Consider the following 143,717-nt stretch of genomic DNA (forward strand, 5'->3'; position numbering starts at 1 on the left):
ACCTCAGCCCCTGCCCCTGAGAGATCTTGGTGGGGTTTCCTGAACCTCGGTGTCTCCTCTGCGGAATGGAGACAGTAGTACATACCTATAGGATTGTGGGTAGGATGGAATACGTACAGTAAGCCCACAGTACAATGTCTAGCACATATGAAATGCACTGCAAACAGGAGCTGCTATCATTAGAGGTGAATGCAAAGCACTATGGGAACACAAAGACAAGAGCAACTAGGTGTGACCCGAGAAGAACAGGGCTGGTGAGACTGAGAGGCGGCATCCACAGAAGAGCCTCAAAAGAAGGAGTTCAACTAGCAGAGGAAGGGAAGAATATTCCAGCCCTTAGACTTAAAAATTCACAATGTATCTGAGGAAATAAAAGTCTAACACTTTTCCTCATAAGCAGGAGGGACCCACATGTTTGAAGCAAGGTATCAACAAGACCAAATCCAAGTTTTAGAAAAATGACTCCGGGGTCACCATGGACAATAGAGTTGTTGGTTTTTAAATTTTTTTTAGGTGAGGAAAGACGAGAAGAGACTTGAAGTACAAACCAAATAGATGGCTAAAGGCAAGGGATTGTGAGGGCCTTACTGAGGCAACAGAGAATTAATTCAGGAAATGATTCAGAGGTGGCATCAGCAGGACTTGGTCACTTACTGAATTTGAAGAAGAAAAGAGGGAAAGTCAAAGACGACCAAGTTCTATCCTGAAGCCTAGGCAGGGGGTGGTGCTGAGATACAGTACACAGAAAGAATGGGTAATAAGGCATGAAAATACCCCGGCTACATACCCAACCTGATAGATTTAAGGCAGGATAACAAAATCCGCCAGGAAGAACTCAGGATACATAATCAAAAGTAATCTGCACATTCGACAACTTTTTACTGTTTCTAAGAACGTTATTCTTCTTTGTCATTAAGCTAGATGTTAATGCTGCCAGGCAAAATTCTAGACCAGTCTGGGAGAAGGTGAGGGGTTCTACTCATTCACCACTGAGGGCGCAGTGGTGAACTAAACAAAGTCCCTGTCCTTATGATGCTGATATTCCGGGGTGGAAAAAACACAATTGTGAATTTCAGATAGTGATTAAGTATATGAAGGAAATAAAACAAGGCAAAGAGATCAGCTCTCTTTGTAGATCACAGAAAGCTTCTTCAAGGAGGTAATATTTGAGATGAGACCTAAATTATGAGGAGAGAACCACACAGACCTGGACACAGAGTTCCATACAGAGATGACACCAAGTCAAGGGGGTGGGAAAGGCAGAAAGGAAGGCCTTTGGGGCCATGACGTGGTAGACCATGGGGAGAGGGTAGGCGATGAGGTTGGAGAGGCAGACAGGCCTTGTAGTCATCACTTGCCATACCTCTTCTCAAGGGCAGATCACAAGATAAACCCAAGAGAGCACACAGGGCCCAGAGAGGATAATGAAACCAAACCCAGCCTGTAGATAAAAGCAGCTCTAAGCCTCCCTTCAAGGACACACCCAGATACAGCTCATCGATCAAATGTTCAAGAGACACTTTGTGCCTGAGTCACGCCCAATGAACGAGCCCGCTTTTAAACGGTCCCTATATCTTGGGCTGGCTTTCAGTTTCCATTTTCCATTTATGGGCCTTTTTCTAGTTCAGCCTTCTAGATGCTCCACCTTTCCTGTTATGTAGAAAGTCCCTTCTCTTGGGCACCCAGCCACCTGCCCTTCTCTAGCTGTAGTCCACTAGATTGGAGAGGGATGTGTCATTCAGGGCTTGAAATAAATTTTATAAAAACCCAATGCCCCAGCCACAGCTGCAGTGATGTTCAAGTTTCCAAGCACAAAAGTTAGCAAAAATCACCTAGGCAGAGCAAAAAGCACCTGGCTGGAGCTAACGGAGACTCATGCTACCCTCACAGAAGTGCAGCCATGTGTCTTCAATCAACAGTGAACTAATGAACACACGCAACTAGTATGGTGAGTCTAGAAAAGAGCCAAGGTGAATCCCAGTACTGCCCCTTGACCTTTGACCTAGGAAAAGTTCATCTGGCACAAGGAAACCTCAAATTTTTTGCTTTTCAGTTGGTAAATTGTGCTAGGTCAAGTCTCTTTATAAATGTTAACTGTAAAGGAAACCCATTGAGTTAACTCAAAATTAGGTAAAGGTAATAAGGAGGGCTGATCCAAGGCAAAGAGGACTCAATGAGAAAGCTACCTAGACTCCACTTGCACTCTCCCGAAGTCTGCTTCCTCCACTAATTTCTTAGTTCATTCATCCATTACCTGATCACTCTTGCACCCACACACACAGGTCTGACCCTTATAATACCCTCCCACTGCACAAGGAATTTTCACAATAGCTTGAACATCTGTTAGTACTCACTTATCAATCCACCGGCTTGTGGACTCTGAGGGCAGAACCACCTTGTTTCCTACTGTGTGCCAAGAATCTGGCACATAGTGGGCATACAAAGATTTTAGTGGGCTGAATATAAGAGCGGAAGACGGATGCTCAGACACTGTGCTGGGCCCTGCGATACAAAGAGGGGCAAAACGGATATGGTCACCACCCTCGTGATCCCTAAGTTTTGCTCTGTGCAAGGAAGAAGGAAGCCCAGGAGAGAAGGAGAGAGATAATTTAAATGGGGATGGTGATAGGGAAGTAACTTAAACCGGGACTTGAAGTCAGAAAAGGATGTGGGGTAGTGGCGGGGGAGGTGCAAACCGGGCGGGACGAGTTCCAGGCTAACTGAACAGCAAGCAGGAACAGCCTGAGGCTAGAAACAGCTTCGCGTACTTGAAGAAGCAAGAAAGCAGCGAGTGCGGCTGAAGAGCCCTTGCCAGATGCCAACTGTTCTCTGGGCTGGCACACGGACGCCTACAGTCCATCCTGGGACTGCTGTAGAAATAACAAGGCCCGTGAGGGCCCAACAGGTGCCTAGTGTGCCTGCCGCCCAGTAAAGGGGTCCTAAGACCAACGCCAAGGAGATGCCCACGACAGCACTGAGGGAGGCCACAGAAGAAATGCCAACTGCAAGCGGCAAGAAGCAGGTGACTACATTTTCTGTAATTCTTCCCACTTGGGTGTGTCTGTGTGTCTGATGGAGCAAGGATTCGATTCAAATCCGGCCAACTTCTAAGCACCTACGCCAGCCCAGGGCCTGTCCTGACATTTGCGCACACATCTTTAGTCATCACAACCAGCCTATCAGCAATACGCAGGCCACGAAGGCTTAATTTCAAAAAGAAAGAAACAAACCTCGTACACAAGCGAGTAGGAGTGCTAACAATCCCCATCTGCCAACTCCCACCCCTTTCAGTTCAGGACGGACTGGTCAGCTCTCTACCGAGACTTCCCTTTTGTCCTTTCCACCTAGTTCAGCGTTTCTCCAACTTGAGTGCCCATTAGAATTACCTGGCAGAGCTGGATACGTGACGCCACACGTACTCTACGTCAGGGACGATGGACAGACTCTCAGGGGAGACTGTGGCTCTCCAAGGGCAGACTTGAGACCCTGCCTAGACCCCAGCAGGGTGCGCCTCCACCGTCACCGGCGAGAAGGGCAGACAGGCCGCCGGGAACACGGCAGGCGCTCAACGGAAGGGCGGGGGGCCAACTTCCACGGGCCTTCGGGGGCCCCGCTAGGCCGGTCCTGTCGCTCCCGCCCCCAGACCCTCCCTGCCGGGGCCTCGCTCTTGCGCTCCATTCCCTCCCGGTGTGGCGCCCCCCGACCAGGCCCCGACTCGCCGCTTACACGTGTCCGCAGGGCACCTGCACCGGCTTCTCGTACACCTCCAAGCACACGGGACACGTGAAGCGGCCCAGCGGGTCGGCCTCCGCCGCGGGTCCCGCCAGCTGCGCACCACCCTCACACTCCTCCAGCCGCGCCGCCATCTTGCTGTCGCGGAGCTCGGCGCAACGGCGGCCGACAAGGAGGAGCCCGAGGGGGCGGGGCCGAGCGCGCGAGGGGCGGGGCCCGCGGCCACAGGGGCGGTGAGGCGCGCTGGGGGCGTGGCTTATGGAGCGTGCGCCCGGCTGGGGGCGGGGCTACTGGAAATGCCGAAGGAAATCCGGAAAATGTGGAAGCTAGATCCAGAGACTGGCAGAATTGGAATGGGCTTTGTGCTTCAGCCAGTTTGCAAAATTTAAACTGTTATGCTGTTACTTAATATTTACTTATGCACTATTACTTAATATTTCTCTTCAAATAGAGTTGCTCTTTCTTTAAACTTAAGCAAACAAATTTTAAAGGGAGATCTGATATCACTCCTGAGATACAAATAGAAAATCAGTATCACATTTCTATAAGGGCAGTGTAAAAATACAATGGAAACAAAACAATGTTATTAATTCTTGCTGGGTACTATTGACGCTGGAAAGGGAGATTAGCCATTATTGGAGAAGTGTTGCAGACAGGCTGTCACCACACTGAGACTTCCTAGTGAAAGCAGAAGGAATGGGAAACACATCTCCCGCAGTGAGTCAACGTTATTTAACATTGTGTTCACATGTCTCCTGGCAATGGGGTCCAGCTCCTGTTCTGTGCAGATGGGAAGGTGAGGCTTGAAGAGACAGAATAAACCTCAACCTCACAAGAAAGGAGTGAACCTAGAACCCAGATGTTTTGAATCCCAACTTTCTCCACGTTCTACTGCACAAGATGCATCTTTTTAAACGGAAGGCTCTGCTAACAATGCTACATGGTTTTCTCAACCAGAAATGATCAATTAAACTTCCATCCTGAAAGGCCACAAAGGCCTCACAGTAACGAGTTTACACAGGACAAATAAATGGTGTTTGTTAAGCCAGGTTAATTGAATGGAAACTTGCGCCTCCCTTGTCCCATTCCCAGTTCTCTGGATTGATTTTGCTGGACCTGGCGGCAGCAGGAGGATTATTTTTAGCTGTCCACGTGGGCATCTTTTCACCGAGGAATGACTTGGCATGTAGGCAACAGCCCCAGAGGGCCAATGCTTACACTTCACCGTTTCTTTTTCCTGTTTCTAGCCAGGCACCTGTGCATCTGAGCTCTTCCCAGCCAGAGGTGCGCTGTCTCCCCTCCGCGGATGGGGGTGCCATGGCAGGGGCAGAGGTGTGCTGTGGGTATTTACAAGCCTTTACATTGGCCTTGTCGCTGCTGCCCGAGGCTGTGAGTGTGGGCGGGGGCAGGGGAGCCCCAGACCTGGGCTTCAAATCCACTGTGCCTCCAGTTTGGGCTCTTGAAATGAACTTTCCATGAGCTTATACACTTAGTCACAGAGACAAGAGGACAGGGTTGAAATAATATTAATAGTGAACTCTTTTTCTGCTTATTATTCTAAGCACTACACGTGAATAAATCCTCACAGCAACCTATGACTTAGGTTCTTTTATTATCCCCATTTTATAGCTATGCACATTGAAGCACAGAGAGACTAAATTATCTTTTTTTAAAAAAATTATTTTATTGAAGTCATATTGGCTTATAACATTGTGTAAATTTCAGGTGTACATTATTATATATCAGTTTCTATACAGACTGCATCGTGCTCACCACCAATAGTGTAGTTTTTATGTGTCACCATATATATGTACCACTAATCTGTTCTTATCCATGTATTTATCTTCCACTTATGAGTGAAATCATAACAGTGTTTGTCTTTCTCTATCTGGCTTATTTCACTTAGCGTAACACCCTCAAGGTCCATCTATGTTGTCACAAATGGCACGATTTTCTTTTTTTATGGCTGAGTAGCATTCCATTGTATATATATACCACATCTTCTTTATCCACTCACTCATTGATGGGACACTTGGGTTGCTTCCAGTCTCGGCTATTGTGAATAATGCTGCAATGAACATAGGAGTTCATAAGTCTCTTTGAATTGCTGATTTAAATTACCTTTTAACACAGATGGGAAATGAGAGTCAGGATTTGAACCCACGCAGTCCGGCTTTGGGACCTGTGCACTTGATGGCCTGTGCAACACAGTCTCCTGGAAGGCTTCTCAGAACACCAATTGCCACAGCCGACCCCAGAGTTTCTGATTCAGCAGGTGGTGGGGCTGAGGTGTGGCTGAGGACTTGCATTTCTTTTTTTTTTTTTATTGAGGTTTTTTTTTTTTGAGGTAACACTGGTTTATAACATTATATAAATTTCAGGTGTACATCATTATATTTCGATTTCTGTGTAGATTACATCATGTTCACCACCCAAAGACTAACTACCATCCATCACCATGCACATGTGGGAATCACCCCTTTTGCCCTCCTCCCTCCCCCCTTCCGCTCTGGTAACCACCAATCCAGTCTCTGTCTCTATGCGTTTGTTTGTTGTTGTTTTTATCTTCTATTTATGAGTGAGATCATTCGGTGTTTGACTTTCTCCCTCTGACTTATTTCGCTTAGCATAATACCCTCAAGGTCCATCCATGTTGTTGCGAGTGGCAAGACTCCATCTTTTTTATAGCTGAGTAGTATTCCATTGTGTATATATACCACATCTTCTTTATCCATTTGTCCCTTGATGGGCACTTAGGTTTCTTCCAAGTCTTGGCTATTGTGAATAACGCTGCAATGAACACAGGGGTGCATGTATCTTTACACATTCATGTTTTCATATTTTTTGGATAAATACCAAGCAGTGGAATAGCTAGATCGTATGTTCTATTCTTAATTTTTTGAGGAATCTCCATACTGTTTTCCATAGCGGCTACACCAGTTTGTGCTCCCACCAGCAGTGTATGCGAGTTCCCTTCTCTCCACAGAGGATTTGCATTTCTTTTTTTTTTTTTTTTAAAGATTTTATTTATTTATTTTTTCCCCAAAGCCCCAGTAGATAGTTGTCTGTCATAGCTGCACATCCTTCTAGTTGCCGTATGTGGGACGCGGCCTCAGCATGGCTGGAGGAGCGGTGCGTCGGTGCGCACCCGGGATCCGAACCCCGGGCCGCCGGCAGCAGAGCGCGCGCACTTAACCACTAAGCCACGGGGCCGGCCCAGGATTTGCATTTCTAACAGTTTTCCAGGTGAGGCTGATGCTGCTGGACCAGGGGCCGTACTTTGAGAACCAGTAGCCTGTACCATCCTCCCTAGCCCCATCAAGTCTGAGGCTAGACTGAATGTGCTCCATCCCTTCCTGTTTTTCCTAGGCATTCCCAGTGAAAATGTCCCCGCTGTCCCTTCCCTAGCTTGCAAATATATTGCCAGCCCTTCCTCCTCCCCACACTCATACTTGCTGTTTTTCAACAATCAACCTAATAATGTGTGTCAAATGAATGAACCTTTCTCTTCTCATTTCCCCTTAATGTTCTTGAGGAAAATATTTCCCAAATAGTCTCTTCCTCTCCTTTAGTTGTTGGCAGCCTCTCTCAGGTTGCCCACATCACCTAAGATCCTCTTGGGGTTCTGATGTGAGCCTGGAGTGGGGAATAGGTCCTGCTCAGAGGCTTCACAAACTTGATTTTTACTGCCAAGGGACTTGTTCATTCAGGCAACAGAGTCTCTATGGGCCTACTGTGTGCCAGGCACTCTGCAGGGTGCCAGGATACAACATGAGGAAGAAAGACATGGTCTCTAGTAGGCAGTGATGTAGGTGGGTGGGGACAGATGATTTAAAAAGTTATTCAACTAAATAATGATCCTAAGGAAAACTGCAGGGAGATCTGCTCTAGTGTGAGGTGATCTGGTCATGCCATGCCCACATGCCTCATCCACAGAAACTGTGCGATAATCTATGTGTGTTGTTTAAGCTGCAAGTTTGTGGTCATTTGTTACGCACTAACAGATAACCAATACAATTTCCTTAGTGGACAATTTGCCTACAATTATCAGTTACGGGAGCACATACCCTTTGATTTACCTTTTCTATTTTTAGGACTTTATCCCATAGACCTGTACCATCTAATACTGTGGCTATTTAAACTTAAATGAATTAAAAAACAAAACTAAAAATTCAATTCCTCAGTTTCGCTGGACATATTTCTAGTGCTCAAGAGCCAAGTGTAGCTAATGGCTACGTATTGGACACAGCAGATAGAGAACATTTCCGTCATCGAAGAAAGTTCTGTGGACAGTGCTGCTATGGACCTACTCGTGTAGCGGGAAAAACCCGGGACCCTGTCACCGTAGCCGAATCAATGAACACAGTGACCAGGGATGGAGGAAAAGAAAAATGGTTTAATTTTGCCAGCAAAAGGAGGCTGCAGTGGGCTCATGCCCCAAAATCCGCAGTCCTCCTGAGGCATTAGGAGTTGGGGTTTTTAAAGGAAAGTCTGTGGGAAAGAATGTATCCTTGGTGACTGTGATTATTCGTTGGAGGAGGGATCCCAGCCCCCTGGCGCCAAGCCGGCTCTTGTCTCTATCTACAGCAGGAGGTCTAGGGCTCCATCAACCAATCTTCTCGCATCACCCAAAATTTGGCCTTGGGGAGTGGACGGCTTTGCAGTTCGGCGTCCTCCCATCAGCCTGCGTTTAGCGGAGTTAGGGGAGCTGCAGGTGTCCTCTGTCTGTCCCTGTGATGATGGTGGATTCGGCTCCAGGAACCAGGAGTTGGGACGCTTCAGCTTCTTGATAATTTCGAGATCTCAGTCTCCCTGGAACAAACCTCAAGAACTGGTCATTAGCCAGAGTTTCAGTTTGTAGCCACCTGGGCTTTTAATAATTTATTACCTCCACTTGCCTTGTGGAATTTAGGGACGCCAAGGGTAAATATCGACGTGTGAATGTAACGTAGAGAAGCAGGGAAGGGGGAGTGAGTGCTTTTTTGTTTTAACCCCATCTATGCTGGGTTCAAAGCAGGGGAACAGATGTCAGGGCCGGCATCACTCACACCTGTGGGAAAGATATGTACACACAGATGTCCAGGACAGCGCTGGTCACAGTGGCAACGTGGTTAAATAAATACAATAGATATAATTACTGGTATATCAACTCCATGAGGACAGGCATTCATCCGTTTTGTTTACTACTGTATCTTCAGCTTCTACAACAGTGTGTATTGCACGGTAGGTAACTCCACAAATATTTGTTAAATGAATATACAGCTGATATATTTTTGAAGTATACGTTTAATTAAAATAACACCAAATGCTGAGTAATGCAGCTAGTATATGTGTATGTTTGTGTGTGATGAATAGATGTCTCTGGAAGGTAGGGGGACCAACTGTCCCATTCGCCTGGGGCCCAGGGGTTTCCCAGGATGCGAGGCTTTCCGTGCTCAAGCTGGGAAAGTCCCCGGCACAGCACGATTGGAAGGATTCCCTAGAATCCGGTACCAGTGTCTATTATCAGAAAGGGGAACTGGGGACCCAGGGCCTGTGGGTTGTGGGCCCGGAAGAAGACTAACTTGTCATTCTCTTCCCTCTTGTATTGTCTAAACTTTTCTACCAAGTTCCTGCATCACTTTTTAAGTAAAATTAAACAGTGGTGCCTTAGGCCCTGTGGGAGAATAGTTGAGATGAATTAGATATGACCTCAGACCTCAAATCATGTAACCCTCAGAGCCCTATTGCTTAGCCTCGGGTCATATGTAAAATTTATTACTATACTTATCTAACGTAGGAGGAATTCACACCATTATGTGTTACTACACTTATTAATCTATGGTTACTGCATTTATTAATCCATGGGCAGATAATTTCATCTTGGCTTCAGCCAGTTCGCCAAGATTGCCAAATTGGTAAGAGACAGGAGGAATTCCCACCTACACCACTGGGGGGCATACGAGTATCTTATAGACTCACCCTGCCCAGCAAGGTCAACACTGCCTCTCTTATTCTTTCCTGTTCCTTAAGTGCCTACTGCCCTTGCTCATTGTGGCTTACTGTACTTAGCCTGGAAGTAAAAATCAAAAAGGACATAGTCTCGGGTTGCAAGGAGGTGACACTGGCATGTAAATATCCATTCAACCAATAACTTTTGTGTGCCAGGCCTCCTAATAGGTGTTAGGGATATGGCAGTGAATGATTTGGATATAAACAGGAAAGACACAGAGGGGTGACCACATAAAAATGCTGCTTCCAGGAAATTGCAGTTTATCAGTTGTTCCACCAGCTCACTGTTTTCACACAGCATTTTACAGTTTATGTTATATCAAGGATCAGCAACATGAGGTAAGCACAATGATCTAGTAAGATCTGACAAGAACTAGAACCAAACAATGGATATTATCAAGAAGACTGAAATAGGGACTTAAATCCACCATCATCAGCACTAAGCTGCACTCCATGTACATATTGCGACTTGAGACATTGGCTAATGAGAGAATGAATTCACAGTTAGCAAGACGCTGAAAAACTAAGCATCCATGTGGAAGCTGGAATTGCTGGGTCATTTGGCAAGTGTATATTTAAACTTATTAGAAACTGCCAAACCAAACCATTTCCCAAATATATCCCACTGCCGCTGACGATGTGTGAGCTGCTCCGTATCCTCACCAGCGTGTGGTTGTCTGCCATTTTGATTTTAGCCGTTCTAGTGGGTGCCTAGTGATATCCTGTGGTTTTCATTTTCATGGTGATGAATGATGTTGAGCACTTTTGCATTTGCTTATTGGCCATTTGTATGCTTTCCTTTGGATAGCATTTGTTCAAGTCTTTTGTTAATTTTTTATTGTCTTTTTTGTTCTTCGTTGTAGGAGTTCTTCTTTATAAGGGTATCCCAAAGGTCTTAGTGCAATTTTGAGCTTTAAATACTTCAAAGCTATTTAAAGTTTAACACTTAAAACTGCACCAAATTTTTGGAGGCTTTGTAAATTCTGGATACAAATCCTTTATCAGACATATGTCCTACAAATATTTTTTTGCAGTCTGTGGCTTGCCTATGCATTTTCTTAGTTGTGTCTTTTTTTTTTAATATGCCACTTTGTAAAACTTTTTTTTTTTTTTTTTTTTTTTTGGTGAGGAAGATCAGCCCTGAGCTAACATCCATGCTAATCCTCCTCTTTTTGCTGAGGAAGACCGGCTCTGAGCTAACATCTATTGCCAATCCTCCTCCTTTTTTTTCCCCCCAAAGCCCCAGTAGATAGTTGTATGTCATAGTTGCACATCCTTCTAGTTGTTGTACGTGGGACGTCGCCTCAGCATGGCCGGAGAAGCGGTGCGTAGGTGCGCGCCCGGGATCCGAACCCACGGGCCACCAGTAGCGGAGCGTGCACACTTAACCGCTAAGCCACCGGGCCGGCCCTGTAAAACTTTTTATTGTGGAAAATTTTAAACATATTTAAAAGTAAAGTGAGTAGAATGATGAATTTACATGTACCTTTCACCCAGCTTTCATAGTTACCAGTTCATGACTAGTCTTATTTGTTCTATGCCCTCATCAATTCTTCCCTTCACCCACCAGTGGCATTATTTTGAAGCAAATTTAATCATGTCTTTTGATGAGCAGAAATTTTTAATTTTGATAAGGTCTAATCTATCTTTTTTTTTTTCCTTTTATTATTCGGGGTTTGTGTTCTAAAACACCTTTGTCTACCCACGGTTGCAAAGATGTTCTCCAACATGTTCATTTAGAAGTTTTATAGTTTTAGCTTTTATGTTTAGAACTATGATCCATCTTGAATTAATTTGTGTGTATGGTGTGAGGTGTGGATCCAATGTTAGCTTTTCCCAATGGCTATCCAGTTGTTCCAACACCATTTATTAAAAAGCCCACTCTGTGACCCAAATTTCACTCAAGAAAAAATTTAGGTAAAATTCTCAAATTTTACCCAAGAGATATGTAAACACATGTTCATAAAAAGATTTGTGCAAGAGTGTTGTAGCTCATACAAGAATGTTTGAATCGTTCTAAACTGGAAATATGCCAAAAATATATCAACATGTGAATGAATAAACAAGTTGCAGTGTCTTCATACAATGGAATACTTACTCAGCAATACAAAGGAACAAACTATCGATACATTATACTTATAATGTGGATGAATCCCAAAAACATTATGCTGAGTGAAAGTAGCCAGACCCCAAAATTTACATAATGTAGGATTGTATTTATATGAAATTCCAAACAAAACTAATCATGGTGAAAGAAATAAGAACAGTGATCGCCTCTGGGCGTAGACTTGACTGAAAAGGACATGAAGGAACTTTCTGGGGTTTTGGAAATATTCTATATTTTAATAGGGATTCTATACTTTCTATTAGGGATTCTGTATGTTCTATATTTTAATAGGGTGTATGCATTTGTTGAAACTTATTGAATTGTAACTCATAAGATCTGTGCATTTCACTGTATGCAAATTATAACTCAAAATAAAAATTAAAAGACAAAAAAATGCATGTAAAGAACTTACTGCAAAGGCTAGCAAATATTAAGCACTTAATACAAGTTATCTACTATTATTAAAATTTTTTAATTATATACTTTAAGAAAAAAAATACATCTTTTCAGATGATATTCCTAATTGCCTATTTGCCTCTGCAGCATGATTACATTAAAAATAACAGCAAAACATCAAACAATAACAACAAAACCCCCAAACATCCAGAACAAGAAGACGACCTCTCCAGCTGGTGCATGGGATTTAAAAGAAAAGAAAAAGTACATCCTGATTTGGTAAGCAGAGGCAGACGTTCCAGCTTCCATCTGGATCTGTGCATATTTTTAAGGAAACTTTCCTAGCTATAAGCACCATTAAAAAGCAAGTATCAAAATAATATTATTGGGACAATTGGCAAATTTGAATATGGGCTGTATATTAGAAAATAGTATTGTTTCAATGTTAAATTTCCTATTTTAATAATTGTGTGGTGGTTATTTAAGAAAATATATTTGTTTTTGTGCAATACATGCTGAAGTATTAAGGGTAACCTACCTTCCCTGACTGCAACTTATTCTCATCTAGTTCAACAACAAGAAGCATATAAAGAGAGACTGATAAAGCAAATAAAGCAAAATATTAACATCCAGAATCTGGGGGAAGAATGTACCAAAGTTCATTGTATTATTTTTGCACCTTTTCTCTAAGTTAAAATTGAAAAAAACAAAAAAGGCCAAAAGGTTAAAATAGCAAGTATCAGAATAAACTGAAGAACATGTTCTCAACTGGCCATATCACAAACTGTGAACAAAGACTTAAAAAACAATTATGGGGGCCGGCCTGGTGGCGCAGCGGTTAAGTGCGCGCGGTCTGCTGCTGGCAGCCCGGGGTTTGGATCCCGGGCGCGCACCGACGCACTGCTTGGCAAGCCACGTTGTGACGGCATCCCATATAAAGTAGAGGAAGATGGGCGGGGATGTTAGCCCAGGGCCAGTCTTCCTCAGCAAAAAGAGGAGGGTTGGCGGATGTTAGCTCAGGGCCTATCTTCCTCACAAAAAAACAAAAAAAACAATTATGAAATATTTTCAATCACGTTCCTCTCACAAAAATATTTCACTAATAATATTTTTGTTGTAGCACAATAAAGTTTTTGCATCATTAAGAAATCAGATAAAATATTAGTTTCTATTTAGGCTATTCTTTTTGTAAGTTTTTATTTTGAAATAATTTTAGACTTACAGAAAAGTTGCAAAAATAGTTTAAAGAACTCCCGGAGACCCCTTCAGCCAGATTCCCCAATTTTATCACATTTACTGCATTGTTCCATCTCTCTCTCTATACATATATCTATACAGATACACTCATACACACATATGGCTGGCTTTTATATATATACACATACATATGTATCTATGTGTATATATGCTCTTTTTCCTGAAACATTTGAGAGTAAATTGTAGACATGATGCTTCTTTAATTCTCAATATTTCAGTGTGTATTTCCTAAGAATAAAGACATTCTCTTATAAAACCATAGTACAATTATCAAAAAGAAGTTAATATTGATACAACAGTATTATCTAATCTAAAGACCTTATTCATATTTTACCAATTGTCTCAATAATCTTTATTTAAATAAAAATAAATATCTTTTTTTTTAAGTTTTTTTTTTCCCCAGTTCAAGGGCCCATCCAGGATAGCATTTTGCATTTGGTTGTCAAGTCTCTTTAAGCTCTGTTAATCTGGAACCGTTCATCAATCTCCTTTTATTTTTCAATACCGTAATATCTTTGTTTTTTTTTTTTTTTTTTTAAAGATTTTATTTATTTTATTTTTTCCCCCCAAAGCCCCAGTGGATAGTTGTATGTCGTAGCTGCACATCCTTCTAGTTGCTGTATGTGGGACTCGGCCTCAGGATGAATGGAGAAGTGGTGCCTCGATGCGCACCCGGGATCCGAACCCGGGCCACCAGCATCGCAGCGCGCGCACTTAACCACCAAGCCACAGGGCCGGCCCCGTAATATCTTTGAATGGCACAGTAGACCATATTTTTTAATTTTGTGTGTGTGTATGTTTCTTAAGGTCCATAAAAAATGAGCATTGTGATTATTTATTACGTATGTTGTGGGTGCATACTCAAATTTTGTACTGATGGGCTATATGAGTGAAAAAGTTTGGAGTCCACTGTTTTATAATATGCTTGCATGTACATTTTCCTATTTGGAAAACTATAAGTTAATTGATGTGTAACGTTGAGAAAACGTGGAGTTGCACTAATTGCCTGTAGCACTTGGTTTCAGTAGCAATTTTTGTTTCCAGCAACATACTTTGGTTGTAGGCAAGAGAAACTGACCCCAGGGAACTTTATTATAGGCATTTCATACACATGGAATTATACAATATTTGCCCTTTTGTGTCTAGCTTCTTTCACTTAGCATGTTTTCAAGGTCCATCCATGTGGAGCCATGTATCAGAACTCCATTCCTTTTTTATGGATGAATAATATTCCATTGCATGGATATACCACACTTTGTATATCCATTCATCTGTTGATGGACTCTTGGGTCGTTCCCATCTTTCAGCTATTGTGAATAACGCTGCTGTGAACACTGGTGTGTAGCATTCTGTTCAAGTCTCTGTTTTCAACCCTTTTGGGTATACACCTAAGACTAGAATTGCTAGGTCATGTGGTAATTATATGTTTAACTTTTCAAGGTGTCACCCAACTGTTCTTCACAGCAGCTGCACCATTTTACATTCCAATCAGCAAGGTACAGGTTTCCAATTTCTCCAGATCCTTGTCAACACTTGTTATTTTCCTTTTTTAAAAAAAAAATTATAGCTCACCTAGTGGGTGTGAAGCTGTATCTCATTGTGGTTTGATTTGCATTTACCTAATGGCTAATGATGTCGAGTATTTCTCATGTGCTTATTGCCACTTGTATATCTTCTTTGGAGAAATATCTATTCAAGTCCTTTGCCCATTTCTAAATTGGCTTGTCTTTTCGTTGTTGAGTTGTAGGAGTTCTTTACATATGCTAGATATTACAAAATTCTACTCTTTTGAGCAGCATAAATGCAAGGTGCCCAGGACTACCAGAATGGCATCAAGCCCAGTCATGTTCCCCATCATCTGCGGCCGACTGTATGCCCCAGCCCGGCAGGCTCCTGACTCTGAGTTAAGAATATTCAAAGCCGGCTTGTGTCGAAAGCTCACTGTGCACTGGCTAATTATTAGATTAGCTCATCTAATCTCTCAACATCTTTGGGGGTAGTTACTCCTATTAATCTCATCTTACCGATAAAGAAACTGAGGCCTGGAGAGGTTGGATAGCTTGCCCGAAGTCACACAGCCGGAAAGCGACAGAGCTGGGATCTGAACGCAGGCCTTTTGGCTTCAGAGTTTCCTTCGCCCTCCTTCCTTGGGGTGACGTTGCTATGTAACAAAAGACGACCTGTTTGTGGCTTTCCCTGCCTGCTTCAAGGGAAGGACAAGACAGTTGGTTTCACTGAACAGTGCTTTGAAACCCAATACTTTAAGAGACCAGTGCAGTACCCATCAGGAGCTCCTAACCTCCGAGTTACTGTTTTCAGGAGCAATAGAGAATCATCCAGCCCAGGTGCTGAGTCGCCCACATTCAATCCCATGAGCTGTGTCTCCGTGGTGCTGGGCTGGCCTGGGTGGATCCTGCTAACAAACAGCCCTCAGCCAGCTTGGTTACCTTTGGACTGTGGGTGGCTCCTGCTGCAGACATGAAGACTCTGAAGCAATTGACAGTTGGGTTTATATTTAGAGAAAAAAGAGGAAGAAAGCCTTTCTTACTGATTGTGAAGAAGCCTGATTGTGCCAGCTTTCATTTGAAGGCATGCCTTCTTTGAGGTTATGAACGTCCCCCAGCCCTGCCTCCACGTGTGGGAGGGCAGAAGGAATTCTGAGCTTTGAGAACCAGACAGAATTCCTAGCTCCCAGTAAATTCATGTTGCACAGCAATGATCCTAGTCATGGATAACATCACCTGCAGGCTTACTCTCTTCTGGGCTTTGGGTCAACTTCTTTCCATGCATTATCCCATGCAATAGAAAAGCATCGATACAATTCACTAATGCTTAATGAGTACTTACTACGCCAAGTCCTCACATGGACTATCTCATAACCCGTATGGAAGCAGGTTATCTCTCTCATCTCACAGATGGAGAAACTGAGGCACAGAGAGGGAAGGTCATTTTGCCCAAGGTCATACACAGTAAGGAGCACAGCTGAAACCAGGCATTCAGGTTCCAGAGTCCAGCCTCTTGGAGGGGCTAAGAGAGATTGAGTGGCAGCCATAACAAAAGACAAAATCGTCCCATTTGCAACGACATGGATGGAACTTGAGGGTATTATGTTAATCGAGATAAGCCAGACAGAGAAAGACAAACACTGCATGATTTCACTCACACGTGGAAGATAAACAAACCCATGGACAAAGAGAACAGATTAGTGGTTACCAGAGGGGCAGGGGGTTGGGGGTGGGCATAAGGGGTGAAGGGGCACATATGTATGGTGACTGACACATAATAATGTACAACTGAAATTTCACAATGTTATAGACTATTATGACGTCAATAAAATACAAAAATTAAAAAAAAACAGAGAGCTTGAGTGGCTTGTCCAACTTGCAAAGCTACTAAATGCTGTACCAGGGACCCGAACCCGGGTCTACTAACTGCAGGGTCATTTCTGTTCCACTGTGCCATGTTTCTAAGGACCTTAAATCCTGATTTCTGATTCACCACACCCTGTTGCATCCAAGCCCCAGACACCTGGTCTGGAGAGCAAGGGCTGTGATCACCATCTCTCCTGCTCACAGACCTTCAGTGGCTCCCAGGTGCCCACAGGGTCAAATCCAGACTCTTGGTGTGACATCTGAGTTCCTCAAAGACTGGGCTGATCTCCCATCACCCCAATTTCCTTGCTTGCCTTGTGCACTCATATCTCTAACCATATGAACTACTTGTTGTTCCTCGTTCCTCCTTAGTGTGGGAGTCAGACCTGGCACTCAGGCCACATATAGCCCTCGAACACGTTCCTCTGGCAAACACCGTATTTTATGTTTAATATCAGCATGGGATCATGGTTTATTTTTTTTCCCACTAAGAAATTATAATTTGTTACTATAATTTATTTATTATTTATTTATTACTATACCATTATTTATTTTATGTTCAAATTGCCCCAGATTTGGCTAGTAAGGACCCCTCCAACCTGGTTTTAACAAGTCCCATCACTCTTTCAACATTTCCTTACTTTCTGGCTCAATAAGATGTTCCAGGCTCATGTTGTAATCTCCCTGCCCCAGCCCTGAGACTCCGTCATTTCTCCAAGAAGGCTTGGCTCCTTTTAGTGGAGAATGGTAGTTAGGAAGTAAGATCTGGGTGATGGGTGCTTGTTGCTACAGTGGGGTCATTGCTTGTAGGCTCTCTTGGCAGAAGGAACTAGAAAGTATATTCACCCATAGTGTTTATAACCGAGAAATTTCACTTAAAAATCTGGACTTCTCGCTCCTCTTTGGAAACCTGGATATCTGATCACAATCAGCCAGGAAATTGGCAACAATCAGCATGCTAGGGGTTCAACACTTGTTTTCTCGCTAAAGTACTTATTGAATGCCTACTGTGAGCCAGCTACAGTGATGCACCGCATAACGATGGGGACACGTTCTGAGAAATGCATTGTTAGGCAGTTTCGTTGTTGTGCAAACACCATAGAGTGTACTCACACAAACCTAGATGGTGTAGCCTACTACACACCTAGGCTACATGGTACTCATCTTATGGGACCACCATCGTCTATGCAGTCCATCGTTGACAGAATCATCGTTACATGGTGCATGACTGTACTATGTTAGACTACATTACTACTCATTTCCAGTACTATCTAGTACGAGACCACAGTACTCGAGTACCTAGTCACACCCACCTTATATGCTTGTAGGCAGCCGCGCTTCACTTTCCACTCCCTGCTTTTGATCGTTTTCTTCCCTCCAGCTGGAAGGAAAGCTGACATCCTCACACATCCAACTCACTCAGAGCCCAGCTCAGATGCCACCTCCTCTGTGAGGCTGTCCCCAACTTGCCGTCAGAGGTCATTTCTCCATTCTTTAAGCTCTATGCCCCTCTCATTTACCACCTTCTATCCTCAATTATAGGTTTTCAGTTCATCCTACTCCTGTTTTATTCCCTTTCTGATAAGGAGACTGTACGCTCCTTGAGGGCAGGGGCGGTGTCTGTCTTGCTCACAGCTATGCCCCTTAAATGTAACATGAATCCTGGCATTCAATGAAAATTTTGGTCAGAAACAAACACTGTTGAACCCCCTATTGCATGTGGGGTAGTGTATATATGGCAGACAGTAGTGATATAATTGTGAGCAAAACAGATATAGTTATGTCCTCACAGAGCTTACTGACTTCTAGGGGAGAGCGATATTAATAAAAATCACATAAGTATTCATGGCAAGATTTAAAAAACAAATGCTCTATATTTGCATTATTGTCCCCAGCTGACTTTATACATATGCACGCACCCTTAGACAATACATAGTATTGGCTGATGTTTTGTTTTCCATTTCAGGGTATGTCTTGCAGAGTTACATAGGTTTACATCATCCTTTTTAAGTGATACATACTAGTCATTAGTATGGATACTCCATTCCCCTACTGATGGGCATTTAGAGTGATGCTGGTTTTTGTTTCTGCATTACAAACAATGATGCAACAGGTCTCTTTGTGCACGTACGCTTGTTTCTCTGGTAGATGCCAAGAAATCAAATTGCTGGGTCACAGGGTTGCTTTTCTTTTTCATTTTTTGTTCTATACACGTCTGCATCGTTGGAATTCATGTGCTACTTTTGTGATTTAAAAAAAAAAAAACCTAAAAAATAGAAAGAAGTAGGTAGAGTGTTCGTGTTGTTGGCTCTTAGGAAGAAGAGGTGCCTAATCATTGTCATGACTGTTATATAATCTGCTAATCATTATGTAATAAAATCTGAAAAAGATGCTTCCGTGGTTCCATGTTATCAAACAGAGAAACCTCAGGCCTTAAACCCTGTCTAAAAGATGAGAAACACGGCTCTCTTTGGAGACTTTGGGTCTTTTCTGATACGAAATGTCACCGAGTCTCAAGGACCAGGGTTTCCTACTGGTAAAGCCTTCTTAAAAATCTATTTCCTTTCTGGGTGTCACAGAACTACTGAGCTGGAAGGAACCTATTAGCAGTCTCATGCAGTCTTGCAACAGTTTCCAAAGAACAGTTTTAAGTTGTTGCAAAGGCAGAGAATTAGGCAGGACAGTTTTTCTCAGCCGCAATTCCTATAAACACCATTACCTTGCAGGTGATTAAGAGAGGAGCTTAAACATGAGCTGATAAAGGCTGAAGTGCACAAAGACCTTGAGTGGTGCTGGGACAGCAGCAGATAAATATAGTAATTGCTGCTGTATGAATAGCACGTTGCTGGTTCTCTGAATGCTTCCCCAATGTTCTATGTCATTGACTCCTGAGACAAGACCCACCAGCTTTAGCTGGGGCCCCCAAGGCTGAGACAAAGAATCCTGCAACCAAGGAACATCTGTTGGGCACCTCCTGATCAGACATGTGCAGAGCTCAGGGGAAAACAGATGAACAAGGAGCTCCAGGTCTTGTGGGGGTGTCAGGTTTAAAAATATATATAATCCACTGCAGTAAGAGCTGAGATAAAATTATGAAAGACTGTGTTGTGGGGAACCAGAGGGAGTCAGGTCTTTGCCTGGAGAAATCAGAGAAAGCCTCAGAAAGGATGTGAGGATTGAGCCGGCGCTGGAAGTCAAGAAAGCAAGGAAAGAAAGAGGTGAGGGGAAGAACCTTCACGCTGAGAGAAGAGACGCACAGAGACCAGAAGGGTGGAAGGGCATGGTAAGTGCAGGGAGCCAAGGGCATGTTGGAGGAAGAGAACTTGGCATGGAGTGGGCTCTGAGTCTTCAATAAATATCTGGGGTAAGTCAGAGAGAGAGACGAATGGTTCAATCGCAAATGTGTTCAACAAAGTCTTGAGGGTGTGCTAGGCACTTTGCAAGCACTAGGGATTCAGTGAGTAGGGAACCACAAATGCTCAGTTCTCGGGGATCTCAGGGTCAACGTGGTGGATGGGAGTACAGACAAATCCATGAAATGAAATGACGAGCCACCAGGATTGATGCCAGCGTAGACCGTGCAGGTACTGTAAGCGCCTGGTGAAAAGTCGCAAGGGAAGGAGGCAATATTTTGGCTTGGTCTTCCCCAAGGGAAGTTGAGGTCAGAGAGAGGTCATTTTCTTAGACTTAACTAGATTTAAAAGACAAAATGTATTTAGATCTTTACTATATGCCAACTACTGTAATAACTGGTTTCTATATATTAACTAAATTCTCACATGAATCTCAGGACCTGGTACTATTATTATCCCATTTTACAGGTGAAAAAGCTGAGGCTCAGAGAGGTTAAGTAACTTGCCCAACGGCACGCAGCTAGTTAGTGACAAAGGTAAAGCTGCGGCCCTTGCTCGTAACGACAGCCTGTGACAGCAACAGTGCTCTGAGTCTCGCGTGATCCTGCGCATCTCACTGGCTCTCGGTATTTCCGTCCGTAAAATGGGGCCGAGGGATCCAGCCACCGGCTCAGGCGCGGTCGGGAGCGCAGTAGCGGGTCATCTGGGCCGGGGCACGTCCGGAAGGCGCAGGCCGGGGTCGCAGGGTCTGCGCTCGCAGCTCCGAGCCTCCACCGCCCGGCTCCAGGCGGGTTCCCATGACAACCCGGCTAGCCGCCATCCCGGGGCGACGGCGTGCGTCACTTCCGGCCCGTTTGTTTCCGGGTCGGAGCCCCGGCTGCGGCCCCGGGGCCCAGAGCGGGATCCCGCGGCGCCTCAGCTGCTCGTCCGCCCCCGCCGCCTCCTCCGCCGCCCGCGGGCCCCGGCCTCGCCCGGCCCGGCGCGCAGCCGCGGCCCGGCCTCCTTGGACCCGCCTCCTTGGGACGTCACGTCTTGGCCGAGTGTTTCCGGGTCGCGGCTGGCCCGGGTCCTGGTCTCGGTCCGCTGCGGGCGGCCGGAGCGGCGAGAGCCCAGGCGGGCCCGGCTCCGGCGGCGCGGCTCCTCGTTGCTTCGCTCGGCCGGGCGTCCTGGCGGCGGTGCCGGGTGAGTGCGGGGCGGCCGCGGGCGGAAACGGCCTGCGGGGCTCCCCGGGCGGAGGGGGCGCCCGACGCGGCGGGGCCCGGCCAGCCCGGGAGCGGGGTCCTCTCGCGGCGGCGGGGGCGACGGGCGGGGCCGCCCTTAGGGCGCCCGGGGTTCCCGCGTGGCTTCAGGGCCCGCACTCCCGGGGGCTGCCTCGCAGACTCCCGGGAGCGGCCATGGGGGGCCCCGGGCGGCTCGGGAGGAGGACCCCCTCTTCGGCGACGAGCCCAGCGGGACGCCCCGCGTCCACCGTGAGGCGGTTACCACGCAGTGGCCCCGGTCTCTGGCAGCAGGCCTGGGTTTGTACTCGCGGTGTGACCTTGGACGAGTCACTTCATCTGCGGAGCCTCAGTTGCCTGATTAGTTCCATGGGAGTGAACCTGCCTGCGAGGACCTCAGTGGGGATGGAAGGAGCATGCATGCGCAGCTCGGTGTCGGGCGTACAGCAGGCGTCTAACAAATGATAGCTGCTCTTAGTTCGTTCACAGACCCGTGCGGAGGGCCCGAGTTTGGGACTAGGCTGTTTTTCGCCACTGCTGTGGCCCTCCGAGGCTGGAGGAATGACCAGGCGGGGAAGAGCTGCCGCCGGCTTCTGTCCCCTGCGGGGCGGGGAAGCTGCTTCCTTCAGAGCTCCTCAGAGAGAGGCAGCTGCCGCTGGGGAAGCCTGCTTTCAGCACGCTGAGGTTATTTTCAGGGATTTGGAAGGCCTCTCTCTGAATTTCTCTGGAATCTGGCTGGGGTGTGGGGACACTGGTGTTTCACAGCCAGTGGAAGCTCCCTTGGATGTGTCCCGGGGGCCTCGGGCTCGAAATGAGAGCACGAGTAGGGTGCGGAGGTGGAGGGGGTTGAACTACTCTCCCCTCGCTGCTCTTTGGGGGCCGAGGGAACTCCGAGCTGGGGGAGCTGAACCAGGGATCTTGAAACCTGTGGACTGGGGCAATGCCCGGACCAAAATAGCTTCTGCCTGTGCAGGGAGGGGGGGCCTTCCAGTGCTGCCGGGGGAACATTTCTGCTTGAATGGGCCAGCTGAGATAAAGCCAGGCTAATGCTTTGCTACCCAGAGTCATTTCAGTGGGGTTTTAAACAGATACAGCTGTCTTTTGAGATGTTTAAAAAATAATAATTAAAAAGCCATCTCCTCCCTGACTGCAGTATCTCTCTCTTCATTGATTTGCTTTTCAGAGGGGGCCCAGATGGAGGGTGCAGGAAGTGCTGACCAGGCCTGTTGGCTCTGGGCACCCGCCTGACTCTGTTAGAGATGTCACAGTGCCATTTTTTTTTTTCTGCCAGACTGGCACGTCTTGGCGTTCCAATCCTTGGGTTGCTTGGAGAAATTAACGGCTTCTGTCACTGCGCTGTCTTGGTCTCCTGTAACCATGCTGTTTTTGCAGAGAGCGTGTTTTTTGTTGTTCTTGCAGAGTTCTGGGAATAAATTGCCGGCTCTATGCTCAGAAAAGACACTGGCTATGACCGGCCACAGTGCAGCCTGTATTCTCAGAAAATGTATTCAGGAGGGATGATGTCAGCTGCCTCATCACTGGCCGGTCTCTGGCCAGCCTATTCCCTTGGCCTTTGAGCTTACATCATAAGAAATTTGTGGTTCTTCCAGCCCCATTCTGTGTGGGAAGATGTGACTTTTGCTACTATCGGAATTTTTGGAACTCAACTCTGCTCGCCCTGTCCTAGGGCCCTTTCAAGTAGAGCTGTCCAGCAGACGCAACAGGACAGCTTTGCTTACAAGTGGCGCAGCTCAGAGCTCGAATCGGGGTGTTGGCATCAGGCTTAGGCTCAGATCTCAGATCCACTTCTTCCTAGCTTAGTGACTTAGGACAAGGGAGGTGGCCTCTCTGAGCCTCAGTCTCCTCTCCTTTAACCTTCGGGCTGTCATGTGGATTTCATTGATTTTCATCAAGCACTTGGCGGAGGGCCCTCACGTTCTAATCCCTGGGTAGATAGGACTAATTGTAACAATAAGTGAGTGAGATAAATGGCAAAAAGCACAGGGCTCAGGGCCTGCCAACCTGAGTTCAAATTCCAGGTCGGACCCTTTGAAGCTCTGTTGGGCAGGTTGTTTAACGGCTGAGCCTTGGTTTCCTCATTGTGGGGATTACACAGGATGATGGCAGTTAAACCAGAAAGCCCAATGCTTAGCACACAGTAGGACTTCAATAATTGTTAGTTTCCTTCTCTCTTTCCTTTCCTTAATTATCTTTTAGCATTCATTTTCTTTCACCTTCTTCCTCACCTACCTAGGTTGGTTCAAGATCTTCTTGGATGGGTTTTCCATCCTTAGCTTTAGGATTTTGAACACCACCTGGGCTATTTGGATCCCTTTTTCTTGTTTATTGTTTGCCAGCAATAAACAAGGGTGTGGACTGTGGTGTGATTACAGAGCAGCAGACGCAGAGCTTGAGGGTGGCTGACTTTGAAAAAAAAAAAAAATCAACCTCTATGGGCTCAAGCCTGACTTCCTTGGAGAAAAATCACAGCAGTGTTTAGGAGGCTTGAGGTCCCTCTGTTTAAATTGTTCTGAGATGTACCAAAAAACAGTGCCTGGGGCCAGAGGCAGGATGCAAGCTTCTCTTAGATAAATAAAAAATGGTAAATGCATATGGGTTTTTATTAGCAAGGACGGTGATGTCTTCTTTCAGGTTGCAATACAATTTTATTTTTTAAGAGAACATACATACTCGGATACTAGACAAAAAGCTCTTTCAACTAGAATTGAGGGCAAGGCTGTGTCTTCTCAACTGCTGTCGGCTACTGCCCCCTCCCCACCCCATATCCTCCCCCTGCAACCTAGCCCAGGGCCTGGAGCGAGGTAGGTGCTGCATGAAGGCTTGTTGAACTCAAGAATCATGGGGTGGTGGGAGGAACACAGGTACCAAGGCAGAAGGCTGAGCTCAGAATCTTGGATCCACCTTTTCCTAACCCCAAGCTACTTAAGGCATGTCATGTCGTGGAGCCCCTGTTCCTTCTCCCTCCAGCTGATCTCCCAGGATCCTTGGGAGAACTAAATGAGAAAGAAGTGGCGTCATGAGTGCCTACATCCTTTGCCTCATTCATTTCACCTGTTTTATCCAATGCCCGCTGTGTGCCAGGCTCTCTGTTAGGCATCACGGTGAACAAAACAGATGTGGCCCTTGCCTGTGTGGAGCTTTGTGGATAATGGGGGCATGCAAAGAGAGGAAGCTAGTAAATGAGTAAGTAAAGTTGATAATTTCCGATGGCGATTATCCCAGGCTAATGGGATAACGAGGGACTGGGAAGGTGGCAGGGCCTCTGAGGGATGACATTTGAGCTTGAGACCTGAGTGACGAGACTGAGCCAGATGTGGGAAGAACCAGAGGAAGAACGTGCAAAAGGAACCACATGGGGAAAGGTCCTGAGACAGAAATGAGCTCGACGTGTTTGAGGAACAGACAGAAAGGTCCGCGTCGGGGGAAGGGAAGGGAAAGACTGCTGTGAGGGGTGAGTGGGGCTCTGACCACGTAGAGCCTTTGACCTTGGTCAGGAGGTAGACTTGTATCCTACGTGGGCCTCTGTTTACCTCTTGTGCTCCCCAGATGTGTTTGTTCTGTTTGTTCTGAAGCATTGGGCTCCCTCAGCAGGGCAGTGGGGAGGAGAAGGTGGCCCCTCTGTGTCCCTAGTTCTCCTGCCCGTCTCACCCCTCACCTCCAGTTGAGACTCCTGGGAGTCTCCGAAAATCTGTGGAGGAGCCAGACGAGTGGCCCATGGAGACGGGGATGATTTTATTGACCTTATGATGATCGCCAGGCTTGTTGGCCTTTAGGGCTTCCTGAGCTGAACTCAGATCTGCTAAAGGACTCCACGTGCCCATCCCGTCCCACGGCAGCTTCCTTCTGGGTCCCTCGCCGTCTCCCACAGCCAGCAGGAGCCTCCTTCACTTGGACAGCAGATGTTTATGAAGCTCTGTGCTTAGGTTACCTCACTGAGTAATTCGGTCACGATTCTGGCACCCATGGAGCTTGTGGTCGGGAAAGGCAGGACAGGCGAGTGTGAACATGCACATCCCACCCACTTGGAGATAGTTGCCCCCCTCGGATCTGACTGTCTTGAGGATGCTTGGCATCTTGGAGGGCAGAGCACCTGCAGGCTCCAGGAATGGCTGCTTGTGTGTATCAAGGGCTTGCTTCGAGCCGGCACTCTGCGAAGAGCTTTATGTACTGATTGCATATAATCCTTCCACCAACTCTGGACTGTAGGTACCATTATTAACCTCCTTTTTCAGGTGAGAAAACTGAGGCCCAGAGAGGTTGAGGAATTTGCCCAAGTAACCTAGAGCAGTAGACCCAGGATTCACACCAGGCGGTCTGGCTCGGAGTCTCTGTAACCCGTGTGCTGTGTTGCCTGCCCTGGCCCTGGCAGTATGCCTCGATGAATCTACACGTGCTCCCAGCATTGTGGGCACCAAGAATATTGCTGGATCGGTACATGTTCTGTAACAAGTGGCCAAGCAGGCAGCAAGAGTGTATAAATGCTGTGTCCCAGCTCAGAACGTCCTGTTCTCCCAGCGAGACCGTGAGTCAAGGGGAATGCAGCTCTCAGAGGTGGATAAGAGCCCTCCCTGGGGGTCAGCAGCCAGCGGGGTCTCTCTCTCTTTTTTTGTGTGTGAGGAAGATCAGCCCTGAGCTAACATCCATGCTAATCCTCCTCTTTTTGCTGAGGAAGACCCCCCCCCCCCGCCCCGAGCTAACATCTATTGCCAATCCTCCTCCTTGTTTTTCCCCCCAAAGCCCCAGTAGGTAGTTGTATGTCATAGCTGCACATTCTTCTAGTTGCTCTGTGTGGGATGCGGCCTCAGCATGGCCGGAGAAGCCGTGTGTTGTTGCGCGCCCGGGATCCGAACCGGGGCCGCCAGCAGCGGAGGGCTCGCACTTAACCGCTAAGCCACGGGGCTGGCCCAGGGGGTCTCTTTTTAAAAGTGTAAATGTGATGTGTCCCTCTCTCCCTTGCTTTCAAGTCTTCAGGCGCTTCCCATGGCTCTCTGAATAAAATGTAAAATTCTTAATGTGCTCTCGGAGGCCTTGGGGAAGAGGATCCTGCTTATGCCTGCAGCTTCATGCCTTGTGGCCGCCCTCCTCCCGCTGCTTCAGCCACACTGGCTTTCTTTCTGTTCACATCCCAGGCTCCTTCCTCCTCAGGAAAGCAGGGCGTGGTGGTGAAGGGCATGGACTTTGGAGCCCAACTGCCACAGCTCTGATCTCAGCCTGCCTCTTAATACTTCTATAATGTTGGGCAAGTTTCTTACCGTCTCTGTCTCAGTTTTTATGTCTGTAAAATGGAGATAACAGTAGTACCTATCTCCCAGAGTTGTGTAGGAAGACGGGCCGCGTGAGCACATGTGAATACCTGGCACATAGTAGGCGCTGGTAGTGTTAGCTCAGGGCCTCTCTCCCTGCCGACGCCTCTGCTGGTACACCCTTCACCCACCTCTTTGCCTGGCGAACTCCTCATCCTTCAGGGCTAACCGTCACTGCCTTGGGGGCTTTTTAAAACTCCTTCTCACCACAAGACCAGGGTTGGTGCCCCTAATCATAGTTGTCATTTGTGAGTTCAGCAAAGTCAAGGGCCTTATCTGTCTTGTTTCCAGTACAGCCTCGCACACAGTACACGTTCAGTAAATGTGTTGAATGATTGAGCAGAAAGGGGCCCTGGGCTGGTGGTGCCAGTGTAGCTCAGGCCAGTTCTGCTGTTTGTTTGGTCTCAGCAGCCACGAGCTGGTTTGTGGACCATTTCCAGGATGACATGCTTCTTGTTCTTCTCTTCCAGAGCAGTCCGCTGGTCCAGGCGAGCAACATGTCAGTGCTTTTAGTCATGTCCCTGACTCCAGCCCAGATGCCATGGAGGAGATAAGGTAGCCTCCCGTCCCTGGATCCGATGGAGAAGCCCAGTTCAATGGATACAAAATACAAGGATGACTTATTTCGGAAGTACGTGCAGTTCCATGAGGGCAAAGTGGACGCCACCCCCAGCAAGCAGCGGCCTAGCGATGATGAGTACCTGCGGGTGGCGGCCTCGACCCTGCTCAGCTCACACAAGGTGGATCCCTTTTATCGATTCCGGCTGATCCAGTTCTATGAGGTGGTGGAGAGCTCCCTGCGCTCGCTGAGCTCCTCCAGCCTGCGGGCTTTGCACTGCGCCTTCAGTGTGCTCGAAACGATGGGCGTCAACCTCTTCCTCTACCCGTGGAAGAAGGAATTCAGAAGCATCAAGGTAAGGTCTAGGGAAGGGCCCTCTGCACTGGTCTCCCTTCTCGCCCCTTCCAGTCCATCTTGAGAGGGCTTGTGCCCACCTGCTCACATCCCTCCTCTGCCCCCAGACCCTCTTGCACACCCCACTGCCTTTGAGATACCAGAATTACCCCCCTGGCTCCCCACCTTGCCTGTCTGTCCAGTGTCATCTCTTAGCTGGGCCCCGCCCCGGCAGCTCACATCTGAAGCTGTGAGGTTGGAAAGGTAGGCAGCACCCCAGGTATGCAGGGCCTTGAAGCCAGGGCAGAGGGCTTGGGTTTATTCTAAGTGGGCTGGGAAGCAGGGCAGTGCTGAGATCTGGTGTACGTTTGAAAAGAATCCTTCTGGCTGTTGTATGGGAACTAGACTGCAGAGGGGCAAGAGTGGGGCAGGGAGACCCGTTAGGAGGCTGCACAGATGTGCGGGTCCCCAGAGAGATGGTTTAGACGAAGTGGTAACAGCCAGAAGGAGGGAGGAGGATGAATTTGAGAGACAGAGAATCCTGAATCGTTCCAAAGGCAGCTCAGGCTCTTCAGTCTGACGTACTGGAACCTACGTAGAAATGCCGGAAAGGAATATTCTCGTTGCTCATTGGACATTCTGTCTCTAATCCGATCCCCTTTCTTCCCGTGTTTGCCCTGTGTCCTCCTTGTAAGGCGCAGAGCCGCTGTGCCCATGTAGACAGTGGCTTTGTTCCTGCGCTTCAGAAGGCAGTCATGTGTAGCCTCCCTCGAGACAGCGTGCGGAGCTGTTGGTGAGCATTGGCCTCTGCCCGCTGTCGTGAGGCGCTGAGGCGCTCCTTCCCTTGCCCCTCCTCTCCCTGCACGCTCCCCTTCAGACTTGGATGTCCTGGGCTATGACGCAGTCTCCGTCGTGTGTCTCAGAGAGAAAATGCTGCCTCTCTTTTTTTGCCCTCTTCCTTCTCCTAGACCTACACGGGCCCCTTCGTTTATTATGTCAAGTCAGCATTACTGGAAGAGGACGTCCAAACTATCCTGAATTACATGGGCTACGTGCCCGAGCTGGGGACTGCGTACAAGCTCAGAGAGCTCGTGGAGACCCTCCAGGTGAAGATGGTCTCCTTTGAACTCTTTCTGGCCAAGGTGGAGTGTGAGCAGATGCTGGAAATCCACTCACACGTCAAGGACAAGGGCTACTCTGAGCTGGACGTGGTGAGCGAGCGCAAGAGCAGCGCAGAGGATGTGCGCAGCTGCTCGGATGCCCTGCGGCGGCGGGCCGACGGCCGGGAGCACCTCACAGCCTCCATGGCCCGTGTGGCACTCCAAAAGTCGGCCAGCGAGCGGGCGGCCAAGGACTACCACAAGCCCCGCGTGACCAAGCCCTCGAGGTCGGTGGACGCCTACGACAGCTACTGGGAGAGCCGGAAGCCGCCCCTGAAGGCCTCGTTGAGCCTGCGGAAGGAGCCGGTGGCAGCAGACTTGGGGGACGACCTCAAGGACGAGATCATCCGCCCGTCCCCCTCGCTCCTGGCCATGTCCAGTTCCCCGCATGGCAACCTGGATGACCTTCCATCCCCCTCCTCCAGCAATGGCCTTGGCCTGCTGCGTGGCACGTACTTCTCCCCTCAGGATGACGTGGATCTGTACACAGACTCGGAACCTAGGACCACGTACCGGAGGCAGGATGCCCTGCGGCCGGACGTGTGGCTGGTCAGAAATGATGCCCACCCCCTGTATCACAAGCGCTCGCCCCCTGCCAAAGAGTCTGCCCTATCCAAGTGCCAAAACTGTGGTCTGTCCTGCAGCTCCTCCCTCTGCCAGCGCTGTGACAGCCTGCTCGCCTGTCCCTCGGCCTCCAAGCCCAGCGCTTTCCCCAGCAAGGCGTCCGCCCATGACAGCCTGGCCCACGGGTCTGCTCTGCGGGAGCGGTATGCAGGCCAGACTCAGGGCCTCGACCGGCTGCCGCACCTCCACGCAAAATCCAAGCCCTCCCCCACAGCCACCTCCCGCTGTGGCTTCTGTAACCGCCCAGGCGCCACCAACACTTGCACCCAGTGTTCAAAAGTCTCCTGCGACACCTGCCTCAGCGCCTACCATTATGATCCCTGCTGCAAAAAGGGTGAGCTGCACAAGTTCCTGCCCAACAACCAGCTGAACTTCAAGTCCACCCAGCTCTCCCATCTCGTGTACAGGTAGACTCGAGCGCGCGCCTCCCGCTACAAGGGCTACACCCCTGACCTGTGTGGTGTCATGGGGAAGGCGTGTTCAGGCGGTGATCTCAGAGGCAGAGGCCCGCACTCGGCCGTGGAGCTGCCAGGGCTCGTGGGGCCGGCTGCACCGTGTGGGAGTTCACTTAGCGACTCATCTTTCAACCGATGGCTGCTTTGTCGCCTGACAAGGGAGAGGTGGCACTATCCGTTCAGATTAATTTTTGCTAATCTCTCCACTCCCTCATCTGTTGTTTTGTTTTTTTTTTAAGAGAATGTCTGTCTCTGGGACTCTTGCCATGCTCACCACTCCCGCTGCAAAGCCAACTTGGACGAGGAAGGGCCCTCCAGGTCACCTCCACACGTGCACCTGGAGCGGCGAGCTAGAGGCCTGTTGGCTTGTGAAATGAGCCCTCCTGCCACACTGGGCCTCTTCCAGCGGCTCATCCTTTCGCCGCCCCTCCCCAGATACAAGGATCCCCAGCTCACTCCCCGCCACGTCACTCCCTTCGGTTCAGAGGTGAACCGAGTCCAGTATTAGCTGAATGTCATCCTGATGCCACCACAGCTCCGTTCAGCCCGTGGTGTCTGTGCACTTTGCTCCAGCGCCTTGCAGTGTGGACCTTCCGCAGCGGGACTGACTGGTTGCCCCTTTCTGTTGTTTGCACATGCCCCTCTTACTGTACTGTAAATAGATATTTTTGAGATTTATTTTTAAATAAATATTCAACTTGCTGTGTGTTTCAAAGTGGTTAAAACATTAACTATGTAGCTGTTTATAAAAACGCCCGGGTTCTTTAGTCTTCCAAGGGAGGGCCTCAGGCCCTTCCATGTGTATCCTCCACTCACCACAGCCCGAGGGTAGAGCGGAGAGTGTGGGGGCAGAGGAGGAGCAGAGACGATGCCCTGAGTTGGTGGAGAGCCACTGTCTTCCCTACAATAAATTTCTACACCTACCTCCAGTGTGCACCTAGGGGGTTAGTGCGGGCCGTGAGGCCTGTGCGCCTGCAGACTGATAACCTAGTGACGATTCAGGAACCTCACCGTGCGGATCCACAGCCTGGTCTTTGCTACTTGCTGAGTGTGAACCTTGCGCTCCAAACTTCTTCTTGAGTCTCATTTCAGAAGGAAAGGCATTTGGGATTCCCACCACCCCTCCACCTCGGTCCTCTTCTCTTCACCTGTTTCCAGGACTCTGCAGCATTTGCGATCCTTTTGCACTAAGAGTGGGCAGGAGTCAGCGTGTGCCCATCAGACGTGTCTCCTGAGATCAGCTGAGCCTAAGCTTCCAGACCTGAAGGCCTCTTCAACTCCTCATGTGAATTACTGACCCCTGGATTTTCCTTTTGGGGTGCAGAGCAGGAGTGGGGCAAGAGTTTGAAAATAAAACCACTTCCTTGTGAACTAATATATTTTAGCCATAAGTGTTTGTGATGTATAGAATGTCATAGGAATTTACATGCAATGGGTTTTCCCTGGTAGAAGGAGGTATTCAGCTCTTGAGCAAATTTAAATCTGGCTGAGTCCTGAGGCTACTGAATTTGCTGATGTCCTTCCAACTCAGTTGAGTGATTTTAAGGTTTTCAAAATCTGTGGCTCTTTTTTTATATATCTAGATCACATGTAGATATTCAATGTGTATATACAGCTGAATTTCAACCAACTTTATTACTAAGAGCAGCCCATTCTGGGGCATTCATCTTTGATGTTCTTCCTTTTCACATGTCAGAAGTGTCGATGGCTGTCCCACTCCCGAGAGCTCTAGTTTTTCTAGTTTTCCATTTCCAGATCGTTCCAGCACTACAGTAACTCTTAACCACCTGTGATGCCACGTGACTTACACAGCCGAGAAAAGCAGGAACCACTCACTTGTGCTGGGAGAGAAAGTCCAGTGTACGTTTCCTCACGGAAGAACTGTGTCCGTGCACTGGAATGGGAAATGCTATGACCGTGCTTCTTGGTGTGTATCTTACCGTATGAGGTTGCTGTGATTGAGATAAATATATGCTAATTTAAAAATGCAGATGTTTTGCATTTGATTTCTACCAAGAGTTGAAATGTTGAGAGATGATTTAAAAGAAAATAAAGTGTCTTCCATTGTTAAATGAAGTGTTTAGGGTTTTATGTCCGCCCTCCTCGCTGCTTTGAAGTTTGGGTTGCTCAGGTTTTGGTGTTTTTGTTGCTCAAGCCATATTTAGTTCTTTAGTGATGGGGCTCACATTTTCTCCTCCATGAAACTGATAAATAATAATAGCCAGTGTTTGAGTGCTTATACTGTGAACCAGGCACTTCGTATGCTGAGACTTCACGTGCGTGGTCTCATGATAATCTCAGTCCTCCTGTGGGATAGGTCCTGTTCTGATCCCCGTCTTACAGATGGGGAAACAGGTGTAGAGTTCAGCCCTGTTTCCCAGGAGTTTCCCATAGAAATGATTGTTGGTGGTGACTGACAGGCATTAAATAACATTGAAGGACATTATGAAAAAAAATCCAGTCTTAATTCTTTTGATCCACTTAAATGCCTCAAGGAAGAAATCAGTTTAACGCTAGCTTGTCTTTAACAATGAGAAAGAAGACATCAGGCTCAGAGCCTTGGGCAGAATCTTAGGTTTTCAGTTACTTTCTATTTGGGGCAGCCATACTGCTTTTCCATCTACAGCAATGGTAGTAGATTGCTTTAAAAGCCAATTTAAGGTGTTTTAGAAATGAGAGTTGGCTTAAAGCAAAAGAGACGGCAAAATCGTGGTGCTGTAAGAGCAGCTGTGGTCTGGGGCCGCCTGGCTTTGGGCACGATGCTGACCGCCTGGCTTTGGGCACGATGCTGACCGCCTGGCTTTGGGCACGATGCTGACCGCCTGGCTTTGGGCACGATGCTGACCGCCTGGCTTTGGGCACGATGCTGACCGCCTGGCTTTGGGCACGATGCTGACCGCCTGGCTTTGGACACGATGCTGACCGCCTGGCTTTGGACACGATGCTGACCGCCTGGCTTTGGACACGATGCTGACCGCCTGGCTTTGGGCACGATGCTGACCGCCTGGCTTTGGGCACGATGCTGACCGCCTGGCTTTGGGCACGATGCTGACCGCCTGGCTTTGGGCACGATGCTGACCGCCTGGCTTTGGGCACGATGCTGACCGCCTGGCTTTGGGCACGATGCTGACCGCCTGGCTTTGGGCCGCGATGCTGACCGCCTGGCTTTGGACACGATGCTGACCGCCTGGCTTTGGACACGATGCTGACCGCCTGGCTTTGGGCACGATGCTGACCGCCTGGCTTTGGGCACGATGCTGACCGCCTGGCTTTGGGCACGATGCTGACCGCCTGGCTTTGGGCACGCGATGCTGACCGCCTGGCTTTGGGCACGATGCTGACCGCCTGGCTTTGGGCACGATGCTGACCGCCTGGCTTTGGGCACGATGCTGACCGCCTGGCTTTGGGCACGATGCTGACCGCCTGGCTTTGGGCACGATGCTGACCGCCTGGCTTTGGGCACGATGCTGACCGCCTGGCTTTGGGCACGATGCTGACCGCCTGGCTTTGGGCTGCGTGCTGACCGCCTGGCTTTGGGCCCGATGCTGCCCGCCTGGCTTTGGGCACGATGCTGACCGCCTGGCTTTGGGCACGATGCTGACCGCCTGGCTTTGGGCACGATGCTGACCGCCTGGCTTTGGGCACGATGCTGACCGCCTGGCTTTGGGCACGATGCTGACCGCCTGGCTTTGGGCACGATGCTGACCGCCTGGCTTTGGGCCGCGATGCTGACCGCCTGGCTTCGGGCGCGATGCTGCACGCCTGGCTTCGGGCCGGATGCTGCCCGCCTGGCTTTGGGCACGATGCTGACCGCCTGGCTTTGGGCACGATGCTGACCGCCTGGCTTTGGGCACGATGCTGACCGCCTGGCTTTGGGCACGATGCTGACCGCCTGGCTTTGGGCACGATGCTGACCGCCTGGCTTTGGGCACGATGCTGACCGCCTGGCTTTGGGCCGATGCTGACCGCCTGGCTTTGGGCACGATGCTGACCGCCTGGCTTTGGGCACGATGCTGACCGCCTGGCTTTGGGCCGCGATGCTGACCGCCTGGCTTTGGGCACGATGCTGACCGCCTGGCTTTGGGCACGATGCTGACCGCCTGGCTTTGGGCCGCGATGCTGACCGCCTGGCTTTGGGCACGATGCTGACCGCCTGGCTTTGGGCACGATGCTGACCGCCTGGCTTTGGGCACGATGCTGACCGCCTGGCTTTGGGCACGATGCTGACCGCCTGGCTTTGGGCACGATGCTGACCGCCTGGCTTTGGGCACGATGCTGACCGCCTGGCTTTGGGCACGATGCTGACCGCCTGGCTTTGGGCACGATGCTGACCGCCTGGCTTTGGGCACGATGCTGACCGCCTGGCTTTGGGCACGATGCTGACCGCCTGGCTTTGGGCACGATGCTGACCGCCTGGCTTTGGGCACGATGCTGACCGCCTGGCTTTGGGCACGATGCTGACCGCCTGGCTTTGGGCACGATGCTGACCGCCTGGCTTTGGGCCCGATGCTGCCCGCCTGGCTTTGGGCACGATGCTGACCGCCTGGCTTTGGGCACGATGCTGCCCGCCTGGCTTTGGGCACGATGCTGACCGCCTGGCTTTGGGCACGATGCTGACCGCCTGGCTTTGGGCACGATGCTGACCGCCTGGCTTTGGGCACGATGCTGACCGCCTGGCTTTGGGCACGATGCTGACCGCCTGGCTTTGGGCACGATGCTGACCGCCTGGCTTTGGGCACGATGCTGACCGCCTGGCTTTGGGCCGCGATGCTGACCGCCTGGCTTTGGGCACGATGCTGACCGCCTGGCTTTGGGCACGATGCTGACCGCCTGGCTTGGGGCACGATGCTGACCGGCTGGCTTTGGGCACGATGCTGACCGCCTGGCTTTGGGCACGATGCTGACCGCCTGGCTTTGGGCACGATGCTGACCGCCTGGCTTTGGGCACGATGCTGACCGCCTGGCTTTGGGCACGATGCTGACCGCCTGGCTTTGGGCACGATGCTGACCGCCTGGCTGCATTGGCCTCGGCTGTTGGGGAAGAGACTGAACAGCTTTCTCCATTTCATGCCCTGGCTGAACGAATATCCAGGCCTCCGGCCAGACCAAGGCCCAGGTGCTGGGTTTGGTTTTAGCTACAGCATAGGAAATAGCACCGCCATCCTGGCTGCCAGGAACAGCAGCTTCCTAGAGATGAACACCCAGCCTGGGAGAGCAAAGGAAGCCAGACACTCGCTCCCACGTCCGAAGCGGAGCAGAGACTTGGAGCAGATTGCTTAATCTGTGTACGTAAATGACAAGCATGTTTAAACAACATCAGGCCCACCAGCTGTACAGTGTTAGCTCTGCTGCCAGCTCCGAGCACCGATCTGTGGTACCCCACACGCCTGATTACCAATGTCAGAGGGATGAGAGTGTGGCAGACACTGCGAATGGAACCCCCATCTCCGCTCACCCCTTCTCCCTTGGTAATGGAAGCCCTGATTTGTAGACATATGGCCACCCAGACTAAAGACTGCCTTTCCCTGCCTCTTCTGCGGCCAGGCATGGTCATGTGACTGTGTTGGGTCCCTGGGATGGAGAAGTGCTTTGTGTGGCTTCTAACACATGTTCTTCAAAGAAGGGAGCTTGTCCCTCTTCCCACCCTGATCCTCCTTCCTGGCTAGAACAGCTGTGCTGGCTGGAAGGGAGCAGCCGTGTGAGACCCTGAGGTGGAAGCCAAGTGAAGAAGAGGCTGGGGCGGCAGCTGGAAGGGGCTTGGTCCCTGATGCTTGGGAAGCCACCATCATACCTGGCCTGTCTCGCCTACCTCCAGAGTGTTCATATAAGAAAAGCTATTATCTTGCTTAAATCACAGTTTTTCCATTTGCTCATTTAAAACTTTTTATTTACAGAAGGAGCGAGAGACTAATATAACGAACCCTCATGTATATTGGACCCAGCTTCCACGGTTCAACAGTTAGCAGCTTGTGGCCACCTGGTTTCCTCTACCTGGCCATCCTCCCTGACTCCTAAATTCCTTTGAAGCCAGTTGCAGATATCGATTTCATTTGTGAATACTTCAGTGTGTGTATCTAAAAGACACGGACTTTTAAAACACAATACCATTATCACATCTAAATTTTTATAACAATTCTTTAATAGTGACAAATATCCAGTCAATGTCCCCAGGTCCAGTCGTCATCAACCCATGGTTTTGGAACAGTTTGTTTGTATCAGGGCCCAAATAAGGTCTCTGTGTTGCCGATGGTGGATAGATCTTTAAATCCTCTTTATAGACCATCCCGGTAGAGTATAGGGGCCCCATCTTTCTGTTTTTCTTTCCTGGAAATGTATTTGCTGAAGAAACGGGATTATTCGTCCTTCGGCATTTGCCTGAGTCTCGATTCTGCTGATTGCAGTCCTTGCTGTTGTTTAACAGGTTCTTCCGTTCTCCCCATCTCCTGAAAATTGGTAGTTGGCTCTTCCTTTTTTTCCAGTTCCTACTGTTTATTTGCACCGATTATACAAAAGTAGAAAAATAAACATTTCTTGTGGGTCTGAGTCAGAGCGGCAGCTCCATAAATAAGGGTGAGAGGAAATAACTTAAGGCAGGGATGGGGCTTAGTTCATAAATAAGGTCTGTGTTCCAGACGGGCAGGGGTGGGTCCGGCTTCTCAGACGCACAGGTCTCCGCTGGCAACACATTTCAGGTCCCGAGTGAGGAGGCGGAAGAGGTTGAACGTGATGGAGGCCTCGAGGCAGCCTTGGGACTCCTTCTTCTCGGCCTCCTGGAGCCTGTGCAGCCAGTGGTGGAGGCGGCCCCGGGGCCTGGGGCCTGCTGTGGGCTGAGCCAGGACACAAGCCTGGAGCTTGGAGTGGATGTGGCGCAGCGTGTGAAGGGGCTGGTCCAGGACGGCCCCCAAGGCCGAGTCAGCCGCAGTCCTCAGGACCTTCAGCGTCAGGTGTAGCTCAGCCTCCAGGGCCACAGGGCGCTCCCACACCTGCAGCGGCCTCAGGTCCCTGGTCCTGGGGAAGAGGCGAGCGCTGCAGCTCCAGCTCTTCAGCAGGAGCGACTCTTCCAAGGCATCCTTGGCCTTCTTGAAGGCTTCCAGCTCCCGCGGCGACAGAGACTGGAACCTGCCCATGTGGCAGCCCCTCCAGGTTGTGGTGGGCTTGGAAGTGGGGACAGGGCCTGCTGTGGCCAGGCCCAGCAGCACAGTCACCAGCACTGGGACCCAAGCTGTAGCCATGGCCAAATCTCAACTGCTCCTCCGGCTGCATGGCTCTGCTTTTAGCCAGGCTCCCTGGGCAGTCCCAGGTGATGTGTGTAAAGCGAAAAGGCAAATGCAAGTTGGAATCTCCACTTTGACTGAAAAGGCATGAGGGGGTGGGGCCAGCCGCTGAACTAGGTGAGTCCAGACCTGTGCAGAGAAGGAAAGAGAAACTGAAATTCCATCTCGGGGAGAGCCTTGTTTCTGAGAAGTCCCTGTGTCTGGAGAATCTCCAGTTGAGGACTCCTGGGGCAGCCTCCAGGTAGCTGGCTTTGGGGAGCCCCGGGGTGAGGCGGAGGCAGGTGGAGGGATGGGAAACTGGCTCACAGAGGGGCGGGGCCTGGGGGGGGTGGGTGAGGCTGCCAGAGTGGCAGAGAGGGGGCATACCTTTGATGCGCAGAAGTTTCAAGTTTGCTGTGTGGTCCCATTTGTCTACTTTTGCTTTTGGTGTCATAGCCAAGAAATTATTGCCAAATCCAATGTCATGAAACTTTTCCCCATGTTTTCTTCTAGGACTTGCATAGTTTTAGGTCTTATTTAGACCTTTAATCCATTTTGAGTTAAGTTTTGTGTATGGTGTAAGGTAAAGGTCTAACTTCATTCTCTTGCATGTGGATATCCAGTTCTCCTAAAACCATTTGTTGAGACGGTCTTTTCTCCATTGGGTGGTCCTGGCTCCCTTGTTGAAGATCATTTGACCGCATATGTGAGGGTTTATTTCTGAGCTCTCTATTCTGTTCCGTTGGTCTATATGTCTATCCTTATGCCAGTACCACACTATTTTGATTGCTGTGGTTTTGTATATAGTATGTTGTCAAATCAGGAAGTGCAAGGCCTCTAACATTGTTCTTCTTTTTCAAGATTGTTTTGGCTATTCAGGGTCACTTGAGAACTCATATAAATTTTAGGATTTTTCTTTTCTATTTCTGCAAAAAATGCCATTGGGATTTTGATAGGGATTGCACTGAATCAGTAGATTGCTTTGGGTAGTATGGACATTTTAACAATATTAAGTCCTTCAACCCATGAACAGGGGATGTCTTTCCATTTATTTATGTCTTCTTTAATTTCTTTCAGCAATGTTTTGTAGTTTGTAGTGTACAAATCTTTTGCCTCCTTAATTAAGTTTATTCTTAAATATTTTATTATTTTTGATGCTATTTTAAATGGAATTGCTTTTGTAATTTCCTTTTCAGATTATTCACTGTTCATGTATAGAAAGCAACTGATTTTTTTGTGTTGATTTTGTATCCTGCAGCTTGGCTGAATTCATTTATTAGTTCTAACAGGTTTTTTTGTGGAATGTTTAGGGTTTTCTACATATAAGATTATGTCATTTGAGAACAGATATAATTTTACTTCTTTCTTTCCAATTTGGACGCCTTTTATTTCTTTTTCTTGCCTAATTGCTCTGGCTAGGACTTCCAGTGCTGTGTTGAATGGAAGTGGCGAGAGTGGGCATCCTTCTCTTGTTCCTGATCTTAGAGGAAACGCTGTCAGCCTTTCACCATTGATTGTGATGTCAGCTGTGGCACACAGGTTTTCATATGTGGCCTTTCTTTTGTCAAGGTAGTTTCCTTCTATTCCTAGTTTGTTGAGTGTTTTTATCATGAAAGTGTGTTGGGTTTTGTCAAATGCTTTTTCTGCATTGAGATGATCATGTGGTTTTTGTCCTTCATTCCGTTTACGTGGTATTTTTCACACGGTGGTTGACTTTCGAGGTCTGCTCAACTTTGGCTTTGATCTTTTGGTTAAGGATGCTTCACAGACGTTGTATTCTTTCAGCAGGAGGCACACGATATGGAGTTCGCTCTGTTAGGGATATTAACAGCCGTTAAGGCTGTTACTTAGTACTTAGATCCATTATTTCATTAGAGCTTGCAAAAGGGAGATATTCCAATTCTAGTACAGTCGGCCCTCCATATCTGAGGGTTCCACATCCTTGGATTCAGCTAACTCTGGACTGAAAAGCCTGCAGTGGTTTCGTCTGTGCTGAACATGTACAGACTTTTTTTTCTTGTCATTATTCTCTAAACAGTACAGTATAACAACTATTTACATAAGCATTTACATTGCATTAAATATTATAAGTGAACTAGAGATGATTTAAAGTGTATGGGAAGATGGTGTAGTATATGCAAATACTGCGCCATTTTATATGAGGGACTTGAGCATCCGTGGGTTTTGGTATCTACTGGGTGTCCTGGAACCCGTCCCCTGAGGACACCCAGGGACAACTGTATTCCTTCTTTGTTTGGCAACTGGAATACTTCTATAACAAGAAACCCCCCTGTGGTGGTGTGAATCTATACCAGTGATAAAACTGCACAGAACTACACACACGCACGCACGCACGCACGCGCGCACACACACACACACAGCAGTGCATGTAAAACTGGAGTAATCTGAACAAGGTCCATGGATTGTGCCCAAGTCAGTTTCCTGGTTGTAATAGTGTTCTGTAGTTATCCAGGATGTTACCACTGGGGGGAACTGGGTGCAGGGTACCTGGGACCTTTCTGTATTATTTTTTGGCAACTTACTGTAAATCTATGATTATTTTTTTAAAAAGTTAAAAAGAAACTTCCCTCATCTACTGTTTGACTACCAGTGGTACTGTTTGAAAAAGGTAGGATAAATGCTTAATTCTTTCCCTTTATTTTTACTTAGAACAATGAGTTGATGCCTTCTAATCCCCCAACAGTGACTGATTTTTAAAAAGTATCATTATGAACTCATTGATTTCGGTAAATTTTAAATATTAAATCCATTGCATTATTGTTATTGATGCTCAAATTCCTGTCTTTGGCCAGTAGGAACCTCCTCGAGCTGGCTCCTGAGTCCTTCTAACATGACCCTGAAACCTTTGCTTCCTCACTATCTGGTGTGACAAGGTGCTCCAGGTTCATCTTGGACATTTCCTGCCCAAGTCCTGGAATCAGATGCTTCTCCAAAGAGCCCTGGGTCCTTTTCCTGTGAAATGGAGACAACAGTCTGAGAGCTAAGGGTCTTCCTGCCACTGGGTTGGTCATTGTTTCTAGGGCTTTTCAATGCGCAGAGCTAGGAACAGGTTTGTGTTTTTTTAAAGACAAAATACATCATAAGTTCATACTTATACTTTAAAAATTCAGGACCGACAGCGTTTTTACTTAACTTCGTTTATCTTTCTTTTCCCACGCTGGGAATCCTGGTTCTCAAGGACTCCAGGGAAGCCAGTACTAATTTTGATTTTGTCACCCATGACTACACCTAATCCTGACTGGTAGAAAGGAGTCCTGGCCTGGGCCGGCCCTGGAGAGCGTCTCAGTGCCTCCCCACAGAGCGGGGGCCGGAGAGTGAGGAGCATCTGCAAGGTCACACGACATGAACTGCTGGTCGGCCGCTGCTCCGTTAGGAAGGGAACCGTCAGGGATGCAGGTGGGGCAGGGGGTGTAATGCGGTCCAGGCAGTTCCTAACCATCCCTCCCCCACCCCACAGGAGCCCTGACCCTGCGTTGACCTCTCCTCACACTCTCACTGCGCTGGGCCGCGTCCCTAAGCACCATCATCTCACAACATTGTTTTGCCTGGTTGTCGATGCACTTCTTATCCTGTATTCCTCCGCAGCCTGCTTCCCCCTCCTCACAACATTTTGAGATTTGTCCACGTTGATATATTCATTCTAGCTTCATCCATCCATCCACCCGTCCTCACTGCTTCCAATTCATGTTCCTTACGTTACTGTGCCACAGCTTATCCGTTCTCCTAGTGAGAAATATTTAGCATGTTTCCAATAATTTGCTATTACAAATATTCTTGTGGGTGTCTCCTGGTGCATGAGTGTGTAAGAATTTCTGTGGGCAGGGGTGGGCAGGCTTTTTCTGTAAATGGCCAGATAGTGAATATTGTAGGCTTTGGGAGCCAAGAGGCCAAAAAAAAAAAAAAAAAAAGTTTGTACTTATATAACAAAAGAGCAAACAAATTTCCATAAATTTATTAAAAAATTTAAAACTGTATGGACACTGACATTTGAATTTTATATAATTGTCACGTCATGAAATCTTCTTCTTCTGAATTCTTTTTCCACCATTGAAAATGTTAAGAACCAGCCTTGGCTCTCTGGTGGCACAGCCACAGGAGCAGGCTGGGTTTGCCCTCAGGCCGTCGTGTGCGCATCCTTGCTCTCCAGGGCATAACCTGAGGAGAGGAATTGCTGGGTTGAGGGGTCACAGGCGTCTCTCAGGCGTCTCTCACTTGCCTAGGCGTGGCCGGCTTGGTCTCCAAGGTGACTCCATCCATTTGGACTCCAGTGGAGGATGGACGATGACACTTGTGCTTCCCCAGTGCTCTCACGGCGTCACGTCTCCGTCTAACACACTGCTCCTTGCATTCTGGTTCCATTTGTAATCACATTGTGAAAAGTGAAGATAATACGTTGTGTGTTCCTTATTGTTGAATAAATGTTCTTTATGAAAGAAATAGAAAATATATACAAACGATAAGATTTTTTAAGTTACCCATAATCTTTCCACTCAGAACCAAAGTCACAACTTGCCACCTGTCATTCCAGATTTTTTCCAATATATATGCATAATTAATTTAATTTTTAGAGGCTAATACTATATACATTGTTTTGGAATCTGCTTGTCTCACTTCATGAAGCTGTAGCAGTTAGGATTATTTTTGTTGTTAGTAACTTATTGGGGGTTGTGGGGCCCTCAACTTTGTGTGTGGTCCTTCCCCACAGCCTTCTTGGCCTCCAAGACAAATACTTCCTCCCTGGCTTGTTCCCCTCCACCTGAGCACTTTTTCTAGTTGAGAAAAGGGTTGAAGTGTGAGTGAAAAGTACCCAGGTCCTTCAGTGGCGGGTGCCACTCGGGATCCATTCTCCCTGTCCTACCAGGACTCCATTTTGTCCAGGCTGACGCTCTGCTCAGCAAAACTCCGTTTCCCAGCCTCCTTTGCAGCCAGCAGCGGCCTGAGAAGATTCTGCTGTATATTTGCCAGCGTCCCTGTCGCTCCAGTGCCACCTGTCATCACGCGTGCAGAGTTTTATTCTGGTAGAGAAATCTCTCTCTGAACCCGGGTCTATCTAAGGTGGGAAAGGGGCTGACGCGCCCCAGCTGCACCGGCTCCTGCCCGATGCCGGCCAGCCCTGGGGCGTGTGGTGGGGCTGCCCAGGTATGGGTGGGTCCTGGTGTGACTGACCCTCCCCCCTTCCTTCTTGGGCTGGGGGCGGGATGGGGTAAACTGCAGGGCTGGAAGGAACTAAGTCTTGCCTCCCCGCCAGAAGGCCCGGGCCTGGGGTCAGGACAGGCTCCTCTGCCTGGTTTCGATTTCTATTACGTGCGTGTGTTTTTTGTTTGCCCTGTTGGACAAGCAGCTTTGGATGCCTTCTGGAAGTATGAGGGTATCACTACACTGATGCTCAAGACTTCCCACAGACGCCGCCACCTCCTCCCCTCAGAGGCTCCTGCCGCTGTGCGGATTCAGAGCCTGGGGGACAGACCGGTGTGTCCCTGGGTTCACAGTCAGGCAAAGGCCCACCAGGGGCTGGTCTGCAGTCCCGGCGGCAGGAGACCAGCCGGCCCAGCGAGCCCCGGGAAGATGGGTCCTTAGCACCCGTGAGGAAAAGCAGCCGTGGCCGGCTGGAGGCTGGGCCCATCCGCTCAGCCTCACCAAGGGCAGGCAGGAATGAGGCCCAGGCCTCCTGCTCCAGAGCCCACACTCCCCCCACTGACCACTGCGCTCTGCGGCAACGTCTGCTGCTCGTCCGGAGTGGGGTAGGTAATGACACGGAGCCGAGTCCAGGAGTGTGTGCCCCATGCGTTTGCAAAGCCACCTGAACGAAAACACACCGACTGCCTCTGATTCAGCAGCATTCGTTTTTATTTCTAAATAAGTACCCAGTGACTAAATTCCTGTTTTCATCCATTTGTGAAATCTTTAAAGAGCCCAGTGAGATGGAGCAGGGGCTCCAGCATAGCAGCCACAGGTCCCCCATCGCTGACCCACCTTCCCCCCCAGTCAGAAGCCCCACCAAGAAGAGCAGCACACCGTTTCTCGGGACCAGGACCTAACAAATGCCTCTCACAGCTTACTTGGGGGAGGACAAAAGAATAAGCCCGACCTTCCCAATGGTCCTTAAATCAAAAAGCAGTACTTAAAAAAATCCTTCATTTTTACAAAGAAAATTACTCAAAAAAATACAAGATTCTGATTAAGCTTGAGAACAAATCAAGCTTTGCAGGAGCTGCACTGGAGAAAATGTCACAGCCTTTGGTAAGCCCCGAAGGAACCGAAGAACCGCGGCTGTGCGGCGAGAAGGCGCCTTCCCGACCTGGCCCGTGCGCCGCCCGCGGTTCCTTGGAGCGGGGCTGCAGCTGCGAGAGGAGGGAGCGCCGGGAACTCGAGGGTGGGCTCCCGGGAGCGCAGGCCCACAGGGCTGACAGGTGGCCCTTCTCTGTTGACCACCCATCGGCACATTCCCCGTCCAAGCACACGGCCACAGGGTCCCGCAGCTGCGCTCACACGCGCTCAGCTCTGCGCCTGCACCCAGGCGAGCTCAGGCAGAGCCTGGGAGAAGACCAGCTCCCTGGGAAGAAAGGCCAAGTCTTTTTTTTCCCTCTGGGAAAAAATGGGGCCAGCCAGGGGACATTAGAAAGTCTTTCTCCTTTTGTAACTTGGCCAATGACAACGGAAGTCCCTGAATACGTAACCCATTTGTGTGGGAAATGGCAGGAGCTTACACGGACGGGAGTGTGGCTGCTGCTTCCCTCGAAGCCTTCACTCTGATTGTGGTGTTTTCATCTACAGCATATTGCCTGGGGCTTTGGAGACCGGGTTCCTGGTAGAACAACTTTTAATGTTCTAGCTGCTGTATCAGGAACATTTCAGATTTGGTTTCCCCACCTACCAGCCAACAGGAGAAACACATACCTGCATTCTGGAGGGAATGGGGAAGGATCCGGGGACCCTCTCTCTGTTTCACATTTCAAGTCCTAATCAATGGCAGCTCACTGCTGCTGAGAGGCCTCCTCACACCTGACTCAGGGACCAGTTCTAAGAGCAGATCCACCCCAGGCCATGCCTGCACCTTTGACGGCTGTGACTTGGCTGAGGAGAAGCCAGCCACCACCCTGCCCCACCCTCCCTCTCCACACCAAAGCAGAAGTGGGATCCTGGCTGTGGCCACCCCGCTGAGGACCTCGCCAAATGTGCGGGCCCCTGTGAGAATGTGGACCTGGGACCTCGTGAGCCCAAGTCTTGCGGATGGCAACGTGAACGTGGGTTTTGGAGAGACAGATACACACTCACCAATCTTTCCGCATTTCATTGCACACAAAGGAATCTGCAGGCATACTGGGGCCTCCCTGGGCTGACATGGGGTACTCAGGAGCTGCCAGCATTCTGGGCCAGGCCCTGCCACTTGGCCTCACATCAGCTGTGACCGGGCCGGCATTCCCACTGTGAAAGAGGTGGCTGGTCTGGGGGTGGGAGGGTTTCAGTTCTGCCCCTGAGTGTCTGAGCACCAGACGCAACTGAGCCCCCTTCCACCTGGCCTTGGCCCAGCCCAGCCCAAACTTAATCTCTGGGGACCTAGGAAAAGCCAGCTTCTTTCCTGGTAAGGCCTCACACTCCAAGCCCCAGGGTATGGTTGTTCCCAGGGGTCCTACAACGACAGGGCTGCAGGGGAAGCCTTGAGGTGTGGGGCTGGCTGCCGCACGGCCCCCCCGCTGCCCAAGACAGGCATGTCTTCTGAGTTCACCGGCTAACCAGCCAGCTTCCCCAAGGCACTCGCTGACCTCACAGCCTTCACCTCACTCTGAAGTATCCCCTTCTCTACGTGCTGTTGCTCTCCTGTCCCATGGCCTAGACCTAAAAGAAAGTAAATATGCGGGAAGTGACAGTTACGCTGGATATCTTTTTATCTTCTAGGCATTTATTACCCAAGCTAGAATTATTAGGTATGCTAAAGGTAGACAGCAGCAATTTTTGATTCTCAGGCAAAGACATTTAAAAAAATCCGCCAGAAAAATATATCTCTATGGGCTTTTGCCTATTCCAAAGGTGAACAGCAGAGACTGCTGGAGAACAGATACCCTCTCCCCAGGGGAATGCTCTCCCAGGCTGCTAACCCCTCACTCAGCCAGCAGGGGGCAGAAGAGGCTCACAGGAGATCCAGGCTGGTGCTGGTTCCAGCCAGGAAAGGTGCCCACCGCCCCCAGGCCAAGTCTTGGGGACCTTCCACCAAGCCCCCAGGTGCTTCTCTACGACAGTGTTGATTTCAGGTCTCAGGTAACAGTGGGAGGCCAGGTGGGACCTGGTGACAAGGGGCAGTGTGAATTGAGAAGATCCTGTTTTCATTGCTTATCTATGAACTCAGCCAAAAAAATTTTTTTCTGGCAAGCTATTGAGTTTGCAATGCAACTTACACCTCTGAGATCAGACCCTGAATCTCAGAGGAGAAAGTAAATTATGTAGACAAAGGCCCCTCCCTCTTTGACCTCTTCTCTTACTTTTCCACTAAAAGGAAATAGGAAATGGCGGAGACCAGGATTATGCATGGCATTATTCCTCCAGTGGGGATGTCAGGTACAGTAAAATAATCCTGTTTGGCTCAAATTATGGGGTTAAGGTAAGAGATTACAGAAAAAAAAATGATCATATTTTAGCTCTACTAAGTACAAATTTACTTTTCATGCGTAAAAAGGAAACTGCATGCTTCCTGCCTGACTGGCCTCACACTAACACTTCTGGGCAAAGGGAAGGCGTGTGGGCAGGGGCCTGGCCTCGTGGGCTGGGCACACACATCCTGGAGCGTCCTGAGTCAGTGCTTCCCGACACCCAGAGCCACGCTCCCTGAGGCAGAAGAGATAGAAACGTACTTGCTGCCAGCCCAGGGACCACCACAGAGAACCAAGGACATGCCCATGATGAATTAAACCAGCCCAGAGGGTGCCAAGTCCCAAGGCTCCAGCCGGGACCCTGAGCCACACAAGGGAACAGCCGTAGCCCACAGCTGGGCAAAGGCAAGCAGGTACGAGGCTTGTCCAAGGGCCAGTGAGGAGTGGATGCGCAAGTCAGCAACTCCATTTCACCTGGACATGATGGGCAGCTGCTCACCCCGAGATGGCCCAGGGGCCAGGACCATGGGGATGGCCCGGTGTGTGAGTGTCAGAGAAAAAGCGTGTGCACACACTCTGGGAACGAACGAGTCCTGGGGTGGCAGTGGCTGCTCGGGGATTGCAGGCAATGTTCCGGAGGCCACTGGCGTCCTGGGTGGGGGAGGGTAGCAGGGGAGGGGCGTGGGGCACAGCTGCTCTGGTGAGCTGGGACCCTGGCCTGGGGGACAAATGGGACCCAAGACAGTAGAGACTGGGGAGAGGGAGAGAGGAAATGCTCATCAGCGGTGAAGGCGGCAGCAGGCACACGGCGGGCAGACCCCGTGGAGCCCAGGAAAAGGGGCCTCTGGACAAACGAGGACCGCCGACTAGGGAACTGAGGTGAGGGAGGCGCCTGCCAGGCTCTTACAACGTTGTAAAAGTGCATGAATTTAAACTGAATTCAGACAGCGGCTGCAGGCCCGCATAAAACTTGTACCTCTAGCTTCCCCCTCTAGAGGGCGCTCTGACCCCACAGAACAGGCTCCTTCATCCCCAAACCCCAGGGACGCAGCTTCCAATGGGTCTGTGCCCTCGTGCTCAGTACCAGTGGAAACACTCACAGTGTTCCCAGAGAAGGGCAGGAGCTGCCTGCCACCCAGGGAGACAGCCTGCCAGATGCCCGTCAGAAGTCACGAAGAGAAAGGTCACTCAGTTTTTCTTCCTCGGAGTGCAGGCAACATCATAAAGGGGAGTGTGCGCTTTTCACGATTTCTGAGCCTGCCACTTCAGAACTGCTGCTGCTGAGGCCGGAGGCACCTTGATGACGCAAAGGAACACGGCAGTCAGACACCCAGGCCAGCAGGGACAGCCCGGCCTCAGCAGGTGGCTCGTGGGGTCGCAAATGGCAGAAACTTCGAAACAATGCTCCCTGAGCACACCCGGTCACGGCAGGCTCCACAGCAGCACTTCTCCTCTCAGGAGAGGAATGTCTTGACAGGTGACTGCTGGCCTCAGCTGCAGAGGCAGAAGGAAACATTTACCTGACAGGTGGTCCCTCCAATCTCGGGCTGAGGAGCAACTGCGAGCAGAGGGCCGGCTCAGCGAGGAACGTGGAGATGACGCGTTTCAGAAGCAGCCGCTGGCTCCAAAGGCCTAGGAAGTTCGAGTTACAAAGCCTCACCTTGCCTTCATCTGCCCTGGAGGCCAAACGCATGCGCCTCTGGGGGCCTTTGCTGGGGGTCTGTCCTGGGAGCCTTGGCGAGGCCGGGTGGCAGCGTGGCGGCCCTGCCTGCCCAGAGGCCACAGCACCTGCTCAGTCACAGTAGCTCCTGCTCGTCGTCCTCGGAGCCAGAGGGGCCCTGGCGCACCTCCTCGTACCACTTGTTGGTGAGGGTTTTCATCTGGATGCGCCCGTGGTGGAGGTCCTGGGGCAGGAGACACAAGCAAGCTCTCGTCAGTGGGTGGGGGTGGGTCAGGGTCAGGGCCGAGGAAGGGACAGGGAGCGGCTTTGTTAACTTGTGGGGGAGATGGGAGGCAGGGTGCGTGACCACCGGCGATTTCACAGTGTAAACCGACTAACTCCAGCTGGGATTGTTCTTTGTGGGGGCGGGGGTGGCACTCAGAAACAGAGAGGAGGCAGGACGGTGTGATGTAAGGAACGGCCTCTGGAATCAGACACACTCGGGCTCTGCTCCTAGCTTTGCCATGTATTGGCTGTGTGACCTTGGGGGTTACTTCACCTCTCTGGGCCCCAGTCTCCCTAGCCATCAAGTGAGATAAGAGCTGCATCTACTGCATGGGTTGTTGGGAGAATGAAACAAAGCAATCGTGAAAAATGTTTGGCGCGACACCTGGCTTATAGTAAGAGCTCACGGGCTGAGAGCGACCCCTGAAGGAGGGAAAACGGGGCTCAGAAACAAGGGGGGGCAGCAGCCGGAAGAACCCCGCCCGCCCCCCCAAAGCCTGCATGAAGCAGGATGAGTTTTAGCAAAGCAGGTCCAAGGTGGTCCCTGTGAGACTGTCACCCAGAGGCCAGGAGGGTTGGAATGAGAGCCCTGAGGCTTGGACCACTGCCTGAGGCCCTGGCACATCTGAAATTCCTCAGCTCAGATTCCGTAGCTGATCAGTGTCCCGAGTCTATCATCCAGGAAAACCAAACTGTGTTAACAAGTTTATTATAAAACTCGCACTAAAGATGGCAGCAAAGGGAAGACAGCAGATGCCCAGGGCCACAGCATATCCAGCCCGCGAGCCGGGGAGGGAGGGAAAGCTGAGCGGGAGGCAGTGGCCTGGCTGCCCTCCCCCACCCCCCAACCATAGCAGGTGGGCCTTCCCTGCCCACTGCAGGTCCTGAGGGAGGAAGGCGAGGGACCCCTGGCCGTGTGGCGCCCGCTGGCCCATGCCCCACCTCCTGGGTCAGCCGCCGTGTGAAGAAGGGGTTCAGGTACTTGGCGTCTAGCCACAGGAAGCCTTTGAGGTCCTGCCGCCGGATGTAGTGGGCTTCATACTCCTCCTCGGTGAGCTCCGACAAGTGTTCCGACTCCACGGTGTTGCCCTGCGGGGGAAGGCAGGCAGCCGTGGGGTGGGCAGCTGGCACCTCCCTGGAAGCCCCACACCACGCAGCCTACCTAGCCGCCCTCTGCCCTGGCCACCCGAGTCCCCAACCCTAACTGCGCTTTCAGATCAGTGCAGGGCGTCTGTGGGCAGCAAAGGGCCTCCTGGGAGCCGCAGGGAGGCGGGAAGGTCTGTAAAAACATGACGGACACCCAGCAATAAATGCGAGTTGTGAATAAATGAGAAGTTCGGGGCTGGAGCTGGAGCTTGGTTTTTAGAGCCTTCAGGTGATGCTAAGGTGCAGCCAGGCCTGGGACCTGCCGCTCTGGCTGTCTCATCACCAGCAACTGAACAAGGGAGGCTCCTTCCGCCATCTGTGCCTGCGGCCGCACTGGCCATGGTTCGGCTCTGGGCAGGCGCCCGCCAGTCACATCAGTGCAGCAGGGGAGGGGACAATCCCAGCGGGAACTGGAGAGGGATGAAGAGAACGACCAGCCAGGGCAGGTCAGGAGGGGACGTAGGTCCCAGGTTCACCGGATCTGTCAGCCCCGCTCCAGGCCCCAGGCCCAGAACAGCCCTCCCCTCTGCAGGGACGACCTGCAGGAATTGAATGCAGCCGTTGCTGCGCTGCCAGAGGAGCTGCTCCGAAGTCCGAGTCAGCTGGGCTTCCGCCCGGAGCCCCTGCAGGAGGTGCAGGGGTAGAAGGTGGTAGAGAGTGCGGGGGGAGGGCATTTTGATGCTGTGTGAAGCAGTGGTTCTCAAACTCTGGCCTGCATTAGAATCGCCTTGAGGGCTTGTGATCCACAAACTACTGGGCCCACGAGGCCCACTCAGAGTTCCTGATTCAGCAGGTCTGGGACAGGGCGCCAAAATCTGCATTTCTAACAAGTTTCCAGTGATGCTGCTGGTCCAGGGACCTCACCTTGAGGAGCGCTGATGGAGAGTGTGGGGTGAAGAGCGCAGGCTCTGGGGTCTGTGTGACCTCAGCTGTGTGATTTGGCCTCTCCGTGCCTCAGTGCTCTCATCTGCAGAATGGGGAGGACGAGAGCATCTGCTTCCTGCAGGTTATCAGGGCGACCTGAGAGTCAAGGAGAGCTCTGGCACAGTGCCTACGCCACGGAAAACATTCCCTAAAGAGCAGCTATTCTTCCTCTGAGCAAACATCCTGGCTCCCCCTGAGCCAACTGTGGCTGCAGGACCAGCAGCCGCAGCAGCACCTGGCAACTTGTAAGCAATGCAAATTCCTTCCGGCCCCACCCAGACCTGTAAGCCCCTGGAGCCCTCCACTGATTCTGACACCCACTAAAAGGTTTGAGAACCTATGCTAGAGCTTTCGTTAAAAACAGACAAGGAAGTTGGCGGATGGGTCTGGGGACAAGGGCCGCTGGGAGTGAGAGAAGTTCTGCTGAGCCAGCCCAGCCAAGGTCCTCTGAAGGTTTCCTCCCCGCAGCGCAGCCCTGGCTGAGAGGCCCGGCGCAGGGACTGGAGGCCAAGCTCCACCCGACCTGGACTCTCAGTGTGAGAAGCGGGCCGTCCCCTGTCCCTGTCTCCTGGTGATACCGGCTCAAGACAAAGTTGACATAAGGGAAGCCATATTGTAAAAAAGAAACCCTACTGGGCAGAAGACCCCCTCCCTAGGGCGGTAACACTGGTTGAGAATTTCTGTGCCTTCCATGACTGATGAAAGTTACTGGTGGCCTCCAATAAGGGAACTAGAAAAAGATGCATTTCCAGAAATGGGGGTAGGGGTGCAGGAAGGTGGGACGAGAGGCCAGGGCGGCCTCTGCAACTGTGAGAGAGCCTAGCTCAGCACAGGGTCCTGAGGTGAACAGAGGGCGAGGCAGGCACCACCACAGCTGACTCAGATGGGGCAGGTGCCGGGGCAGGAGGGGGGCCTGGAGAAGGCAGAGGTGGGCAGCGTTTGGGGGCCTCAGGCTCACTACAGCTGGGCCCTGGGCACCTCCAGCCCCCAAATCATGCCCTGCTCTGTCCTCGGTGGAGGGCCCCTCTCTCATGGCCCTCAAAGCCACTGTAAGCACCTTCCTCCCCTCAAGCCCCAACAGAAGGCTTCTGGTAAATACTGGGGAATGATGTGACTTTGAAACCTCCCAGTCCCACGCCCCAATGGGAGGTGCAGCTGCTAGCAGCAGAGGAGTGCTGCTGGGCGAGTCCGACACGGGTGCACACTCCCAGTCCATGGCTTCTGCGGCTTCACCAGGTCAGAGGCTGGCAGCCAGCCCACCCCAAAGAGCCGTGCTTCAGAACTCGAGTTCAACTTCCTTCTCAGGTCGTGCCACTGGCACCTGTGTGCGTGCGTGCATATGTGTGTGTGTGTGTGCGCGTGCATGTGTGCACAGGTCCTGAGTATCCTCAAATCCAGTCTCATTTCCCCAATCTCCCAGCAGTGGGTGGGGACCAACCCTCTGCTCCCAGCCCAGGCCCACGCAGCACGCACCATCTTCTCCGTCTTGCTGAGGTTGACGTCCTTTTTGTTCCTGCGGCGCGCCTTGGCGTCCTCGATGTCCATGAGGCGGATGAGGGGCATGGTGCTGCCGCCCAGCAGCAGGATGGTGAAGAGCACGATGATGATTGTGGTGGTGCCGATGAGCTGCCGCTTCTCCATGGGCTCCAGGTCCAGGTGCAGGCTCAGGGCGTAGGGGATGGCCCCCCGCAGGCCTGAGGGGACAGTGAAGGAAGTAAGAGGAGAGACAGGGAAGAGGCAGCACTGACCCAGTTCTCTGGGGATCTGGGCAAGGCCCAGCATCGTGGCCAGTCGAACATTCTAACAGACCCACAGGAGAATGCAAACACATCCTATGAGCCTCTGGGGTGTGAGAGAAGCAGGCTGCAGAGAAGCTGGGCCCAGGGGGAAGCTCACCTCCATTCCCACTTCACAGTGTGGTTGAGTAGATCAGATGAGGTGACCTGTCCAGGTTATGAAGCACCGAGTGTGTGTGTGTAAGGACTTATCAAGCCCAATGCTCACCTTTTAGAAATATGACAGCTAGTGTTGACCAAGCCCTCCCCGTGTGTGCGCCAGGCCCTGTGCTAAGTGCTCTGCATGCACAAGCTCATTTGATCTTCACAGGAAACCCTGTAGAGCAGGTCCTATTATTCTCCACAATATAGAGAGGAGGAACCGAGACTGACAGAATGAAGCGGCGTCCCAGGGCCACACAGCTTTACAGGCAACAGCACAGAATGCAAGTTGTCCAACGCCCCATGGATCTGAAGGTGCGGCCCCTGTGTAGCTCCTGGCAGCACCGACAGGCTCGGGGCTGCTCCGGTGGTGGCCAGAGGCTGTTGGGAACTGCATCATGGCCTCTTCCTTACTTCCTATTTTGGTCCCCTACGAGGCTGCTGGCTGGACTGAGGCACATGCACTGAGCTGGGAAAAAACATTTTCTAAGAAATGTCCTGGCTTGCCTAGAGCCATATAGAGGGGACCAGGCGGTCCTACCCTGCCCTTGGGGAGTTCTCAGAGCATAGGGAGGAGAGACACTAAAAGAGGACTTGTGAGAGGGGGAGTGCCAGAAGGAGAAGGGAGGGCGAGGCAGAGCACACAGCGACAGGATCTGACCCAGACATGGAGGCCGAAGCATCACAGCAGGATGGAGGTCTGATCGCTGCAGCAGTCCAGAGCCCGGAGGGGGCCGGGGGAGGAGAGATGGGAATGGAACTGAGACACAAGGTTTGGAAGCAACAGGTCACAGGGGTGAGCAGGAGGCAGGGTGATCAGGGAAGGAAAGCACACAGAGGATGCCCAGGTCTTTGGTGGGTGGGCTGTCCTAGGAGGCTGTGCTGTGCAATGGTCTGGGACCGGGGTCTGGAGTCGACCTGGGTTCACCCCCTGGCCCCCTTTCCCCTGGGCCTCCCATGCTGGGGTGTGTGACTCAACTCAACCTCTCAACCTCAACATGAGGGACTAGAAACAGGGCCTGCCACGTCAGTGACCCGAGGATGAAACGCCTGGGCAAAGAACAGTGTGGGCACACAGCAAACACTAAGTTAGCCACACCTCTGTCATAATACACATTCTTGTCTTCTGTGGAAGGGGGTGCTGGCAAAAAAGCAAGTTGGGCAGGAAGGTGAGTTCAGTCCTAGACAACGAGATCGCAATGTCTCCACGACATCCAAAGAGGGTTGAGACACAGGAGTCTGGATCTCAGAGGAAAGGTCTGGGCCACAGGAAACAGCTTTGGGAATGTGGGAACTAGGTGGAAGTCGAGGCCACAGGACAGCTGAGCTTGTGAGAACACAAGGGCAGGAGCAGGTCTGGGGCCGAGTCTGAGCAAGCCAATACTTGAAGGGTCAGTAAAGGAGGAGGGGGAGCCAGACGGAAGCCTGAGGAGACCCCAAAGGGAAAGGAGGGAAACCATGAACACGGCCCAGAGGCCACGGGAAGAGAGGGAGGGGGTTTCCAGTCAGAAGGCAGGTCAGTGGGAGGAAGGAGCCCAAAGCTGAGGAGGTGGGTGGACCGAGGGCTAACCAGTGTCACCAGGTCTGGCTGCAGGAGGTGGCTGGTGACCCTGGCAAGGCCAAGTCCAGCCTGTGGACAGGAGGTGAGGAAGTAGAGAAAATGGGCAAGGACAGCCCACTCAAAGAGGTCTGGCCGTGATGAGAGGAGACACGGAAGCAGCTGGAGGGGATGTGGGGTAGGGATTTTGGTTGAAGTTGTTGGATTTTGCTGGGAAAGACGAGAATCTTCGACTGTTCCTAAATGATGATGGGAGAAACCAGTAGAGACAGAGGTTGATGGTCCAGGAAAGAGAGGGTGGAAATCAATGGAGGGAGGACTTGGGATGGCCTGGGAGAGAACACCCAGGACCAACAGCCCTCACTGTCGAAAATATCCCCCACCCTGCTTCCCCATAGAGATCTCATCACGCCCTTCTCTCCCGAATAGCTCACATAACTTTATAAAATATCTGATACATTTCTTTTTCTTTTTCTTTTTTTTGGTGAGGAAAATTGGCCCTGAGCTAAAATCTGTGCCCATCTTCCTCTATTTTTTTTTTTTTTTGTAGGTGGGATGCGACCACAGCATGGCTTGCATGAGCAGTGCGTAGGTCTGCACCCGGGATCTGAACCTGCAAACCCTGGGCCGCTGAAGTGAAACACATGAACTTAACCACTATGCCACCAGGCAGGCCCCTCTGATACATTTCTTAGATTTTCAAGACTATGGGTCAACTACTTTACAAAAACATTTTTCTTCATTCACAAAAAAGACTGAGAAAAAAAGTTTCTCTCACTATACATACATACATACATACATACATATAGCTCTCACACACATATGTATATATTTTAAAGGAGGCCTTTTGAAAGAGAAATCTGTGAGAAATTTACAGTATGCTACTGGATAGAAAACAGCTTATAAAGCATATTATTCTACCCTGACCCACACCAAAATATTTTAATTATAATATTTAAATAAGAAAGCACAAAGAACCAGCTGTATCACTCCAAAATAAATTCAAAGATGCCTAAGGAGGGGCCGGCTCCGTGGCGTAGCAGTTAGGTGCACGCGCTCCGCTGCTGGCGGCCTGGGCGCGCACCGATGCACCACTTGTCAGGCCATCTGTGGTGGCGTCCCACATAAAGTGGACAAAGATGGGCACGGATGTTAGCTCAGGGCCAGTCTTCCTCAGCAAAAAGAGGAGGATTGGCACGGATGTTAGCTCACGGCTGATCTTCCTCACAAAAAAAAAAAAAAAAAGATGCCTAAGGATCCAGTTCTTTAGGAGCCAAAGATTTATGAAATCACTTTCATCCTTTAAAAAGTAGAGGAATATGACTGAACAGCAACTGAAATGTTCAAATAAACTATCAGAACTTAGTGACTGAATGAGAAAAATATTCAAATCTAGCTTGTAGTACAAAAAAGTTTAACCTTTAACCTTTTTTATTTTCAGCCCCTTATTACATCAGCCTAGTACGCACTCAGGTGAGAGCTGCCCCACGCACACCTTGGCCTGGGCTGCCCTGTCTGTTCAGGAAAGAAAGTGGACGGAGGGAGGGCCGATGCTGGCTCTGCCTCTTGCGGTCCTAGCAAGTCCTCTGGTCCTGAGCCTGAGCTTCCTCCTCTACAGAGCAGTCATGTAGCACCCGTTTCACAGGCTGCGGCGAGGGCCTCGCTCAGGGCCTGGATTACCGTAGGCGCCTGTTAAACGGGAGCTTGTATGATTTCTGGCTTAGGAGGCACACTTGTTTTCAAAGGGCTCTAGCAGATAGCCATGTGTTCTCTGCCCGGTGTGTGCTTTTATAAGAGGTATTTTCCCTCCACTGTCCGTTCAAGATTGGACTTACCACTAAACCACATGATGAACATCATCTTCGGTGTGATTTTATGATCACGGAAGAAATTCAGGAGGTAGGAAAGAGGGAAAATGTTCAGCGCTCTGCCAAACAGTACAAGCACCTGTTAACAGTAACAAACTAAGTTTTAGACGGAAACCTCTGGTTCTTCAAGTTGAAGCTTGTCGAAGCTACCCAGACCTTGAGACACACCCTCTGTAAGTGCAGCATTCCCTCGGTCACAAAAGACGTGACTAACACAATGCTAGTCAGAGGCCCAGCAGGCATGTTGCCGTAGATGCCAGTTTCTACGTGTCTGGGAAAGGACAAAGCTTTGTACATCACGTTTCTGTAGTCAGAAAGAGAGGACTAATTAGGTGTCAATGACGGCTTTAGCAATGACAGGAGAACAAAACTGAATGCCAGGAAGCCGTGCAGAAATATCCAGAGATTAATTTAAGGGCAACCTAACTCCTCCAAAGGTGCTCCACCATGGGAGGGGCCTGCGCTAATCCTTCTCACTGGGCCAGCTCTGGAGGGACAGACAAGGTGTTCCTGCCTCTCCCCTGGGGGCCCCACTCCTCAGGGAAAAGAGGGAAGACTGAGAAGGGCCTACCACGCATGTAAATACTGCTCTCTGAGCAAAAGGAATACATAGGTAGGCTCTAAAAGGAGGTCACACACACCCTGCCTAGCTCGTTGCTTCTATGGCTTTTGGTTCTTAACCATCTTAACCATCTCCAAAGGCATGTCGATCTTAACAAAATACAGCTTTATGTAAAGTTTAAATCTCATCTAAGTGGATACTCAGAACTACTTATTAATTCACTTCCATTTTTTTCATCTTGGTTCTCAGCATCACCAACTAGAAAAGAGTAATATACGCATGTACATTCTGTAGGCTCTAAGTTTACTCTTGTAACAAGCATGGATTGAACGTGCTTTGGACTGTGTGCCTTGGATGGTCAAGTTAACAATAATGGCTCCCAATCATCCAATGTTTATATGCCGGACAATGTGCTAAGCATTTTATATGCATTATCTTGTTAAATTTAGATCCCTGCCATGGTCTTATGAAGTAGTTATTACTGTCTCCATTTTAGAGACAAGGGAATGGAGACATAGGGAAGTTAAGTAACTGGTCCAAGTTGACCCAGGCAGGAAGTGGTGGGGCTAAGTCTCAAAACTGGTTCAGTCCCCAAAGCCCATGCCCTTGACCACTGAGTGAGTCTAAGGTCACCCATCTGAATGTAGAACAGGCCGCCTCCCGGAGTGGCAGGGCGAGCCTGACTAGACACTCAGGGGAAACTCAGTTACCATCCCAGGGCATCCTCTCACTTTCCTCTTCCTCCCAACCCACAGCTGAGATGGTCACCTCCCTTTTTGACCCAGCAAAATCCAATCTTCGATTCCCACGCTTGCGTTTCAGGTTTGACCAAATGTGGCCCCCTTTACCCAGTGACCACACTAAAGACTATCATACTTTCTGAAAAGACTCGCTGCTGTTCTCTTGTCCTAAAACCTGACTTTGGAGGACAGATAACAGTGACAAAAGCAACATGCTCTTGCCGACTGAGAGGTGGAAGCACCCAGACTGGAGGGAGAAACATCTTTTCCCTCAGGGTTCCTTATCTTCTCTGTGTCTCAGTTTCCCCACATGCCAAACAAGTAGGCCTCACTGGTTTGCACATGGTGGGTGACTGTGCTAAAAAAAAAAAAAGTCTGCCTCTCAACAGCTGTGTTTTGTTAAGCGAAGTAGGTAATAAAAGTTAACTGAAGATGAATTATCATAATTCAACAACAATAAGGTGTGCTTAAGTGCCTTAAATTAACAGAGGATCTAAAAAGACAACAGAGAGATCAAGTTAGGGCTCAGAGCCTGAGTCAGCAGGAGGGCCTCCGGGAGAGCAGCTCACACTGAGGGAACAGAGACACACAGAGGAACCCAGACAAGGGACCTGGGAACACCAGGCTAAAGGCCCAAACATCAGAAGCCATTCATGTCGCTTGGATCAGATGCCTGAGGCAGACGAACCTTTCTTCTAAATGATAAACATTTATTCTCCCCCTACTCCATTCCCCAAAACGATCTGATTCTACAGCAAATGATTAAACTTCTATTTTCTTTTTTTAAAGGTGTATTTTAATTTGTCTGCTACTGCTACCCCCAGTCCAATTATAACAGTTTCCCAAACCTTGATCATAAAAATCACCTGGGATGACTCCTCTGGCTGAATCTCAGGGGAGGTAAGGCCTGGTAACCTTTACTTTAAACAAGTGTCCACGGTCATGCTTATAAATGGACACATTTGAAGAAAACCACAGTAAGAAGCAAGTATATGCATTATAAATTATCCAGAAAAAATAGAAGAAAAAAGGAAAGAAAGAAATCACCCCCAATTCTACAACCATTGTGAACATTTGGCTGTATTTTCTTTTTTCTATACATAAAGGTTTTACATGATTATGATCAATTACATATTCAATTCTGAAATCTGCTTTTACCACCTAACATAAAAACACACAGACTTGTACTTTTTAAAAGAGACCATAACATTCAAGGCCATTTAAAATTTCAAAAGAAGCAAATGGCCTTTTTCAGTGATATTCATTCACTTAATTCCATCCCTTTTCCCTTTATTGTATGTTTGTGATTTTTTAACAAAAGATTAAAAAAAATTTTTTAAACAGAAGAGCGTCTATGTAGCTGTTGACTTTGAACAGTTAACAGTTACATAAATGAATCCAGAACATGTGGTTATTGATCTACAAATAAGTAATTAAATAAAGAACAAGGAAAATACTTACTATGCACCAGATGACAAAGGAAATTTCAAACTTGTGAGGGAAACTAAAAATGGACAGGCCAAGAAATGCAAACACACATGTTTCTGAAACAAACCAAAGAATGGATTATTCAGCCCCAACTATTTTCTTCTAATATAGTACTAAATTGTCAAGCAAGCAAACATTCAGAAGTAAATCAGAATCCAATATAACACTTTGCTTATTTTCTGGAAAATCCTGCAACTAATACCTTGGTGAAACTTGTACTTCGATTCTCTCATTCTTTTCTATCACACAGCAACACGTGCTTGCTATTCAGAATCGCCCAATTTAATGAGTCAACTGTCAAATACTCATGCACATAAATGCTCTCCAACCCGGGAAGATGATAAATATATGAATCTGTCCATTTGCTGAACACTGTGATTAGCAAGGATCCCCACTGAGGCAAAGTGGCAAAAATTCAGAGCAAATGGCTGCAGACACCACATGACTAGCGTGAAAGGGCCCTTTGTTAACTTCCTTGCCAGAGCGGACAAAGCAGAATGATTGACTTCACATATTTAAAGCCGCCACAAGGTTTGGAAGACGGCTTACACCCTGCAGGATTTGCAGGGAGAGAGACATTTCCAACTCTTGGCTCTGCTCCACAAGTCAGAGTCCAACATTCACTCTCGCTGCACAAGCAGTTACTTGTGTATCCCGAGAAAAAGCACCTTATAAATTTCTAGCACTGGGCTCCCTGCTCACCCTGTGACGTCCCACAGGGCAGCCTAATAAACAGGGAGACAAAGACTGTATTTTAAAATAGTTCAACATCATAAAACAGTGTGGCTGTTTTAAAACACTTTAGCAATGTTTTTTCTTCAAACGCATATTCTTCTACAAGTCCACAAGCTGACAGGATACTTACCCTTCTTCTCCTTGAATTTTTTTCTTATCTAATAAATATTTTCGTGATCAGCTCATTTCCAAATCAGCTCATTTAGAACATATTCAGATCTATGTTATGCTTTTCCCTGGCAGCATAAATTCCATTACATGGATGTGTCATGGTTAATTTAACAAATCCTCTGTCAATGGATATTTAGACTGTTTCTATTTCCGATATTACAAGCTACAACAAACAATTTAGCCTGTACACAGGCTAAATTCCTGATGGTAGAACTACTGGGTCAAAGAGCATATGCTTTTTAAATTCAGACTGATGCTGCAAATGACTCTCCAAAAAGATGGCATCAATGTACACAGCCATCAACAGGGCCCATTTTCCATAAAGCCGTGTCAGAAGTGGGTATTATCAAACTTAAGATTTGCCAATCTGATGTGTACCAAATAGAATTTAATAACGTTTTGCTTTACATTCCTTTAATTGAGAGAGTCAGGGTCAGAGTCTTTAGCTATGACTTTTTGAGAGAGGTGCTGTGGAAAAAATACCCACTGGACCAGGAAGAGACAGACCTGGCTTCCAGACTCACTTCTTAGCCATGAGACTATGGGCAAGTCATCTGACTGCTTAGGACCTGAGCCTCCTTGTCTGTGGAATGAAGTCTGCACGGCCTGCCCCTGCCTGCTAGCACACGACAGCGTGGAACTAGTGCTTCAAAATGAGACAAGCCCTGCCGAAATGCTGGGGGAGATGCCAATGATGACAGCTAGGGCACTGCCACTGGGGGCCCAGCGTAAAGGGACAGTGTGAAAGTGGTTCCTTCGCTCCCAGGTATAAACTAGGGAGGAGGTATGTTGGGGGAGTAAGAGCTCAAACTGAAACTGCCTAAAAGAAGCAGCCATCATGGTGTACCCCAGCCCAACAATGACACCTTTAATGCAGAATCTCCCCAAGTTATGTCCTTCAAGATGCTCTTGTTGGGGCCAGCCCCGTGGCTTAGCAGTTAAGTGCGCGTGCTCTGCTACCAGCGGCCCGGGTTCAGATCCCGGGCACGCACTGATGCACTGCTTGTCCGGCCATGCTGAGGCAGCGTCCCACATACAGCAATTAGAAGGATGTGCAACTATGACATACAACTATCTACTGGGGCTTTGGGGAGAAACAGGGAAAAAAAGGAGGAGGATTGGCAATAGATGTTAGCTCGGGGGGGGGGTCTTCCTCAGCAAAAAGAGGAGGATTGACATGGATATTGGCTCAGGGCTGATCTTCCTCACACACACACAAAAAAGATGCTCTTGTGAATAAAGGGTTCTGTGGACACATTTGAGAAATGCTGTAATCATATCCCTCTCTCAGAAATTCACAATGCACGTGGGCTGAAGAGTCTTGCAGTTCATAAACTTGTTAAACTTTATTTACCCCAGGATTTTTCAAACTCTTTTTTGACTTTGGAGTCTTTTTTCACCTAACCCTCATCAATACAGGTTCCAAGGAATACATTTTTGGAAATGTCACTTGAATACATCAAAAATGTATGAGTCTCCAAAATGTTCATAATTAGTAGTTCTCATTATTTTTGGTCTTAAAATTGTAGCCATCACGTGTTCCATTTATTAGGTTTACTTTATGGAATTTGAAAGCCAGAGTAACAAACAAAATATAAAGGGGTGCAGTTTCTGGCTCTGAGGAATTCTGCTGCCTCTTCTTTTTTTTGTGTGTGTGTGAGAGGAAGATCAGCCCCGAGCTAACATCCGTGCTAATCCTCCCTTTTGCTGAGGAAGACCGGCTCTGCGCTAACATCTACTGCCAATCCTCCTCCTTTCTTTCCCCAAAGTCCCAGTAGGTAGTTGCATGTCTTAGTTGCACATCCTTCTAGCTGCTGTATGTGGGACGCGGCCTCAGCAGGGCCGGAGAAGCGGTGCGTCAGTGCGCGCCCGGGATCTGAACCCGGGCCGCAAGTAGCAGAGCACACGCACTTAACTGCTAAGCCATGGGGCCGGCCCCTGCTGCCTCTTCTGCCAAAGAAAATCTCAACTGACGCCTAAAACAGGGCAAGGGAGAATGATCTGCTCTGGGTAGGCCCGTGGGGAACCACACAGAGGGGAACTCACCACACAAGAAGGCCACGGTCCGGAGGGTTTGCTGCATGAGGATCTGGGTGACCGGGGACAGGTTATGGTGTGTGTAGTGAGACATCACGATGCCTGAGAACAGGATGGCCATGATGCCTAGAGAGGGACAAAGGCGCAAAGCGCACAGACATGAACAGAGCAGAAAAGCACCTGCCACGTGATACACAAATAACATCTCACACTTCCTATAAAGCCCTGGAACCTACAGCATTAGCTGTTTTAAGAAAAAGGAGGGCCGGCCCCGTGGCGTAGCGGTTAAGTGCACCGCTTGTCAGGCCATGCTGTGGCGGCATCCCACATCAAGTGGACGAAGATGGGCACGGATGTTAGCTCAGAGCTAGTCTTCCTCAGCAAAAAGAAGAGGATTGGCATGGATGTTAGCTCAGGGCTGATCTTCCTCACAAAAAAAAAAGAAAAAGGAGAGGAGAATAGCACCCGAGGCCTCCCAGAGGCTGCAGAGAAATGCTAACGGCCCCTTCTCTCTGGCAGCTTCATTACTGGCTGGGTGACCTTGGGCCAAGTTTCTTCCTCTTCAAGCCTCAGTTTTCTCATCTGTACAGTGAGACTAAAAGTACCCACTCACAGAACTGTTAGGAGGGTAATGAAGATAAGCCGTGTAAAGTGCCCAGTCCAGGGCCAGGGCTGAACAAGTGTGAGCTGTCACTGCCATCCATGGATATAAGGGGGGCAGGTGAACCACTCTTGAGGCAGAAACAAAACATAAGAATCTGAGTATGGAGAATGGGTGGATTTTGATTTACTTTTTTATACTTTTCCTTAATTTTGAATTTTCCCATAATCACCATGAATTACTCTTATAAAAAGAGAGATGTGTTATTAAAAAAAGTAATGTGTCTCTTCTTTAAAGCTCTCCATGAGAGTCTACCACTTTCGATGCTTACTCAGGATTCGAGGCTCAAGTTCCGTCCACTGCCCCTAATCATTCCCGAAGCACTTTACACAGGTTTCCTCAGTGTCTCCCTAGCTAGACAGCAGAAGAGGGGTCTCTAGTTCATGTCAGGAAGCTGAGACTTTTGGAGTCATTAAATAAGCTGCCAAGATCAATGAACTGCAAGTCAAACATCAGAAGCAAACATTGAACTCGCTTCTGCCATTTTGTAGAAACAGGGATTACTGGCTAACATGCCATTTATCAAAGGGTGAAAATCATAGAATTGCATCAGAGACATTTCAACTGCTAAGCTTGCTCTATACACAATATCCTACAAAATACAGGAAAACCCTACTCTTTGTGGCGCCCAGTAGGCACTTGCTGAGAGACAGCAGTAGCTGGAACATTTTATCTCCTAGTCCTTTTAGGAAATAGCAAATTCCTGTGCTCTTTCATTTTTCCCTACGAAGGAGGCTAGACGGAAATTCCAGCACTGCTGCCCACGGCCACCTGACAAGACTGCAGAAGGGAAAGGAGAGGGCGGGGGACTTCTTTACTCGCTGCTTTACAGCACTGAGGAGGCTCGGGCTCATGAGTCTTCTGAACCGCTGCTCCGCCAGATAAAACACACACGGTGACAAGACCTCCAGGCATCCTCTCAGTTGACGTGTTCCTCTCAGCATGTTCCTGCAGGCGACCAGCCCGAGAGCCTCCCCTTTCTGACTCCGCAACAAAACGCAGGACGTGCAACAGGAGGGGAGAGGCCACACCTCGGGTCTGGAACTCAACCTCAACCTCGCGACTGGGGAGGAGGGCACAGCACAGACACACTTCAGTTTTTATGGAACCGATCTGAAGGCTCTCTCTTCCTCACTTGCTAGAGGTTTCCAGCTTCGGAAGGCTTTGCCTCACCAGTCTGCTTTGAGAAGGGTTGTCAATTCACTGGCAAAGCTGAGACTCGGGAGTTCTTACTGTGAAGTAAAAGTCAACCCCAGAGGAGCTTGAGCCCTGTTTAAGTTGTGACACGAATGGCCTTCCACCCACATCAATGACCCACCCACAGAGAGATGTCACCACAGAGAGATGCATCACAGCCCACCGTCTGACACTAAATAACCACTCAGGAGAGCCAAACGCTCTGGGAAGTCAGATCTGACAGTGGAATGCAGAAGTCCCCTCAGGGCTGAACATCAGGCGAGCCCACTGCCAGAGCCCCACGGACCTTTCCTGCCCCAGGCCCGGCCTGCCTGGGGCTCCTCAACAGGGGGACAGGCTCAGCGCAGAAGCGGTGGGGCTGGCCAGTTTAGTCTGGTGCAACAGGCCAGGGGCTGGAAACTCAAGCTCCTCAGGGGCCAGACAATAAAAATAAAGATAAAGACAAAAAAAAAATAAGTGGGTGAGCGGCACATGGGTGAAGAAGGCACAAGCCCATCTAGAAACTGCTCACAGCAGCCCTGTGGATGGGGGCCTAGTGCTGACTAGTCTTCCTTCTGATTTTTTTGAAAGGTGCTAGAAATCTGTTTCTTATGGGAAATCTCCCAACTTTTAACAATGGCAACGAATTCAAATGTTTAAAGATTTTCTGTATATAAACAAACCCCATCTGGGGGCTAAATTTGGACCATATAAAAATGGGCTCTCTGGCCAATGCACGAGTGAACAGCCAGCCACCACCTTTACTCTGGGTTAGTGTGGGGTTGGGGCTTCTCGCAAGTTCTGGGGACTAACAGAACAAGTCAGGGTCAGCAGTGGGTGCAAAAGCCCAGGGGACAGCTGAAGTGTCTGCCCTACGTGCCGTCCCTAAGCAAAGTTGACTTCACCACCCAGACCATCTCAGCCACTGCAGCTGCCACCAGCACAGGCTGTGAAAATGCTAACGGGGTAAACATTCTAGAGATAAAAGGCATGGGTATTTAAAAAATTGCCCTGTAAGGAAGAATTCCTGACACATTTCCTCCTTTTAGAAGGCAAATTATTTAAGGAAGCAGATAATAGTGCAGCAAACTGCTCAGCCTCTTGGAAGGAAGGAAGAAAGAAAAGAAGAAAGGGAGGGAGGAGGGAGGAAATCCATTTCTAGCCTCAGTTAAATCCATTGTTTTAAACGAAATAAAGGAATAAAGGGATTCAAGTCCAAAAGGCAGAAGTTCAAAGGGTATCATGGTACAATTTCCACTGTATTATACTTTCCTGTGGGTAAAATATGATAGACTTCTTGAAGGCTGAGTCAAACCATAGCCAATAGCCCAATAATAAACATATTTTGCTATAAAACATCCAGACTCAGAGGTATTGAGTAAAACAAGAGATATCTCCACCACACCGCCTGCCCAGAGGTAACTACTACTAACAGTTCGATATGCAGATTGCCAATTCTTTCACTATGCCATTATAAAGTTTATCTATCTTTAAAAAGTAATAAACAGGATCACATTACATACAGGGCATGTATTACCAGCACAGTGATTTTTTTAAAGGCCTCTGACACTTGCCTTTGCAGGTATGACAGGATCCCTACTCCGCCCAAGGCTTACAGAATCCTGTGGGATGGGGTCCTTGCCCCTCTGTCCCAGCCACACTGGTCTTCCCGCTCTTCCCGGAGCGTGCCAAGCTCCCCCACGCCTATCTGCGACCCTTAGCACCTGCTGTTCTCGCAGCTGAACACACCTTCCCTAGATCCTCCGGTGGCTGGCTCCTTCTCACCATGCAGGCCTTAGCTCCGGCACCACGTCTTCAAGAAGCACTTCCTGACCCGATCCCCTGATGCTTCTGCCCCTGGCCCACTCTCTATCACGTTACTCAAATTGTTTTTCTTCATACATTTCTCACCGCCTGAAATTATCGTATGTGTTTGCTTACTTGCTTATTGTCTTTCTTCTGCAGGCAGGAACCTGATCTCGTCTTGTTTACTAATATAGCCCGATACCAAGGATAGTTCTCGGCACAGGGTGGGCATTTAAGAAATCTTTACTGAATGGATGAATGAAGGGTTTTTCAACTTTCTTTCTTAAAATTTAACAATGTATCTTGGAGTTCTCGCCATGGCAGTACAAATAGGTCAAATTCATTTTGTAAGTGGCTGCACAGTACTCCATAGTGATGATGGGGTTCAGGGCAGGCCGCCCCAGGATGTGCCATTCTGGTATGCGGATTATTTCGAGCTGAAGACAATAAAGGCTCAGAAGACTCAGGAATAATATTTGAGCTTCCCCTCCCAAACTGCCTAAAGAATTTCACATAGAAGGCCTGTTCCAGGAAGGAGCCACTCCCATATGTAGCTGCAGTATAATGTAAAATCAGTGCGATAAGAAAGGCACCAACAAGCCTATCTTATCAAAAATTCTGTCTCCCGGGCCACATTCTCTAGGTGGCCCAGTAAAGAGTTGTCTGACAAACACCTGCATTTCCATCTCCACGTGAATTGTCTTCTTCCCCTCTGAAATCCCAAACCACTACCCCACAACACCTTCCTCACCTCTAGCTGAATATACTTAAGCGAGCAACCTAGTCAGAATGATGAGTTGCTCAGTTCCTGACTTTCTCCCATGTCTACATTTTATTAAACTTTGTTTTATTTTCTCCTGCTAACCTGCCTTTTTAATTATTTGGCCAGCCATAAGAACCTTAAGGGAAAGGGTGGGGGGGGATTCTCCCTCTTCCCCAACAGTGAGAACAGACCAAACTGACGTAATCTTTCCCATTACTGACAAACGTTTAGTTGCTTCCAACTTTTCTCTCACAGGCAGTGCTGCAAAGGAATTCCTTGCACGTATGCCTGTGCACCGGAGCGCTGGATGATACACTCCACCTCTGGCCCACATTTTCCCAAGATTTTACAGAAAGTATTATGTTCTGATCAATTGTGCAAACTCATCCTTCAACCCCACAACTTCCATCCTCTGACTCACCTTGACAGAGTGTCGCTCTGCCCCAATCCCCCTCCCTCGGCCCAGAGTTGGCTAAACTGGCCAGGGTGGGGTCTATTCATCTTTGAATCTTTAGAGCCAGAGGGCAAAGTGGCCCTCAAAACTGGCTTGAATGAACAATAGAAATAGTTAGCATTGATAGAATTAGAACAAAGATTCTGAGAATAGCTAACACTTACTTAGTAATAATTAGGGAGACTAATTTGCTGTTGAACCCAGGACACTTGTGGGAGTGAAAAGGGGTGCCATTAATTTATCATGTTGGGGCAAAAGGGAAAAACTGGGGGTGTCAGGGCCAACAAGGACATAGGGTCGCCCTAAGCAATAACATACACTGACGCCTCTGTCAGGACTCTTACTTGCACCAGTTCCCTTTACTTCTCACCACAGCCACGCCACTTTTGCCATGTCTATTTCATGAGGAGGAAGTGGATGCCCAGTGTGGTTAAGTCTGCTGTCTGAAGTTACACAGCTAATGAGAGGTGCAGCTGGGCTTCAAACCCACGTCTGTCCGGTGTTCTTAACAGCTTTTCTAAATGTGTGATTGAGGTAAATGATTCATAAGGAGAGTGTCCTGCTCAGTGGTGCTGGTAACCACTCACTCAGTCATTTGTGACAGTTAGGAAAAGCAGAGCACAGAAAGGAAGGAGGGGACAGCACAAACATCACCTTTTGTGCATGTACTCTTACCATGGGATCTGGAGAGGCTTCACCACACTCCAGGGCTATCCCACCCTTCCCTGAAAGCCCTGTACGACAAATATCCCACAGGCAGAGTGTGGGCAGAGCCGAACCCACCACCAGAGGGCGATGGGTGTGTCCTTGGCTTGCATGTGCTCTCTTTGGTCCCATTAGTGTGTGCAGCAGAGGTCCCTAAGGAAACGACACTCCTACAAACAGAAAACACTGCCTCTCTGAAGAAAAGATAAGAAAAACACCCCTTTGTTTTAATCACAAATTCCAAAACGACGCATGAACTATATCTTCGCCATCAGGCACTCAGTGTTCATCTAAAAGGGGTGGGGACGATTTAGAAAAACAGAGGTAAAAATAGCTAGGCTAGAGCCAAATGAAATGACTCACAGGTAATGTTTATGTAAGCGCCAAAATTCAGGAAAGATAAGGGAGGAAACTTGATGGCAGATACTGGCATGAAATTATCCAAGAGAACTGCTTTAGAATTAAAAACAAACAAAACCCTGAGGTTTACAAAGAGTTATCCAGTGAAAATGGCCAGAGTCCTCTCTGCTTCCTCCTTGGCAAGATCTGCTCACAGAGTACCCACGTTGGATTCCAGATAGTGATCTGTGGGAAGGAGAGTTCTGTCCAATGGAATCATTAAAAGCCACTGGGGACTTGCACTTTGCTCATGAAGAAATAATGGCTACACAAACTGCTGTCCTGCCATAAACAACTGGAAACCTGATAAAAGATATGAGGCAAAACTGTTCTCTGACATTGGGTGCTAGGCAGGGAGGACTGTGATTCCTGACGGAAGGGAAACAACAAGGTGGCCACTCCTGCCCCAGGCCCCAGCCCAGCTTACTTCCCGGACGCAGTTTCCAGGCTGAGGCTCTGGGAGAGGAACCCTAAACCGAGTCCAGCAGCGTCAGTCTTGCTGAGAAGAGGAGGCAGATGAGAGCTGGGCAAGGCCAAAGCAGCTAGAGCACCTGAGAGGAGGAGCCACCCAGAAAGAGAGCTCTGGAGAGCTGCAAGAGAGGCCCTTGAATCTTGGGCCAACACTGATCTGTCCTGGGGTGGGATGAGATTCCAAGAGGCTGGGGAAAGAACCTAAAAAGGAAGAGGCTGAACAATTCTCGAGGTGGACACAGGGCTGGGAAGAGTTTGTGTTCCCATCAGCCAGAGTGGAAGGACCTTGTTAACACATGAAACATGAGGTGGAGTCCTCAGAGGCGCGCTGCCCTAGTCCCTAGTGCTACTCTGGACCTGCCCTGACAAAGTGTAAAAGTAGATCTCAAAAGAATTAAACTGATTCTAAGAAATTTAGGTACGTGCCAGAAGAACGGTCATAACTCTATGAAGGAACACAATAAAATCTAGTACTCAACAACACAATAAAGTTCACAATGACTGGCATCCAATCAAAAATTAATAGGCAGGGCCGGCCCCGTGGCTTAGCGGTTAAGTGCGCGTGCTCCGCTACTGGCAGCCCGGGTTCAGATCCCGGGCACGCACCGACGCACCGCTTCTCTGGCCATGCTGAGGCCGCGTCCCACATACAGCAACTAGAAGGATGTGCAACTATGACGTACAACTATCTACTGGGGCTTTGGGGAAAAAAAAAGGGGACTGGCAATAGATGTTAGCTCAGAGCCAGCCTTCCTCAGCAAAAAGAGGAGGATTAGCATGGATGTTAGCTCAGGGCTGATCTTCCCCACAAAAAAAAAAAAAGAAAAAGACAATTAATAGGCAAGCAAAGAGCAGGAAAACATGACTTGTAAAAAGAAGAAAAATTAATTGACAGAAACAGACCTAGAATTAACAGAGATGATGGAATTAGCAAACAGGGACATTAAAATAACTATTATAAATATGCTCCATATGCTCAAGAATGTAGAGATAATTGCGAATAAGATGAGGAGGAGAAATGGAAGATATAAAAATGACCCAAAGGGGGGCCGGCCCCGTGGCTTAGCGGTTAAGTGCGTGCGCTTCGCTGCCGGCGGCCCGGGTTCAGATCCCGGGTGCGCACCGAGGCACCACTCCTCCAGCCATGCTGAGGCCACATCCCACATACAGCAACCAGAAGGATGTGCAGCTATGACAGACAACTATGTACTGGGGCTTTGGGGGAAAAATAAATAAATAAAATCTAAAAAAAAAAAAAAAAAAAAAAAAAAAAAAAAAATGACCCAAAGGGAACTTCTGTAGATGAATAATACAATGTCTGAAATGAAAAATACACTGGATGGGATTAATGGGAGATTGAGCTTAGCAGAAGAAAAAAATCACAGGAGAAAAAAAGATTAAAAAAAAAAAAGACAAAGCATACTGTAATTGGATTCCCAACGAGAGAAGAGAGAAGAACAGAAAAAAATATTTCAAGAAATGGGGAAAAATTTATCAAATTTGGTGAAAGCTATAAACTTACATAAACTATAAACCCAAGAAGCTCAATCAACCCTAAACAGAATATAAAGAGAACCACACCAAGGCACATCAAAATCAAATTGCCACACACCTATCAAAATGGCTAAACTTCTTAAAATTAAAATAAGTGTTGGTGAAGATGTGAAGCCGCCGGAACTCACTCGTACATTCTGATGGGAATGCAAAATGGTCCAGTCGCTTTGTAAAACACTTGGCTGTTTCTAATAAAATAAAAAATATACTCTTCTAATCAAGTAAAATATATGACCCAGCAACCTTACTCCTAGGTATTTATCCAAGATAAATGAAAATATGCATAGATATGCACAGCCCAAATCTGGAAAAGCCCAAATGTCCTTCAAATGGTGAATGGATAAATGGGGCTCAGCAAGAATGTATAACTACTGATGCATGCAAAAGACAGGATGTCTCTCAAGAACATTATGATAACTGAAAGAAATGAGACACAAAAGAGTACATACTACATGATTTCATTTATATGACATTTATATTCTGGAAAAAGCAAAACTATAGTGAAAGAGTACAGATCAGTGGGTGCCAGGGCCCAGGATGGGCCGAGGGATTGGCTGCCCTCAGCAGTCTGACCCCGTCCTTTGAGTGAAGGCCCTTCAGAGGCCTTGTTTTGGGAAAGAGGCAACATTGGAAGACAGATTTTGATCTTGCTACAGGACGGTGGGTAAAGAAAAAATGTCACTGTGACAACACTGAGCCCCTGGATGGAGCCAGGTCTAAATCCAAATGCATCCCTAGAGAGCCAGTAAATCTCCTTTATTGCTTAAGCTCTTCTAAGTTGTGACTGTTTCTTGTGATTGGAAAGTGACCTAAATGACATAACCTCTTTCACCAGGCAGGCCAACACGCCATCAACCCCAGCGCTTCAGTGGTCTCCGTCACTTACCCGAGAGTGAGATTCCTTCTGCAAGCCCATAAGGAAGATAAGCAAAAATGATCATCATGCCAAACTCCAAGGAAGGCGTTTTCCTCAAGTCAATATGCTTTAGCACGTAAATGACAATTGTCAAGGAAAAAGAATCAAGGGACAGTTGACGGGAGATCTAGAGAAGTCATAAAGCTGCTGCCTTCCAAATATATAAACAATGGATACAAAAGATTCTGCAACATCCCAAAGTAACAAATGAAAATTTGTCATTATGGATTATTTTCTTTGTAGGGAGACTCTTGTTTCAAGAAACGGAATCCGATAAAACACTAAGAAACGTTAATTCCCGAGACAAATGGTAGGGGAAAATTAAAATCAACCTAAGTCGACTCATTTGAAAATGCTGACTTGGAGGGCTGGGAGCGAGGTCGGGGCACAGCTGGGGCTGCAGACAGACAAGACAGCCCACACCGCCAGCCCCTTCCACGGCCACGTCACTCTTCCACCTCCTCTGACGCCATCAGATGAGACCACTAATGGGGTTTCCAGAACCCTGGGGTTCAGTGCCCCACTGACGGACCTTCTTTCCTATTCCTGGAGATTTCTAAACTCACGCTCCTGTGAAAGGAGAATCTTCTATATACTCAAATATTGTTCACATGCCTATGCTGGAGCTCATAGCACCCACTTATTCAGTCTCATTACAATAAATGCTTTTTTTGCTTTTTTTAAAGAAAAAGATAAATATAGAGGAAAATACTGAACTGGAAAAAGTCTTCTCTTTTCCATTCTGTTTATTGGTACAATATGAGAAGCTGTCAGCCAACTCAACAGAGCCTTTAGACTTCTGGACAAAGGAGTTGACGGGAAAATTCAACAGGATGGCAGACAAACATGCCTGTCATAGGCAAAAGAGGCTTTTCCGGCCATCTGTGAGACAAACTGCTCGTGGGGGAGGGCCAGGTGGCCATCTCCCTGCGACGCAGGCTTAGGCTTACGCAGAAATGGTCTGGGGCCGGTTTTAAACATGATGCATTTTCTACAGCAATAAAGGTGTCATTGGCCTCAATGTGTCTCTTTCCTTGTCTGGCTGGAAAAGCTTATGGGCTGTTAAGCAACAAAATCAGTGCAAATAACTTAGATGGAGCTCACTGTGAAAGTCTCTTTTCTGGTCCTTCCAGAGAAACACTTTCAGTGGGGTAGAGATTTTCTCAATTTGACATTTTCAAAGGAAATTAATTTCCAATTTTCTGAAAGTACAAAGTGAGACAGCGGAAAGTGAAATTCATCTGAATGCAGTTATCATACTCTGGGAACTGAGAAGCCTCCAAAACCAGATCTGATATCCAACAGTTGTACATGTTTTTTAAGCTTTGAAAAGTGACATCCTAAACTTCACATGCTAAATTTAAAAATCCTTGAGTTTAAATTAAAGAGTTCCTCAAACCAAAACTAAGCATAAAAATCCTTCTTCAAACACCACCTTAGACTAAAATTGGCCCCCTTAAGGAAGTGGAGAATATAGCTAGAGATTAATGTAATTAAGAATAATCTTCTCAGCCACGCGTGTTCATCATATTAAAAGGATATTAATGCAGAGATTAAGCCAGTGAGAGTGCCGAGCGCTGCTGAGCCAAAGAACATTTTGAGGAAGTAGCCAAGGGCTTGTAAAAATGTTTGCCACCCACTGACATCTGACATATTTTTTCTTGTTAAACCTTCAGCTGTGCTAGGAAATAAAAGAAAAACAGAAAGAAGTTAAAATGTTATAGACAAAAGTTATTAGAAACTAACTTAGAACTCAAAACTTATTCCTTGCTTATTCTTTCATCCATTCTATCATTTAATCACTTAGTCTAACATTTAATGGTTCACCTACTTTGTTCCAGGCACCATGTTAGTGTCTAGGGGTTCAGAGATGAGAGACAAGTCCCTGCCCTCAAGGAGCTCTACAGTCTAATGGGGGAGAAAAACAAGATGGGAGCTAATGACCATTGGGGTAAGGGCAGAGGGCTGTAGAAACACAGGGTGGGCATCTAACTCAGACCGCAGGGGCTCAAAGTAGGTTCCTGATAACATGTGGGCTGGGTTTACATTTAGAATACAGAAGAGTTAACCAGGGGAAGAAACGGGGGAAAGCACCCCAGGCAGAAGGAACAGCATGAACAGCATGTGCAGAGGCAGGGATCCAAGAATACGTGGCACATTGTGGAAGCATTCAATTACATAGATCAGTGTGGACAGAACATACGAACAGGATGTGAGGGGAGGGGGGCCAGTGGGGAAGACAGTGGCAAGAGATAAGGCAAGAGCAGCAGGCAGTGCAGGACCCGCAGAAGGCTTCTGAGGGATCAAGCTAGGGAGCCGGTATTTCCTCCTGAAGGCCCTGGGGGGTCATGGGGAGTGTTTTCAGTACAGGGCGGGATCCTGTGATAAAACCTGACACTGAGGCTGCAGCATGAAGTCAGATTAGAATGGAGTTGCCTAAAGAAGAAATGTCATTGGGTTCAGGCCAAGAGGGTGGATTTAGGAGGCATTAGGAGGAAGAATTCAAAGAACTTTCCTTTTACTATAACAGAACAAAGTAAAATGTCAGAAGCCATTATATTAAATTGTTAGTTTTATCCCCAAAGGGAAAACCATTCTACCATTAAAATGGAGTTATTCTCATTAAATATCCTTCCCCTGCTGATTTTACCTTTGGACTATCTCTCAAATTCATCCATTTCTCTCCCTTTCTCCCCTACTATCCTCTGTTCTAGGACTAATGCCTCACAGATCTCTATATCTATATCCTTGTCTTCCTAGGGACCAACCCATTCTTTACTCAGTGGCCTGAAAGACCCCTTTAAAATACCCATCTAATCAGGTTACTGGCCTGTTCAAAACCCAACAGTTTTCTGCTGCTTTTTAGGAGGAAGCCCAGTCTTAGCATGACCTGGCTCCCCTCCCCGCCATACCTCTCGATCCCATCTCCTCCTCATTCAGGGCGGGCCTCACTGTCACTGGCACCTTCCTGTCGGTCCTCTTTCACTCTTCCCTGGGTCCAGCTAACTCCCTAGTTTGTTCCTCAGAACCCAGGGTCAGTGTCACTTCCTCAGGGACACTTGCCCTGACCCCTTCACAGAGGCCAGCTCATTTACAAGCTCTCCTGGTGCCTGCCTTCTCCACAGTATGTGAAAACTAACGTCTCATTCCATGAAGACAGGCCTGTGTCCGTCTTGTTCCCTGCCATATGTCCAGGGCCTAAGGTAGAGCCTAGCACACAAAGGACACTTAATTAATTTTTGCTGAATCAGTAAATGAAACAAATAGTCAACAGTAATATTCAGTTTCATTTTTTTTTGTTTGTTTGTTTTTTTTGAGGAAGATCAGTCCTGAGCTAACATCTGCCAATCCTCCTCTTTTTTTTTTTGCTGAGGAAAACTGGCCCTGGGCCAACATCCATGCCCACCTTCCTCCACTTTATATGGGACACCACCACAGCATGGCCTGACAAGCGGTGCGTCGGTGCGTGCCTGGGATCCGAACTGGCGAACCTCAGGCTGCCGCAGCGGAGCGCACGTACCCAACTGCTTGTGCCACTGGCAAACTACTTGTGCCACCGGGCCGGCCCCTCAGCTTCATTTTTAATCAGCGTTTCATGAACTGGTATGATTTTAAGGCAGGATAATCTCTGATAAAAGGATAGCTTGGTCAAATAACCTCAGGAAGCCTTTCATGGCGATTCACAGCACAATACAACATAATAAAGCTTCTGAGATGTTCTGCAAAAAAAGAAATCTTTTTTTAAGCAAAAGTTTTCCAAACTCATCTGAATGCACGATCTCCCCCTTCCCGTTTCTTTCCCAGCAGAGCACAAGTAGAGCCAACAAGGGTTCTTACTGGGAAAGTGCTTTTGAAGGCTAGCACCACCTAGAGTTCCCAAACGGATCTGTGGACAACGTGCACAGTGTCCTGCCCCGCCCCAGATCACTACCACGGCTGGTACACCGGCTGCTGTCACTGCTTTCTTTTTACACAGGGGAGGCTGAGGCCCAAAGAAAGCGACTCACTAGGGGAGGTCACGCCACAGATGAACAGCAGACCCAGGGCGAGGCCAAGAGTTTCTAAACTCAAGATAAATGAAAGCAGAATTGGGACTTTCTGGCCTGGTAATTGTCTACATTTTATTTTTTCATATCATGTTTCCCACACTTTAAAGAACAAAAGACAATGCTTCTTTAGTATCAAATTTCACGAGCTGAAGCTATAGCTGGAGAGAATGAAAGGTTTCCTCTACAGCAATTATCATCAGAGTAAACTGTCATAGTAACAAATCAAAGCTAAAAATAACAATTAAAGTTAATGAAGAAACAGAAGAGACTTAGCTTTCTGGCAATTAAGAAAGTGGAAACATTAAAAAAGGGCTAATTCATTCACATATTCAGTTGCAAAGATAAACGTGTCAGATCACTTCGAAAATGGTCATTAATGAAGTATACTCCTTAAAAACAAGACAGGATTCTACCTTATAACCAAAAAAAGCTAATAATAGCCCCTTCCTGTACTGCAAAAAAAAAAAAAAAAAAAAAAAAAGGCAAGCCTACCATGCCCCCTTTCTCCCTCTTCTATCTGAAAATGTCAACTTGTCTGAGAAGCCTTCCTCAAAGCCTTCCTATGGTTGTTTCCCCCTCGTACTCAAGGCACTGTGTTCACTTCTCTATGAGCATCTTTCTCCCACCATGGACCGGGTTCAAGTCCAGCTGGTCTCTGAGCAGTGTCTGGCACATGGAGGGCCCTCACCAAATGTTGATGGCAGACGACCTGCCTTGAGCACGTCTGGAGAGTCAGAGAGGCTGGACGGGGCTTAGACCAGTGATTGCTACCCAAGCCTGTGGACCAGCAGTGGTGGCAGCGGAGGCTGGACACTATACATGCATGTGGTCCACAGATCCAATTTTGGGAACTGCCATCATAGGTGATCTTGGCCTTCAAAAGCACTTTTCCAGGAAGAACCTTTGGCTACTTATAATGACGCCATCATTTCTCATTTTAAAAAGAAAATATCTCATAATCTTTGGCCTTTTTGTGGCAAAGAGACCTGGAAAAGCTCAGAAAAGATCCTAACAGATTAAAAAATAAATAAATAAATTAGAGACAAAGCAGTTGAGTTTAGATCCTAATGCACAAAAATAACTCATGATGTCATCTCCAATTTCAGCAAACTTCTTTATCACAAATTTTCAATATGCGCAGCCAGGACATGAGATAAAAGTCAAAACCAGAAAGCTAAGAAGCCTTCAGAGTATGTCTGAAATAAGAAAAAATATTGCCATCAGGTTTTTTAAAGGTCTTATAGCATGATTTTTGATAATTTCCTAATAAAACTACAGAATTTTTGCCAAGAGAAATGTAAAAAAGTCAATAATAGGGAGCTGGTTAACTAGGTCACAGTAAATCCACAGAAAGGATAATTTGTAACCAGTAAAATGATGCTCTAGAAGATTATTTTATTAACTCTGTTCAATGGAAAAGTTACAATACAGTATATAGGCTATAAGCCCGTCTAAATAAAATATATGTATACTTCTACCAAATTGTTAACCATAATTATCTCTGAGTAGTAACAACGCATCTAATTTTTCATTTTTTGCTTGTGTGTTTTCTAAATTTTATACGAAGAATATAGTACTACTTTTCAAATAATAAAAATATTTTAAAGTTTGTTTCGTTTAAGGTCTGTTGAGCACCTCTTGCAATCAAGCAATATTTGTAAATTTTTCCTGCAGAAGTGGGATAAAAACAGGGCAAACACAGTGAAACAATAACTGGGGGCAGGAGCAGAAGAGGAAAAGATCTCACATTAACCAATATCAGATGCTTTTCATAGTATATTTAACCATTCACTCCTCAAATCCAGCCCTAGGCAGAGGCATTCTCACTCTTACTTTACTGTGGAGAAACCTGTGGCTCAGAGAGGTGAAGGAGCTGACCCAGGGTCACACAGCTATGAGTGGCATCAGCAGGACTTGAACCCAAATCAGCAAGACTCCAAAACCTGGGCTCTTTCCGCCATAAAATGTTGTTTTAGTCCCACACACGAGTTCTGAAGGTAGTCTATTAGGAAAATGCTAACTAACAGCAAGTGGTTTTGCTTGGCAAGGACTTCCACAACAAAGGAAACAAGTCAGTATTCAGATAATGGAAATTCTGTTCTCTAACAGAACACAGACTGGCCCGTAAAATTCTCTTAGCTCATCTCTGATACACTGTCCAGGGCTCTTTTCTCTAGCTGCTTTGACTGTCTGTGCCTTCTCTGTTTTCTGGCAAAAGTGTTTGGGTCTCCTGCCCACACATGCTAATGACCACCACAAAACACAGAGTTCAAGGGAACAGCCCTGTAGCAGATAACGCATTTGAGATTATCTTAAATTCATTTCATTTTCCCAATGACTTCTTGACATTTTATGATTCATCTTTAATTTCTCAGATCCTGTCAACTAGGACGGTAATACCAACGAACACTTGGAAAAGATCTCCAGTTTCCAAAGTAGCTTGCACACAATAGCTTGGGGCGGGGGGGGGGGGGGGGGGGGGCCTGTTAGTCACACTACCTTCTTTTACAGCTGTGAAAATGAAGGTGACCCGCAGCAGCCCCTGAGGGGGAGAGCAGGGCCTCTGTCTATTGCTGTCGTCTGCTACAATGTTGCCCAACCACTGATCCCTCAACTGGCTGCTCCATCATCATCTGGGGAATTTATTAAAAACCTAAGTTCTTGGGACTCACCCCAGACCAAATGAATCAGACACTCTGAGGGTGGGGCCTGGGAATGCCACATTTCCTAAGCACCCCCAGTGATGCTGATGAGAAGCTGGGCTCAAAACCAGTGCTAAAAGGCAGGTCATAAAAGGTGGACTCTCCTCTCCTAATCCCCCCCAGGCCTTGATGATATTCCTGGGGCATGTCAAGGCTTGTTGGGACAGAAAGATGGAGAAGTGGGTGAATCAATCACCCAGAGGACAAGCAACTGTAGACACAGTGCATGGAAATATTTGTCCCTTTGTTACAGGGACCTTCACTTCCATCACTTGAAGAAAGCGCACTCACTTGGTCAGGACAATGGAGACTGCATCGTTGAGAATACTCTCTCCAAAAACCAGCATGTTGAGCACTGGGTCCACGTGAAGTGCATTGAAAATAGCAATAGTAGCCACTGGATCAACAGCAGAAATTAGGGAGCCAAATGCAAAACTGTAAAGAAGACAAAAGGAAGGGGTAATTCTGTATCTTATCACTTGGCCCACACAGTAAAACACTGAAGTCAAAGCCTGTATACTTGATATAACATAATGGTATACACTGTAGCTAAAGCAACTACAGAAGGTGCTGTATCTTTTTCTACTTACAATATCTGCTAACTGGCATTGTGGGTGGAGCAGTGAAAGGCCCACTCTAAAAGCTGTTGTTAGGAACGGCCCGGTTTTCCACCGTAAGTACCAAGGCTTTGTTTTGACCACCGATAGATGGAAGACTTTTGCTTAAATACATTACACACTTCTTTTTTTTTTCTCTTTTAATTAATTAATTAATTAATTTTTATCCCCAAAGCCCCAGTAGATAGTTGTATGTCATAGCTGCACATCCTTCTAGTTGCTGTCTGTGGGACGTGGCCTCAGCATGGCTGGAGAAGCGGTGCATCGGTGCGTGCCCGGGATCCGAACCCAGGCTGCCAGCAGCGGAGCACACGCACTTAACCACTAAGCCACGGTGCCGGCCCCATTACACACTTCTTAGAGCTGCTGGAACCATGATGGCTCGGGGGCCTTCCCCAAATGGCCCACGAGCTCCTGGATCTGACCTCTGCTTTGCCCCTAGCCACAGTCTGTGACTGACTCCAGCCTCCACTCCAGATATGCAACATCTAAGAAAGTGCGGGGGGCCGGCCCAGTGGTGCAGCGGTTAAGCGCACGTGCTCCACTGCGGCGGCCCAGGGTTTGCGGGTTCGGATCCCGGGCGTGCACCGATGCACCGTTTGGCAAGCCATGCTGTGGTGGCGTCCCATATAAAGTGGAGGAAGATGGGCACTGGTGTTAGCCTAGGGCCAGTCTTCCTCAGCAAAAAGAGGAGGATTGGCAGATGTTAGCTCAGGGCCCATCTTCCTCTCACACACACACACACACACACACACACACACACACACACAAAAGAAAAAATAAGAAAGTGCCAAAAGTCAGCAGCAACTCCAGTGTGCTTCAGAGGACGGGTGGCTTGGGTGGCAGATACCAGCACCAGTGCTGCCTCCCACCAGGCCAGCAGCTCTCACTGACAGTACCCAGGGAGGTCTAATTACCTCCAACAAATATGTACTAATTGTCTAATATGTTTCAGGTACTGAGGCCAATGATAACAGCAGACCTTTATGTGGCACTTACCATGTCCCAGGCACTGTTCTAAGCACTTTACATAGAGTTAACTCAATAACCCACACAGCAACGGGCGAGATGGTACTAGTACTGCCCCAATTACATAGGAGAAAACTGAGGGACAATGAGGTTGAGTAACTTGTCCAGGGTCAGACAGCTAACAAGTGGCAGAGCCAGGACTCAAACACAGGCCGTCTGGCTCACAGTCGGTGCTCCTAACGACTACACTGGATACAGCAACGTCCAGAGCCTAAGACCGATCTAGCAAATGGCAAGCGTTACCCAGGAAATCAGGGTGACAAGAGAGAGTAACCGGGTGGGCGGGGTGGAGGTGGCCCATTGAGATCGTGTGGTCAGGAAGAGATGACACACCTGAACAAGCAGGTACATGCCAAGAGGCAGGCGGCCAGGCCAGGATCTGGGGCAGCGGCAACAGCAAGCTAGCTCTGAGGCGGGAGCAAGCTTGGTTGCCTGAGAGAGAGAAAGGTGAGTGTGGCAGCAGCGCGGGGCAGGCAAGTGAGATGTCAGAGGCTGGGGAGGGAGGCAGGGCCGGACCACCCTGTGGGGCCTGTGGGCTACCTGAGGAGTCTGGATGATTTGTTCTTTCAGCCCATTTGTCTTTTTTCCCCTCAGTGTTCTTGCAAGCCTTCTATTCCTTCCAACTGCTATGCCTGGCACTTGCTTTCTACCCCAGCAGAATGGTTAGGTCTGCTCTTTTCTACAACACACGGCAAAACACGGAGCCCCAAGGGGCCAGGTCTGCATAGAGACATAAGCCAGACACTATCCACCTCGGCTTCCCACCCTCATCAAGCCTGCAGTCTAGGTGGGAAGAGGGAGCTGCTCAGCCTGGGGACGGGAGCACGCTCTGTCCACTCGACCATCACCCGCAGCCCTCGATGCACATCTGGTTCTGGGCTCAGGGAGAGGAGCACTGGCGGGAGCAGATACTTGGCTGCCTTGCCAGCTAACAGTTCTCTCCGTAAATCGATAATCAGGCATTCTGGTTTCCACGGTAGCTCCCTGTGTGTTTGATTAATGTAAATTCACGCAGGAGAGCCTGCTCACCTCAAGGAGAGCCTCCGAATCCAAGCTAAGGACCAGACCCCCACAGATGGTCTCTGCTTGACTAGTTCCCAGACTTTCCCTGTCCTCATAGAGATTGTACCATGCAATGAACTGTGACTTTACCTGCCTCTCACCCTCACTGCGAGTGCCAAGGGGATGGGCATTGTTTTGGTCATGGGTGTACTCCCAGGATCCATACTGAGCACAGCCCGCAAGATCTGTGGAAGGAAGGCGGGGGGGAGGGAGGGGGAAGGGAGGGGGGGAGGGAGGGGGGGAGGGGAGGGGAGGAGAGAAAATGTAATGCCACCAAACAGCTTCCAACCTGGGAGGCCCTGTTGTGTTGGCAGCTGGCCTTGAGGCCCTTGTGCTACGACCCAGACTCAGAGCTTCTTGTCTCTCCTCCTCTTCTTTTACTCCCACTCTCATCACCCATGGCAACATCACAGGGGCCTCGAAGGAAGAACATCTAAAAAGTGTGTCCTGCAGGGGAAGGAGATGCAAGGGAGGGGAAGCTGGGAGCCTTTAGTGCGTTGCGTGCTGACTCTGTGTGGCTCAGCTGGCGCCTCCCTCCATTCTCAAAACCAGTGCAGCAGAACGGACAGCCACGGTTCTCTCTGCTCGGCACCGACCCCCCGGTTTTGGTAACAGCACCTCAATTTTCCTTTCACATCTCCCCCACTCTCTATCCACGTAGTTGCGTGGGACTCCAGGCAGGGGACCCAAGCTCGGTCCACGAGAGCCATCGATAGGCATTTATCAGGTCATCGGGAACGAGGCTGGCCCTTTTGGCAGGGATGGCTGAAGTGAGGGTGATGTGAGCCCAGAGCCATCAGTGCTGCCACATGAGGCGAGTGTGCCCGAGGATGAAGCCAATCAGGGAAGAGCTGAACTGAGACACAGTGAGAGGGGAGAATCCTGACATCGTGGGCCCCTGGAGGCTGTCATGCCAGAAGCCATCACTCCGGGGATACTTCAGTTCTATGAACCAACAAACTTCTTTTTTTTTGGCTAAAACTAGTTTGTGTTGGTTTCAGTTGCACCAGAAGAGGCCTGCCTGATGTTCTTTGTCATAGTCCCTATGGCATCCTGAACTGGAAATCAGAGAACAAGAACCAGAAGATGATGAACGGACAGAGGGAGGGATAGATGGAAAGAGCTGTCTTAAAGCAAATACAGTGAAAAGGTAATTGTAGAATGTAGGTGGTGGTCATACGGGTGTCTGCTGTGCAATGCTTCACCTTTTCTGTATGTTCGAAACAGTCATAATAAAAAGTTGAGGGGAAATGCTTTGCATAAATCATCTAACACATTTAGCTTCGATTAAAAATCTAAATTGGGGCAGAGTATTTCTGACAGTGAATATGAACAGTCTGAAACATGAACGGCCTGAATCACCGAGAGGTCTGAATCCAAGGGGTCATTTAACCTTGCCATCAGCTGCTCCACTTCGCACCTTCATGACCCAGTTCCTTATTTTTCTTTTTTTTCCCCAAAGCCCCAGTAGATGGTTGTATGTCATAGCTGCACATCCTTCTAGTTGCTGTATGTGGGACGCGGCCTCAGCATGGCCGGAGAAGCAGTACACGGCCGGGATCCAAACTCGGGCCGCCAGTAGCGGAGCGCGCGCACTTAACTGCTAAGCCACAGGGCCGGCCCCCATGACTCAGTTCTTTAAAAGGCCAGAAGCCAGAAGTTGAACTTAAAAATGTCTTTTCTTTATTCTATTATCTCAAAAGATAGCAACACCAAGAAAACCAAAAGGAAACAGACCAGGATAGTGAAATAATTCAGCGTGTGTCTATGAGTAAAATCTCTCTCCAGCAGAAATATCACCAAAATAAAACCTGTGCAAGAAGGTTTTTTTTAGGTTTTCTATAGTGCAGAGGTCTGTGGGTCTCACGTTCGACCTGCACGTGTTTTGAAAAACTGAATAAACTGTCAACATTTGAAAACTAGAAAATTTCCTATTAAAATCTAGAAATCTGGCCTCTTTTGAAAAATTTTAAATATCTAGTAATTCTGGGCCCATAATGGTAACTACTAGGTGGAACTGAGAAGTGGCTGTCCCTTCAGACAGGACGTGCTCTCTGGTTCACCACTGTCCCCACCTCTAGACACACATCTGGTGCGCTTCCCTCTGTTAAGCACTCTGCCAGGCCCCGCAGCTGTGTGGGTTTGCGACTACTGGCTAATTCCCCCCGGAGTAGTCCCCGCTTGTGGGTCCCCATCTGTGGGACAGGCACTTTCTAACAGGAAAGGAAGTGTCTGCAGGTGGAGAGAGAAACTCTACTTGGTTCTTACGCTGCTTGTCTAAGGGGTAATTCTTTGACTCCTCTCCCCCTGAACATCCCAACCATAGGTTCACTTCAATTTCACAAGAATTTATCAAGCATCTTCTGTATCTCTAACCAGTTGCCCCCAAACAGGCTGAAGGCTTGAACGCTGCGACATTCCTTTACAACGAACTGGGTTTTGGGCATTTCTTTTCACTTGCAAAATACACTCATGTGCCGCTTAATGACGGGATATGTCCTGAGAAACGTGTCATTAAGTGATTTCAACATTATAGAGTGTCCTTACACAAACCTAGATGGTATAGCCTACTACACACCTAGGCTGTATGGTACTAATCTTATGCGACCATCGCCGTATAGGGTCCGTCGTTGACTGAAATGTCATGCAGCACGTGACCTAGAACATGCAGGGCATCAGTTCTGCTTTATTTCCAGCTCATTATGGAACAGGAATGTAACTTCTGCTACTTGTTTATACATCAAGACTATCCTACAACAAAAGCTCCGAAATTTATGTCCTTGGGGGAGGGGGAATGAGACTGTACTCAAAGCAGCTCAGAGGTTATCAGAGGCACATTTCCCATGAAAAGGGCTCCAAGATTCTAGTCCCCAGGTTGCTGCTAAAGGCTGAAAGCTCTGGCTGGCTCAATGGGAGGCAAGCTCCCCAGCCACGCCACAGGACAGAACCAAGCACTGATGGTGGATGTAGACACAGAGCAAGGCTGCACACTTGCTGGACTTTTCAGAGACGGAAAACTACGCCGCATCTGCTTGAGCACTTTTTCAGCTCTAGATCTAGAGCTTCCTTCAGCTCTAGATCTGAGAGCTCTCCTTCCGAGAGCTGCCTAGGTTGCTTCTTGCTAAGCCGATTATGGAAATTCCTGGACTGGCTCCTAGACAGCAGCTCTGAGTCCGCACTGGGGTAGCTTCAGACTGAGGAGGATATCCACAACAGAGCCCTTGGCTGTGCCTGCTTCCTCCACCCTACCCCAACCCCAGGCCTGGTGGGAATCCCAGAGTAAAGATTCACACCTCACTTGCCCTCCATCTCTAATCTATCCAGAAGGTGACTTGTCATTACGGCCACTGAAAAGCTGAAGATGGCTCAATAATAAAAGGACACTGGTGCAGCTTGTAGTGTGTGTGAGAGGGGTAGTTAACTGATCAGAGTTATTCCCTCCAAAGCTTAAGCTAAATCAATCCTTTCAATCAGCAGTGCTCTGATTACAGATCTTCAAAATTCCTCAATTTTGATTCATTTCAGACACACAAATTAATTCAGAATAGATTCTACAGCAGGAATCATCAGCAAAATAAAAAGAGAGACAGAATAGAGAAGAATCACGCCCAGGAATCAACGTGGAGAGAACTTTCCCAAGGCTGAAAAGTGGTCACAAGGCGTTACAGTAAGAAAGATTTACCTGTCTGTCATGTTGAGTTTAGAGATTACATCAGCCTGTAAAATAAAACACACAAACACAGAGACACAAAAAAAAACCCCTGGAGAACAGCCAAGAAGATTAAAATGTCCATTAGTGCTTTATTATAAACTAATAAGGACATTAATCTTCAGTCCCCAAACCACTTGAAAAATAAAGAAAATTCCTAAGTTTTAGGTTAAGCATGCATTTGATCATCATACATCAAAAGTATGGAAAAGAATGCTACTTTTTTCAAGCCAAATTAACTATAGTTTTCTTCTCTAAAGTTTCTTCCCATTTGATACTAGAAGCTGAGCGATGACGAAGGTTGCATGACAGACAGATTTATTCTGGTGCCATCAAGGTATCTAAAGGTGAAATCAGATGGAATGGGCTTTCGTCTATAGCTATCCAAAGAAGCAAACACTTCTGACACACACAAGAGAAATCTGCCGGTCACCCAGATGCCTGATCCCTAGTCTTAGTTTACAGAACTCGGGCAGGCAAACTTTCTGGAGCTGACACTAAATGAAAATAACTGTGACATGCACAGATGTGCATAATGCAAAACTACAGAGATTACCTTCCTAGGCAGGTTTGGTTTAAATGAATTCAAATTAATTTGAACTCAAAGTACAAAACACCCAATTGATGACACTGGGAATTGGTTTAGCAATGGCAGAAAATTCAGAGTATACAATTCTACAGGTGGACGGCTTAGAATTGAGTGAACACATTCAGGATCATCTTTGATTTCTAAAACGCAAATTTTTATTAAAAAAACAGCATTTAACTCTGATTCAGTCTACCTGACAACACAACCGATATTGCTACAATTTGAAGATCTTTACTGCTTTTCTTTTAGGTATTCCAACTTAAGACGATAGTGGTTTGCAAATAAGATCAAATACTTTCAGGGATTATGAAAAAGATTCACTCAGTTCCAGACACCAAAGCTCTTTGAGGACACTTACAGACAACATTAGCCTGCCTTCACTGTGCCTCGTATTTGGATTTCCTTCCGGAAGAGCATTTACCTTGAACGTAACACCCAGGCCCCATGAGGTGTCCCCATTCCACCTCCCTGCACTAGCTCTAAGAGTGTAAGATTTTCAAAGCTTTTCAAAGATGTTTTTCTTACCTGACCGAGAAAATAAATTCCTCCACCTACTACAAAAGCAGAAATTGCCGTACCAAAAACAGCAAATAGGGTGATGGAACCAATATTTTGAAAGAAGTTACCCTGTTTGAAAGAACAGAAATGAGAGAAATGATTAGAAAAGCTGGTTCAGCCAGTGAAGGCACAGACCCCCACTCCTGGCCCTCCTCACACGCTTGATTCTACGTAAAGGGCACCATCACCCACCCTGTTGGGCAAGCTGGAAACCTGGGAGTCTTCCCTCACCCCCACACCTAATGGCAGAGCCAAGCCCTGTGGCTTTTACCTTCCCCACATCACTCACATCTCCCTGCTTCTCTCCATCTTGTCCAAGCCGCCATCATCTCTCCCCAGGACCACTGTGATAGCTTCTACCAAGTCTCAACCATTCCTGGCCCCTTGCCCTCACTCTCCAAGGGCTTCCAGAATCATCTTTGCAAAAGACAAATCTGATTGTGCTGCCTTCACTCTGACCCCCACTTGCACTCGAAATGCAGCTAAAACCCAACCAAAGCCTGGATGGTTTAACCCCTGTGATGGCCTCTAACCTCCCCTTTGTACTGGGTTCCAGTCACACTGGTGGCTTTTTGTTCTTCGAACACTTCGTGCTCCCTAGGTTTGGACCACTCTTCCTTCCTCTTTGCTTGGTGAGCTTTAATCATCCTAAGATCTCAGAACATTTTGACTCTTCCTGAAAGATACCTTCTCTGATCTCTTAGCCAGGTCAGATCCTATTCTATCCTCTCAAAGCACAATGACCCTCTCCTGGTAGCAAGTGACATGGCTGAAATTTTACATTTATTTATCTAACTATTTGACTGATGTCTATCTTTCCCACTAGGCTGCAGGCTCAACGGCAGAAATGACCACATCTGTTTTTGTACAACACAGTCACTGACATAATGCCTGTCAGATGGAAGATGCCCAATGAATAGGGACTGAAGAAATTAACTGTGTTTCATGTCTGATCAAAGTTTATACAATATAACTTTTCATTTAACTAAGAAAAGGTGCATTATTACAAAGAATGTCAAGATAATAGGTAATACTATCAGAAACTCCTTTTTACTGTCCAGGTCTTTTCAACAATTTTATTCCACTCTATTAGTATCATCATCAAATATGACAGATAAAATATATTTCTACCTATACTTTACCGCACTTAAGAGAAAATATTAGTCCAAGTAGCATGGTAATAGCTTTCAAATTTCCATAAAAGTAAGAAAATTAAGCTATTTATTACAATCCTGTGGACTCCACTTAGGAACAACACCAGGAAAACTTGATGATCCCTGACTGTGGGCATGGACCAGAAATCCCATCTTTTTGCTCAGAAATTGTCAAGCCACAGACAACGGGAACTGATATTTTAAAGCTCACTTCAAAAGAGTGTCCTGAGCTCAGCAGCGACAGCCCCATTAGGCCTATCTCCTTCAGAAAGTTTCTTTGCTTCATTCGTTGCGATTCTGATTTGGCTACCCAAAATCTGACATTCAATTACTTTGTGTGGCATATTAATCTTTAGCACACAAAGAACTCTAAAATAACTCAAGGCAAACACAATGATTTTGTTTGTTCTAAACAAAAGGCTTTCATCTATGATGGGGCCAGCCCCGTGGCTTAGCGGTTAAGTGCGCGCACTCCGATGCTGGCGGCCCGGGTTCGGATCCCAGGCGCACACCGACGCACCGCTTCTCCGGCCATGCTGAGGCCGCGCCCCACATACAGCAACTAGAAGGATGTGCAGCTATGATATACAACTATCTACTGGGGCTTTGGGGAAAAAAATAAATAAGTAAAATTATAAAAAATAATAATAATAAAATAAATAAATAAACAAAAGGCTTTCATGTATGAGTTTTTCCTTGTAAAGAACTGCTTTGTTATTTAAAAACAGATTAAACTAAGTCTTGGTCTGTTTACAGGAATCTAATTCTGATTTAATCTATGTAGTTGGTTAATATTAATCTAGATATTGAAAATTTACCCAAATTCAAGTTACCACAGTACAAGAACTTCCCTTTGCACATAAAGCAAATTTATCTGTTTCTCTCTGACATAATTAATGTCCTAATCTTTATCCGATATTAATAATTTAAAGAAAACAGCTATCTACCTAATGCATATCAACTGATGATAATCTTACTGAAACTTTTATTTCAAGTCCAAACTTACATCAGCAAATACAGCAATACAGTCACATGTCGCTTAACAATGGGGATACATTCTGAGAAATGCGTCATTAGGCGATTTCATCGTTGTGAAAACATCACAGAGTGTACTCACATAAACGTAGATGGTATAGCATACCACACACCTAGGCTATATGGTACTAATCCTATGGGACCACCATCGTATATGCGGTCTGTCATTGACTGAAAACATTGTTGACTGAAATGTCATTATGCAGCACATGACTATTAAAATAAAACATTCAAAGTTGACTTCCTATCTTCTTTAGGGGAGGGTAGAAAGTGGACAGAAGTCTCTGGATTTGAATTTCCAATTCACATTCGTCCCTTTCACATAAATTGTCACATTTTCTGCTGGAAAGCCAGCTTTAAAGAAATGTTTTTCTAAGAAACTATTATCTTCTTCAAATTTTGAACAAGTTTATTTACCCTCCGTCCAAAAAATTAGAAAATAAAAACTTTACATACTCTAATATAATAATTAAAGTGTCATGTTTTAAAGTTCAAGTCAAATCAATTTTTTAAAGATTTGTTTACAAAATGAAAGAATAAAAGACACTGACCTTCAATTCCTCAGTGCTTGTTTTCTTTTTAACAATTATCTAATGTCAGTAATGGTTCATAAGACTTGGGAATTTTTTTACATTAACCTTCCTTTTCACCTTTTTTCTTGGATAGATGTACAATAAAATAAAAACTTTTTAAAAAATCTGGACTGAACATCTTAGAATATTTTTGCTTTAGTACCCAGGTGGAAAATTAAAAATTTAATATGCATGTTTTGTACAAAAATTCTCTTGACAAATTTAACTCTCAAGTTCAATAAGTTGCTATTAATAATACAATAATATTTTTTATTATTATTTTAATTTAATTTTATTTTTGTTGAGAAAAATTTGCTCTGAGCTAACATCTGTTGCCAATCTTTCTCTCTCTTTTTTTTTGTCCTCCCCAAAGCCCCAGTACATAGTGGTATATTTTAGTTGTATGTCCTTCCAGTTCTTCTATGTGAGCCGCTGCCACTGCATGGCTACTGACAGACCAGTGGTGTGGTTCTGCGCCTGGGGAACTGAACCTGAAACCTGGGCTGCCAAACCGGTGAGAGCACCGAACTTTAACCACTAGGCCATCAAGGTTGGCTCTATAATAATATTAATAACACAAGGCACTAACATTTATTTAATGTGGTGGGTGGTGTTTTGCATACATTCTTTCATCTAGTATAAATCTCAAAGCAACCTGGGAGGTAGGGTTTTTGGGGATTTTTTGTTTTTAATTTCTACTCTACTCAAAAGGAACCCATAGGGGGCAGCGCATGATTAGACCTAGGTCTCTCTGGCTCCAAAGTTCAGGCTTTTTGTCTCTCCAAGGGCAGGCCAAACTCTAGTCCTTCCAACCTTCATAATTTTTTATCACATTCACAAAATAACTGTTGTATTACCAATATTTTAAGTTGTCACATTTTTATTTGAAAACTTAAAAACATTTATATTTAAAGAAAACTCACAGACAAGGAAAAAACCCATGCACACATACAAACTGGCTTAAAAGTGAGAAGCCCCTGCCCAGCAGAAAGAGTCCCACTGCAAGCTGGAGGACAGAGACCGGAAGTGCCAGGGCCAAGAAGAGTACCGGGCAGGAGCCAGTGACGACACTCTCCAGGGCCTCGCTGGGGAGCCCAGAATGGGTGGAGCAACTGTGGGACTAGGTGAATGGGCCAGAAGGAGCTAGAAGACTAAGGGGAAGGATGAGGCTCCAGCCTGGTAAGGAGAAGCTGGGCCAGGGAGAGGGAGGGAAGAAATGGAGACTGCGGGATAAGGGGAACATCAGCTAGGAGTTGAGGCCCAGGGCAGGGCACTGAGAGGAGAGACACTGAAGGATGGATGAGCCTAAGGAGGGAGAAGGGCCCCATATGGTGAGCTGAGAGAGTCAACAGGCCTGGGGCACGTGTCCCTGTCGTCCCAGGATGCAGTCTGTCTCTTAACATGTGTCAGTCTGTGTCTAATAAGAGGAGTCAACGTATCATCCGTGCACCACTTAAACTCACTTTGGCCATCTTCCTAGGCAAAGTACCCTCTATGGAAAATAGTAGCTGAATAAGCCACACTGCCTGGAACCCTGTCTGCTCCTCTCCACAAGTCAGACAGTACAGTCCAGCTTACCACGCACCCCCAGGGTGCACACACAGAGCCTCCACTGCTAAATTAACACCCCCACTTTGAAGGAACACGCCTCATGAACAGGGGAAGCCATCCAGACCAAAAACACTAATGCGTGTCTGAGTCTCACCTTGTGTAATGAATATCCTGACTCAAATATAATAGGTGGAAGCAACAGGAGGAAAAACATATTTGGACGAAACATTTCTTCTTCCTGTAAATATAAAATGGGTATTTTCAGAGGCATGGAATTTGTGTAACTAAGAAATAAATCCATCAATGAAGAGCCAAAGTAATAATTCTCTCAGGGCCTGGCCCAGAGGAAACATACAACATTTAAATGATGACCAGATGATAAAACCAAGCAGGAGGAGAGACCAAAAAAGAAAAACAAACCAAAAAATCCCCCTGCATTTAAAAGTGGAGGACAAGTGATTTTAAAAGGTGACCAACAGTATATATATATACAATGGAATACCACTCAGCCATAAAAAAAGACAAAATCGTCCCATTTGCAACAACATGGATGGGCCTGGAGCGTATTATGTTAAGTGAAATAAGCCAGAAAGAGAAAGACAAACACTGTATGATCTCACTCATATGTGGAATATAAACCAACACATGGACAGAGAAAACTGGACTGTGGTTACCAGGGGCAGTGGGGGTGGGGGGTGGGCACAAGGGGTGAAGGGAGTCATATATATGGTGATGGACAAACAAAAATGTACAACCCCAAATTTCACAATGTTAGAAACCATTAAAACATCAATAAAAAAAAATAAAAAACTCATTCAGAAAAAAAAAGGTGACCAACAAAAGAAATAGAATGAACTACTTTCAAACAGACAGTAGTATGCTTTTTATTCTTTACTGAAGAAAATTAATTTTAACGTAGAAAACATTTCAATTCAAATAAAATACTTTCAAAAACAAGTCCTCAAATTGGAGTCCTCCAGGAAAAATGTAACGGTAAGCCCTAACAACCCACTTAGAGGAAGAGTATACCCTACTCATGTTGAAAATAGCCCTGCCTGTTCTCTGCCTGTCACAGACAACTCTGCCCACCATTTTCCTAAATCTGACTGTAACGAAATAGTCCCCACCTGATTGCCCTTGTGATTTGGGACATGTCTATAAATAAAGTGAGCCCCTTGCCATGCTTTCAGATTCAAATATTAAGTACCATTATGAAAGGTATTTCTAGAATATGGCCATTTTTAGGGGGCTGAAATAATAATTTCATTTTCTACATTAATGTATCTAATTATTGGTGGATTTAAGGAAAATACATATTGGTCCTCAAACCCAAAAGGACTACGTGTAATACAGTCTATTTAGCACCACAAAATGAGGCCCTTTTTCATATGAAAATTTCTATGCCACAATCTTGACAGTCTGATTTCTTGTCAAATCCCTATTCAGAAGAATGACTAAATGTATTCTTACAAATGTACAGCTGTTACCATAAAGACTAAAATAACATTCAAAAAAGGCTCAAAATAGAAGCAAATGATGACTTCTGAAAATGCCTTATGAAGTTTTAAAATAACTGTCTATATAACAAACTCATGACTCAGACTGGGACCACGTGAAAAGAAATGGGCCGATCTCTGTGTTTTGTGGGGCAATCTATCCTCAGGATCTGTGCAGTGGGACCACTATGTCGGTCCTTTTGGAGTTTCAGAAAGTAAACCCCCATGGGAAAAAGGAGAACCCAACTGCAGTGGGTTGCAGTGTCCTCCAGCCCCAATTCACGTCCACCTGGAACCTCAGAATGTGACCTTATTTGAAAATAGGGTCTTTGCAGATGTAATTAAGAGGAGAATCCAGATGAGATTACACTGGATTAGGGTGGGCACTAAACTCAATGAGAGTGTCCTTGTAAGAGACAGAGAAGGACACAGAGAAGAGGGCCATGAGAAGACAGACGGAGGCAGAGATAGGAGTGATGCTGCCCTAGCCAAGGAATGCCTGGGACTACCAGAAGCTGGAAAAGGCAAAGAAGGATTCTCCCCTAGAGCCTGGATTTGCTCCCTAGGGGGAGCATGGCCCTGCCAACACCTTGATTTCAGATTTCTGGCCTCTAGAACTATGAGAGAATCAATCTCTGTTGTTTTAAGCCACCAGTTTGTGGTCATTTGTTACAGCAGCCAAGGAAATGCATACAGCACCTTACAGTGACTAGTGTTACAGAAAGGGCCCAGGTTCCCTTTGGCAACAACTCCCCCAAAATGGCCTGAGGTGATTTTAGATGGTGCTTGAGCAGGGTGTGTCAAATACTGCTGACCCACAGACTGCGAGAGTCAGCCCCTTCTGATTCTTTTTTCAATCCCAAGTAAGTCAAAGACACCTCAGCCTAGTGCTACGGCGTATATAGCCTCTCTCCAATGTGCTGATCTCCCTTTCTGATGGAGAGAACAGGCCTGACCTCAGAGGTTTCAGCAGGCATCTGTAGTACGTTGTTTTTATCATATTTATTTATAAAAAACGTTGATTTCCCACTTAAAACAGTATTATAATGTTTCCTTTAAAATAAATGTATATAGTATACCAATGTTCATAGCAGCATTATTCACAATAGCCCAAAGGTGGAAACAACCCAAGGGTCCACCAAAAAATGAATGGATAAACAAAGTGTGGTATACCTCCAATGGAGCATTATTCAGCCATAAAAAGGAAGGAAATTTTGACACACGCTACAACATGGATGAACCTTAAAAACATCACGCTAAGTAAAATAAGCCAGACACAAAAGGACAAATATTGTCTGATTCTATTTATATGAAGTACCTAGAATAGGTAAATTCATAGAGACAGAAAGTAGAATAGGGGCTACTAAAAAAAAAACAGAAAATACTAAAAAAAATAGAAAGTAGAATAGAATGTGGGGAGGAGAGAATGGAGGTGTTGTTTAATGGGTAGAGTTTCCGTTTGGGATGATGAAAAAGTTCTGGAAATAGATAGTGATGATGATTATACAACACTGTGAATTACTTAATGCCACTCAACTGTACACTTAAAAATGGCTAAAATGGTAAATTTTATGTTATGTATTTTATCACAAAAGCTTTTCTTTAAAAAACTACTACAAAAGTGTATATAAATAAAAAGCAAGTTGATTTAAAGAACTATATTAACATACGACAACACAGGTAGAAGGCAGGCCCAGGGAGACAGTTTGAAAACAGAACTTCATGGAAAGAAAACACCAAGCTCCTTCATTGTTTTCCTTATCTCCAGTTGCTCCCTGCAGCACCCACTTTCCAAACAGGTGTCCTGCTTTCCACAAACACCTGTTCCTCCAGGAAGCCTGCCCCAACTATCCCAGCCTAGAAACCTCGCCCTTTCGGAGGTCAAGCACTGGTTGCCTGGATGGCTCTTGAAGCACTTAACTACATTCATCACCCAACTTTGGTTCACTTGTCTGTACTATTAAATATATCACTATTATTTTAAAATGACTTGAAAAGTAACATCTGTTGAAAAATAAATTCAATAACACTGAAGCATATAAAACTAAAAGTGAAAGACCACCTCCCCTCCTCTCCTCAGAGCAGGGTCAACAACTCAAAAGGCCACCGGGGCCGCACAGCACCCCCGGGGAGCAGCTGCCGCTCGGAGCCTCGGATCACAGCTGGCCAGAATGTGGGCCTGCTGTTAAGAGAGCTTCTGCTTTTTCAAGAGAAGCTAGAGGTTCAGATTTTTATGTGAAATTTCCAGTATTTTATATAGATTAATAAAAATTTTAAATCAAACTAATACTTTTTAAATCAATTCCAATTTTGATCGATTGATTTTAAATCAAATCAAACAAAATGTGTTAGCGGGTGATATCTACACATCAGGCTTTATCCAGGAGTAGAGAAAGGGTTCCAGTCTGTACCCCCCGACCTAGGCATGAGCCACTGGGAGGGTGGTTAAATTGAACAAGTTGTAGGAAGGCAGAGATACCATTCACAATGTGCTCCAGGGGGACCCGCCCAGCCCCAGCTGAGGGGAGTTCTATATTAAGAACCCAATATACATTTTGAGAATTCATTTACTACATACAATATTTCCTGAATATTATTTATAACAGTTTCAAAGTGATTTAGGTCAGAATACGCAATTTATTTCACAGATTTTACTCTCCAGTTTAACAGGTAAATTAATCCAAGCACCAAGGAGCTGCGTCAAAGTAGGAGAGGCTCAAAGGTGAAAAATTTTAATCACATGATTCTTTAATATTTTGAAATGGACCTTATTTCCCTCCACAAAATCAATTTTGTAACACACAATCTCTCTGCTCAATACGGATGCTCGAGTTTAAGTTGAAATTCGAGTTTCAACGAGTCCCCGTACCACAAGGCAATGCTCACGATCCAACAACCGTTGTGTAAACACAAGGGTACGAACATCCACTAACTGAGGAGAGCAGGTTATGGGAGGGAAAACAGAGAACATATTGGGCCAGAGGGTCTGGACACGTGACGCAATTCAGCCATTTTCTAGTTCTGTGACGCTGGACATGTCCCAACTTCTCTGAGCGTCACTTTCTTCATCTGTAAAAACGGGCTGATGAAGGTACCCAATCCGCCTCACGTGGCTGTCAAGAGGACAACATGAGCTCCCGTTTATAGAGCATTCTGTAAGCTCCACAGGGCTGGACAAACACGTTCTATTATCCTCAGCTGTCAGAAATGGAATGGGGAGCAATAAACATTGTTTAATGTTTAATGCTAATTAGAGCCTTTCCTCCTTATATAGCAGGTTAGTCTAAGAGGATAAAAATGCAAATAAATAATAAAACATGACATTGAATGCTCCCATGCTAACTTGAAACAGTGTGAGATCTATGCTTTTTCAAAAAACTCAGATGTAAAGATATCAACACCAATCTAATAGAATGTTAAAAAATTAATGGGACAACAGAAACTTCACTGATAGTTCTGATAAGAAAGCCCCCGTAACCATCAGTGTTACTAAAATTAAGAACAACTGATAAAAATTGTAATTATGTTAAAAAATGAACAGTTGGCAAACCTACCTTCCAATTTGCCAGTTTTTTAAACTCTATAATTTTTATAACTGCTCCCATGAGAATACCTAGAAGAGAAAACGTAAAGCTTAACATAAGCTTAAGATATGAGAAAGATTACTCAGGTTTATTATTCTAGAGAAATTGAATATTATTATGTCTCTAAAGGACTTTTATGGATTTCTGCAGCTTTTATGTCTGAAAACACAAGAAAAAATTAGTGTGAAGTTCTATGAGTCACATAAGTTTCACACTTGCATCTCAGTCCAACATACTATAATGAAGTCTACAAAAATCGGGGTGGGGGGGAAGCTTTATACAACAAGACCCAAGGACAGTCTGCGTGGCACAGAGGATTTAATGCCTGTCATTTTTGCTACATCCACCCATTCTGTAAGAAAGCTTACAAGCTAAGTTTGCCCTGTACTGCTCATTCCTACCATTTTCAAAAAAAGAATCCAAGATCGCTTTCTCAGACTCGATGGCAGCTCTATGTACAGTATTTGGTTAGAGATAAAACCCCAAAGCCGAAAATAACCTAAAGTAAAAATTCTGTGAAATTTCTGGAACATAACAGACCATCTAAGCTCAGGCATGTTTCCATAAAGCTGACAGGCTCATTACTCTCTCAAAGTACCTACCAAAAATAATTCTCCAAGAAGCATTGTGGGTACAATTCATGATTGCTCTGCTACTCACTAGATAAATGATTCTTAACCCTATTGGCTCATCAGAATGGGAGCTTTTTATAAAATAAAGACACCTGAGGAGAACTCCAGACCTACTAAGTCTCCACCTCTGGTAGGGGGTGATACAAAGCCAGCCTGAAAATCACTGTCATAGACACTTAAAGATAAAGACTCCCCGCCCCTCCCCTAAAGAGGAAGGAGCTTTTCCCCATCAAGAGAAAGCTGAAGAAACACATTCTACTGGGGGGGCGAGGAGACGATGCTAGAACATAGAAGTTTAGTAATAGGAAAAGGAGCTCCACTAACACTAATCGCCTTGGCGAAGGGGGGCGGGGTTTGAGGTGAAGAGAGAAGACAGTAAATTTCAACTTTATAAAACTATACTATTTGAATTGTTATATATTATTAAAATAGTAATAAAATCACTTTGAAAAAGAGACCAAGACAAAATAGAGATGAGCCATAAAGGGAGTCAATGACCATGTTTCAGAACAGAAGTTGTACATTCACTTGCCAGGGGGCAGGAAAGCACTGATTCTCATCCCTCTCCAGCGAGAACTCGCCAAATGCTTCTTTCTTCTTCTCTCTTCAAATTGCTTTTACAGGGCTGGCCCCGTGGCTTAGCGGTTAAGTGCGTGCACTCTGCTGCTGGCGGCCCGGGTTCGGATCCCGGGCGCACACCGACGCACCGCGTCTCTGGCCATGCTGAGGCCGCATCCCACATACAGCAACTAGAAGGATGTGCAGCTATGACATACAACTATCTACTGGGGCTTTGGGGGGGGGAATTACAAATTGCGTATACATTTTTCTGTCTGTGTGTGTGAGGAAGATTAGCCCTGAGCTAACATCCGTCGCCAACCCTCCTCTTTTTACTGAGGAAGACTGGCCCTGGCCTAACATCTGTGCCCATCTTCCTCCACTTTACATGGGACGCCGCCACAGCATGGCTTGACAAGTGGCATGTTGGTCCGTGCCCAGGATCCAAACCTGCGAACCCCGGGCCGCCAAAGCAGGGCGCACGAACTTCACCACCACACCACCAGGCCGGCCCCAAACTGTGTATACATTTTAAGGAGTTTTTACACAATTTTTTATTAACCAAATAGTTCACGAGTACTTCGTAAAATGTTATACGTAAGACTAAAGTCCCCTTTGATGAGATTCACCCCCATTCCCATCCTCATTCTTGCTTCCTGCCCCAAGGTAACCAACTATCTTCATAAGTTTGGGGAATTCTATCAGATCCTTCCCTATCCTCTTACATATTTATATTTAACCGTACAGTACTGGGGGTGTGTGTATGTACACACATCACACCTGTGTGTATTGACATAAAATTTATGGTACTGTAGAATGTAACGTATCATTCCACTACTTGCTATTTTGCTCACTGTTAAGTCTTGGAGATCTAGTCAGGGATTATTACATATAGATCTGCCACACTCCTTTAAACAGCTCTACAGCATAGCACAAAAATGCCACAGATTGAATAGATATTTCTCCAAAGAAGATGTATAAATGGCCAACAAGCACATGAAAAGATGTTCAACATCATTAGCCATTAGAGAAACACAAATCAAAACCACAACGAGATACCTCTTCATATCCACTAGGAGGGCTATAATAATAAAATATGGAAAACAAGTGTAGGCAAAAATATAGAGAAATTGGAACCCTCATACATTGCTAGTGGGAATGTAAAATGGTGCAGTTGTTGTGGGAAAATAGTTTGGCAATTCCTCAAAAAGTTAACAGAGTTACCACATGACCCAGCAATTCTACCCAAGAGAACTGAAAACATGCATTCATACAGAAACTTGTACACAGATGTCCATTAACAGCATTATTTATAATAGCCCAAAGGTGGAAACAACCCAAACGTCCACCAACTGACGAATGGATAAACAAAATATTGTATACCCACACAATGGAATATTATCCAGCAATAAAAAGGACTGAAGCACGGACACACGTTGCAACATGGATGAATCTTGAAAACACACTAAGTGAAAGAAGCTGGACACAAAAGACACATATTTTATGATCCATTTATATAAAATATCCAGAAGAGGCAAATCTACAGAGACAGAAATGGTTGCCTAGGGCTGGGAAGGAGGGGTTTGGAGGTGATAGTTAATGGTATGGGGCTTCTTTTAGGGGTGATAAAAATGTTCTAGAATTAGTGGTGATGGTTGCACAACCCTGTGACTATACTAAAAAGCACTGAATTGTACACTTTAAAATTGTGAAGTTTATGGGGCTGGCCTGATGGCACAGTGGTTAAGTGCACGCGCTCTGCTGCGCTGGCCCAGGATTCGTGGGTTCGGATCCCGGGCGTGCACCAATGCACTGCTTGTCAAGCCACGCTGTGGCGGCGTCCCATATAAAGTAGAGGAAGACGGGCACAGATGTTAGCCCAGGGCCAGTCTTCCTCAGCAAAAAGAAGAGGATTGGCGACAGATGTTAGCTCAGGGCTGATCTTCCTCACAAAAAAATAAAAAATAAAATTGTGAAGTTTATGGTATGTGAATTATATATTAATTTTTTTAAAAGTCACAATTTTTTGACTACTCCCCCAATGATGGCTGTCTCCAACTGTTTGCTGCTAACTGCGGTGCTACAACAAACATGCCTGTATGTGCCTCTCTGCGAAAGTGTTTCCCTAGGGCAGATCCAGAGACAATGAATGGCATGAACATTTTTATCTCTGAAAATGTTGCCAAATTGTCGTCCAAAGTGGCTGGGCCAATTTACACCACTGCTCCACCTGTGTCCCCACATCCTCATTAACCCTGGGTAATCACCAGACTTGAACATTTCTGCCAATGTGATGGGCAATAAATTGTACTTTTAAGGTTTTAACTTGCATCTGCAGTCAATCTGCATTCAGTAATCATTTCTGATTACTAGGGAAAGTGAACCTCTTCTCATGGTTTCAGATTTCATTTTTAAAGCTGGTGTTTTTCTGCTCTACTAAAACCTCAACTTTCTTTTTCCCTTGTAAATGTATACCAAACTTTACCATGATTAATTCTTTTGTATTTACATGTGAAGCAGTTACATTTGAAAATTAGTAATTATTCTACTGCCTAAGTTTGTCTACATTATTATTTATGAGGCACTAGAAAGCTTTGTAAAATACGATGTGATATTACTACTACTACTGCTACTACTACTATTATTATTATTCTTTGAGTAATCCTTCTGAGACGTCCTAGAACTAAACTATGGTACAGCATTAAACTACTCCTTTACTTTTTGAGATGGAGGTTCAAAGTTAGGTTAAATCAATCTACTCTACTACAGGAGAAACTAGTTTATACCACACAACTGGCCACCAGATGGAAATAATGCCCTAGATACAATTCTGTATACTCCCATCAGTAAAAAGAATTTGAGCATGCACGCTCAAGTTACAAATTTTTATTTATTATTATAAAAAACTGCTACTGTATTTTTTGCGTGTGAGGTAGATTAGCCCTGAGCTAACATCTGATGCCAATCCTCCTTTTTTTTTTTTTTTTCTGAGGAAGATCAGCCCTGGGCTAACATCTGTGCCCATCTTCCTCTACTTTATATGGGACGCCGCCACAGCATGGCTTGACAATCAGTGCATCGGCGTGCGCACAGGATCCAAACCTTACCCCGGGCCACCAAAGCGGAGTGCGCGCACCCAATGTGCGCGCACCCAATCGCTGCACCATCGGGCTGGCCCCTGCTACCGTATTAATATATTTTAAAATATACACAAAAGATAGAGATTGTAAAAGACTGAGATAGAAAAACAAATAGAAATGCAAGTTCTAACATTTTCTTTTGCCCCCAATGGATCTTCGCACACACACCTCATTATGGACACCACTGGATTAATTCAAAACATCGGGAGCAATTAATGATTTGTTGAGCCCCTTCTCCCAGGATTTGTCACTTTAAATTACTTCTAATCCTAGAATGCTATAGGTAGGACGGCTCAGAGAGTTTAAGTAGCTTGTCTGAAGGCTCAGGGCCAGCAAGCGACACTGGACGGCTGGCTCATGGGTGCATTCTACGACCTCATGATGCTAAAGACACAGGAGACTGCACTGCTGCAGTCCATCTGCGCTGCGGCGACCAACTGCTCCCACGCATCTCTCCCCCAGAGTGCACTGCTGGGCTACCATTACCACCGTAAAATATGAGTGTTCCTGATAACGCACGTTACAGGAAAAATGCTTAACGTGTATTAAGAATAATAATCAAGTTACAAAACAGTATGTAGAACATGATCCTAATTCCTCTAAAAAAATATATGTATGCACACACATATTTATTTGCACTGTGTTAAACACACACACACACAGTGTGCCAGGCACTGTGCTAATGTATAAAATATACATTATTTTACCTCATTCTCATAATTACTCTACAAGGTAATAAACTATAACAATATAGACGATGATAATATTAATAGCAGCAACTAACAGTTATTGGTTACTTAGCAGGCAGGCATTATTCTAAGTGATTTCTGTGCATTACTCTGTTTACTTTCCACAGTCCTATGAAGTGAAGGCATTGTCACCTGCATTTTACAGATAAGGAAACAGAGCCTAAGGCCCAGCATCACTTAGCTAGTAAACAGCAGATCCAGAATAATTTTAAAAATGAATTATTTTATTTTTATTTGATTATGTAACAGATACATATGGTACAAAACTAAAAAGGTACAAGAGTATTCATTGAAAACTTGTCTCCCTCCCATCCCTGTTTCCTTTTCTCCTCCCCAGAGGCCACCAGTGCTACCAGTTTCTTGGTTACACTGTATGTTTCTTCTGAGAGTGTCTGTATATTTAAAATCATATATGTACACATAAAATAATTTTTAAGACAAATGGTAGTAAGTATTCACATTCTTCTGATCTTTTTTTAACTTACCACTGTATCTTGGAAACCATTCCATATCAATACATATAGAGCTTCCCCACACTCTTCGTTTTGTTAGTGGCTGCAGTATGTCCCACTGCAGTAAAGTGCTATCCATCAATACGGCCTCTAGTAATGGGCACTCAGGTGTTTTCCAGGCTTTAGCTATCACCACCATTCCCGTGTGAGTGAAAACATCACTCCACAGGTGTGGAGGCAGCCATAGGAAAAACTCCTGAAGCAGGGACTGCTGGCGGGAGGGCACAGGCATTTTTAATTTTGTAAAGCGCCTACCAGCTGCCTTCTCTGGTAGATGCTGTGAGGCCCGCCCCGTCCCTTCACTGGGCCCATCTGTGTGAGCTGCTGTGCGCCTTGGCTATTAAGCGCTCACAGCTCACAGCTGTCCCCTTCTCCAGAAAACTGCCCTTAGCTGCCGAGAGGCACCTCATCACGGAAGCTGTGCGCACCCTACACCAGCTCACAGCCGATGACTAACTGACAGGGGGTACAGAAGCCCAGCCCCTTGCTTTAAGGAGGGACCAAGTGTCGGAGTTCTTGCCCCAGAGCCCTCCTCCTGAGGCTCAGGCTGGGCTTAACCTGAGATCACACCCAATGTTTGGCTCTTTCTTCTTCCCTAGTCTAGTTTACTCCCTTCCTTGAGATTTATTCCTAAAGAGCACCCCTCAGTAAATTACATGTCCCCAAACCCCTGTCTCAGACTCTGCTTTTAGGGAGCCAACCTAAGACACTCGGTTCCAGGAGTGGAGTGGTCACAGGAAGCAAACTGGAAGGATGGGGTTCTGCAGTTGGACAACTCAGCAACTGGCCGGCAATGAGGACTCCAGCCCTGGGGGTACGGTACTGACAGTCTCTCACCTGGGGTAGCAGTGCCATAGCTAAGATGTTCACTTGTGGGGGACTGAGTGGGGACACTGGTGCAGGAGGCAGTGGCTCATGTAATACCTCTGGTGTCAGAGGTATGGGGGAAATAATAACTATAAGAACAGGGGAATTGTGTGGTTGTTGCTAAATGCCACTGATGCTTTGAAAAGAGAAAATGACAGGCTCAGACAATCACCAACTTAAAGCAAAGGGTGCCAGTCAGAGGGCCTCCCTGGCAGCATTTAAACAGACCCTCATCTCCTGCAGCTGGAGGGCTTCTAGAGGTGAAGATCAGGCATGGGACTTAACCACAAGAGTGGCAGATCTTGAGAGAAAGCTGAACTCAAGAAGGTAAATCACCTATGTCTTCGCTTATCAAGGCCCTGATAAGGAAGAAGTGGGACTCTGAGATGTGGGATAGGGGTATCTTGGTGAGATGCAGACAAACACTTTCAACTTGTAGATTCTGGGCCTGCAGAAGTGGCCCTCAGCTCCCTATTGGAATGTAGAGCTTTCAGGCTATTTCACAACTACATAGAGGCCTCAAACGAGGCAAGAGCCTTATGTGAACTCCTGCTTTCTGTCACAAAATAGTCCCAAAGGATCTAGACCACATGGACATTCCACAGGGCAATACACTGGTCCACTGTACTGCTGACATCATGTTATTCTGATACGACAAGCAACAAGTGGCAAGTAGATGTCTTGGTAAGACACACACGCTTCAGAGGAGAGAGAGATTCAGGGGTCTGCCCATCTGTGACGTTTTTAGAGGTCAAGTGGTCTGGAGCATGCCAGGACATTACCTCCAAGTAAAGGACAAGATCTGCACCCTCCACCTCCTACCACCAAGAAAGAAACACAATGCTTGGTAGGCCTCCTCCAAGTTTTGGAGGCAATATATTCCACTCTTGAGAAAACTACTTCAACCCATCTATTGGGTTTGTGAAAGGCTGACAGTTTTGAGTGAGGCCCAGAAGAAAGGGCCCTGCGGCAGGTCCAGCTGCAGTTCAAGCAGCTCTGCTGCTTTCGCCATCTGATCCTGCAGACCCCATGGTACTGGGAGTATCTTCAGTAGAAAGGGATGCTGGGTGACGCCTCCGGCAAGCCCCAGTAGGAGGCTGGCTCAGCACAGATCCCTAGGGTTCTGGAGCAAGGTCATGCCATTTGCAGCGGAGAACTATACACCACTCAAAAAACTCCTAAGGAAAAAAACGCCAACAGCTCCTGGCATGCTATTGGGCCCTGGCAGAGACAGAGCATCTGAGCATAGGACATCAAGTGCCCATGTGGCCAGAGTTGTCCTTCATAAGCTGGGTTGCCATAAATACCAAGTTATAAGGCCAGGTGGGTCCAGCAGCAATCTGTTTTAAGATCGAGTGTTACATTAGAAATCAGGCTTGTGTGGGTCTAGAGGGCACAAGTATGTTGCATGAATGGGTGGCCCAGACCTCCATGTCATCTACAGCTGTTACATCAACACCTCTCCCTCAGCTCCTACAGAAGGCCTCACTGGGACTTCTTTATAACCAGCTGACAGAAGAGAAAAAAACCCAAGCTTGGTTCATGGATGATTCAGCCAGCCTCTGACCTCGGCCACTTCAGTATTTGTGCAATGGGCTCATGAACACAGTAGCCATGATGGCAGCTACGCAAGGGCCCAACAGCACGAATGGCCTCTCACCTAGGCTGCTCTAGCTACCGCCACTGTTGAATGTATGAATGGACAGCCACAGAGACGAACACTCATGGCCTGATGTGGTACCATTCCTTGAGAAGACCACCCAGCTACACGATGGCAACTCGATGACACAGGACCCCTTCCATCCTGGAAAGGGAGGGAATTCATTCTGACTGAGACTGACACGTATACTGGCCGGTATGTCGTTTAGGTAGCACCACTGTCTAAGGGCCCACAAGTGTCTGATCCACCGAAGTGGGATGCTACATAACAACGTGTCAAACTAAGAGACTCACTTTATGGCAAAGGAGGTGCAGCAGTGGGCATGTGACTGTGGACTCCACATGGCCCTACACCACATACCACACGAGCCAGAAGCTGCCAGCCAGCCAGAGTGGTAAGATGGCCTCTTGAAGATGGAGTTGACGCACCAGGTTGGAAATGACATCCTGTGAGGAAGGGAGCTCTCCTCCAGGATACAGAATACTCCTTAAACCAATGGCTGTTAGTGGGTGGTACACCCCAATGGGTAAGCATAGGTACAGCACACAACAGGCAGAAGTAGCAGTGGTCTCACTCAACATCACTCTCAGGGACTCTTTTGGGAGTGAGGATTCCTACTTGGGGAATTTCTGCTTCTTTAGCCTGAAACTTGAGGCTCAGTGGGTCAAAAGGTCCTTGCTCCCAAAAGGGGACATTTCCACCAGGGTTCACATAGTAGGAGTTACAATGGCTGCTGCCCAGTCACTTTGGGCTCTTTGTGCTGACAGACCAGCAGGCCTAGAAAGAGGCTACCACACTGACAGGGATGACTGACCCTGATCATCATGAGGAGACAGGTTTACTACCACAGAATGGGGCAAGGAGGAATATAATTAGTTATGTAACAATTTTTTTAACTACAAATGATTTTTTTGAAAATACTTTAAAATATCGTTGGCATGTTTTGTTAGCTGTAATTATAGAATCAAGTTATACTATATAATAAGGTAATTTTGAAAATGCTGTCCTTGATTCTGCTACCTAAAGCAGATACTCCAAAGATACTCTAAAAGACAGAAGACCTGCCAGTAAGATGGGAATCAGTAGCTCAGGGTTGTCTGTCTGTTTTCCGGGGAAAGGCTGTTTATGTGTTTTGTTTCTAAAATAGCTTACTTTTTCAGAGGAATGTTATTCCTTTCTAATCCGTAGAGGAGAACATTTATGTGGTCTAAGAGGAAATTTATAGAAATCAGCCCAAACACAGGCAGTTTCAGAATGTAATTCTTTAACAGCCTTTCTTCTTGTAAAATTTAGACTGCCTGATTATTCTGGCATTATCCGGATGATTTAAGTATAAAATACAACTTAAAGATGATAAAATGCTGAGCCAAGAGAAGATGACCATAAAACTAGGAAAGCCAAAGCAAGACTCCAGGCAAAGCAGGAAGCTATTACATTCAGAGCACACATTAAGCTAACGGCAGCAAAACAGCAACAAGACGTTTCTAGAATAAATTGTCACCTCTGATCCATGTTTCCAGAAACACGAAGGCTAAGTGTGCTAGCACTCATCCTTGGAATGCAACAGCCTGGAAAATCCTTAGTCTAATGTGATCATTTTGTCAATTTGACAACAAATTTTGGCCTCTGCCTCTAAGACGGCTACTCTAATACCAACAAATGAATACCTATTTCTCCTCTAAAAATCAAAACACCTAAGATTCAGGGAGAGAGCTACCCATGGGACATTTTAAGCTGTGTCAGGATTAGATTCTAATAGTCTAAAAAGTAATGAAAGCCGTTACAGTTACAGTTAGGATTCTCTAAGTTTTCTTTAAAAAAAAGTTTTTAGGGGACTGGCCTGGTGATGCAAGTGGTTAAGCGCGCGCATTCCACTGTGGCAGCCCGGGGTTCGCCGGTTCGGATCCCGGGCGCGCACCGATGCACTGCTTGTTAAGCCATGCTGTGGCAACATCCCATATAAAGTGGAGGAAGATGGGCATGGATGTTAGCCCAGGGCCAGTCTTCCTCAGCAAAAAGAGGAGGATTGGCAGATGTTACCTCAGGGCCGATCTTCCTCACACAAAAAAAATTTTTTTAGAACTTTAGTATAATTAGAATATAATTACTGTATCTGCTTTTTCTAGAATTATCTTTAGTCAATAACTCAGGAACTGAGTGATTTCTCATCTTCCACTCAAAACCCCCATCGACAAAGAGAGTACTAATCTTAAAAAACATTAAAATCCTTTAGTCAAAACAAGAAGCAATTACTATAACTAAAAGCACAGTCAGGAAGGTTATGACAGGGGAGCACTTTCATGTATCCTACTTATTCAACGATTTAATCAAATTTAGTTACAAGTTAAAACATGGTTTTTCTAACTGTCAGCAGTATTCAGGCTAAACCTTGGCATTTGAAAGTCAAATTTCCAGCCCTTACTTAACCCCATTCTGGCCTTTCCTCACTCTAAGATAAAGTATGGTTGTGAAAAACAAACTCCTGTTTTTGCTATATACAACAGAAGATAGAGGGCAGTACAGTTATTTCATTTTCATTCCTTATAAATTTCAGCCCAAAATATATAAACAGTGAATCAGCACTATATGGCTAATAAAAATAAATATGTGAACTTAACTAATATAGACAAAGAATGGTAAAAAGGAAAGAACACAAAAAAATGATATAAACACCAACCAAGTAAAGTTATTTAACTGCTATGTATATGTCTACACATGGTTTGGAAGAGAATGAAGCATGGTAAAAACAGTTGAAGTTGTCAACGAAAAGGATTTTTCTTTTTCCATATAGCTGTGCAAAAAACATATTTTTTTTAAAAAAGGTCCAAACTACAGAATCCCTTAAGTATAGAAAGTATTTGAAAGCTTTGAACAAGAGCCAAGGAACTATCTTTAGAACTTCATGTTGATACTATGTTCTTACAAAGATTGAAAAAAGTCTTGAAAATACAATAAAATAGAAGGGAAATGTGCATTTCAAGTGCAGATAGTCGTTTTCTATACCAACAATTTCTTAAGAACTCTGAATGCTTCACTGTAACACAAAAGACCAATAATGTCTCTAAATGACTGCAGACTAAAAAGTAACTTCTGGCTAGAAGAGGGAGGCTAGGAAAATTTATCCCTGAAAGAATGAAAACCCCATTTTCTCTGGCAGCTTCATTTAGATTCTTTTTCGGCACAAAAGTTGGAAATTCTTGAAATGGTGGATATCTCAGTATTTTGTTGCACTTTGCTGCAGTAGGAGAAAAATTATTCCCTAATTTACATAGCTTTATGAAATAGAGAACTATTTTGATAGCTTTGTCAGCATTTCTAAATTCTAACCAAATGTCTTCTAATATAATAATAAATACTTTCTGGACCCCAGCACTCTCTCTGGAAGTGCTCTTAGCATTCCAATCACCTGAGTTAGCAAGTAAGTATGGAAAGCAAGACTTACTTCCATCACCCCTCCCAAGACCTGGCTGTACAGGCTACAGTTATTTCTGCAACATCAGTGAAGACATGAACCTTGTGGATGGAGAACCTTGGCCGACCCTCAGCATCATTCCATCCCATGCCCAGTTCTGGGGTGGCCACGTGGTCATCCTACAACTTCTGGTGGAACCAGGGAGAAGAGGAGGCCACCGTTCCCGCTGTGATTGCTACTGTAAGGACAGTAAGCCTGAAGCTGGAAAGGCTTACCACATGGAGAGAGCCTGCCTGAGTGAAGCCCAAACAAAGGGAAGCACTGTCGAGAAATGGAGAAAAACAGTCAGCAAAGCTAAGTCTGAAGTTAGCACCACCTGGAGTGTTTTCGGTTAGATGAGCCAATGGGTGTGCAACTCCACCCCCACCAATCTGTTTTCTTTGAATCAATTTGAATTGACTTTGTCCCTTGAATGGAAAGAGTCCTATATCAGTTAAGATGTTTTTAGCTGCAAGTAAAAGAACACCTGACTAAAAACGTCTTGAACAACAGATGTTTATTATCTCATACGACAGGCAGCTCTGAGATAGGGAGCTCCAGGACAATCAATGCCACAAAACAACACTGCAGTCAAGCATCTGGGCTTCCCATCAGTCCCCTTGGCAATCCTTAGCATTCTGGCTTTTGTCTTTGAGCCACAGTGACTGCAACAGAGCTACCAGTGCTCCAGGCATCACATCCTCGTACAACAGCATCAAAGGAAGGGGAATTACTCTTTATCAGAGAGAAAGAATTTTCCAAAACTCGCCACCCAGCACACTTCCCCTTGGTCCCACTGGCCAGAACTAGGTTTCACATTGCCTTGCTGCCTCCACCCCTCTCAACCAATCATTGGCAAAGGAGAGTGGAATTATTTTGAGAGTGAAGACCAATCTTGACTTGGAGGGTCCCATCTTCCTTGAGAACACTGTGGCAAGATAACTGATCAAAATTAGGGTTCTATTTTCTAGAAAGAAGGGGGAAATGACACTTGGTAGGCAATCAACAATGTCTGCTGTAAGTCCTAATACAAGCACTGGCGTTCATCGACCTGCAGTTACCCAAACATTCAAGAGACAGCGAAAACCTTGACATTCCTGACCAAATTATAAGAACCATCATCTTAATTTCCATGTGCGTGATATCTAAATACACACCAATTACAGTTCTTATTCTCAAGAAACTAAAACTGACCACAAAACTGCAAACTCCTAGTAGCGGTTTTTTAAGTCTTTACTGAATGCCCCAGAATACTAGGTATTAGCTATGTAGGTTATTTTCAATGTGCCTCATAGCAGAAAAGGAATGTTAATGAAGGACACTCCTATTCGTAGAGCTCCAAGGCTATCTCATTAGCCAAAGTTGTTAGAATCTATCTGCCAGGATATGCAGCTGAAGAGCCTGCTAAATAGAGAACAGGAATTCTTTGAGTAAAACTGGTCTCCAACTCTTTACTGAAGATCAATACTACCCAGTGGTGTCTCTTCCTTACAATATGGCATCGCCTGGGGGTTATGAGGCTTAAACGAGATGGCAATGTGAAAGCTCACAGGCCAGAACCTGGCACTCAGTAGTGCTGTGAAGTCCAGGGAAAATACAGGAGGGATTGTACCTAAGTAGTAGGACACAGGTGGTGATGGGGGAAGGAGAAGGAACAGTCTGAATGTTCATTTCCAAAGCTAACCTAAACCATTACTTATATTATGAAAGAATTTCTAAATATACTAAACAAGATCGACAAGATAAAGAAAATTAACTTATAAAGTGTCAGTGGTGATAAGAAAAAATTAAATATCATCAGTAGGCAAGTAGAAACTAGTAAAAGTAACTACAATATAACAAAGTGAAGAAGGCTTTAGCTGACCTTAGTAAAACTTTATTAACTATGTCTTAAGCACACCCACCCACTTTAGTCTTGATTTTAATAATTACTGAAAAGTAAGGTCCCTGCTTCTTCCTTCACAAGCCACTGCAATGAACTTGCATGTGAGCTCACACGGGCTATTACACTAATTCATTCTCTCCGAATAAAGGCTAATTATCCTAACAGTTAATTGCCACAGGAAATAAAAAAGAGAAATGCAAGCAAATGGAATGTTCTCTGAAGACTTAAGATCTACTCGGACATTCAAGTGAGCCATTTCTCCTACCTAAACTGTAAAGTGAGAGTCCCTTCTGGCTGTAAAACTCAGTGACTCTATGAATTAAGGGTCAATACTGGCCTTAGTGGAGACAGGTGTCAGCATAGCCTAGTAGCAGAGGTCAGTGCGCCCCAAGGGCAGTTCTAGAAGTAGAAAGGGGCTTCGAGCTGTATAGAGGGGCTTCTAGGTGAGCTTTAGGAGGTCATCACCCCTCTCTGAGCCACAGTGTCCTCATCTGTAAAATGGGATCCTAAGGGATCCACCACCCTTAGGGCAAGTTGCAGTGAGGATTAAGTGAGATCAGGTATGTACTGCATCTCTTGTGGTTCCTGGCACCAGGAAGACACTCAAAAAATGTTAATTACTGTTACTGCTTTTATTATAGAATCACCAATACGCACTTACCTAAAGAAACAACAGCAACGCTCTCTGGCAAGAAATGTAACCTGTATCGGATCAGTAAATGCACCAGTATGATGCAGATAGCTGTGGGGAAAAAATAAGACATTGTTAAAACAGCACAATTTTAAATGATAAACACCAAGTTCAAGGCAATGGTTACCTCTGGGAGGCTGCCAGGGAAACGGACAACTGACAACGACACAGTACACTTCAATTGTATTTTCCATCTCTTATTTCTCAGCCCGGAGGTAGACTCACAGTGTTGATAACATTTTCTCCACACTTCTTTATACGCCTGAACTAGCTTGTTTTCCAGTGGTTACTGAAAGAGCAACAGACGTCTAATTTTTTCCTAAGCTATTAAACCTTAAACAACCATTTAAAATTATTCAAATTTCCCTGATTCTGAGAAATGGTCCTCAACGTTTTTTGAAGTAATCATCAACTGGAAAACTCTAAAGGGTGAGGAAGAGGTCAATGAAATCAATCACTTTTATGTCAACATAACCGCAACAGAATATGTTGACATGAAGTATTTTGCCACCATGTGATTGGTTCTCTTTTAACATAAAGGAAGTGATCGTGTTTTATAAACAGGACAAAGTAAATACTTTGGTTTGGCGATAAGAACATCAAAGACCTAAAGATGGGGCTCCTGCTCCCCAGCTGGGTCCTGGGCTCCCTATGAGCCTGACACTGCACTGAGCACTTCCCAAGCGTGGTCTCATCTAACCCCCAACACCCTCTCTGAACTAACTGTTATCACCGTCACCTCCTTTGACTACAGATGAGAAAACCGAGGCTTAAAGAGGTCACATCACTGGTAGGGGGTGCAGAGTTGAACCTGTTCCCAACCCCGTGCCCTTAATCCTGGGCACCACCATCTCCCTTTTGGCTGCCCTCCTTCCCCCATCTCCAAAGTAGGAATAATGTCTGACTTTCCTCACAAGGGTATTGTCATGAAAGAAAAGAGAGGAAACAAAACTATGTCAAACTATTTGAAAGGAATAAGTATTTCTGGACTGAAAAAAAAAAAGCCTACTTTCACATAAATAATTCCGACATGTAATTTCATGGTCCAAATGCCAGTGCGCATGTCTCTTTCTTTTATTAGGTACCTAGGTGGCACACCATCTCATCAGTCACAGTATTATCTTCCCAACACTAAAAATAATTTTGTTGCTTTTTTTCTGTAAAAGGAAATGTTTAAACAGTCTGCACGGCTGCTAACTGGCCACCCTCAGAGCCCACACTGAGAAATTAGATATCTTTAGTCTCACCAAAAAGTACCAGGTGGCCAGAGAAAGGAAACAGTTGTAAATATAGAAATTTTGTCCTCCTTTCACTCTGCACTCTAAATTATCAATCTGTGGTGTTATTTTATTATAAATATTTAACTTAGTTAGAAAAATCCTACATTAAATACTAAGAGCAAGAGAAAAGTTCCAACGCATAAGCATAACACGTGACCAATGACCATGCCTACTGTCTACAAAGGCAGGCACATGAGCATGTAAGTAGACAGAAATAGATCTAGGGAGTTGATCAGTTCCTGCTTTGTCTTTGCACCAAGCTGGATTAAAAATTAATTTAAAAATTTATTCTCATAAATCAAACAACTATTTGCACCTTAAAGAGCAGAGGGGAAAACTGTCTATCAACAGAGAGAGCTAACTATAAGGCTCATCAATGCCAGGCAAAAGTCTTTAGCCATTAAAAAGAATGAGGTCTGAAAAGACAACCCACAGAATGGGAGAAAATACTTGAAAATCATATATCTGATAAGGGTCTAGTATCCAGAATATATAAAGAACTCTTACAACTCAACAACAAAAAGACAAAGAACACAGTTTAAAAACGGGCAACGGACCTAAACAGACATTTCCCCGAAGATATACAACAGCCAATAAGCACATGAAAAGATGCTCAACATCATTAGTCAAAAGAAAAATGCAGGGGCCGGCCCGGTGGCATAGTGGTTAAGTGTGTACATTCCACTACGGCGGCCTGGGTTTTTGTGGGTTCATGGGTTCGGATCTCAGGCGCGCACTGATGCACTTGTCAAGCCATGCTGTGGCAGCGTCCCATATAAAGTAGAGGAAGATGGGCACAGAAGTTAGCCCAGGGCCAATCTTCCCGGGCAAAAAAAAAGGAGGACTGGCATCAGATGTTAGCTCAGGGCTGATCTTCCTCAAAAAAATTAATTAATTAATTAAAAAAAAGAAAAATGCAAATCAAAACCACAAGATACAACTTCACACCCACTAAGATGGCTATAATTAAAAAACAAGACAAAACAGAAAATAACAAGTATTGGCAAGGATGCAGAGGAACTAGAACCCTTGTGCATTGCTGGTGGGAATGTAAAATGGTGCAGCCTCTGTGGAAAAGTTTGGCAGTTCTTGAGAAAGTTATACATAGAGTAACCATTTAACCCAGCAATTCCACTCCTAGGTATACATCCAAGAGAAATAAAAACATACGTCCACACAAAAACCTGTACACAAATGTTCACAGTAGCACTGTTCACAATAGCCAAAAGGTGGAAACAATCCAAATGTCCATCAGCTGATGAATGGATAAACATAATGTGGTGTATCCACACAATGGAATATTATTCAGCCATAAAAAGGAATGCAATTCTAACACGTTACAACATGGATGAATCTTGAAGACATTATGCTAAGTGAAAGAAGGGAGACATAAAAGGCCCCATATTGTATGACTCCACTTCTATGAAATATTCTAAGTAGGCAAATACCTAGGGACAGAAAGCAGAACAGTGCTTACCAGACACTAGAGGGAGGGGAGAATGTGGAGTGACTGCTTTCAATGAGTCTGGGTTTCCTTTTGGGGTGATGAAAATGTTCTGGAACTAGATAGTGGTGATGGTTGCACATCACTGTGCATGTACTAAATGCCACTGAAGTGTACATTTTAAAATGGTTAAAATGATAAGTTTTACGTTATATTTATTTTACCACATACATATCTTTAAAAAAAAAAAAAAAAAGGATGAAGTAGATACAAAAAACAGTAACATGGAAAGATCTCCAAGACATTCTATGAGATGAAAAAGCAAGCTATAGGACCCTATTTATATTAAAACAAACAAAAGCCAAGCTATATGTGCCTGTACGTGTGCACGTGCTTATGAATATACGTATGTATATATACATACAAGTACATGTCTTTAAGTACAATTGGGAAAAAACAGAGCAAGAAGGGACAAAACTTCTGTGTGGTATAGAGGATATGTATGCCACAAGTTAATGTGCTTCCAATTTTTCACGCCTGAAGTATCAATTATGGAAACTATATTAACACAGAGACATGTCAATTTTAATAACACCATTAAATTTAATGGTCTATAAAATGTATGTGTCAAGTGATGCTGTTAACTCCAGTGTAAGTCAGTAACAAGGACTCACCATTGTTTCTGCAGTCAAAGGTCTGCAAGAGTTAACTGTCAGTCAGCTGATTTCAAGCTCCTAAAAGTCAAAAGTTTAACTCAAGTCTTGTCACCCCTTCTCAACAACGGGGAGCACACTGTAATCCTCTGTAACTTGACTAAAATAGGACACAAAAGTGGTAAATGTGTTCCAGGTTAGGAGTTCCTGAAGTCTAGAATAATCTATGGGCTAATTTCCCTCAATTCACTATAGTTCATGTATTTAGTGAGTTAGCAAGTTACCTATTAACAGTAACTTTTTTTTACTTTATCAGATTTACATTGTTTGGACCATCTAATCAGGAATAAATATACAAGGTACATAATATCTTGTTGATAATATACAAGAAGAGAGGAAAAAATGCCTTCAAATTTACTTAAAAAGAAGGCATTCCAGGGTGAGTCCCAGTGGCCTAGCGGTTAAGTCTGGCACATTCCACTTCTGCGGCCTGGGTTTGCTTCCTGGGTGTGGACCTACACCACTCGTCTGTCAGTGGCCATGCTGTGGCGGGGCTCACAGACAAAAAAGAGGAAGATTGGCAGCCGACGTTAGCTTAAGGCAAATCTTCCTCAGCAAAAAAAAAAAAAAGAAAAGAAAGAAAGCATTCCACTCTGTTAACACATGCTGACTTATACATAAAAAGTGGATACCAACTCAGAAACTGCCAACAACCTGATGGGTGAAAACAGAACCCACCTGACATTAGTACAGCTCTAAAGTCTAGGTTTATGATCTATCTGAAGAGAAGACAATCCAAGAGAAATATACAGCACTATTAATTACAGTTCAGCCCTTTCTGGCCCCAAAGATGTATTAACACTGGGCAGGATTTTGCCTGGATTATAAAAACCTGTTTTGTGGTCTCTGGCACAGGCTAAGGTTAAATGCTCCACACCCTGAAAATTACTTTGAAAGTCTTACTTATTCTTTTCACCCTCCCATGAAAATAGCGATTACAAAAGTTTTTCCAGGCCTGCCTTTTATATTCTCTAACATATCAAGCTGACAACAATGTAAAGAGACTAATAATACTCCTTCAGGATTAAGAATTCAGGTACTAAAGATTTCTTGATCAAGAAAAAAATTGCTTTTCTTCTTTGTATTCAACTACTGTAACAAAAGAAAACGAAAACAAAACAAAACAAAGAGTCCTTGACTGTTGAAGTAATCTCCTAGAAATAGAATTCAACTACATAAAAGGGTAAAAAATTACCTGGGCATTACATCTACATGAGAAATTGTACACTTGTGGTTTGTGTACTTTTTCAGTATTAAATTTAAAAGTTTTAAAAAATCTATGAGAAACAAAGATGACTCCTGGATTTTAAATAAAATTATTATTAAAATTATTTGACCATTAACTGAATCTGAATAGAAATGTGAAAGAAGTTATGCTTTTCCTCAAAAAAAAAAAAACCAAACCAAAACAGTCCTAATAGACATCAGAAAAATACTCTGCACCTTTTCCCCTCTTCCTCAGCCCCAGCTCTCTGCACCTTTCACTCTTCTGAAAAGCTCTAATCTCATTAGAAATAAGTCTTAGTATCGTTAAAGAAGAGCAGAGAATGTAAACGTGCCAAGCTTGCTTTTCAACTAAAACTTCGGACTTGGGTCAAATTCTAAACTATTTCTTCCTCAGCTAACCCAAAGTAGCTGCAGTTTCAACTGGATTTTTTCATCTAAAACAGCTGTCAACTGTCCACAGTCTCTGGGAGGCATCTAAGTTATCGCCTTTTATCTAAATTTCTTGACTGATGTCTGCCAACCTGAGTATTAGTCTTTAGTCTAATACCAAACCAGGTATGTCAATTGCTTAACCTCTCTGGGCCTAAACTTCCTCACCCGTTAAAGAAGGAGGTTGAACAAAATGAGATTTTAAGGTTGAGAGAGTGAATCCGTTTAAAGAAAAATATTACATAAATAAACAACAGCACAGGTATACACAGATATGGCAGAAGTCACAACCATGGTTAATGGAAAGGACAGAGGTTAAGGAAAACTGTGCTAGGGCAAGGGTATCTGATCTTTTACACAGCAGCAAAACCTTTACATAAAATTTTACATGGAAGCCTAACAGATATGACAAAATGCTGCTCTGGTCATAATGCTGCTCTGGTCATAAAGCTGGATGCCCTTCCCTTGACCCCCCCCACCTACTGCTACCACCACCTACACACACACACACACACACACACACAGACTCTCATGAGCTGACTTTGAAATCCACTAAACTAGAAGATATTCAAGGTTCTTTCTAGGTCAAAAATTCTTTAATTCTTTCTTCCAGAGGACGTCTAAGATATTACATTAAGGGCACTACAGAATTGCTAAGCTCTACAATTTTATAAAGCAAAAGTTTTATATGTTTTGATGTTATCATATATGTTATGATGTTATGAACTGATCACTGTCCCTCAGTGTTTGAAGTGAGACCCAAATGGGAGGAAGACCTGACTAAGGAAACACTGGTTTAAACGGGGTGAGCCACACAGACGGTGCACCCGGACGCTCAAGATGGCAGACTATGGTGTCTCCACATTCACCTAGGACGAGGAGGCTGAAGAAGATGGTCATGCCATTTGACTGCTCCTCCTGCTGAGCCTGCTCCCCCGTCTGCACGGGGAGGATGGGCTTGGCAGGGGTCGGGAGCACCAGTCTCGTAGTGACAACCAGGGTAGTGTGGAGGGTGACATTGAAACCTTCATGAGTTGTGTTGGGGAACCTGTTGGAGAACATAAAAAGCAGAATTAGATAAAGGAAAAACGGCCCTGAAGCATCAACACACACACACACACCCGCCCCCCAGAAAGAGAACCTGGGACAGAAGTTTATGCGAGTCACGAGTCTTGCAACCAAAAGGCAGGCTTTCCAAACTGATTAAGAAAATTCCTGCCTGCTGCAGCAGGAGGGTACCAGTGGCCTCAGATGCTTCTGAATACAGCCACTTAGGGGACAGGAACAAGGGGGAATCAGCGCTGGTGTAGAAACAGAATGCCACCTGCTCTCTGGCACTTAATGGGGGATTTAAATGGAGGTAAACTGGACTCTCATCACATTGTAAGGAACAATATTATTTCCTGGCGCCTTTATTTCTCCAGTTGACACTGTTTTCCTTGGATTATTATCTGCAAGTTGAAGAAAACACCTGAATTCGCCCAATTGTTGATCTGGTTGGAAGGCCCCACCCTACTTTACAAAACCCTTCTCAGATTCCAAAGGCTCAAATGTAACCACCTCTGTGACGCCCCCCTCCACCCTACTGCTTATGTTCCTCACAGCTCTCCTCACATTGTGTTAGGGCTGTAAACCTGTGCAATACTCATACAATAATCATTGTAATTATGATTATAACAGCTAATGTTTATTGACTACTGCTTCATTCCAGGTACTAGGTAACACACACCCTCTCACTGAATAGACACAACATGCCCAAGGTGGGTACTATTACTTTCCCTTTTTTACCCTAGAAGAACTGAGGCTCAGAGAGGCTGCATAACTTGGCCAATATCTCAGACGGTTCCGTGGCAGAGCCAAACTTTGAGACCAAACTTGAAATCACTGGGCTATATCACCTCTTTTTGCTTTGTGCTGCTGAGGCCCCATTTAGCGTCTGGGACAGCACAGACACTTAATAAATAAGTGGACTAAATGAAATGACCACCCAGAGAAAAGACATAACCGTAAAACTGGCAGGTGAACGAGTCAAATTTCAACCATAGGGTTCCTTGTTAACTTTTACATACTCATTCCAGGAACACAGATAGGGCATCTATAATATGCAGCAGACTGTGCCCTGCAGGTATGGAGATGGCTGTCTACACTCCACCTAGCCTGCCTTTCTTCCTGTCCCTCAAAGGCACTAAGCTCCTTCTTGCTTCTGGCCTTGTGCACTTGCTGTTCCCTCTCCTATCCCTCCTTCCGGTTATTAAAGTTTCAGCTGGCATGTCACATCCTCCTGAGCAGACTCCCCCACCCCAACACTATTCCATTTCCTTCAGAGCACTGAAGTCGTCTTGTCTATTTATGTTCTTCTTTTCCACTAGAACGGAAGCTCCCTGAGGGCGGCTCCTGGTCTGCCTCCTTCACTACTACGTGCCCAGGGCCTGAAATAGAGTGGATGGCCAACCGTTATGAGTGAACGAAACTCAGTGGACGACACAGAAGCGAAAACCGATCGTTACAGTGGAGGAGGCGACTGGCTAAGTAGGAAGGGGGGACTTCCTGGAGGAGCTGGTGGAGCGTTCCGTAATCACCAGATGACCGAAAACTGGGAAAGTGCAATTTGGGTTGCGGTTTCCGCAAGATGGCTTTCGAAGCCCGCCCTGGGCGGCCAATCCCCAGCCTGAGGGTCCGACCTCACGGCGGCTGCAGGGCCCCGCTGGGCCCAGGCCCGTCCCTCCCGCCCTCCTCGCGGCGCCGGCATGGTCAGTCCTGACCAACCGGCACAAGGAGCTCCGCCTTCCGGGGCCGGAGGGCGGCCTGAGGCGCTCGCTGTCACCCGGAGCCCAGCCCTGCCGCCTCCGCCGCCCCGGAAAAGCCCACTCACTCCTCCTCTGCCATCTTCTGCCCCATCCTGCGGAGCCTCCAAGACCACCGAGTTCGGAGCCGGGGGCTAGCAAGGCCCGCTTTCGCTTCCGGCTTCCGCTGGAGGCGCGGGCGCGCGGCGGGCGAGCGGGGGGCGGGGCCTCGGCCACGCGAGGGCGATCCCTCTGTCTCTTCGTCTCTATGGTGCGAGGGTGGGAGGAGGCGCGTGGGAGGACCCTAAGGGCAATTTCGGGACTCGCGTCCAGCTTGGGCTTTATGACCCTCGTCATCTTCTGGCTTTTCCCCTCCCACAGGGCAGGGAGATTTAGGGGAAAACTTGTGTGAGGTCACTGTGACTCACCCTGAAGGCAAGGCTCTCTCCACCCAGGTTACAGGACTTCAGCTTGCTAAAAGGGAAGGAAGCTTCTAGCCTAGGCTGTGCAGAGGGACCCCGGGGGGGACACTTTCTCAGCCTGAGCCTCAATTTTCCTCAGCTGTAAAGAGGACTAACCACCTGGGTTTTGCAGAATTATTCAGTATCGTATCTGTAAACATTTATTGAGCTCTGACTATACGCCTATCGTTAAGATAGGCGATGATGATCTAGGGCTGGATTATTAATTCATCACAAATTCATTAATTTGTTCATGGAGTCAGCAGATACTCACTAAACGCCTATACGTGGCTAGCAGTGGTCTGTGGGGTTGGGGATACAGGAAGGCACGAGGTGAGGTTGGAAGGGTAGGAGGGATCTCCTCAGGAGGGCTGGTACCCTATTGTGCGGCCTTCGGATTTGACACCGCCTCTGCTGCTACCTCCCTCCCTGGTCCAAGCCGTCATATCTCGTAAGAGCTGTGATAGCTGCCTAAACAGCCTTTCTGACTCTGCCGTTGTTCCTGTGGTCTTCCACACAGCGGCCCAGGGATCTTTTAAAACTCCAGTTCCTCCTCTGCTCAGAACCTCCACCTGCTTCCAATCTCAATCAGAGGAAAAAAAACTTCGAGAACCTACAGGACTCAACCTTGCCCCCTTTACCCTTCTGAGTTCATCCCCGTTCCCCCTCCTACACACTTTCCACTATGGTCACAGTGGCTTCCTGCATGTGCCTGAAACCCACCAGGAACAGGTCCAGCCCTGCACTTGCTGAGCCCTTTGTCTAGAATACTCCGCTTCTAGGTTGCCCCCTGGCTCCCACCTTTCCTACTTTTGGGCTTTTTGTTTAACCCTTATTTTGTCCATTACACCTTCCGTGACCACCCTGTTTAAAATCCAAGCCCCCTCCCCTTCCCTGAGTGATTTTTCTCCATAACACCTAACATATTATATATTTTACTTACGTATTTGTTTATTGTCCTTCTCCCTCCAGGAGAATGTAAACTCCCTGAATGCAGAGGTTTTTGTTTCTTTTTTTTCTGTTTTTGTCTCCAATGCCTAGAACAGTACCGGCACGTAATAAGTACTCAATAATAAATGATCATTGAATAAATAAAGACATCAATTAACTCTAGATGTGTTAGGAAACAGAAGAGTTTCGAAAAGAGGAGTGCTGTGACCTGACTTTTATCAGGACCCCTTTGACTGCTTGTGGAGGCTTGAGAGGATCGGGTGGGGCAAGGGTGGAAGCCCTCAGACCAGCTAGGAGGCCTTTGCAATAATCTAGGCAAGAGCTGATGGCTCTTTGGATTAAGGTGATACCATGGAGATGGCAAGGATAGTTGGACTCTGGGTGCACACTGAAGGCAGGATTTGCTGATGGACTGTGGCATGGAAAAGAAAGAGAGGAGTCAAGCTTGACTCAGGGTCTTGGCCCTGAGGAACTGGGCCGAGGAGAGATCTGTCTGGCTCAAACCCGGAATCCTCTGCCATTCCAAGACCTCTTAGGACTGTAGTCAAAGCTAACTGAGAGAATGCGCTTAGGATCAGCCAGTGTTTATTGAGTCCTTCTTGTGGGAGTGGGGCTGGGCTATTGTTTCCTTAATTCCTTACATCTCTTTGAGGCAGATACTATATAATCTGTAAACTGAAGCACAGAGAAGTCAAGCCACTTGCCTGAAGTCACACAGCTGGCAAATGTTGAGGCTGGACTTCAGGCACAGAGTCTGTGTTTTTAACCAGTACCCCCTGTTGCTCTCCACTGCCTTAATTTCTCGGGCTGTAAAATGGGGCTAACAGCCTACTTTCCTGTGTTAGTACAGAGCCTGGGAGGAGTGAACTGGACCATAAAGGATTGAGAGGTGTGTTCTCTCTGAGCCACACTTAGTGACTGAGAGCTTGAGTCTGTCATTCTTCTTCCAGCCCCAGACAACCCTACCTGGGCTGGGGGCAGGCCCCTGGCATCAGGCTGCAGGCTGTGGGCCAGTCAGGATGGAAGCAGAGCCCTGAAGTCACCAAGGGCCCCCGCATTCTCCCCGCTGTCTGGCCCACTGCCCTGGCCACAGATCCTATCGTCAGGGCCAGGTTCCGGCTCTGTGGCGTTGTGGGCCTGCTGCCAAGCAGGAGACCGCACTACACCTGCTGTCAGGCCTGGGAGCAGAGCCCAGGCCCTTCTCACCTGTTCTTGGGGAGGAATCTAAAATTCCTGGTCATTGCCCTCAGGAAGGCGAATAAAGCCATTCAACATGCAGTTCCTGGGCTCCCGCACCCTGCAAGGCAGAGAAGGGGCTGGCACAGGGCAGCAGGCTCTGGTGCCAGGCAGTTCTGGCTCCCTATCTCAACTCAGGACCTCTGGGACACCACAGCACGCTTAGAGCCTCAGAGCCCCATCACAGAGGCCCTGTTTGGAAGGCTGTTGTAGGATTAGAGAGAAAGCTCTTGCCTTTGTTCTCTGTTCTCTCTGCTCTCCTACCTCCAATCTTCCTCTTTCTCGCCATTCAGGTCTCAGCTTAAATGTCACCTCTTCAGGGAGGCCCTCCCTGACCACTCAGTCTACAGCAGGGGTCGGCAAACTTTTTCCATAATGAGCCAGACGGTAATATTTTAGGCTTTGGGGGTCTTCTGATTTCTCTCGCGATAACTCAGCCCTGCTGTTGCAGTGGGAGGGCAGCTGTAGACGATTTAAATAGGCATGGCTGTGTGCCAATAAAACTTTATGCATATTGAAATTTGAATTTCTTATCATTTTCACAGGTCACACAACATTCTTTTGATTTTTTTTCAACCATTTAAAAATGTGGAAACCATTCTTAGCTCACAGGCCATATGAAAGCAGCTGACAGGCTGGATTTGGCCCTCCGGCTGCCAACCGTTGGTCTAAAGTCTTAAACCTAAGTGTCTCTGAGGCATTTATCACTATCAGATATTTTCTGCCTTCTTCCCTACTTTCCTTTCTTCCTGAGTTTATCATCCATTGCCCACTCTAGGGTATAAGCTCCCTGAAACCAGAGAGCTTGTCTTTCTCCTGTCTTTCGTCTGTCCTTTATCCCTTCTAACATTTCTAGAACACTTACTCTACACCAGACATTATTCCGAGCGCATTATGCTCAGTAGCTTATTTAATCCTTATAATAACCCTATGAAGTGCTCTGATTGGCCCAGTTTTACAGATGTGGAAACTTGATGTCTTATTCATCACTCTTTTCCCAGAGCTTAGAAAATGCCGAAGTTGTCAACAAAACAGGGGCACTAACAAAAACTTTTTAATGAATGTGATATTTCATATATTTTTTAAGAGGGAATCAAAGTGGTTACCAGGTATATCAGTCAAGGTTCAATCAGAGAAGCAGAACCAGTAGGAGTTATATTTTAATAGATTTATTGCAAGGAATTGGCCTGAAATAGAAATTTATTACCTTACAGTTCTGTAGGTTAGAAGTGTCAGGGAGCTAAAATCAAAGTGTCATCAAGGCTGTATGCGTTCCTCCTGGAGGCTCTAGGAAAGAATCTGTTTTCTTGTATTTTCCAGCTTCTAGAGGCCACCACACTCCATGGCTTGTGGTCCTATCCTCCCTCTTCAAAGCCAACGATGGCATTACTCCAGCCTCAGCTCTGGTCATCACATCTTCTCGACTCGGACTCTCCTTCCTTCTTTCCTTTGTAGGGAGCCTTGTGATTATATTGAGCCCACCTGGGAAATCCAGAATGAGCTCCCCATCTCAAGGTCAACTGATTAGCAACCTTAATTCCTCCTTGTCATGTAACATAACACATTCACAGCGTCCAGGGATTAGCATGCGGGCATCTTTGCAGGGGCCATTATTCTGTCTACTACACCATGGGAAAAATAAGATCTGTGTTGGCCTTCCCTTTATTTATTTTTACCATTTAGTATTGTTTCATATAGAGTTACATATGGCAGAGAGTTAGGCATAATTTTTCAATGCCTGTGGACTTCAATGTTTTAATGTGGCCCTGGCCACTTAGTAGGTAACAGGCACTAGAATTACTAGGCAGAAATGAAAAAGTTGGGCTGTAGAATTCAGTGGAGTCAGATGCAACAGACACATCTGAAAGAGTTTGTAAAAAAATACAGATTCCAGTCCTATCATAGACCTACTGGATCTTGGGTGTGGGACCTGGGAATCTGAATTTCTTCTTGGCTCTCTCCTATAGCAGACTGTGCTGGTGCCTGCTCATGACCTCATGGAGAGTCCTACTACAGCCTAAGGGCTTCCTCTCAGCACAGCACAAGCCAGCTGTGCTGGGGAGTTAATGCTCCCACAACAGCCCTCAACCGATGACCGTGCAAATAGGAGGATAAATACCCCTACTCCCTCACCCCTTGGGTGGGCGAGTCTGAGGTGCATGTTCTCAACAGTTTCCCAGAGCTCCCCAGTGGGGTTAAGCTCCAGCTGTCCACAGTGGTGACCCGCATGACAACACATCTATATATTCTCTTTCTTTCCTTCTTGGCTGATATAAACATCCAGCAGTAAGACTTTGTTTTGAAAATCTGCTTTGAGGATATCTCAAGAGTTTTGACCCATGATGCTCTCATTACAGTTTCTACTTTGAGACAGGATTTACTAAGGGAATGTTTTAGAATTTTTTGCTTATTTAGTGTTTATGTAAATTTTGTTATTCATTTCTAATTTTATTATATTTTTACCAGGTAATGTATACTAACATTTTTCTACTTTTATGACTTCACAGAGGTTTACTCCATTGTCTGATTCATGAATAATTTTTGTAAAGTACAGGGAGAAATGGAAAAGTTTTTTTCTTTTTTTTTAGAGTGTAAATATTGATGTCTATATAGTAACTCTTATTACTTGTATCATTTAAATTCTATCCTCATTTTTGTTTTTTAAATTGTAGAAGACTTTGAATGCATAGGAAATGAAAGAATACCTTTGATAAACATAAACATTAACATTCTGTATAATAAAAAAGGCCAAAAATAACTTTCTTCCTAATTATATTTTGATCAAAAATACATACTCTGAAAATACAGTTTATAAATGAAACAAGTTTATAATCATATAGATTCCTGGACTCTGAAATCTATGAATGTAAGAATTTTTATGCTTTCTTACAGATTTTTTTAAATATATATATATTTTAATTGAGATGTAGTAGACAGACAGCACGCCTATATTGACTTCTCTTTCTTCTCTGTCCTAAGTCTCCACTCCTGCATCTGGGCACACCAAACTAGGACACACCCCTCAAGAATCTCTTATGATAATCACACTCGGTGGTAACTACTGCTGAAGATGATCTGTTAAAAAACACCCCCGTGCTCACTGTGTGGCAGGCCCCATTCTCAGCATGGGGAGTGGCGAGTGGAGTCAGGCATGGAGCTCTCCGGAAGAAGGAAGTGGGATTTCAGCAGAGGGAGAGAGCGCCATTTTAACATTAGCCCATTGAGACTTTCGGGAAACGAGGGCAGAGTAAACACTCGCCTCTACTTTTGCTATACTTCAAGGCCCCACTAGGTTGACAATAAAGGGTTTATTTTTCAAAGGCATAAACCCTCAAGGACTGGAGAACAGGAGAGGAGACGATAGTAAGGACATTTTGGAGAACAGAGAGCAGATGGGCAATCGGTAAATGACTCGGGGGAACCGAGAAAACCCAACCCTCCGGCAGCAGTGGAGAAAGCCTAAACCAACCTGATTTACACCAAAAAAATTCCTCCCAGAGGCTCAGGAATTGGTGGCACCACGTACCTCTGAAAGTAAAGTTGAAATGGGGATGGGGAGAGGTGGGCGGCTGAGAGGAGGGTGTAAAATAAAGGAAATTGGCTAAAAGTCTGTCTGAGAAGCAGTCAGATTTCCAGATCCTCCCAGCCCTCATCCAACTCGAGGCAATGAGGCAGCTACCCTGGCAGAAGGCTGGAGGTTTATTCTTTGGGGACAGTCAAGCAGAGTGTGTCTGGACTTGGGGACCCCAGCACATTTTACGGCAGGGGTGCTATGTTGAAAACAGTAGGGTTAAGTGAACACTGGTGTATTAGTTTCCTGGGACTGCTCTAATAAATCACCACAAACTCTGTGGCTTAAAACAATAGAAATATATTCTCTCACGGTTCTGGAGGCCAAAAGTCTGAAATCAAAGTGTCTGCAGGGCCATGCTCCTTCCAGAGGCTCTAGGAGAGAATCCATTCCTGTTTCTTCCAGCTTTTGGTGGCTGTTGGCTTTCCTTGGCTTGTGGCCATGTCTCTTTCTGCTGCCTCTTCATACCTTCTTCTCTGTGTTTCTGATCTCCCTCTGCCTCTCTCTGATAAGGATACTCGGGATGGCACTTAGGGCTCACATAGATAATCTGGGATTATCTCCTCATCTCCAGAGCCTTAACTTAGTGACAGCTGCAAAGACCTTTTTCCAAATGAGGTAACGTTTATAGGTTCCAGGAATTTGACATGGATATCTTTTGAGGGGCTGTTTCTTGGCCTGCGTGCTGAGACACCCTATTCCAGCCCTGTCTCACAGCGCAGGGCTGGCCCCATCGCTCATATCCAGGTGCACCAGGCAAATTGTATGCAGTGGCCCTCCCGACACGACTCCAGAACCAGGCCAGCCAGGCCGTTCCATTCTAGGCAGGAGACTGGAAGAGTCTTCTCCAGAAAATCTGACTGGACGCAGAGGAATCACCAAAAGATGTTTTAACATCAGGGGGTCCCTGACAAATGGCCCAGGTCAAAGTCAACAGCCCCTTCCCAACATACATGATGATCAGCTTCTTGGCTCTCTACTCTTAAATATGAACAGAAAACTAAGAAATATCAGAAATCTGAGGATACCTTCATATATGAAAAATTGAAACCAAAACAAATAGAGAAAAGTAACTAGAGGAAACAGAAACAATGCAAGAAGAAAAAAACTAAAAGACAAAAGCAACTTCTCAGAGAGCTACCCTGAAGCAAAAACAGATGTTATAAAAAGAGGAATATTTCGAGAACAAAGAGAGGCTCTTAGAAATTAAAAGCACCGGGGGGCCAGCCCGGTGGCGCGGGCAGTTAAGTGCGTGCACTCTGCTGCGGCGGCCCGGGGTTCGCCAGTTCAGATCCCGGGCGTGCACCGACGCACTGCTTGGCAAGCCATGCTGTGGTGGTGTCCCATATACGGTGGAGGAAGATGGGCATGGATATTAGCCCAGGGCCAATTCTTCCTCAGCAAAAAGAGGAGGATTGGCAGATGTTGTTAGCTCAGGGCTGATCTTCCTCACAAAAAAAAAAAAGAAGAAATTAAAAGCATGACAGAACTTGAAAAAATTTAACAAAAGGGTTAGAAGATAAATTTGAGGGTTTATCTCGGAAAGTAGGACAAAAAGACAAAGATGGAAAATAGGGGAGAAAAGATAAGGTGTTTAGGGGACCAGTCTGAAAAATCCTACATCTGAAAAATAGGCATTTTATCAAGAAAGAAGAGAAACAGAAAGAAAGAAGAAATCATCAATAAAATAATTTTCAAAAATTCTTGAAAACTAAAGGACATGTGTTTCCCAGATTGAAAGAATTTACTGAGTGCCCAGCACATTGGATAAAAATAGACCCATAGCGAGGAAGATCATTGTGAAATTTCAAAATACCAAGAACAAACTTCCAGAAGAGAAGGGGAAATAGGTCACATTTAAAGCCTCAAGAGCAGAATGACTTTGGACTTCTCAACCGAAACTTGAAAGCATGGAGGCGATGGAGAAATGCCTTCAAAATTCTGAAGAAAAATGATTTTCAATGTAGAATTCTATGCCCAGCCAAAGAGTCATCAAGGGAGCAGTTAGAATAAAACCATTTTTAGATGTGGAAAGTCACAAAATTTCTGCTTCTCATACAGACTTTCTTAGGGAGGTACTAGAGGCTGTGCTACCAAAGTGGGGGCGGGGGGGAGGTCAGACAAGGAAGAATAAGACCCATGACCCAGGAAACAGAAACCCAGCAAGAGGGGCCGGCCCCGTGGCGTAGTGGTTAAGTGCGCGCGCTCCGCTGCTGCCGGCCCCCGGTTCAGATCCCGGGTGTGCCCCAACGCACAGCTCATCAAGCCATGCTGTGGCGCGTCCCATATAAAGTGGAGGAAGATGGGCACAGATGTTAGCCCAGGGCCAGTCTTCCTCAGCAAAAAGAGGAAGATTGGCATGGGTGTTAGCTCAGGGTTGATCTTCCTCACAAAAAAAAAAAAAAAAAAAAAAAAGAAAGCCAGCAAGAGAGAAGCAAATGGAATCCCCAGATTATGGTAGAGGGCGATCCCAGGATGACAGCTGTGCCCCAGAGTGGGTAACCAGTCCAGATTCCAGGGGGTCTGAAGGCTCCAGGGAGATATCTTCAAGAAGGTAAACAAATAGAATTTCTGACGCATTGGAAGGTGTTAAGAGGACACTTGGGCCACTGGCAAAGAGTTTGGAGTTGAACTGATAACAAATACTGAGAAAATTAGGTCAGCTTGGGGTGGGGGCAGGGAACAAGACAATTATTAACTCAAGAAAAAATAAAAAGCTGTACAGAAAAGCAAAGGACGTCATAGTTTACTATGGAGCTCAGCTGTCAATGGCATTTAGATAGTCACAATTAGGTAAATAGTAAATATCGGTCTCGCTAAAATTACCATATAACTATCTTGGGAGGGTGGGGACGGGAAGGGTGTGTGTCTGTGCAGGGGCCAAGTGTGGGGAAGGGAGGAGAGCAGAACCTTCATATCCTACAGTGGGAAAGCAGATCATACTGAAAAATTAAGAACTGGAAATAGACGTATGTTATTTAAAGACATGGAATTAAATATCAAAAAATCAGCTAAAAGTGGTCATAGTGGTTTCTCTTTGTGGGGGAAATGAGAGGAGGGAGTGAAGTGAGAATTTCCGTTTTTAGAAAATTTGACTCCAATTTACGTACATGCATAACCTTGATACAAATAAAATCTAAAACCAAAAAGTGAAAAGGACAGCAACAACATGTATTAAAATGCTGTTTTGATGATGGTTGTCTCTGAACTGTGGATCATGGGGTTTTTTTTTCCTTTTGCTTATTTTTTTTTATAATTTTTTCTGCAAATGGTGTACAGTATGAAATGAGAAAAAAATATGATATTTTTAAGAGGGAGAAAGAAAAAAAGTGTGTCTAGGGGCAGCCTGGAAACTAGTGTTTCCATCTGTCACCAGGTCTGAAAGTGGGGACAGTGAGAAGGATACAAAGGTGAAGGGGCAGGGGGCGGGGAGGAAGAAGTGACAGAGCGTGGTGACTCATACAATAGGGAGGTGAGGCGGTGTCAAAGACAGAAATATCAAATAACCATGGCATCGATTTCCTGTTTTTAAATACACATGACAAGCTGGCGTATTTCTGGTTTTGAAAGATGACTGGCAGTTACTGAGTGTCCCTGGTCGCAGGCACAGTGTCAAAGGGCTGTACTTACATATTGTGCTTCCGCTCTTACTCACCTGCTCTTTACACGGCCAACGAGCCCTCTAGCCCTCTTTTTCAAGCATTCATCAGATCGTGTTACTCTCCGTCTCAAAACCACCCCATGGCTCCTCATTTTACTATGAAAAAAACCCAAACTTCTCTTAGTGGTCTCCAGGGCCCAGTTTGCTCTGCTTCCTGTCCCTGCAGGGGTCTCTGACCTTCTCTCGTACCTTTTCCGCTGGACCCCAACTCCCTAGGCTCTAGCTCTACTCACTCATCTGCTCCTTGAACACGCCAAGCTCATCCTCACCTCAGAAGCTTTGCACATGTTGATCCTTCATCTGCCTTCTTCTTGGTATTTATATCACTGCCTCCTAGTCATAATTCAGATCCCATCACAAATGTCACCTCCTCAGAGAGGCCTTCAGGAACCACCCTGCCACTTGCCCCAAGTTACTCTCTCTTCCAGCATTTTACTTCCTTGTTCTCTTTGCACATATCACCGTGTGAAATTATCCTGTTTCTCTTTCTTTAATGTGTTTTTTAGAACGTTTTGGCGGATACTGTCGATTTCTGCTCTGTATTAACCATTTTCTTTTTGGAGGACTCCAATTCCAAGTATATTGGACCACTTAATATTTTCCCACAAGTCTCTGAACTTTTTTTTTTTTTTTTTTGCTGAGGAAGATTAGCCCTGGGCTAACATCTGTGCCAATCTTCCTCTATGTTGTATGTGGGTCACCGCCACAGCATGGTTGATGAGTGGTGTAGGTCCGCATCCGGGATCTGAACCTGTGAACTCCAGGCTGCCAAAGCAGAGTGTGCCAAACTTAACCACTCTGCCATGGGGCCGGTCCCTTTTTAGTGTTTTAAAAATTATTATTGAGATGTAATTCACATAACAAACTCCACCATTTAAAGGTGTACAATTCAATGGCTTGTAGTATATTTATGTTGTGCAACCATCACCACTATCTGATTCCCAAAAATTTCCATCACCCCACAAGAAACCCTGTACCTGAGAATAGATTGATGGTGGCCAGAAGCTGGGGCTGGGGGTGGGGGTGAAATGGGTGAAGGGGGTCAACAAGTACAAACTTCCAGGTATAAAATACATAAGTCATAGGGATGTAATTTACAGTTTGGTAACTATAGTTAATAATACTGCGTTGTGTACTGGAAAGTTGCTAAGAGAGGAGATCTTAAAAGTTCTCATCACAAGAAAAAAAATTCTGTAACTACGTATGGTGATGGGTGTTAACTAGACTTATTGTGGTGATCATTTCACAATATATACAAATATCAACTCATTATGTCGTGCACCTGAAATTAATATAATGTTGTATGTCGGGCCAGCCCCGTGGCTTAGCGGTTAAGTGCGCGCGCTCGGCTGCTGGCGGCCCAGGTTCGGATCCCAGGCGCACACCGACGCCTTCTCCAGCCATGCTGGGGCCGTGTCCCACATACAGCAACTAGAAGGATATGCAGCTGTGACATACAACTATCTACTGGGGCTTTGGGGGAAAAATAAATAAATAAATAAAATTATTAAAAAAAAATATATATATATATATGATGTTGTATGTCAATTATACCTCAATTAAAAAAAGAAAGAAACCTGTATCTGTTAGCAGCCATTCTCTTCTCCCCCCGTCCCCTGGCAATCACTAATCTACCTTCTGTTTCTATTGATTTGCCTATTTTGAACATTTCATATAAGTGGAATCATATATGTGGCATTTTGTGTCTGGCTTCTTTCACTTAGCATAATAATCTGTTTCTTTTCAAAATGTACTTCCTGGTCATCTCTCATCCCTTTGAGACTCTCAGGAGCTCTGATACCTAGAGTAGTGCCCAGCATGAGTCATTAAATATGGATTTGTGCTATGCATACAGTTACACAAAAAACCCTCCCCAGGGAAACTCTTTCTAAGCTCTGTTTCCTCCTTAGCAATCTTTGAGTCTCGCCTTGGACTCAAGGTGGGTGACAGGCTGGTTTGGGGAAGTTCCCCCTTTCCCGGCCCAGCAGACATGATCCAGCTCTTTCTAGAAAGGGACACCTCACACCAGCACAGGGGCCTCAATCAAAACTGAAACAAAAGTCCCATTGAGCACCTGTTTCTGAGGGGTTTCCATCTCTTTGGTTCTTATTCAAGACAAATCTGTGAGACAGTTAAGACATTTGCCTTCAATAAAAAGTGGAAGGGGGCCAGCCTGGTGGCGTAGTGGTTAAGTTTGTGCGCTCTGCTCCGGCAGCCCAGGATTTGTGGGTTTGGATCCCAGGTGCAGACCTACACACCACTCATTAAGCCAAGCTGTGGCAGCATCCCAAATACAAAATAGAGGAAGATGGACACAGATGTTAGCTCAGGGTGAATCTTCCTCAAGCAAAAAGAGGAAGATTGGCAACAGACGTTAGCTCAGGGCCAATCTTCCTCACCAAACGAAATCAAAAACCAAACAAACAAGCAAAGTGGAAGGGGTCATGGGACAAGGAATGCAGGAGGCCTCTAGCTGCAGGGAGAATATTCTCCACTAACAGCAAGCAGGGAAGCTGGGACCTCAGTCCTACAACCTCGAGGAGCTGAGCTCTGCCAACAACCTGAATGAGCCTGGAATTGGGTTCTTCCCAGAGCCTCCAGATGAGGACACAGACAGACTGCCATCTTGACTCGGCTTGGGAGGCCCTGAGCGTAGAACACAGCAGAGCCTGCGTGGACTCAGGACCTACGAACTGTGAACTGGATGTCCTTTAAACGAAAAAATAAAAAGGTATTCACCTTGCTGCCTTCAGTCCCCAGCTGAAGGCAGACCTGCTTTGAGGACCCCAGGGCTGGCTGGCTCACTTGGGCCAAGGGGTAGACAGAGAGACCCATTGGAATAGGCGTTAAGAACCCAGACGCTGGAGCCAAATCTCCAGAGTTCAAATCCCAGCACTGCCACTTACTGCCTGTGTCATCTTGGGCAATTTACCCTCCCCGTGCCTCGGTTTCTCCAGTATGTATGTCAGTATTATTTTTGGATTAAATGAGCTAATATTCATGAAGTGCTTAGAATGCTGCCTGGCGCATCATAAGTAGTTTATGGATGTTTCTCAAATACAAGTAACCTCCTCAGACAGTATATGTGTGCGTAGTAGGGTGGCTGCTTCCGAGTGGCACTGCGACCCTTTATTGCTTCTCCTGGGTTAGAAATACTGGTTGTGGTCATTTCTAACCACAGTTTTCATACCTCAGTTAAAGGCCAAAAGGGAAATTCCTCTCTGTCTCCTAATAGTGGAAAACTGGAAAAATCCCAATTATCCATTAGTAGAAGTGTAAACGCAGACACTGAAAATGATGAGTCGTGTCTATGGATACTGACTTTGGAAGGGGCTTGCGCTCTGCCTTGGCATTGTAGTGTAGTGGTTAAGATCATGGGCCTTGAAGTCAGACTACCTGTGTCTAAATCCCAGTGTGGTCACCTATAGCTGTGTGACCTTGGCTAAATCACTTAACCTCTCTGTGTCTCAGTTTCCCCAGTTTCTAAAATGGGGTTAATAATAGTATTTATCACACAGAACTATTGTTAGGACAAAATGAATTAATACACAGAGAGCAACTAGCATATGCATTGTAAGTACTCAATAAGCCTTAGCTATTCTGTTGAATAAAAAAATAGCACAAATTCACTTTAGGCTTTGAATATATGTCTATGCATTGAAAAAAATCTATGAGAATTTATAAAATGCTCTAAAACTCTGACTAGTTTTTACTCTCCATATTTTTCTGTATTGTCTGAAAATTTTTTTTATCACAATAAGCCGATACTACCTTTGTAACTGGGAAAAAAATTTTAAGCTAATTCCATTTGGGGGTGGGGGACTTTATAAACCACTCCGCCCTCCAGTGTTGAGGCAGTCAATGAATTATTTGCCTGTCCTTGCCTTTGTGTGCTTGAGGACTGTTTTTGCCCAGGAAATTCTTGCTAGAACATGCAATCACCCTTGTTTGCTCAAGTCCTCTCCCTGTGAATCAGGACGAGCCTGTGAAAGGCCAGGTGGCTTCTGCGTCCCCCTGTCCCACTCTGTGTTGCAGGGAAGGGGTACCGACTCACGCATCCCCTGGTTCGTTTGGCCATTTATGGCACCCACAGTCGTCCAACATGGTTCAGAAAACAACGTGGCCCATTCAATCAATAGAATCCAGGCACTCGTCTCAAAGATGGAGGCAGATATGTATCTATTACCCTGGAAAGACGTTTGTGATCACACTGCTCAGTTAAACGAACCAACTGCGGAATGATATGAATTCAAGAAATAGGTATTGACTACTTAGCCGCTCTGTTCAAGGCACTGGGGACATAGCAGTGGTAAGCAGAGAAAAATCCCTGCCCTCAGAGAGCTGACGTTCGGGAAGAAGAGAAAGACAGTGCACAAGAAAACAAAAGAAGTTAATTTAAGGAATGAAAAATGCTATGATGCTAGAGAGTAGGAAGGAGGCTGAGCTACTTACATGGGGTGGTCGTGGAAGGTCTCTCTGAGGAGGTGGCATGTGAACAGAAAATGTACAGTGTGATTCCACTTTTGTAAAACGATTCCTCTGTGTGTGTGTATATGTCTGTTTATTATAAGAATAGAGAAAAAGTCTGGAGGGGTACTCACCAGATTGTTGGTGCTTTTAACTCCAGAAACTTCTGGAGTTCTGTTCTGTGCATTGGCCTGGGCAAATTCTCAGGACACCAAGCTGATTCAGGTGGGCATAGTCCTACACTCAGAGGACTATGTCCTTTTCTGATTCCCCACCTCAGCCAGGCTAGGCTGGACTCTAAACTCATTATTGCAAGTAACAGAACCTCAAAGTAGTTTAAAGTACAATTGGCTCATACGATGAAAAGTCCAGTGGTATGACGGGTTCAGGCATGGCTGGATCCAGGAGCTCAACAGTGTCAACAGGCCTCTGCCTCTCCCTATCGCCCATCTCTGCTTTCTCTTCTGTTGGTTTCACTCGCAGGCAAACTCTTCCCCTCAGGTGATCAAGATGGTCTCCAGCAGCTCCCAACTTCTGTCCTTCCAGCTCAGCAATCTTAGAGAGAAGAGAGCATCCTTTTCCCTGGCAAGAAGAGAAAAGTTCTAGAGCTGCTTCTCATTGGTCCAGTTTGGATCACATGCTTTCCCTGAGCCAATCACATTGGCCTGAGGGATCCAGGAATCTAGGTAAGGATAATCCATCCACTCCTGGAACCAGAAGGGAGAGTCTCTCTCACTTGAACCCTATCTACTGGGGAGGGGAAAAGGCCACCCGAATTGTCACTGGGAAGGCAAAAAGAGAAGAAAGAATTATCAGCACGGATTGAGCATTAACTATTTGCCACACAATAACAACACAGGACAGGGACACTTATCGTTTTCATTTTACAGAGTGGAATTGAAGGTCAGTAATGTTTGTAAGGCCGCACAGCTAAGAGGTGGAGAAACTGTTTGAAATCTGTCTGATGCCAAAGCTCCCGGATGATGACAGTGATGTTGATGATTACAGAAATAAGAACTATTTGTTGAGCACCTACTGTGTGCTAAGCTTTTCAAGCATGATCTCATTTCATTCCACCTGCAACCCTTTGAGGCAAGTGTAGTGGACGGTGTATCTGACTCCCTGACCTCCATTCAAGCCCAGCCACAGGCCCAGGCCCCGGTTAGTCTAAGCCACTCGTGGGAACTGCATCCCCTTGCCAGAGAATGGTTCAGGAATGGGCATGTGACCCAAATCTGGCCAATGAGAAGTGAGGAGACATTTGCCAGGAAAGGTCTTCCTCACTCTTCCAAGAGAGGGTCTGGAAATGAACCAGTTTTCCTCCTGGACACGAAAGAGGTTGCCTGCAGCCCTGGATCACGAGGAGAACCAGCCTCAGAATGAAGCAACACTGCAGACGGCAGAACAGAGATGGAAAGAACCTGGGCCCTTCTCGATATCGTTGGGCTGCTGGATCTGCCACTGTCCTGCAGCTGGCCTGACCCAGATGTCTCGTAAGGGGAGGCGGGACAGCCTGTTCCAGTTAAGCCAATCTGAGTTTTATTAGCTTCTTTCCAGCAAAAGGCATTCTAATAGACTCAGTATGGATTTTTATTATGTTTATTTCACAGACAGGGAAACTGAGGCTCAGAAAGATCGAGTGAGTTGCCTAAGGTCACACAGTGAGCAAGGCTTTGATCCAGGGTTTGTCTGATTCCAAACTCATCACAAAGTATGGTTTCCACATGGTAGCAGCCTTCCTCCCATAGACACTTTTTAAGCACCATAACGCCTAATCCTCATAACAACCCTGCGAAGTAAGTTCTTTTATTATCCCCATTTTGCAGATCAGAAACGTCCGTAGGAGAGGGGAGGCTGTTTAGCAGAGAGGCTTGTGGATCTGAGGCTTTGCTTGCAGGTTTATGATTCAGAGCCAAGGGCAGACAATGGTCATGTGGTACAGGGATGGGGTAGGGGTGTGGAGTAAGGAAATCTGGAGGTTGGAAAATGCTAGAATCTTATTTCGACCCTGCTGAAGTGTTGAGCCAGAAGCTTTGGGAAATAGAGCCCCAGAAAGTCATTTGTCCTCTCTCAGGATTGGCTCTTAATTAATTTTAAATTTGAGTAAAAAAAAAAAAAATCTGCTCAGGGAATACATCACCATTTTAGAAAAAATTGGAAATATAGGCATGTCATAAGATAACATAATTCAAAAATCTTACCAATACTCCAGCTGTATAATTATTGGCAATTATGCTCAATCTCTTCATGCCTCTGTTTCCTCGAAACAGGGTAGTCAGGAAAGCCTCTCTGAGTAGATGACATTTGAGCTGAGGCCTGAAGGATGAGATGGAGCCGCCATGGGAAGAGTGTTCCAGGTAGAGGGAATAGCACGTGCAAAGGCCCTGAGGTGGGAGTGAAGTTAGCTGACTGAAGGGACAGGAGGATGGCCGGTGGGGTTCATGAGAAACAAGAGGGGGAGAGTCAAAAGGAGATGAGATCAGGAAGGTAGACTAGAGTCAGATCACAGGCGGGGGAATGGGTTTGGGGCCAGGGAGCTGCTCACGTGCCCAGCACACAAGTGATGGGCCAGTGGTATAAGCAGAAGGTTTATTAATCAGCATCAGGCTCCTGGGAGGAAGGGAGGGCGAGAGACACTGCCAATTCGGTCCGGTACATTTTTACCAAGCGCCCACTCTGTGCTAGGCCCTGCCTGGTGTTCTGGCCTCCAGGAGCATTTGCTTTGAAGATTAGAAATTCAGGGGCAGCCAGGGATCTAAAGAGGCTTTTTTCCAAAGAGGATGCCTGACTGGCCAACAAATGGTTGGAAGGATCCTCAAGGTCCCTCCAAAGCAGGCAATGCAAGTTAAAACACGGAGACATTTCACAGCTGTGGACTGGCAGCAATTTGAAAATCAGAAAATACCAAAGCATTAAAGAGTGGCGAACAACTCAGGCTCTGGAGCCAGCCTCTCTGGGTTCATATCACTCTCTGCTGTTCCGGGCTGAGCGATCTCAGACTACTTCACCTCTCTGTGCCCCGATTTCTCCGTCTATCGAATGGAAATGGTAATTGTCTTTACCTCAAAGTTTCCTGGGAGGGTCACATGGGTTATTTCGTGTTAGACTTTGAGAAAGGTGCCTGGCACATAGCTGTGCCATGTGTGGTGGTGGTGTTACTGGTGAGGAAGGGGGAACCGGAACTCGCATACACTGCTGTTTGGCAATTGAAATGCACGAGCCTGGTGGCCAGCAGTCCCACTCCGAGGGTCCACCCCGGAGAAGCTCTTGCGTGTGCGGGGATGGGTGTGGTGGCTTCACCCATAGGAGGCCAAAAGTGGCATCGACTAGATAGGCGTCAGCCTGTGAGTAGGTAAATAAACTGTGACATGTTCCCATAAAGGAATACCAGTGAGCAGTAAAAATGAATAAACTAGATCTAACCAGGTCTTAAAAATATAATGTTGAATAAGAAAAGAAACTTTCAGAAGTAAACTCTTAGTATGATACCATTTATGTAAATATTAAAGCCACAAAACCATGTCATATATATAGTAATAGCAGGAATGATGTTGAAATATTTAACAACTGGCATGACCCAGGCACCGGCCAATCAGAACAGAGGCTGACCACATGGGTCCCAACGGGTGGTCCATGGTTCCCCATTCCTCCTAGGATAAAGATGTGGCTTCTCTGTGCTCACCAGCCCTCCCACCCTCCCCACTGTGTTCTGTCCATTCTATTGCTTATTAGCTGTGTCATGTCAGGCAGGTTGATTAATCTCTCTGGGCTTCAACTTTTTCGTCCGTAAGATGGGAATAATACTTGCAAAAGCTAACACATACCTACTTTCCGATGTGCCAAGCACTCATTAGAATCCTCACAATCACCTTTTGTGGTAAGTTCTGTTATTACTCCCACTGTGCTTATGTGGAAGCTGAGGCATAGAGGGCATGAGAAACTTGCTCGTGGTCTGTAGAACCTAACTTATAGGATTGTTGCAAATGTATACTAAATGATACACCTTAAGAGCTTAGAAAAAGGGCTGGCACTGAATAAGTGGTCAATAAGTATCAGAAGTTGTCATTATGGGGGCTGGCCCGGTGGTGCAGCGGTTAAGTGCACGCACTCCTCTTTGGCAGCCCGGGGTTCCCAGGTTCAGATCCTGGGCGCGCACCGACGCACCGCTTGTCAAGCCATGCTGCGGTGGCATCCTATATATATAAAAAAAAAAAAAGTAGAGGAAGATGGGCACAGATGTTAGCCCGGGGCCAATCTTCCTCAGCAAAAGGAGGAGGATTGGCATTGGATGTTAGCTCAGAGCTAATCTGCCTTAGAAAAAAAAAAAAGAAGTTGTCATTATGTCACCGCCCTGCTCATGTGTCTTCAGTGGTTCACCATTGCCCTTAGGAGGCAGTTTGAACTCTAACATGGACTAGAAGGTCATGATCTATTCCCTTTCCACCCCTCTATCTCCTTCCCCTGTTTCCCCTTATTCTCTGTTCTCCAGTGAACTGGCCTTCTCTCAATTCCTCCCACAACCCTCACCTTCCCTGCCATTGGGCCTTTGCACATGATATTTCCCCTTGCCTGAAATGCTGTTCCCTCCTGCTCTTCTTTTACCTAGTTAGCCTCTAAACACCTTCATAAGTCACATACAATGACACCTCTTACAGCAGGCCCTGTTGGAATGGGTTAGGTCCTCCTGGTCTATGTTCTCTAACTTTCTAAAATTTTTCTTAAGTCATGGAATCCCTCCTGGAATTACTTCTGTAATGTTGGTCTCCCCCCTCTCAACTGAGAGCTCTTGAAAAGCAGGGGACTCTTCTGACTTAATCGTTGTCGTGGGCCTATCCATAGGGCAGGCATACAGATCTGCCTACCCTATCCCAATCCCTTTCTAAGGTGGTTTCCTGTACTAGAAAGTGAAAAAACCACATTTCCCAGACTTCCTTGCGGCAGGAGTGACTCATGTGGCCCAGGCTCCCCTGGTGAGCCTTGGAGGCAAAACTAAGCCGTGGGATGCTAGGTGGTGGCATCTTCTGGCAAGCACAGCGGTAGAGATATCTGGTCCTTCCCGGGAGGAGGAGGGGAGTTCCAGCAGCCAGCTTCCTAAGTCTCGAGCAGAGGTGGCAGCGGCAGCAGTGGTATTTCTGTTGGGACAGTTCAGCAGTGTAGGGGGTATTTCTCCTGCCTGCACTGTTTGTGGTTGTTTAGCATCTGGGGTACTACCTAATACCTTTAATACACCCCTTTCAGCTTAAGCTGGCTCTCGTTGATTCTATTGCCTGCAGTTTAGGATGCCTCACAGAAGCACTCAATAAATATTTGTTGACTGAATAACGAATGAGTGACTGGTGACCTCATAAGGACCTCCCTGTTCCCACTGCTTTAATCCCCAAGAGGTAACGTCACAGGCCCTGCCCTGGATTGTACCATTCTTTCAAAGGTCAGGGGCAGGAAGACCACGTGGAATGTCTTATCGCTGGCAGGATGGAACACAGAGGGCTTGCAGATGATGAGAGCCCAAGGAAGGAACTGGGGCTGTCTCCTGGGGCAGGTGGGGGAGCTGGCTGGAGCCTCGGAATGAGTGGGTTTGGGGAAAGGTTGATATGTGAGGAAGAGGGAGTGGGCAGGGTGGACCACTGAGCTGTCCCAGGGCCAGGGTTGGGGGTGGTTTAATTGGGGTCCTTTCTGCTGTGCGCGCCAGTAGGACAGTGCATGTGCTGCTTGTCAGCTGAAAAGCAGGTTGGAAAAATATAGTTATGAAGCAAATATTTTTCAAAGAATGCTTGACCTCTGTGTCAGCCAGAGTGCTTCTGTCTGTGAGTGACAGAAGACTGATCTTAGGAAGGCTTCGGTTGGGTTCCTGCAGAAGCAGATCCGAGACAGGGATTTGTGTGCAAGTAGTTCACTTGGGAGGTGATTCCAGAAAGCCCTGGTGGGGAAGCGGGCAGTGAAGCAGGGAAGGGAAGAAGCCGAGATAAGCGGAGTTACTGAGCAGGTTACTCTGGGCAAGTGGGACTCGACCCCCCTCCTCCTCCTTCCCTTCCTCCTCCTCCTCCTTCTGGTCTTCCTCTCCCTCTTCCTCCTCCTCCTTCTTTCATCAACCCTTTAAAAATGTAAAACCCACTCTTTGCTGTGAGGACCAACAGGCCACAGTTAGCCACTCCCTGGTGTAGCGCAAGAACGTAGACTTGGTGTCCCAGAGGGGCTCGGGCACTTCCTAGCAGGGTGATCTGAGCAGCCCCTTCATCTCTGAGCCTCAGTCCCGCAACTATGCAGGAGAGGCCGTGCTCCCTCTCTCGTGAGGCTGAGCTGAGACACAAAGATTATGAACAGCAGCTGCTGTATATGAGAGTACAGACTAGAGACCCAAACAACCACGGCTTAACAAGCGAAAAGTTGTTTTTTTTTTTTTCACTGAGATAAAATTCACATAACAAAGTGCACCATTTTAACCACTTAATTCAGTGAAGAGAGAAATATTTTATTTCTTTTTTACATCTTTCTTGGAACTGTGTGGGCGTCAGTGCTGCGGGGCCAGGATGGCATTGTCCAAGGGGGTGGGGCCCAGGGTCCTTCCACCTGGTGGCTCCTGCCTCCCTGGAGAGGCATCCTTGTCCACGTGCTCCAGGACGGCTCCCCAGCACCATGTCTGTCCCTTCAGCCAGCAGGAAGAGGAACAGTGAGAGGAAGAGCGTTGCCCATCCCTTGTGAAGGGCAGCACCCAGAAGCAGGTCCAGTGGATACGTGCGGGAAGATCTTTCCATGGTTGTCACTTAGTCGCACGGCAAAGAAGCCTGGGATATGTGGTAAAGCTGTGGGACGCTGTGTATCCAGATAAAAATCAGGTATTCTCTTACTAGGAGAGAGGAGGCAGGAACAGATGTCGGGGAGATTATTTGTAATCTTTGCCCAAAGCATCTGACTCAGAGAAGCTCTACAAAAGAGAACTGTTATTGTTGTTGTCTCTTCTTTGAAAAACCCAGTGGGTACACTTGAAAGATGCACGTAAATGCTGGGTACCCATACCACCCTGCGTTGAATTCTGGAATCAGTACAGTAGGGTTTAAATCTTTAGTTTCATGCCTTCTTAGGCTGTGTGACCTTGGATAAGTTACTTAACCTCTCTGAACCTGCTTTCATCATCTGTCAGGCAGGAATAAGGTACATGACGCGTGCAGGGGCTGGGAAATTCAAATGAGACAATGAACAAAAAGCTCCAGCACAATGTCCAGCCCAAAGGGGGCGCTCAATAAATGGTCATTTCATTGAGCAGAAATGTGTATGGTGGGGAAGAACATGAGCTCGGAGATCAGAGACCTGGGCTTACATATAGACTCCTCTACCTCCTAGCGAGGCAAACTCTTTAACCTCTCCATGCCTCAGTTCCCTCATCTGTGAAATGGGAGCAGTAACAGTTCCAGGCCACTGGTTGGTTTGGAGGCTCCTAAGAATGGCTGGCCCACTGAAACCGGCCGAGCAGTGTGAGTTATTGTTAGGTTCTTGTTCCTTGTTCTTGTTGCTATTATTAGGTACTTTGAGCCAGAGGAGGAAGAGGCAGAGTCAAAGGCTGTTGCTGCAAACACGATGTGGTTTAAAGAAGTCATAGAAGAAGGAATTCGAGCTGTATGATGCCATTACATGAAGTTCAAAAACAGGCAAAAATACCCATCAGTGTTGGAAATTAGGGGAATGGTTACCACTGAGGGTGGTGGTAGAGGCTGGAAGGGGGCTTGTAGGTGACTGAGAATGGTCCGTTCCGTGGTCTGGGGGCTGGTTACCCTAGCGTGTCGCCCTGGTGGAAATCTATCAAGCTGTCGCTTACGCGTGCACTTCTCTGTATATATGTTACACTTCAATACAGAGTTTCCTCCAAAAAGTATTTGTGGTCTCTTGGAAGCCGGCAGTGGGTGAGGGGCCGAGGGGCACAGGTGGGGGCATCCTTCCTTGTTATCCATCACAATTTCTGTTTCGGCTCGAGGTACGGACGTTGGCTTCCCCTTCAAAAGCTTGACTTGGTGCCCATTCCTGGAGCCTCTGGCCACCAAATTCCCCTTCCCCCTGTGATATGGCCTGATTACCACATCCGGGTCCAGCCTGGTGCCAGCCAGCCTGACTGCCCATGTTATCGGCTCCTGGACTATGAGGGAGACTTGTTTAGACAGGGAAATTTCAACAAGTCACTGTGCACAGCAGCCTCAGATCGTGATCTCACAAGTGGGATTGGTGCTATTCATTCTTTATTTCATTAATTCAACCACTTTTTGGGTACCCACTATGTATGAAGCTCTAGGCAAGGTCTGTGGTTGATACAAAGATGCTTCATTCATTCATGCAACAAATATTAATTGAGCACCCACCGGCCCATGCTGGGTACTGGGGATGCCTCTGTGTAGAAAACAGACGTGGTCCCTGGAGCTGACTTATTAGTAGAGGGAGATAGACAAGAAATAAACAAGGAAATGCACAGTGTGTCAGGTGATGGTAAGTGCTATGGAGAAAAATTAAGCATAGCTGAGGATGTGGAGTGCCAGACACGTTTGGGGGGGGAGGGTTGTAATTTTTAACAGAGTATACAGGAAATGCCCTCCTGAGAAGGTGACATTTAAGCAAAGACTTTAAGAAGAGGGAGTAGGCCATGTGAGGATGTGAGGAAAGAACATTCTCGCCAGAGAGGAGAGTGGGGATCTGAGGTCAGAGAAGTAGCAGGGAACCAGATCCCTCTGGGCCTTGTGGGCCAGGGTGATGATTTTGGCTTTTACTCCAAATGAGATGGGATCCATTGGAGGAAATTGAATAGAAAAGGGACATGATCTGATTCTATCTTAACTTTGGCTGCTGGTTTGAGAATAAGTTATTGAGAAAAAAGATAGAAGCAAGGAGACAAGCAAGGAGGTTGCTGCCATAATCTAGGTGAGAGACAATAGTGGCCTGGGATGGTGTCAGTGGAGATGTGTTGATTCTGGATGTATTTTGAAGGTGGTGCCAAAAGATTGCTGATGGATTGAATGTAAGGGGTGAGAGACAGAGAGGCATCTAGGATGCTGCTCATCCTGGATTGTTGGCCTGAGCAAACAGAACGATGGAGACATTAACTAAGCTGGGGAGGACTTCAACGGGGCAGGTTGGATGAAGGTCAGGAATTGGCTTTTGGGCGTGTTCATTTTGGGAGGGCTGTTAGATATCTAAGTGGAGATGTGGAAGAGGCAGATGGAGATCTGATCCTCAAGTTCAGGACAGAGGTCTGGGCTGAAGACATACATTTGGGGATATCCGTGTTTAAGATGGTATTTCAAGCCAGCAGACTGGATGGGAGAAGATGTCTGAGGACTGAGCTGTGGGGCACATTCAACATGGTCAAGGGCAGAGAGATGAGGAGGAACCAGCAAAGCAGACGGATCAGGAGCAACCATCATTAAAATAACATCAACCCATCGTCATGAAAATAACAGCTGCCTTTGGAGAAGATTGTACAAAGTGGAATGCACTCCAAGATAAATTTTTACGAGAAAACAAAACAGACAAGCAAACAAATCTAAGGTGGAGAAATGTATATATCTGTGTGAATTAAAAATATATATATATATAATATTTTAAAACCATCACATATTGCTTCAGGAGAAAATCATCAATGAATGCTAAATCTAAGGGCTTGGAGAAATTTACAAGGAAGAAAATATTTCATTGGTCTTCATGTATCCCTCCAACAGATTACTTATTAGTTTCTGGGAGAACTGTACTTTCACCAGGAGATCAAAATCAACGTCAACAAGAAGGGACAGATGGACATCATGTATCTCCAAACGTGATACCCTGAGAACAACACAACGCCACTCAAGTCGTATTTCAGCCATGGACGCATAACCTGAATCAAACTGGGGCAGATTGTGTTTTCCAAAGATGGTCGCACCAATATATATTGGTCCCATCCCAAATGCATTTATTATGAAGCGACATTGACATGCCTCATCTCGGGGTGGAGTCTCTGTTCCCTGTCCTTGAACCTGGGCAGAACATTGTAACTTCCTCAACTAATAAAATGCAATGAGTGCCACTGCATAACTCAAAGGCTAGGTCATAAAAGTCAATCTGGCTTCCTCTATTCCCTCTCTCTCACTTGGATCCTTGCCCTTCCCTCCCAACCACCATATTGTGAGGAAGCTCAGGACACACGGAGAGGCCCTGTGTGGGTGTTCTGACCACCAGCCCCAGACAAGCCCCAGCCAGCAGCCAGCATCAACTGCCAGATACATGCGTGAACGAGCCGTCAGATCATGCCAGCCCCTAGCCTTTGGGTATTCCAGCTGAGGACCCAGATATAAGCAGATATACGTCTTCTCCACTATACCCTTTCTGAATTCCTGCCCAACAGAAATTTGGGGTAATTTGTTACACAGCAATGTTAAGCAGATAAATCTCAAATTAGGAACATTCTATGGAATAACTGGCCTGTTTTCCTCAAAAATGTTAATGCCATAAGAGACAAAGAAAAGCTGAGGAATCATGCCTCAGATTAAAGAAATTTCTTTAATTAAGATTTAAGAAAACTAAAGATCGGGGCTCGCCTGGTGGCTCAAGCGGTTAAGTGTGCACACTTTGCTTTGGTGGCCCGGGGTTTGCAGGTTCAGATCCCAGGCGCACACTGACACGCCGCTTGTCAAGCCATGCTGTGGCAGCTTCCCACATATGAAGTAGAGGAAGATGGGCATGGATGTTAGCTCAGGGCCAATCTTCCTCAGCGAAAAAAAAGAGGAGGATTGGCATTGGATGTTAGCTCAGGGCTGATCTTCCTCACACACACACACAAAAAGAAAACTAAAGATTAAGGAAAACAGATTAAAGAAATTGTTTAAAGTTTAAACAGATTAAAGAAAACTAAAGAGACACAATAACTAAATGCAAAACATGGTCTTGAGCAGGATCCTATACTAGAGGGAAAAAATGCTGTAAAAGACGTTATTGCAACAATTGACAAAACTGGAATATGGGGATGGTGTCAAAATAAATTTCCTGAATTTGGTAACCATGGTTAGTTGCATACAGTAATATCCTGTTCTTAGGAAATATATGCTGAAATATTAAGGGGTAAATGGGGCATGATGTATATAATCTGTTCTCAAATGGTTTAGAAAATAAATATTAGTAATAAATAAATATACTCACATGAAGAAAGAGAGGATGATAAAACAAACATGGAAAAATATTAAAAATTGGTGAATCTGGGTAAAGGGCATACTGGAATTCTCTGAATTATTCTTGCAACATTTCTATAAACTCGAAACTATTTTACAACCTATAATCGTGGTTGCGTCTGGGGAGGGAAGTGGGTGGCAAGAGGAACAGGGAGGAAGAGAGACTCATTTTTTACCCTTTCATACTGTTTGGAAATATGCCCTAGTCAAATAAATAAGTAAAAAGCAAAAAATAACAAAAGTTCATTTATCAGACACATATTCTAGGCACTATGTGAAGCCGCTTACAAGTTTGAGATGATTCTCATTTATTTCTCTCAACTATGCCCATTGCATGGAGAAGGAAACTGAGGCTCAGAGAAGGGAGGTGATTCGCCCAAGGCGGAGACCAGAACCGGGAGTTAACCCAGGTCAGTCTCATTTCAGAGGCCTCAAAATCAGTTGGGCAGGATCTTTGCCTTTAAGGAGAGGAGATTTCTTAAAACCTTCTTTGTTGTTTAAAGGAAAAAAGAAAGCATCTGGCTCTTAGCTGTGTGGGTGTGGGTTGTGGAGATTAATCTGGGGTGTAGTTATTTGACCAATTAGTCATTCAACAGACATTTATTAAAAATCTCTATTGGGCCCAAAAGCAGATTTACCAGTCCTGGGAGGTACTAGGAGCTCTGGAGTGTTCCGGGTTGAGTGAGGGGCAGCCAGGGTACAATCAGGAAGCATTTCTGTGTAAACTGCCTAAAGAGATCTCAGAAGGAAAGGTCCTGACTCTCTGAGTGTCCAGTAATTTGAGATGAGTTATTTTTTCTTTGTCAATAAATACTCACTTTCTTACCTATTTCATGTTTATAGTTTTGTATTCTTTTTCTAAAATTACTTAAACTTCAGAACCCATAACCACTAAGAGTCAGAGAGAGAGCTCGCAGTCTGGTGGAGTTGAGCAATTACAGCACAGTGGCGGATGCTCTGCAGGGGGAAGTAGGCCCTGATGGTTACTCAAGAAGTCCAGGGCTGTCTTTTTCCTTTTTCTCACAGTTGCCTCCAAAACCCCTTTTTGATCAGCAATTGATATTTTTATTATCTACTTTCCTGCTGTCCCCAAAGTGACGTGGGTAACTGGCCATGGTTCTACAGCGCGTGTGTGATAATATTGGATAACATAATGACTGCTCGTTGTGTGGTAGGCCTGCTAAGCCGTTTACTGAATTCATCTCATTTAAGCCTCGGAACAGTCCTATGAGGGCATACTTTTATTATCTCCATTTTACAGATGAAGACAGGGAGGCACGGAGAGGTTAAGTACTTGGCCAAGGAAACAGAGCTGGCACAAGAAGGAAACAGGAGTCAAACCTGGGCAGTGGGTCCTTGGTCCCCCAACACTATGGGCATCTGTAGCTCGTACCTGTCCAGAATCCCAGTTTTCCTTTGGGAACCCCCCTGCCCCCACTTCAGACCATGTGGTTTGGGTGGAGCTGGCCACCTTCCCTGGCTGTCGGGTGGGTCATGTCACTCTGTCCTGGCTCATGAGAGCCACAAATTGTCCTGGCCACTGTGATTAATTCAAAGGTGACCCCAGCCAGGTCAATGAGAACCCTTCCTCAAACCTTTATTAAAACTATGCAGAAAAAAGTACTTCCCAGGGTGTTGGAGATGGTAAGAGAGAGGCCATCTTGGTCACCTGCTTGAGAAGGAAGGGAACACGGGCAAATCTGAGCATGACAAAGCCCCATTAACATTGCTTGACCTCCTGGATCCAGCCATGCCTGAAATGCCCATGGGCTTTTCCATTATGTGAGCTAATATATTCCGCCTCCCTCCCCTCCTTTGTTGGCCCAGGCTAGTGAAGCACGTAGAGTGGATGTTCAAACATTGGTTGTGGTTTAGGCCATGGTCGCAACCCACCTTCTTCCTTTTTTCTTTAACAGCTTTATTGAGATATAATTCACCTAATGTGTAATTCATCCTTTTAAAGCGTACAATCCGGTGGTTTTTCATATATTCAGAGCCATGCAGCCATCTCCACAATTTTAGAACATTTTCATCACCCTAAAAACAAACCTCGTACCCATTGTTAGTTACTCCCCGCTTCCCTCCAAATCCCCCTCCTCCCCAGCCCTAGGCGACCACTAAGCTGCTTTCTGTCTCTATGGATTTGCCTGTTCTGGACGTTTCATATAAATATGATCCTATAATATGTGATCCTTCGGCCCTTCCTTTCACTTAGCATGTTTTCAGGGTTCATCCATGTTGTAGCAATTATCGGTGCTTCATTCTTTTTTATTGCTGAATAAGATTCCATTGTGTGGATACACCACATTTTATTTATCCATTCATCAGTTGTTGAACATTTTGGTTGTTTCTACTTTGGGCTATAATAAATAATGCTGCTGTAAACCTACATGTACATATGTTTGTGTGGACATATGTTTTCCATTTTGGGGTATATACCGGAGAGTGGAACTGCTGGGTCATAGGAGAACTCTGTTTAGCCTTGTGAGGACCTGCCACACTGTATTCCAAAGTGGCTGCACCATTTTTACCTTCCCACCAGCAGTGTCTGAGCCTCCCCCCAACCTTACTTTTGCTGTATGACTCTGACAAGTTGTTTCAACAACCTGGGCCTCAGTTCTCATCTGTGAAATGGAGAGAGCAAAAGCATTTCCCTCACAGGGTTCTCCTGAGGGTGAAAGGAGACTCAGCTGCTAGAGTCAGGATACACT

The 143,717-nt window shown here is 46.4% G+C and overlaps 4 protein-coding genes across 14 annotated transcripts in view; 1 reads left to right on the forward strand and 3 right to left on the reverse strand.

Moving 5' to 3' along the window:
* The window catches only part of RNF114 (ring finger protein 114), a 16,210-nt gene extending 12,324 nt beyond the window's left edge, over positions 1-3,886 (reverse strand). For both annotated transcript variants that reach the window (XM_087445123.1, XM_004430282.3), the window contains exon 1: positions 3,727-3,886. In XM_087445123.1, coding sequence (XP_087301249.1) covers positions 3,727-3,866 — 140 coding nt within the window. In that variant the 5' untranslated portion in view covers positions 3,867-3,886. The remainder of the gene's footprint in view (positions 1-3,726) is intronic.
* Positions 3,887-21,143: 17,257 nt separating this feature from the next.
* Positions 21,144-31,951, forward strand: SPATA2 (spermatogenesis associated 2). 2 transcript variants are annotated; one of them, XM_087445124.1, is made up of 3 exons: positions 21,144-21,389; positions 27,219-27,662; positions 28,609-31,951. In XM_087445124.1, the coding sequence occupies exons 2-3, from the start codon at positions 27,327-27,329 to the stop codon at positions 29,833-29,835; spliced, it is 1,563 nt and encodes a 520-aa protein (XP_087301250.1). In that variant the 5' UTR covers positions 21,144-21,389; positions 27,219-27,326; the 3' UTR covers positions 29,836-31,951. The 2 variants fall into 2 exon arrangements, with proteins under 2 accessions (XP_087301250.1, XP_087301251.1); XM_087445125.1 differs by lacking the exon at positions 21,144-21,389 and adding an exon at positions 22,405-24,628.
* Positions 31,952-36,032: 4,081 nt separating this feature from the next.
* Positions 36,033-37,315, reverse strand: LOC101394473 (interferon lambda-1-like). Its single transcript, XM_004430284.3, has one exon. It carries the CDS (start codon positions 37,109-37,111, stop codon positions 36,536-36,538), a length of 576 nt encoding a protein of 191 aa, XP_004430341.1. The 5' UTR covers positions 37,112-37,315; the 3' UTR covers positions 36,033-36,535.
* Positions 37,316-42,982: 5,667 nt separating this feature from the next.
* SLC9A8 (solute carrier family 9 member A8) lies at positions 42,983-115,675 on the reverse strand. Of its 9 annotated transcripts, none has more exons than XR_015555559.1 (17): positions 115,572-115,675; positions 113,569-113,747; positions 107,577-107,657; positions 93,432-93,490; positions 88,536-88,619; positions 84,037-84,138; positions 82,896-82,930; positions 76,797-76,940; positions 71,297-71,435; positions 69,725-69,830; positions 60,859-60,975; positions 57,880-57,962; positions 55,084-55,195; positions 51,227-51,447; positions 48,626-48,772; positions 47,259-47,642; positions 42,983-47,034 (listed from the first exon to the last, which is right to left on the reverse strand). XR_015555559.1 is itself a non-coding variant. In XM_004430286.3 (16 exons), the coding sequence occupies exons 1-16, from the start codon at positions 115,595-115,597 to the stop codon at positions 47,535-47,537; spliced, it is 1,743 nt and encodes a 580-aa protein (XP_004430343.1). In that variant the 5' UTR covers positions 115,598-115,675; the 3' UTR covers positions 42,983-47,534. The 9 variants fall into 9 exon arrangements, 5 of the variants coding, with proteins under 5 accessions (XP_004430343.1, XP_087301252.1, XP_087301253.1 ...); XR_015555560.1 differs by having other exon boundaries at positions 42,983-44,989; positions 46,839-47,642; XM_004430286.3 differs by having other exon boundaries at positions 42,983-47,642.
* Between the last annotated feature and the right edge of the window lie 28,042 nt (positions 115,676-143,717).

Source organism: Ceratotherium simum, chromosome 21, assembly GCF_057802395.1.
Source record: "Ceratotherium simum simum isolate JZ-2026a chromosome 21, ASM5780239v1, whole genome shotgun sequence".
Classification (NCBI taxonomy): Eukaryota; Metazoa; Chordata; class Mammalia; order Perissodactyla; family Rhinocerotidae; genus Ceratotherium; species Ceratotherium simum.

Coding starts and splice junctions, on each gene's coding strand:
- SPATA2 (XM_087445124.1), top strand. CDS start 27,327: ATGGAGAAGCCCAGTTCAATGGATACAAAATACAAGGATGACTTATTT. Junction 27,663..28,608: donor AGGAATTCAGAAGCATCAAG/GTAAGGTCTAGG, acceptor TCCTTCTCCTAG/ACCTACACGGGCCCCTTCGT.
- LOC101394473 (XM_004430284.3), bottom strand. CDS start 37,111: ATGGCTACAGCTTGGGTCCCAGTGCTGGTGACTGTGCTGCTGGGCCTG.
- SLC9A8 (XM_004430286.3), bottom strand. CDS start 115,597: ATGGGGCAGAAGATGGCAGAGGAGGA. Junction 107,658..113,568: donor CTTCAGCCTCCTCGTCCTAG/GTGAATGTGGAG, acceptor TTTTCCCCACAG/CTATCTGCATCATACTGGTG. Junction 71,436..76,796: donor GTCTCCATTGTCCTGACCAA/GTGAGTGCGCTT, acceptor TTTATTTCCTAG/CACAGCTGAAGGTTTAACAA.